At 43.5% G+C, this 129,699-nt stretch overlaps 2 protein-coding genes, 1 long non-coding RNA gene, 3 other non-coding genes and 3 pseudogenes across 6 annotated transcripts; 5 read left to right on the top strand and 4 right to left on the bottom strand.

Annotated features, from left to right (window-relative positions):
* The first annotated feature begins 12,590 nt into the window (after positions 1-12,590).
* Positions 12,591-22,696, top strand: LOC129137566 (uncharacterized). The gene is made up of 3 exons (XR_008540245.2): positions 12,591-16,089; positions 17,133-17,335; positions 21,838-22,696. It is a non-coding gene; the product is annotated as an uncharacterized LOC129137566 (long non-coding RNA).
* Positions 22,697-24,037: 1,341 nt separating this feature from the next.
* On the top strand, positions 24,038-24,109 carry TRNAQ-CUG (transfer RNA glutamine (anticodon CUG)). The gene has a single exon. It is a non-coding gene; the product is annotated as a tRNA-Gln (tRNA).
* A 5,892-nt stretch (positions 24,110-30,001) lies between these two features.
* Positions 30,002-30,165, bottom strand: LOC112207615 (U1 spliceosomal RNA). The gene has a single exon (XR_002942040.2). It is a non-coding gene; the product is annotated as a U1 spliceosomal RNA (small nuclear RNA).
* A 9,309-nt stretch (positions 30,166-39,474) lies between these two features.
* On the top strand, positions 39,475-50,425 carry LOC129138887 (uncharacterized; annotated as a pseudogene).
* Positions 39,710-39,783, bottom strand: TRNAN-GUU (transfer RNA asparagine (anticodon GUU)). The gene has a single exon. It is a non-coding gene; the product is annotated as a tRNA-Asn (tRNA).
* LOC129138896 (uncharacterized) lies at positions 50,425-53,310 on the top strand (annotated as a pseudogene).
* On the top strand, positions 52,294-102,947 carry LOC129137513 (myomegalin-like). The gene is made up of 14 exons (XM_063815427.1): positions 52,294-52,591; positions 63,104-63,280; positions 64,175-64,288; positions 64,730-64,919; positions 65,609-65,733; positions 68,838-69,076; positions 71,032-71,148; positions 71,715-71,941; positions 72,873-73,016; positions 74,103-74,241; positions 74,548-74,594; positions 75,490-75,541; positions 76,258-76,354; positions 102,393-102,947. The coding sequence occupies exons 7-14, from the start codon at positions 71,067-71,069 to the stop codon at positions 102,490-102,492; spliced, it is 888 nt and encodes a 295-aa protein (XP_063671497.1). The 5' UTR covers positions 52,294-52,591; positions 63,104-63,280; positions 64,175-64,288; positions 64,730-64,919; positions 65,609-65,733; positions 68,838-69,076; positions 71,032-71,066; the 3' UTR covers positions 102,493-102,947.
* LOC107966247 (thioredoxin-interacting protein) lies at positions 84,794-88,632 on the bottom strand. The gene is given in 9 exon segments (XM_054669795.2): positions 84,794-86,245; positions 86,375-86,526; positions 86,640-86,796; positions 86,903-87,142; positions 87,145-87,161; positions 87,290-87,392; positions 87,506-87,653; positions 87,766-87,838; positions 88,383-88,632. Coding segments are annotated over 9 exon segments (1,176 nt in total). The 3' UTR covers positions 84,794-86,209.
* A 798-nt stretch (positions 102,948-103,745) lies between the features above and the next one.
* On the bottom strand, positions 103,746-124,502 carry LOC107973309 (neuroblastoma breakpoint family member 15-like; annotated as a pseudogene).
* Between the last annotated feature and the right edge of the window lie 5,197 nt (positions 124,503-129,699).

The raw sequence follows: 129,699 nt of genomic DNA, 5'->3' as shown, positions 1-129,699 counted from the left end.
TTAAGCGAGCGGATGGACCGAGTGCAGCAGAGACCGGGAAATCCCTCTCTCCGCTCCGCCTCTCTTTCAAGGCACCAGCACTTGACCCTGCAAATCGCTGATTTCCCGGGCCACTTGAACCGCCCCTGCCAGGTTAAAGGGGCAGAAGACACACCCCCTCGGGAGCCCGGAGCGACCCCGGGCTTAGGAGTGCAGGCTGGCGCTGCAGCACCGCCCCCGAGTCTGACTTCCAGGCCCCGGCATGCGGTGCAGACGCGCAGACATCGGAAGGCAACCCCCAGCTCCCCTGAGAGGTGACCTTAGGTCACTCGAAAAAACAATAACCAGCATGTCAATGGCACTTGTAGTTATTTTCTAATTTAAATTAATAACAGATTTTGCAGATGGGCTTCCACTGAAGCCTTTGAGAAAAAGAAAAACTTCTTTTTCAACAAGATTAGGAAATACCAAGAAATAGGCAACTAAGGTGGGGGAGTGGGGGTGGGCGACAAGCAGGCACCAGCTATTAAAGCAGCGGCCTAGTATATTCTGTCCTTCCATAGTTTGCGGGCCCAAGCCTAACTTCCTACAATAATAATTGTATAGAAAAGTTTTAAAAAGGGATAAAAAAAAAAAAAAGAGGGGACGTCTCAAATGAATACACTTAAGCTCCCCCCTCAAGAAACAAGAAATAGGCAAGTAAAAGAAACCTAAAGCAGGCCAGGCACGGTGGCTCACGCCGGTAATACAAGCACTTTGGGAGGCCAAGGTGGGTGGATCACCTGAGGTGAGGAGTTCGAAACGAGCCTGGCCAACAAGGCAAAACCCCGTCTCTACTAAAAATACAAAAAAATTAGCTGGGCGTGGTAGCACCCGCCTGTAATCCCAGCTATTCTGGAGGCTGAGGAAGGAGAATCGCTTGAACCCGGGAGGTGGAGGTTGCAGTGAGCTGAGATCGCACCACTGCACTCCGGCCTGCGCCATGGGAATGAGACTGAATCTACAAAAAAAAAAAAACAAAAAAAAAAACACCTAAAGCAAATGGAAGGAAATAATAAAGATAACAGCAGAAATCAATGGCATTGAAAACAAAAAACAACAAAAGGGGAAACTAGTGAAAATAAAGCTGTATCTTTGAAAAGATCAATAATATTTGACATATATTTGACAACCCAGATGAATTGGACAAATTCATCTTAAGTATCAACTACCACAACTTACCTAAAGCAAAATAGGTCATCTGAGTAGCTCTGTAACTATGAAAATAATTGGATTCCTAATTTTAAAATTTCCAGGAAGGAAAGCTCCAGGTCCAGATGGTTTCACTGGAGAATTCTACCAAACGGTTGAAGAAAAATTAACATCAATTCCTTTTTTTTTTTTTTTTTTTTTTTTTGAGGCAGAGTCTTGCTCTGTCTCCCAGGCTGGAGTGCAGTGGTGCAACCTTGGCTCACTGCAAGCTCCGCCCTCTGGGTTCATGCCATTCCCCTGCCTCAGCCTCCGGAGTAGCTGGGACTACAGGTGCCCGCCACCACGCCCGGCTGATTTTTTGTATTTTTAGTAGAGACGGGTTTTCACCGTGTTAGCCAGGATGGTCTCGATCCCCTGACTTTGTGATCCGCCTGCCTCGGCCTCCCAAAGTGCTGGGATTACAGGCGTGAGCCACTGCGCCCAGCCGAATTAACGTCAATTCTATACAATCTCTTCCAGAAAATAGAAGATGAAGGAACACCTCTCAACTATTTCTGTAAATCTGTGATTACCCCAACTCCAAAACCAGACCACAAAAACGTTTATCAGTCAATGAAGAAAAATCATTTGACAAATTCAACATCTATTCGTGATAGAAATAAAGAAGGGAGGCCAGGCTCTTTGGCTCATGCCTGTAATCCCAGAACTTTGGGAGGCCGAGGTGGGCAGATCACCTGAGGTCAACAGTTCGAGACCAGCCTAGCCAACATGGCGAAACCCCGTCTCTACTAAAAATACAAAAATTAGCTGGGCGTGGTGGCAGGCGCCTGTTATCCCAGCTACTAGGAGGCTGAAGCAGAGAATTGCTTGGACCCGGGAGGCGGAATTTGCAGTGAACCGAAATCACGCCACTGCACTCCAACCTGGGTGACAGAGCGAGGCTCCGTCTCAAAAAAACAAAACAAACAAAAAAAGAAATAAGACAAAATAGAAAGAAGGGAAGAAACGGAATGTTTTGCAAGTATCAGAAACATAGGAATACAGGACTTTGTCAGCTTGATAAAGACCACTTACAAAAAAATTCACAGTTAACATCCTACCTCACGGTGAAAGACTACATGCTTTCCCTCTAGGACTGGGAACTAAGCAGGGAAGACCACGCTCACCACTGATATTTCACATGACTATCCTACCCAAATCAATAAGGCAAGACAAGGAAATCAAAGGCATACACTGGGAAGGTGGAATAGATGAACTTTGCCCTATTCTTCCTGCTCATTACATCTAAAAACCTTGGGCATTGTATATAAAACAAACATAGGAAGACTGAAGGGCAAAGAGAAGATAGGAGGCCATCTGGCTTCCTCAAGACCCACAGAAAGCCAGGAGATGGGTTCCCAGGATTCCTCCATGCCCCCCCTAGATCCTAGATGTAGAGCCAAAGGAGATGGCAACCCAGAAATACCAACGGCTACAGATCCAACAAACCCCAATACAATCCTGCTCTCTCTAGGCAAAGGATCAGCAAAGAGGCAGTCTAGCAAGACAAGACACTTATATACGATCATCAGTTTCCTCAGGTCAAGCACCGTGGAAGAAAAGCTGTGGCTGCATCAACATAAAAGCTAGCAAAATCCCAGTGAGGGGCTTCAGGTTTCACACTTGCACAGGTATAATGACATATGCTAAACCCCCACCTTGCCCGGGGGTTCTTTAGGTTCCAGCATTTTATTTATCATGAGACACACAGTGACTAAAATGCTGGAAACTAAAGACAGAGAAAATACCTCAAAAGCGACAGAGAAAGATGACATCTTACCTAGAGGGGAAAAACAATTTCAATGACAGATGTTAGAGGAGGAAGCTGGGGCTGTCATCATCATCCCTGCCAGGTGATAATATGTTTACCTCCCTGTCAATAGAAACTACATTTGGAGCCTAGACTTCATTAGATGGTCATGAGGCACCTCTCCCTCTGTCTGCTAGGCTGGTATCAGAGAAGTCCTAGTGCAGAGTCAGGACTTTCATCAACACCCAGCAGTAACAAGGCTGCTCTTGTCCTGTGGTGTCACTGGAGGCCACGTGGAAAGCAGTGGAGTTAGCTTTCCTACCCACCCAGCCAGGGAGGTAGCAGTGGAGGAGCAGTGGGCTGCTGGAACTCCCTCTCCTACCTTAGCAGCTCCTCCACTCAGGGTGTCAACAGAGGTCGGTCAGATGAGAAACCTGGATTTCTACACACACCTGGCTACAATGAGATGGCACCACTCCTCTTCCCCTGCAGAAACAGACTCAAAAAAAAGGTAGTCAAAACAGAAGGTTTCAATAAAATTGAAACTCTGATAGCATAATACCCAAAAGTCCAAGTTTCAATTGAAAATCCTTCATCATACCAAGAACTAGGAAAATCTCATACTGAATGAAAATAGACAGCAAATACACACTGGCAATGAGATGAGAGAGGTGTTGGGATTGTCTGACAAAGAGTTTAAAGCAGGCAAGCCTGATGAAAATGATTTAATGGTACTTATAAGCACACTTGAAACAAATGGACAAGTAGAAAGACTGAGCAAATAAATACAAGACATAAATGAGAACCAAATGGAAGTATTAGAAGTGAAAAATACAACAACTAAAATGAAAAGTCCAGCAGATAGGCTCAGCAGCAGAATGGATGGTGCAAAGCAAACAAATCCATATACTGCAGATGGAAAAAACAGAAATTACAGAATCCTAACAGGGAAAAAATAGACTGGGGGGGGGAAGTGAACAGAACCTCAGGGACCTGTGAAACTACCTCAAAAGTTCTCACTTTCATGTTGTTATCAGTGTCTGGAAGGGGAAGAGGAAGAAGACAAGGCTGAAAACATACTCAAAGAAGTAAATGGCTGAAAGCTTCCCAGATTTGGCAAAAGACATAAACCTACAGGCTCAATAAGCTGTTAGAACCCCAAATAGGAAAAAACCCAAAGAGGTCTATGGCAAGACATGAAAAAATAAAATGTTGGAAAAGAAAGACAAGGAAAATATCTGGAAAACAACACAGAAAGGTGACACCTTACCTAGAAAGGAAAAACAATTCTGGTGATGATGGATTTCTCATCAGAAACCATGGAGGCAGAAAGAAGTTGTGCAGTGCTTTTCAAGCCGTGAAAGAAAATAATTGTCAGCCCAGACTCCTCTGTCCAACAGAAACATCTTTCAGGAATTAAGGGGAAGATCAAAACAGTTTCAGATTAAGAAAAGCTAAGGGAATCTCTGACCAGCAGTTCTGCCTTAAAAGAAAGGCAAAAGGGAGTTCTCCAGACAGAAAGGAAATGATTAAAGAAGGAAACTTGGGACGTCAGAAAGAAAATTTTTAAAAAACAGTGAGCAAAATAGGCCTTCTTTCTCCTCTTGTGTTTTCTAAACTATGCCTGATGGTTTCAGAAAAAAATCATAGCACCATCCGATGTGGTTCTAACTCTACATACAGAAAATGTTGGAAACAATTATAAACTGGAAGGGTAAAGAGACCTACATAGGAGGTTGCTTGTCTATTGTTCACTCAACTGGTGAAACAATGACACCAGTATACTGTGTGGTCAGATATAGATGCACAGACATATGAATATATATATATACCTGGAAAAACCAAGAGGGCTATACAAACACATATACTAAAAAATACTATGGATAAGGCAAAACACCATTCTCAAAGATGCTTAAGTCACCACAGCAGGTAAGAAAAATAAAGCATATCCAGAAAATGAAATCAGAGAGAACAAACAGAAAAGGAAAAATAAAATGGCAGACTTAAGCCCTGCCATATCAATCATCACATTAAATATCAATGGGCTAAGTACACCAATTACAAGACAGAGATTGGCAGAGTAGGTTAATGGACATGACCCAACTACATCCTGGCTACAAAGAGACTACCTTCAAATATGATGATACAGGCAAGTTGAAATCAAAAGGATGGAAAAAGATATATCATGCAAACATTAGCTAAAGGAAAGTAAGACTGGCTATATTAATGCCAGATATAGTATATTTCAGAACAAAGAAACTAATCAGAGAGAGAGAGGGATGTTATAAAATGATGAAAGGAACAATCCACCAACCCCTCCCCTGACGAGGCCGGTTGAGATGTGTGAAGCAGCTCTGGCTACAGCGGGTAGGGAGAGGGCGCGCGGGACCCAAGAGCCTCCGTGCGGAGCCAGGCCTCAGGAGCAGCCGCCTTGTTCCTGGAAGGGGTGCCTCCCTCCATCTTGTCTCCAAAGACTGTAGGGAGACCTTCTCGCCCAGTAGGAAAGCGACGTCTCCCATGCTTTCCCACCACGCAGGCCTTGTGGCCTTTCTCCTACTAGTGTCTGCCCTCCAACCTGCGGGGGCTGCGGCTGCCACGGTTCCACGCTGGGTGGACGCTGCCTGCCCGGGATCCAAGAGCCGACGTTGCAGGCGGGAGTTGGTGAGTCGTGTGCAGGTCCGAAGGAGACCCAAGCTCTTGGTCAAGGCTTTTTTGCTATAGCCAAAGTCAGCGTGTAAAAGACAGAGAGCTCACATCTGTCTGTTCGTAAGCTTCGGTGAGAACACCAAGGAAGCGCACTCAAGATTCGTAGGAGGGCGGGAAGGGTCCCTGGCGGCGATATCCGCGTCGGCGGTGAGCCAAGGCATGTCAGGAGAGTGAGTGCGCGAATCCAGCCGCCGGATAGCGCAAACACCACCGCAGACGAGGGCCCCGCATGTGGAGAAATCGCAGGGGTCAGCGGAGCCGAAGTGTGGTGGACTAGCCTCCTCCAGGGAGAACCCCCTTCCTGACCACTGTATGTCCCCCGCCACATAAGGGGAGAGGAGGGACAGCACAGCCTACTCTCCCCTGGCCGACGCTCAGGGTCACCACCTTCTCCTCTGCTCTCCCCTCGCCATTCTTCCAAACCACCCTCCGCCAAAGATTCCACGGACAGTCACCCTCCCAACAACCCAGGCCTCCTTTCAGCAGCGGTTCCCGCCCCACAGCCACCGCGCCCTCTCACCCCCGCGGTTCTGCCCGCCGCCTCTGCCGAGTCTGTGCACTTCACCTCCCTGGGTCCCGCTCCCCGCTGAGCTTACAGTGGACGAGGGGCAGGACGGGGGAAAGGCCATTCGGCTGCCCTTCTAGCTTCAGAATCACCCAGTGAACGGGTTTCAACCGTAGCTGGCAAGATGCGCCTCTCCGGTTTTCCGAGGCTTTGGAACCTGCACAATTGTTCTGCAAAAGACGGTGGCTCCGCCTAGCATTGGATGGGCGCTTGCTCTGCATGGTGATGCCGGAGCGAGGGTCGACTGTCCGTATGTCGCAGTCGGGTGGTGTGCTTGCTTCCAAGTCTGGAGTTGGCTGGTTCAAGCTCGTTCTACTGAGCGTTTCTTGCATTTTAAAAATGCTTAAACCGCTGGCAACTTTCTTCTACCCGGCACATTCTCTCATGGAATGGCAGAGCAAGACCAACTTTACCCGCCTCTCCTCCGTGTCTCCCATACGACATGAGGACGTAAATCAAGGTCCGCTAGGATTCTAGGATCTCTCTCTCTCTCTCTCTCTCTCTCGACGGAGTCTCTCTCTGTCACCAGGCTGGAGTGCAGTGGTGCGATCTCGGCTCATTGCAACCTCCGACTCCCTGGTTCAAGCGATTCTCCTGCCTCAGCCTCCCGAGTAGCTGGGATTATAGGCACGCGCCACCACGCCCAGCTAATTTTTGTATTTATAGTAGAGACGGGGGTTTCATCATGTTGGCCAGGATGGTATCAATCTCCTGACCTCGTGATGCGCCCGCCTTTGCCTCCTAAAGTGTTGGGATTACAGGCTTGAGCCACCGCGCCCAGCCTTCTCTCTATTTTGTTTGTTTGTTTGTTTGTTTGTTTTACTGTCATTCATTTAGCCCTTTCCATACGCTTTTGAAGTTAAATTGGTTCTGTGATTTTATGATTACATATAATGTTCTAGTCATTCTTGTACGGGCATTTTCGGCGTTTTCAGCCACTGGTGTATTTCTATAGGATAGAGGTGCAATTACTATAGGAAGAGCAATTACTCCATCATAGTGTCCACGCGGTTTTTATATCATTCCATTCTCTCTCCTCTGTTGGCTTATTAGCTATAACTCTTTCTTTTGTTATTTTAGTAATTCCCTTAGGGCTTATAGCAAACCTTTTTAACTGATCACAGTCAACCTTCAAGTGATATTAAACCTCGCCTTCTGGCCTTGAAGTTATTGCTGACATGTACTTTGCTTTTACGGATGTTATAAACCCACAACCCATTGTTATTGCTTTTGTTTAAATGGTCAAACTTTTACAAAAGAAATTTACAAAATAAGAAAATACCTAGTATAGTTACCTATTTCTGGTGTTCTTCATTTCCTCATGTAGATCTGGATTTTCATCTGGTATTGGGTTCCTTCTACCCGGAAGACTCCTTTGACGTTTCTGTAGTGTGGGTCAGCTGGTAGTGAATTCGGTCAGCTTATGTAAGTCTCTAAATGTCCTTACTTCACTTCCAGTTTTGGGAATTTATTTTTTCTGGCAGAGTATTCTAGGTTAACTTCCTCTGCCCTCAGTACCTTAAAGATGTTGCTTCTCTGTCTGCTCCTATTGCATTGCTGCTCCCAGTGGGGGCCGGCGAGAGCAGAAAGAAAGTTGATGGCAATTCTCATCTTTGTTCCTGTGTATGTACAATGTCTTTTTCTTCTGGCTGGATTTCAGCAATGTTATTATGAGGTATCTAGCAGTGGTTTTCTTCATGTTTCTTGTGCTTTGGTTTCCTCAGCTCCTTGGGTCACTGGATTTATAATTTTCATTATGGTTGGGAACTTTTCAGCTATTGTTTCTTCAAAAATTGGCTGGGAACAGTGGCTCACACCTTCAGGAGTCAGGAGGTGTTGAGTGAGGCCGGGAATTGGAGACCAGCCTGAGCAACATACTGAAACCCCACTCGTAATAAAAATAACAAAGAAAGAAAATAAATGCTTCCTTTCCTCCCCGCTCCTTTTCAGGGACTCACATTACTCATAAATTAGGCCTCTTAAATCTGCCCTACAGTTCACTGATAATCTTTTCATTTAAAAAAAATCTTTTGTCTGTGAGTTTCATTTTGCATATTTTCTATTATTCATGGTTCCATATTCCCTGATCATTTCTTCTGCAACGTCTAATCTGCTGTTAATCCCATCCAGCGAATTTATCATCTCTGATATTTTGATTTTGTCTTGCTTGCTTGCTTGCTTGCTTTCTATCTTTCTTTTTCTTTTTCTTTTTTTAGATGGAGTCTCACTCTGTCACCCAGGCTGGAGTGCAGTGGCACGATATTGGCTCACTGCACCCTCCGCCTCCTGGGTTCAAGCGATTCTCCTGCTTCAGCCTCCAGAGTAGCTGGGACTACAGGTGTGTGCCAGGACACCCAGCTAATTTTTTGTATTTTTAGTAGAGACAGGGGTTTCACCGTATTAGCCAGGATGGTCTCAATCTCCTGACCTCGTGATCTGCCCTCCTCAGCCTCCCGAAGTGCTGGGATTACAGGCGTGAGCCATCGCACCCGGCCTATACACAAACTTTTGTATTAGAATAGAAAAGTTGAGAAGATAGTTCACAGAATGGAGTAAAGAGGATGAAATGGGTTTTTGGAAACCATTCACATTTTAAAGTTGTTTTAGGCCAGGCGCGGTGGTTCATGCCTGTAATCCCAGCACTTTGGGAGGCCGAGGTGGGTGGATCACGAGGTCAGGAGATCGAGACCATCCTGGCTAACATGGTGAAACCCCGTCTCTACTAAAAATACAAACAAAAAATTAGCCAGGCGTGGTGGCGGGCACCTGTAGTCCCAGCTACTCAGGAGGCTGAGGCAGGAGAATGGCGTGAACCTGGGAAGTGGAGCTGGCAGTGAGCCAAGATCGGGCCACTGCACTCTAGCCTGGGTGACAGAGCGAAACTCCGTCTCAAAATAAATAAATAAATAAAATAAAATAAAATAAAGTTAACACCCCTCACCCCCAAAGAACAATGTGTGTTCTCCCCAGACATCCCTTTATTAAAATATGCAGAGAAAGTGTAGGATAAAAGAGCATATGCTAAACTCCTCAGAATGTGTGTCTGGAAGTGGACAGGGGAATGGGAGTGGGATGAACAGAGAAAAGAAGGAAAGACAGTAAGGGCCTTGCTGAGAGCAGCCACCATAATGTGCCCTGAGCTAAGGTACATGATTACCTTCTCCCTGTGCACCTCAGATCTAAGAGAATATATTAACAAATCAGGGATATGGAATTTCAAAAACACTAAGGGAAAACAACAAATTTACCCAAACAGAACAGTCTAGTTAAGAAAGGCAGGAAGAGGCCGGGCGCGGTGGGTCATGCCTGTAATCCCAGCACTCTGGGAGGCCGAGGCGGGCGGATCACGAGGTCAGGAGATCGAGACCATCCTGGCTAACATGGTGAAACCCCATCTCTACTAAAAATACAAAAAAAATAGCCAGGCGTGGTGGCGGGCGCCTTTAGTCCCAGCTACTCCTGAGATTGAGGCAGGAGAATGGCATGAACCTGGGAGGCAGAGCTTGCAGTGAGCCGTGATCATGCCACTGCACTCCAGCCTGGGCAACAGAGCGAGACTCCGTCTCAAAAAAAAAAAAAAGAAAGAAAAGAAAAAAAAGGCAGGAAGAGATTTTATAAACAAAGCAAAAACACAGAAATCATACAATGAGGTGGTGGGAATGAGACTAACTATGCCCATCATCTCCAACATAACACTAATTACTGCTAATTATAATGGATCTAAGTCTCTCATATTGGATAGAAAAGGAAATGTGGACTCTAATGGTTCAATGGCAGAAAAGGGTTAAATATTCAAAGCAGTGCACATTATTATTATTATTATTATTATTTGAGACAGAGTTTCACTCTTGTTGCCTAGGCTGGAGTGCAATGGTGTGATCTCAGCTCACCACAACCTCCGCCTCCCAGGTTCAAGCAATTCTCCTGCCTCAGCCTCCCTAGCAGCTGGGATTACAGGCATGTGCGACCATACCCAGCTAATTTTGTATTTTTAGTAGAAACGGGGTTTCTCCATGTTGGTCAGGCTGGTCTCGAACTCCTGACCTCAGGTGATCCGCCCGCCTCGGCCTCCCAAAGTGCTGGGATTACAGGCATGAGCCACTGCACCCAGCCTATTATTATTATTATTATCATTATTTTGAGACAGAGTCTCGCTCTGTCACCAGGCTGGGGTGCAGTGGCCAGATCTCGGCTCACTGCAACCTCTACCTCCCAGGTTCAAGGGATTCTTCTGCCTCAGCCTCCCGAGTAGCTGGGACTATAGGCACGCGCCACCATGCCCAGCTAATTTTTGTATTTTTAGTAGAGATGGGGTTTCGCCATATTGGCCAGGCTGGTCTCAAACTCCTGACCTCGTGATCCACCCACCTCGACCTCCCAAAGTGCTGAGATTACAGATGTGAACCACCACACCGGGTCAAAAGCAGTACACATTATCTTTAGCAAGCTAACACAGAAACAGAAAACCAAACACCGTGTGTTCTCACTTATAACTGGGAGCTGAATGCGAGAACACATGGATAAATGGGGTTAGGGGGCAAGGACAACAGACACTGGAGCCTGTTGGAGGGTGGGGGTTGGGAGGAGGGAGAGCATCAGGAAGAGTAGCTAATGGATGCTGGGCTTAGTACCTGGGTGATGGGATGATCTGTGCATCAAACCACCATGACACAGGTTTACCTATGAGACAAACCTGCACGTCCTGCACATGTACCCCTGAACTTAAAAGTTGGAAATAAAAAATGTAAAAAGGAAAGAAAATAAACAACAACAACAACAAAAAGAACGGTGCAAATCTATACCACGCTCATTATAAACAAAAGAATGAGAGTGAAAACATGAATATCCGACAAAAGTAAACAGCAAAAGAACGCTTTATGTTAACTAGAGGAGTAATAGCCTAGCATCTACCTAGAATCAAATGGAACTGTTTTTCCCTGAACTGGCCTCCTTGGGTGGCTGACCAGGGCCAGGTAAAGAGAAGAATTCTGGGAGTGAAATGTCCATTTATTCCCTCTTGTTTTGGTCTCTGTAAGGCATAAGAAGTTAAAAGCAAGATCTGATCCCTGGCGTTTTCCAGGAACTCAAAAGAGGTGTAGGAGGAGAGAAGCTCAATTATCACCCTGGTCTCCTGGAGTATCCCAGGCACAGTCCCAAGAGTTCAGCTTTTCATACTCGAGTTCCTGGGTCCTGAAGGCCTTTTTGGGGAAAGTACTGATGTTCGTGTCAAGTCTGGGAAGAAAGGGTTTGGGAGGAACCAAGCAACAGGGAGGCAAAGAGAAGACATCAACAAGCGAGGCAAGAACTTTCCACAGGCTCACACTGGATACAGGACCAGAGACAAGAAGCTGGGTGAGTTTCTGATATTTTCCTACAGAGGTTTGTTATGCAGTTGCTTCAGAGCCTACTCAGAATAAGGCTTTTTCAAGTCAGCTCTTTTAATGTGAAGCCATAACTTTGTGGTATTGCCTGATGGCAATTCTCCACTGCGAGCCATTGCTCTAGGTGTCTTTTTTGTTTGTCACATCTTGCAAAGAGAACACGGTGAAAATCTTGACTCCTGTTCCCAAGTCTGTGTCTTAACTTTCCAAGGCTGCACAGCTCGGGGTCAGGAGGCGTTGGTAGTTCAGTGGTAGAATTCTCGCCTCCCACCTGGGAGACCCGGATTCCATTTCCGGCAAATGCAGCGTCCTGTCTTTGTGCCCTGTGGTTTTTACATTTACTTACTGTGCCGCGCTAATAAAGAAAAAAAAGGAGGGGAAGGGGGGAACTACTGTATAGTCCTTGGGTTCTTTCCGTAGGGGAATTTATTTTTCTTTTATTTATTTATTTTTGTTTGTTCGTTTGAGACAGAGTCTCTGTCTGTCCCCCAAATTGGAGTGCAGTTGCACGATCCTGGCTCACTGCAACCTCCACCTTCCAGGCTCAAGAGATTCTCATGCCTCAGCCTCCCAAGTAGCTGCGATTACAGGCACGTGTCACCATTTCCTGCTAATTTTTGTATTTTCAGTAGAGACGGGGTTTCACCATGTTGGCTAGGCTGATCTTGAACTACTGACCTCACATGATCCACCAGCTTCGGCCTCCCAAAGTGCTGGGATTACAGGCGTGAGCCCGGGCCCCGGAGAGGAATTTATCTAAGCCGAGACTTTGCAGAGACTGTCTTTGAAGCAGCCAGTGGGTCTGGTTGGTCTCTGCGTTTCTACATATTTGGCTCTAAAACCGGCGCGACTTTTATCGTCTCTGCTGTCGGATCCCTGCAATACAAAGAGGTACCTGGTCACTGATTCTCTACTTGGACCTTGGATAGACCATTAGACCACATCTCGCGACGGAGTGCGGCTCAAAAAATGACATTCCCGGCCGGGCGCGGTGGCTCACGCCTGTAATCCCAGCACTTTGGGAGGCTGAGGCGGGCGGAGCACGAGGTCAGGAGATCGAGACCATCCTGGCTAACATGGTGAAACCCCGTCTCTACTAAAAATACAAAAAATTAGCCGGGGGTGGTGGCGGGCGCCTGTAATCCCAGCTACTCAGGAGGCCGAGGCGGGAGAATGGCGTGAACCCGGGAGGCGGAGCTTGCAGTGAGCCGAGATCGCGCCACTGCACTCCAGCCTGGGTGACAGAGCGAGACTCCCCGAAAGGAGAGAAGCTGTGGGGTGGGGCGGACACAAGCAGTGGTGGGGAACTGGGGCCCAGGGAAAGGGGAGGCATGTGAGGAGGAACCCGAGTGCAGATGAGGGGAGCTGCGGAGAGGGGCCTCGGACCTTCCTGTCGAGGAAGGCCCAGTCTTTGGTGGTCTCGGCAAAATGAAGAATGGGCCCCAAGTGGAGAGCAGCAAGTCCCCAAAACTCATTTCTATCACCCCTGTTTGTTTTACACTCCACCAGGCAAATCTTCCGTCCACAGGGTTCTTTTTAATACTTCTCTTTAAGCAGTGTGGTGGGGAGGCCATGGCAATCATTAGCTCTGGAGGCCTGAGGAGGACACTCTGAAGAGGAAAGCACCGCGATCATCCGGTTTCACCCCTGTTTTCATCTACTCTTTTCCTCAGCGAAGCCTATATGGGTTCCCTATGTCACATCGCAGCTACCGCATTGGAGGGTTAAGAGCCGCTGACAAATCTCTTTCGGGAAGGGGTAAGAAGCGCAGCTGGCCCAGAGCCATGGAGAGAGACGCAAGAGCAGAACCGAAAATACTTTTCTCCATCTTGTTTTCTCTCTGCTGTCGGTGAACATTAACCTTCCACACACACCGGGTCAATACTGCCTTGGTCTCTACAGGAGGTTTACCATTTTTTACAGTTCCCGTAAGCCACGTTTTCTTCTCGCTTCTACAGTTCTTCCAGGATTGAGTTTCAGGAGCTGGTCAGCAGTCCAGGCTAGTTCAACATCCTGGTTCAAAATCGTTTGTCTGGTTTTGCTACTAGGGTGAAGCTTGCCTCCTAGACCAGAGTTAAGACGTGTTCCCTCGGCTTCTGTTTTCTAGAGAGAATTGATATAGTTTCTTCCTTAAGTGTTTGGTTGTGAAACCATCTAGACCTGGCGCTTTGTTCTGGAAGGTTATTAATTGTTGCTTCAATTTCGTTAATAGATAGAGACCTATTTAGTGTATCTATTTCTCCTTGTAGAGTTTTGGTCAACTTTATCTTTCAAGTACTTGATCCAATTCATCGAAGTTATCAAATTTGTGAGCAGAGAATTGTGCATAATAGTCCTCTACTATCCTTTTAATGTCCACAAGATCAGAAGTGAGGGTCATTGTTTTCTTTCTCATATTAGTAATTTGTATCTTTTCTCATTGTTTCTTGGTTCACCAGCTAAAGGTTTATCAATTTTATCGGTCCTTTCAAAGAACACTCTTCAGGTTTTTTTGACTTTTTTCTATTGATTTCTGGTTTTCAATTTCCTTGATTTCTGCTCTAGTGTTTATTGTTTCTTGTCTTCCACTCACTTTGGACTTAATTTGCTCTTGTTTTCTTTGAGTTTCCTAAAGTGTAAGTTTGGATTATTGATTTTAGATCTTTATTTGTAATATTTAATTTTTAAAATCCATGATTATTTTACTTTCTGTGCAGTAATTTTTTTAGTGTACTATAATTTTGTTCTTGTTAAAATCTCAGTTTTTTGTTGTGTACCAAGGGTACAAGTGTAGCATTGTTACATGGGTATATTGGGTCCAGGTAGTTCGCATAGTACCCAATAGCTAGTTTTTCAACCCACTCTCCCTCCCTCCCTCCCTACCTCATGGTAGTCCACAGTGTCTATAGTTCTCAAGTTTATGTCCGTGTGAGCTCAATATTTAGGTCCCATTCCTAAGTGAGAACATTCAGTATTTCATTTTCTGTTTCCGCATTAGTTTCTTCCAGATTATGGCCTCCTGTTCTATCCATGTTATTGCAAAAGACATGATTTCATTCTTTTTTATGGGTGTGCAGTATTCCATGTTGTGTATGTACCACATTTTCTTTATTTAATCCACCATTGATGGGCACCTAGTTTGATTCCATGTCTTTGCTATTGTGAATAGCCTGGTGGTGATCATAGGAGCGCATGTGTCTTTTTGTTTTAATGATTTACATTCCTTTGGGTATATACCCAGTAATGAGATTACTGGTTGAATAGCAGCTCTGTTGTAGGTTCTTTGAGAAATCTCCAAATTGCTTTCCACAGAGACTGAACTAATTTACATTCACTCCAAGTGTTTATATGCTTTCTCTCCACAGCCTTATCAGCATCTGTTGGTTTTTGACTTTTTAATAATGGCCATTCTGAGTGGTGTGAGATGGTATCTCATTGTAGCTTTGATTTGCATTTCTCTGATTATTAGTGATGATGAGCATTTATTCCTGTGTTTGCTGGCTGCTTGTATGTCTTCTTTTAAGAAGTGCCTGTTCATGTCACCTTGCCCACTTTGTAATGGGATTATTTTTTTTCTTGTCGATTTTTTAAAGTTCCTAATAGGTTTTGGACATTAGACCTTTGTCAGATTCACAGTTTGTGAACATTTTCTCCCATTCTGTAGGTGGTCTGTTGACCCTGTTGATGGTTTCTTTTACTGTGCAGAAGCTCTCTCATTGAATTAGGTCCTACTTGTGAATTTTTGTTTTTGCTACAGTTGCTTTTGTGGACTTGGCCATAAATTCTTTGCCATGGCTGATGTTGAGAATGATATTTCCTAGGTTTTCTTCTACACCTTTTCTGCTTTGAGGTCCCAGTATATATTGTGTCATTGCAAATGACAACCAACCACAGACTAATCATTACAAGCCAAGAAAGGGAACTTATTGGTGACCAGGAAAAATGTCCAACAAATGAAAATTAGTAAAAGACATTCCTGGGTGTCTTTTTCTGTAAAGTGTGGGGCATTGTTGTCTGTAGAGTTCAGCAAACTTTTTCTGTAAAGGGCCAGGGAGATAGGAAGTATTCTAGGCTTGTGAGCCAAGAGGCAAAATTAAGGATATTATGTAGGTGCACATATAACCAGGAAGAAAGCAAATTTCTATACCATTTTCATTGATGAGATTCTAAACTAACAATAGTAACTGAGTAGAACTTCTCAGGTGGTAAATGTTCTTTGCATTGAGAGCCTAGGCTCAACTTTCCTAGGCTCCCTGGTACAGCCCTCCCTTTCCACCCCTCAGGCTGTTTCCCTCCCTGTTTTCCTCAGAAGAAGAGTTCCAAACAAAAGATCTACTACCCTGAGAAGCGGTGAAGTGCTCCTGCGGCCCACCAAGGCCACACAAGTCAAGGAGTGGATGGCCTTGCCCCAGCTATGGCTCAGATCACCTTTGCAGGATGACATCTTGTTGGGAGATGGTCATCAGAGACAGGGCCATGGAAGACGCTGTCAGGAGGAGGTGAGAGGACTGGTGCCCAGGGGGAGAAGTGGCCAAGCACCTCTGCATTCAGCCTCACAAAAATCTCAAGGGGATGTAGAAATGGGGACAGGGTGAATGGAAAACTCAAGCAAGGTACTGGGGCCCTGAGCTGATCTCTGTTTTTCTTCCTACAACCTGCAGCACATGCTATTTTCTCACCTCTGTGGATGGAAACACCATCCTTCCATATGCTCAGTCTAAAAATCTTTGAGTTTTCTTTGACTGCTGATCTTTCCTTCACATCCTATAGCTGTTTAGTCAAGAATTCACATTATGCTGGGCAATCAGGTGTTGTCCTTAATCGACACCATCCTTTTCACCCCCCCCCTCCCAGTTAATAAAACTTGTAAAGTCATTCTCCTGATAAAGACAATAGGATTTCCATGAAATTGCACAATTTTAATCCTTCCTGGATGTGTGACTCACGTAAGAGCACTGCTTTTGTTTACTACCATTTTCCCCTATTTTTATTTCATACCTGTTTGACCCGCATTCTTTCCCATAAGCCAGGCACTTTGGCTCAGGTGTGCTTTCCTAATTGTAGAATGAGCAATAATAGCAGCCTTGCTAACAACTTCTTCCTGGCCCCACCACCAGGCAAATGTCATAGGATTTAATAGGTAAAGAATCATAGGATTGCCAGGGGCAGTGGCTCACACCTGTAATCCCAGCACTTTGGGAGGCCGAGGCAGGAGTATCGTTTGAACCCGGGAGGCAGAGGTTGCGGTGAGCCTAGATCATGCCACTGCACTCCAGCCTGGGCAACAAGAACTAAACTCTGTCTCAAAAAAAAAAAAGAATCTTAGGCTCATCCCTATTGCTTGGTGTTATAAAATGAATTGTTTTCCCCTGAATTTATATGTTGAAAGCTTAACCCCCAACTTGACTGTATTTAGATATAGAGTCTTTAAGGAGGTAATTAAGGTTAATTAGACCATACAAGTGGGGCCCTAATCTGGTCAGAATGGTGTCCATATAAGAAGAGGAAGGGCATCAAAGAATCTCTCTCTTTCTCCACACAGGCACAGAGGAAAGGCTATGGGAGCACAAAGCAAGAAAGTGGCCTTCTGCAAGCCAGGAAGAGAGGCCTCCCCAGAAACCAACTCTACCAGCACATCGATCTTGGACTTTTGGCCTCTAGAACATTGAGAAAATAAAAGTCTGCTGTTAAACCACCCAACCTTTGGTATCTTTCTATGGCAGCCTGAGCTGACTAACACCCTTGGTAGGTGGGCAGCATTCACCTTATTGGGCTACATGATGAGAAGTTAAAGTAACTTTAGCAATAGGCACCATTTGATTTCATTGTATAGATATTGTGTCTTTTGCACTGCTTTTGCCTTTTTTAGTTGTGTGTATATTGATGCCTGGGCCTAGCATTACAAGACTAGTCGAAATGGGAAGAAAGAAAAGAAGGTGGGAAGGATACCAAGTTCCATAATTGCATCCTCTACCCACATCCAGTTCTTAGAATCTTTTCCAATGGAGACTGCACCTTGTGTACACTCAAATTCAATCTGAGCGCACAATCATTTAGACAACCAAGGCAACTTTTCCAATTTTCAGCATCACACGCTTGGGAAAACAAGTATTTCAATCACTAATTTAAATATTCATTGAGGTAATTATTCTGAGGTTGATGAAAAATATGGTGTATCCATGTACTGTTGCCTTCTCCTGGGTCAAGAATGTTGTCTTTACTCTGCTGGCTCACATTTGACCAGAAATTGGAGTCCCAGCAAATCTTACTAGCCACTCAGGAAGTCTATTTTAAGATAGTCCCAATCTCAAACTTGTTCTAAGACTTGTATGCTGACTGAGGAGAAAGAGCCTCTTGACAAAAATTCAACTAGAGCTGTGGGTGACAGTTGTGTGTCTCACTACTGGTCTGGGCCCAGGTTTCCCGTGAGCACCTAATGAATAGACTCATTTGCAGGGATCGTCAAGATGCTCACTATGTCTACCTCATAGCCTCAAAAGAAGTGATCAGCTAACAGAATTTGTGTAGTATCCTGAAGGGAAATTAATCCAGATATAGAGGAAAAGATAAGGATTTTTTAAAACAGACATGTGATTCAACAGTTGTTTAAGATGCAGAAAGCTGTAAGAGACAGTTGTTCCCACTCTAATGACAAGAAAAAGCTGTATGGTCTGCAAAATCATACGTGCTTTGATCCCACCAGAGAGCTGAAGTTGCAAGGCCCCTGAGTCAGCTGAAGTCCAAAGCGTGAGAAAACCCCCTATAGAAGGACAAACACATGAAACAGTTCATCTTTGACAGATAATGGAAGGAAAAGATGGCAGCCATAAATGTTCATTGGAGAAAATCACTGAAGATTTCATCATTTCATAAAGGCCAAGTGTGAACTATTGTGACAGATTAGAAACTCTGAGAGTCCCAGATACATAGCATGGTTTTGCCCATTTGCTGGGTCTTTCCTCCCACGTCCTTAGTGCTGACAAGACACATGTAGCAGGGAAAGAGGATTTCTCAAGCTTGCCACAGTGGCGTAGGCATAAAAGTCATGATCACATGATCGACCACCACCAGAGTACAGGCACAAAACCTGGTTGCTTCTCACATAAAACAAAAGGCATCTACCACTGATGTTGGAGCTAGGAACTTGTCCAACCCTTGGCCCCAGGGATAGGGCAACTGCTGAGGTAGGGTTAGACAGAAAAACTGTCTATATTGGACAAGGGGAGGAGACTTGCTCTTGCCCAAGACTTCCCATCATTGAAAGGTAGTGTTCCGCTACCCCAAGGGGATGTCACAGGAACACTAGGACCCAGGTATCCATGGCCTGAGGTTTGATACACATTCAATGCAATCAGTAATGTGAGTTGGTTTCAACCAATCATTTGAGTTGGTTGCAGACCCTTTCCTCTAATGAGGAAAAACTGTGATGTGGGTACAAAGTTTCCACGTTCAGAAAGATTGGCCTTGTCCTTACAGATATTATATTGATTGGATTTCTCTCAACCTCCTTAAGTTGTGTTTACCATTATTAAAATTAAGTGACATTCACTTGGATGAAGTGATAATACAAACAGGTTGTGAGAATTTCTAGTGATTTTTGATCCCAAGCCTTGTATCACTGTTGGGTCTTCATGTGTGTACTTGAAAACAAAACATGTACAATTGTTGCACTGGTTTGAAGATTTTAATGGTGGAAGTGACCTAATCAGTAATCAGTACTGTATCTAGAAACGAATCTTGGAAATATGTGATTATGCTCTTTTAAAATAGCTGAAAAGAAGGCTGGGTGTGGTGGCTCATTCCTATAATTCCACACTTTGAGAGGCCAAGGTGGGCAGATCACTGAAGGCCAGGAGTTCAACATGGTGAGACCCTGTCTTTACTAAAAACACAAAAATCAGCTGGGCATGGTGGTGCCCACCTGTAATTCCAGCTACTCGGGAGGCTGAGCAAGAGAATCCGTTGAACCTTGGACTCGAAGGTGGAGGCTGCAGTGAGCTGAGATCCTGCCACTGTACCCCAACCTGGGTGACAGAGGGAGATTCTGTCTGAAAATAAATAAATAAAATAGCTGAAAAGAAATGACAGTGTGTTTACTCTCACTTTGTTCTTGTTTTGTTGTATAGTATTTAAATAAAAGGAGATTATTTATCCTCATACTGAATTTCCAAAACTGATATTTGCATTTAGCATTTTGTTAAATGATGGAGAGAAAATTTAATTGTCTTACTTTGAAAAGTTTGGCATAGGTTCTGTCACATTTTTGATGCTTTCGATCACAGTTCTGTCATTAGAATGCTGGCAACTAGTTACATGCAAGGAATATCCTAACCACTTTAATACAATGGTTTGAAGTGCTGCAGGCAGTAACTACTGGACAGCAGATCACAGTGACATGAGAGAGAGAAATAGAACTTTCTGCAGTACAAATGTCCTGTGAACTAATCCTTGTGCTATTAGCTTACAGGGCTTAGACTCCTGGGTCTGAAAAAGGCACATACTTCTGCTAAATCTTGAATACTGATGCCAATGAATGCCTCATCTTCAGACCCTGGGGAAGATGACAATCAAAATGAACTGCTTCCATGAGACACGGAACCAGAAATTGAAACCATTCCATCCCTCTAGGCCCAACAATCCCACATGCACCCTTTTCCACCTCATGCCCCCTCTTCCTCTGGACAGAAGAGGTGGGCACATGAGAATTTTAAGGCTGGAGTCTGAGAGATAAGTTTAGTTCAGAGACTTTCTTTTCTTTCCCTCTTTTCTTCTCTTTTCTTTTCTTTTCCTTCCTTCCTTCCTCTCTTTCTTTCTCTCTCTCTTTTTTTTTTTTGGTAGACACAATGTTTCACCATATTGCCCAGGCTAGACTCAAACTCCTAAGTTCAAGTGATCCACCCACCCTGGCCTCTCAAATTCAGAGATTTTTCTATAAATTAGACTTTACACTCAGAAACACACTGATGCAAGGCCAGCAACTGGGCCCGTGTATCAGAATAACAGGGTTTTCTTGAGCATTCATCTGCTTTTTCATAGAAAAGTATAAAAGGTCATGAAAGGTTTTTGAAACTCTTACCTTATGGTTGAACTGATTATAATTAAATTTGTGTATAAGGTTTCATTAAAATTAGCTTTAACATTTTAATACATCACACAAAGGCAAAATTTGGTTTTCTCTTGATCAAAATGTTTGTGTAATATTAATAAAAATTATTAATTATTTTGAAAAAATTTTTAATAATTTATTTTAAATTTTATTTTTTAAAATAAAAAGTATTAATATTAATAAAATAAAATATTTTTGTTTACCTTTTGCCTAAATGATTGACTATTTTAAGGTGACCTGTGATTCTATTTTGTGATATCAAGTCTCTCAAAACTTTGGCTAACTTTCTAAGAGTGAAATTTTCATATTGAGCCTTTTGGGCCTCAAATTAACTTTTTGGATATTAGGTTCTTGAAGTCCAAGAGAGATATATTAGGCTTCTTAGGCTTATTTGTTATGTAGAATTCTGCAAGAAGCATTGTCAAATCTGAGGTGGTGTTTCACTTCCTTTGGGTTCTATTGACACAGATGTGTTGTTAATGTGTGTTCCAGGATAGTATGAGATTCCTAGAGTTCTGCTATGCTGTCAGTAATAATTATGATTATTATGTTAAATTGTGTGTGCCACAGAAGCAACAGAATTCCCTTGTCAACTGTGTCTATAACCATGGCTGTCTTAAGGCTTTTGTTATCCACAATTGTTGTTTTGCTTTGATTCTTCTCAAAAAGTGACTTATAATCAGTTACAGTCCAGGCCTTGCTTCTTTGGGGAAGTCCACGAAAAGGACTCTTGGATGCAGGTTTCTGATAACTTTGGAGATTGTGCCATTGAAGTAAAGAGAAAATTTCACCCAGGGCACTAATAGAAAGGCTGATACGTTCATAAAGATTGCTAGCCCACTATGAAGCAGAGCAGGAGCTGATTGTATGGACTGAACTAATGGAGGACTGAAATAAGTTTTTATGGTCTTTGTTTGTTTGTTTAAAACATTGTTTATTCTTCAAAGCCTGGAGAACTTTTGTCATTTTGAGCTATTTATAGCCTGCAACAATTGAGTAGAATAGTCTTCTAAACAGAATTTGAGGCATATTTTTCTCTCTCTGCCGAATTTCTACAGAATTTGTAAACTGAATATTCTTAACTCATGATGATGTGTTTGTTTGCATAAGTTCAATAAGATTCTGTTTTCTTTTATAACAGGACACAGGTGGAGGAACTGGTAATCTTCTCAGGGCTTTGCCTGAAATGGTGTTGTGAAATGTTCCAGCAAAGCCCATTTAGGAGAGCCTATATGGACAAGGATTCTTGCTGCACTTTGTGTGGGTAATCAGGCCAAGTATATGGGACTGAAGCTTCTTTTGCAGGTAGGTTGGTCCTGCTGTGTTTTGTCTTTAGTGGAAATGGGGAACTGGAGAGAGGAAGATTGTGTTTCAGGAGAAACTACGGTATTAGATGAATGTTTGATTCCTGGGTGGCCATGCGGTCACCCATGGTGTGGAGCTGCTCAGGATGCCCCTTCTCCTCATGACAAAGCCAGAAAGATGCATGACCAGATTCCCCATGATTGAGGAACTGACAAATAGAAAGTGGGGACTGAAATCGACCCAATAGTCCCACATACAGTGTTTTTGGATAGACTTAAAAATGGACCTTTCTGGTCTTAAAGCTTGAAACTTACATTTGTTTTATCTGAGTTCCTTCCTCAGGAAAGGACCCTCAGCCTCTCAAAAAGCATCATAGACCTGAAACTCAGCAGATCACAGCATCCAGACAATGACTTGCCAGTCCCTTCACTCATCATGAGTGCTTCCTCACCCTTCCCTAGTTCCTCTTTTCCCACACACAGTTACGTTTCTTCCCTGCTGTATAAACCCCTCGTTTTAGTTGATCAGGGAGATTGATTTGAGACTGATCTCCCATCTCCTCATCTGCAGCACCCAATTAAAGCCTTCTTCCTCGGCAATACTCAATGTCTCAATGATTGGCTTTCTGTGAGCTGAGCAGCAGGGCCTAGATGGAACTCCTGGGCTTTCAGTAACGATACATGTACACTTTTAAACACTGAAATTAATGGGTCATGAGATATTGAGAAATTGGAATGGCATCAACTTGGCCAATTCTGAGAAAACACACTGTGCTTAAATGTCAGGGCCCTGCCTCCTGACCTCGACAGTATATGGTTGATTTTGAGTCATAGCAGGTGAGTATGGCCTGGTTTCAGTGTTTTATAGAAATATAAAATATGGCTGATTGCATTTATTTTAAATCCAAGAAATCTCCATTTCTGGTGAGAAAATTTTTTTAAAACCAACCAAACAAACAAACATAGAAGAATATGAATAAAAAAATAAGGGATTCCCTGCTTCCCAATCTCACTTGATTGCTGTCTTCTGTTATATACTACAGGGAGGAAGGGGGCAAGGTGCCCAGGAAGTCCCACGTCCTGTTTTGATAATCATCTGGCCTCCTTGGGCAAACAGAAAACAGGGAAAGCATAAAGAAAATAACAGAAATTTTGCAGAAATTTCATCTCCGGTCTGGGCGCAGTGGCTCACGCCTGTAATCCCAGCACTTTGGGAGCCCAAGGTGGGCAAATCACTGAAAGTCAAGAGTTCAAGACCAGCCTAGCCAACCTGGCAAAACCTCATCTCCACTAAATATACAAAATTTAACCAGGCATGGTGGCCCACACTTGTAATCCCAGCTACTGCGGATTACAATCACTTGAACCCAGCAGACAGAGGTTGCAGTGAGGGGAGATCGCCCACTGCCACTGCACTGCACTCCAGCCTGAGCAACAGAACGAGACTCTGCCTCAATGAAAAGAAAGAGAGAGAAAGAAAGAAAGAAAGAAAAGAAAGAAAGAAAGTGAGGGAGGAAGGGAGGGAGGAAGGGAGGGAGAGAGAGGAAGGAAGGAAGGAAAGAAGGAAGGAGGGAAGAAGGGAAGAAGGGAAGGAGGGAGGGAGGGAGGAAGAAAAAGAAAGAAAGAGAAAGGGAAAGAAAGAAAAGAAAGAAAGAGAAAGAAAGAAAAAAGAAGGAAAGAAAGACAAGAAAGAAAGAAAGAAAAAGAAAGAAAGAAGAGAGACAAAGAAAGAGAGAGAGAAAGAAAGGAAGAAAGAAATTTCACTGTGGCACAGGAAACTCTATGACCGAGGCTTCAAGGGCTCTTCTCTGGCCCTAAACTCACAGTGGATTTTGCCTCATTTTCCGAGGTGCAAATGAAATGATAGAAGTCGATCAAAGGAGAGGGCAGAGAGAAAGCAAGAAGGATGGCTCCTTCCCGCAGGTCCACCTTCCTCGAGTGTTGCTTGTGGGATAATAGAAATGCCTTGACATGGTTGAATGGGAACTATTGCTACTTATTGGGAATTCAGACGCTTCCAGCAAACTCGCACAGCGAGGTTCCATGGTGTAATGGTGAGCACTCTGGACTCTGAATCCAGCGATCCGAGTTCGAGTCTCGGTGGAACCTTTCTGTTTAATTAGGACGGCAATGTTGTATTTTACTCCCTAAATGGAATGGGGATTCCCCTGACGTTCAGAAACTCTGCGCTGTGGGCCTCCGTGTCCCTTCTGCTCCCGCTGTCTGAGCCTCGCGATGTGCCCCGCGCTCCTCGTCCCCTCTTCGTCTCCCTCTTCGGTGTTCGGGGTCCCAGAAACCGGGTTCTCGCAGTGGCCCGGACCACAGGGAAATTGCCGAGTCATCCAGTCGGGATCAGCGAGCCTGCAGGGTCCCCTTCCTGGGCGAGCCTCCTGGCACCCAGCAATCGGAGGCCCGGACACCCCCGCCAGGGACCCAGCGACCCAGGAAGTCCCCACCCCCTCTCAGGGCGACCCTGGGCCTCGGGGTGACAGGTCTCCTCCACTAAAAAGGCTGCTGCCCCTCTATCCTAGACCCCGAGATTCCTTTCACTCGGGAATCTCCTAATGGCACCCATTGTCTTTTTGGTAAGTAAACGGTGGCGTGAGAAATTCTGATGGGGTTAGCTCAGTCATTGGAGAGTGTGTCTCAGTTTAGGATCGATGGTTCCAGACCTAACTTGGCAGTAGCACTGCTTTATTCAGATGGCCCATCCGATTCCGAATGTTAATTTGCTCTGTTCTTCATATTCAGATTTTTATGCCGAATTTCTAGCTCCTGCGTCTCTATTGCGGGCCCTAAAAGTCGCTGTTTCACTAAGCTTTGGAACCTGACTCCGGGAAATCTCATTCTTTCGTCCCAAGATCTCAGCCAGAAAGAGAGATCCGCGCGGCGGCGTCTTCAAGCGCGCGGGCTGGGAGCGCGGGTTCTGATCCTGGGTCGCCCCGGCCGAGCTCCCTCAGGGCCATGGGGAAGAGGAACCTGAGCAGCTCTGAGGGGCGAGTCTCTGAAGATGGGGCTCCCCCTTCTCCCGTCAGGACCCTGCCCCAAGGAGAAGACGCCTTAGTTAAAAATGTTTTCTCCTGCTCTTCAGAGCACTTGGGATGAGGTTCCTGATGGGTCTTGGGAGCGAACTAAGATGTCACTCCAGGCGCTCAGGACCATCGCTCTCATTTTCATATTTTGGGGCTGAGAGCGGTTACGAAGGACTGAAAAATACCGCAGTCGTTGAGGGGCTCAGTTTGGAGGACGAGCCGGGGTTGAGGGGGTGAGAGGACGCCTTCTTGGCTCCTTGGAGTGGACTGGCAGGTAAGGAAACACAAACTCCGTTTCCCCTTGCAGGCAGAACTGCAGGACCTGGGATGGAAAATTGGACAGTCAAAGAGTAACAATATTTATGTAGAGGTGGGTTGCGTGCATTAAAAATTGTTATCCCTACAGATAAGTGTAGGAAGGGACCAGGGCACTGCTGTTCACTACCAGCTTTGCAGCATATGTAACTTTGATAACAGTGTATAGTGCATAAAAATTCATTCCTGTTTACAAATATTTGATCACAACCAGTTACAGGTTTCTTTGTTCCTTCTCCACTTCCACTGCTTCACTTGACTAGCCCTATAGGAAAAAAAAATCATTCTTAAATATGATATTGTTTCAGTTGATCGTCAGCCCACCCGTTCCCCACTCCCTGAAAGTAGCTGGGACAACAGGTGTGCACCATGTGCTGGGCTCATTTTTGTATTTTTAGTAGAGATGGGGTTTCGCCATATTGGCCAGGCAGCTCTCGAACTCCAGAACTCAAGTGATCCGCCTGCCTGGGCCTCCCTACACCTCCCTGCTGGGATTACAGGCATGAGCCACCCCACTTGGCCATCATTTGTATTTTGAATTTAAATATTTTGTAGTCATCACTCTTCAAAGATTCTGGGTTTTGCTGCATGTGCATGATGGGATTCAGGACATGCTACTCCAAAGTATAACATCTTGGGGTATTGAATATTTTATGCTAAAGGAATATGAGTAAACCACAGAAGCAGGAAGGTCACTGTCACCCTCCCCCTGCCCTTCTTCCCTGAAATCAAGTATAAGACTTTTATGTGAGAGGTGCCCTCTCTGTACCCAGAGGAAAGGTGCATCCTTGATTCTGAAGACACAGGGACACAGAGAAGAGCCTGAACACAGAGGCCTGGCTACCTTTCCCCCACTTTGTTACTGTTAGATCATACTTTTATTGACTTATCATACTTCTCCATGACTATTCATTCTTGAATAAACCTACTGTTAAAAAAACAAAAACAAAAACTGAGGTTTAGCTGTTTCCATGGGCCTTCATTTCCTTTGGAAGGCGTTCCTGTCATGTAAAATTTACATTAAATAAATCTGTATGCTCTTCCCTTGTTAGTCTGTCTTTTGCTGTGAGGGTCTCAGCAGCGAACCTAGGCTGGGTGAGAAAAACTCATATTTCCTCCCCTACATGTAGAAATGTCTTCCACTGTAAAACTATATGATTTTTTTTTTTTTTTGACAGGGTCTCACTCTGTTGTCCAGGCTGGAGTGCAATGGCACGATATCAGCTCACTGCAACCTCCGCCTCCCGGGTTCAAGCCATTTTCCTGCCTCAGCCTCCCAAGTAGCTGGGATTACAGGTGCCTGCCACCACGTCCGGCTACTTTTTGTATTTTTAGTAGAGATGGGGTTTCACCTTGTTGGCCAGGCTGGTCTCAAACTCCTGACCTCAGGTGATCCGCCCGCCTCGGCCTCCCAAAGTGCTGGGATTACAGGCGTGAGCCACTGCACTTGGGCAAAACTATAAGAATTTTACTGGGGCAGATTTGAAGCAAGAAATTGAATCATTATTCCCCTTTGGATGAGCTGAACACATGAGCTAATAAACTCCCAGTTCCTCCCAGATAGAAATACTTCTCTAGTTCATTCCCCGAAGCTCCTTGAGGGTCAAACCTGCTGGAGATTGAGGGGCCTTCCTGGGATCTCCCAGCCCAGGAGGTTACTGCTGGTGAGAAGATTGCTGCAGTCTCCCTGGGAGGGTGCACGGCCACTGGAAAGTATCACTGCTGTAACTTCAATACAATTGGTTTTCATCACATCTGCTCTTTGTGCAGTGTTGCAGGCAAAATACAAGAGCTAACATGCACATGAGTAACACATGCACATCATCAGCTGTGTCTGCAACACAAAGTGCCACATTTCAGGCACAGTTGATTATGTGCATGTGTTTACTCATTTAGTCCTTACCTCAGGCCGAGGTCACACTATCACCTTCATCTTCCATGTGAGATGCACAAAGATGTTAAGTGACCTGTCCAGGGTCACTCAGCCAGCAAAGGAGGATTTGAAAGCAGGAATTTGAAGTGAAGGCAGCCTGTCTCCAGAAGACATTCTCAGAACCACTGCATTTATACTGCTCCTAACAAAACCACCCTTGCAAAAATTATGGCAGTGAGAAAAACCTGACATAGGAAAACTATGACTGTGAAAGAAATCTGACCTAACTGACTGCATCTTACTTCTAACCTCTGAGCTGCCTTTGTCCATTCCTGGGCATAGGCCAGGCTAACTATGAGAGAAGTTTAGTTCCAAGTCTAAGTCTGAAACAAAGATGTCTTCCTGAGACAAACTCCTTCCTATCTTGGGGATCAGATCTCCTTAGCAAAGCTAACAAATTAGGTGCGAGATTGGAAATTATGGCTCAGGAGCCATGCAGCCAGAAGCCACATGATTCCTAAGCTCCCCAACTGTGCCAGTATATAAGATTATTGGTGTCAAACCTAAGATTGGTGTTCAAGGTATTTTTCAGACCCTGCCTTATGATGGACTAGCTGGCACACCCAGACCGGTAAACTGGCTCATCTGGTCCTGTGGCCCTCACCCAGGGACTGACTCAGTGCAGTAAACAAGCTCTGACACTGTGATTTCATCCCCAACCCAACCAATCAGCTTTGCACATTCCCTAGCCCCTTGCCTGCCAAACTATCCAAAAAAAAAAGAAAAAGAAAAAAGAAAAAAAAACCCTAGTCTTTGAATTTTGGGGGAGGCAGATTTGAGTAATAATAAACCCCTGTCCTGGTCCCTCAGCTGCCTCTGCATTTATTAAATTCTTTCTCTATTGTAGAAAGCCTGCTGCTCTCAGCTCCATTGGCTTACCTGGGCAATGGGCAAGATAAACCTACCAGGCAGTTACATTAGTAAAAGAGAAACACAAATGGTAAGCATGCTTGAAAAGAAATATAAGTCTGTGTATTTCTTTGGAAGAAACACAAAAGGAGGAGGAATGATAAGACAGGCAATACACTGTCCTAAATATTTTCATGATTCTCCTGCCTCCTTCGTATCCTTCTTATCCCAAGAACTTCTCCCCAGAAACCTTCAACTTAAACATGGTCCTGCCAGAACTGGGTTTGTCCTTCCCTTTACATTTTCCTCTCACCTACCCTACACCCCTTCCATATCTAATCTGTTCTTTAACTTCCAGGTCATTGAGAATTTTCCATTTAAAAATATAAAAAATTCATAAAGCGGAAGATAACCAGTCATCCATATTCACACCTCCTGGAATTAACTACCGTTAACATACCTACATATTTTTCTTCCAAATCATTGTTAAACTATACATGCTAAGCATAGACCATACTAACAGTAGAGAAGATGTAAACATATGTAAAATTTTTGAAAACCTTACGTTCAAAAATAACTTCTCATAACATTTGGGCAACCCTGGAGTCACAGTCTTGTGGTACATCTACAGGGAGAAGAATATATATTTTAGCTAGACTGTCCCTAAAAGAAAAAGGAAGAAAAAATAATAAAGAAGGATATTTATACCTGAAAAAATAATAAAATAATAAAGACGCATATATGTATGCTTTTATAAAATTTAGCTTAGACTCTATTTTTATTTTACAAACATTCCATTTAATAGTGCATGAACTTAACTGCAGACAAAAAGACAGAAACAGAAACGAAGGAATTCCTCAACTCCCGATTACAGTTAGAGAGATATTTTTCTAAAGGAATCTTCTAAGGATAAACATACACTAAATTAAGTAGAAGACATTAAGATTTGGAGTGGCTTTCTTATTCCTTTTTACAATCAGGTTGATTAAGGTGTGAGTTGACTTTGGTACAGTGCATCCATTTCAAGTTTGACGACGTGTCTATTACTCTAAAAGGTCCTCTTGTGCCCTTTGCAGTCAGTTCCGCCCTCCCCCTGAGGCCAGCAGTCAATGATGTAGTTTCTGTCACTATACAGGTTAGTTTTAACTGTTGTAGAAGTTCACCTTGATGGCGCCACACAGGGTGCACTCTTTTCATCACTCGGCATAATGTTTTTGAGATGATCCACGCTATTTCATGTTTCCGTAATGTGTCCTATTTTATTGCTGGGTAGTTCGGGTAGTTGGGGTAGATCGCAGCACATTCTGGCGACAGGTGAGACTGCGGTTCTGACCTGCAGGCCTCGGTGAACATGAGCAAGGGCACCTGGGCGCCGGGAGAGCCCTCCCTTCCCCTACAGAAAGCAAGCGTGTTATGTTAACAACCGAACGGGGGGACCCTGCTTTCATCCCAAAGAACAGCACCCGACTGCGTAGTTTCTCCCTGGGTCTAGGAGGTGAGAACACATTCCCCGCTAGTACAGAAATCCTACAAACTCCTGCGGAGGCTGCGGTTAGAAGCAGAGGCTGTGTGAAGGGTGACTCTGGGGGCTATGAAAAAACACTAAGGTTTTCACAGAGCGTGAGAACCCAAGAGACTGGAAACCATGAAGCGATCTGCAAAAAGCAGCCCCAAGTAGAAAGGGAAGAGAAGAGCCCTGCGGCCAGTTAGCTAGTGTTAAAGGAGCTCACGGCGGCGGAGAGCATAACACGTTACTTTCTGTTTCCCATCATTGCGACTATAAGGAGAACACTTAACATGCCACCCAAGCCGCAAAACGGCAGTTTTAAGAGTAACCCTTACAGGGGAGTCTATTTTTTCATTGCAAAAATTCAGGGGAAAGCGCGGACGCAGTCCCCCACTACCACAAATTATGCAGTCGAGTTTCCCACATTTGGGGAAATCGCAGGGGTCAGCACATCCGGAGTGCAATGGATAAGCCTCGTCCTGGGAAAACCACCTTCGTGATCATGGTATCTCCCCTGCCAGGTAAGTATGAGTTCACACACTTCTGCCCTGTCACAGCTCCATATACCTCACCCTTTACACACATGGTCACTTGCCCCGCGTATCCCCGAGCCCTCCTAGCCCTGACACACAGCTGGGACCCTCAGGTCCGACCAGCGGTCCTGAGCCCGCTCCCACGGCACGGGAGCTCCTTCGTGGTGAAACAGCCAGTGGCGAAGCAGCAGCCCCTGCGCTGCCTCATCTACATAGAAGTCGCCCTATCCGTGATGTCACCGACAGCGCCTTCCTCGTCCCCGTCTGCTTTTCCGCCCCACCCTCCGCCACTCAGCCGACCAACATGGTGCCAGAGCCTGCGGGGGCAGTGATGTCTGCCTCTGCCTTCTTTCCCTCTCTTCCCCGCCCATGGTCTTCCCCAAAGAAGCGGGTGTTTCTGTTGTAGTTTTTTGTTTGTTTTTTGTTTTGCGCCGAGTCTCGCTCTGTCGCCCAGGCTGGAGTGCGGTCGCATGATCTCGGCTCCCTGCAACCTCCGCCTCTCGGGTTGAAGCGATTCTCCTGCCTCAGGCTTCCGCATAGCTGGGATTACAGGCACACGCCACCAAGCCCGGCTAATTTTTGTGTTTTTAGTAGAGACGGGGTTTCACCATGTTGGCCAGGCTGATCTCGAACTCCTGACCTCAGGTAATCCGCCGACCTCGGCCTCCCAAAGTGCTGAGATTACAGGCGTGAGCCATCACGACTGCCCAGAAGCCGGTTCTTAGCCTGTGTTGCCGAGGACCTCTTTGGCAGAAATCTGGAGCCTGCCCACCCTTCTTCAAATAATGGCTTGTAATGCGCAGACTAAAACATGGAGGATTACACAAGTAACTGGTTCACTTCACATCATTATCCTTGTGATGTAGCATTCTACTTGAAATTGGAAGCCGTTCGATATCAGAGAAACCATATCTATGAAACTAGAGAGGCTGCTCAGATGACTGCAAACCAGCCATCCTTACTTGTTTTACCACTAGTAGTATTATAAGGACGGTGGTCCAATTTCAGGAATCTTGTAGGGTTTTTTCAAATACAGCAATGTACAAATATGCTGCCCCAGCAGAGCACACTGGACACTCGGGCATGATGCTGGAGTTTGTCATCTCTTCCACGGCCTTCTCCAGACCTTAGCACTTACCTCATGTTAGCACTTTATGTTCTGCAAAGACAGAAACAAAGTGGTCCAAATTTGGAAAAAATATATATATATTTGGGGGAAACTATTTGAGGTGCTTAACAGATTACTTTTAATCTGTAGAATACAACACCAAACTCTGACAATACTCCACAGACTCCAAATCTATCAGGCAAGTTTTTCCTGTCCTTTGCTTTCATATAAACTGAATCATAAAGTGTATAGTGGGTTTTGGGGGAATATAACTGCCCAATGGGTTCATGTTGCCTGCTGCCTAGACAGAACCAATTTATCAAGACAGGGGAATTGCAATAAAGAAAGTTATTTACCCAGAGCCAGCTGTGTGAGAGACCAGTTTTATTATTACCAAAATCAGTCTTCCTGAGTATTCTGGGACCCGAATTTTTAAGGATAATTTGGTGGGTGGGGGCCAGTGAGTTGGGAGTTCTGATTGGTCAGGTCGGAGATGAACTCAAAGGGAGCTAAAGCATCCTCTTGAGCTGGGTCAGTTCCTGGGTGGGGGCCACAAGATCAGATGAGCTGGTTTATCCATCTGGGTGGTGCCAGCTGATGCATCAAGTGCAGGGCTACAAAATACCTCACGCACTAATCTTAGGTTTTACAATAGTGATGTGATCCCCAGGCACAATTCAGGGAGGTTTAGAGTCTCGTAAGATGATCCTAAACCATCATTTCTAATCTTGTGGCTAATTTGTTAGTCCTGCAAAGGCAGTCTACTCCTCAGGCAGGAAGGGGATTTGTTTTGGGAAAGGGCTGTTATCATCTTTGTTTCACAGCTAAACCATAAACTAAGTTCCTCTCAAAGTTATTTTGGCCTGTGCCCAGGAATGAACAAGGACAGCTTGGACGCTGGAAGCAAGACGGAAGCAGTTAGGTCAGATCTCTTTCGCTGTGATAATTCTCCCAGTTATAATTTTTGCAAAGTCGGTCTCAGGAGCAGAGGCATAGGTTTGACTTCTTTCACTCAGTCTTACATCTATGAATTTTTCATGTTATTCATGTGGTTATTTGTTTCTGTGTGTATTCCTTTGTATGAATATAGGCCAATTTATTTATTTATTCTACTGTTGCTGAACATGTTGACCTAAAAGAAAGAGGCTGAAGCACAAAATAGAATCTAGAGTTTACTTGAGCCAACATGAAGACAGCTGCCTGGAAGACTCACACCAAAAGAACCTTGGATCTGAGCTCCCTTGGGCCTTTGTCACAAGCAGGTTTTTAAAGGTCAAAAGGGGGGATGCACAATGGGCTGACAGAAAGCTGCCTGTCAGGAATTCTCATTGGTTTTCAGAAATAGCATTGATGAGAGCTTGGCTATCCCTTGTTATAGGGTGTGGGATACAGTGTTTGGTGTGGCATTATTAGATTAATTTACAGCTACCTGGGGTGATAGCAAGCAGTTTCAACAGATGAATACATAGCTCAAAAGGAAGGAAGCAGAAAGTGGTTGCTGTCTTGATTTAATGTCTCTCTGATCATGTGAAGTGGCTCACATTCCTCAGATAAAAATTCTTTTAAAAATCTTTCTTTTTTAAAGCATTGATCATCAAAAGCTCAGCCAAGGTGTCCCTCTTTGCCAGGAACACTCATTCCCGGATAGTCTTTCCCACGCTGAGGGCAGGGGAGGACAGGAGCTGCCTCACTGAGGAATTTTTAAGAGCGCCGCGAAGCCCAATTGAAAGTACGTCACAGAGTAGAAAAAAAAAAGAAGAAAAGAAAAGAAGAGAGAGAGACTTCAGTTAAATCTACAGCTGTCACTTGTTTAATCATCTCTAGTCTTCAGATACCATAAAATCAGTTTTCTCAGAAGTAAAACAGGAAATATATAACATTAATAATTTGAATAGCACAGATATAATTCACACAAGAATGAGAATCACAAAGAGAATCCGTATGCCAGAACAGTAAGGGAACCTATTCCATTAGGGAGCCAACGAAAAACATCAGGGAAAACATCACATCCCAGTTCTTCTTTCATGATTTCTTGTAGCCAAATGACTTCTAATTTTTTCTAGATGAGGTTCTACTTCATGGGAAGTATTTATTTTTGTATACGCAACAAGAGGTTGTAAACACCACACATCCACCTCCCTGCTCAGCTAAATCTATCATCTAAAGCGGGCTGCGGAGGCTGCTGTTGCTGGGGCTCTCCCCTTGGTGTTCTGGGCTGCGTTGTACTAAGTGGAGAAGGTGGTTGTGGGCAAGCGTTATGCAGAGATCACAACCAGGTGGGCAGGGGGCTACTCTCTCCATACTATCACTCGACAATGTACAATTCCTTTTATGAACTCTCGTAAGTGCTGCTGTATCTACCCATTGTTTTTGTTTTGTTTTGTTTTTTGAGACAGACTCTCTCTCTGTCTCCCAGGCTGGAGTGCAGTGGCACAATCTCGGCTCTCTGCAACCTCTGCCTCCTGGGTTCAAGTGATTCTCCTGCCACAGCCTCCCAAGTTGCTGGGACTACAGGCACACGCCACTGTGTGCAGCTAATTTTTGTATTTTTAGTAGAGATGGGGATTCACCATGATGGCCAGGCTGATCTCGAACTCCTGACCTCAGGTGACCCACCTGCCTCGGCCTCCCAAAGTGCTGGGATTACAGGCATGAGCCACCGTGCCCAGGTTCTAACCATTTTTAAATAAGAATAATATTGTCTTTGAAAATATATATCATCTAAAGTAATGCAATTATCTAGTACAATCTTAGCCAGTGAATAAATAGCTTTTTGTTGAGCTGTGAAAGAGGCGACAGTTTCATCAACAATATTTCTTTCTTTCTTTCCTTCTTTCTTTTGTCTTTCTTCTTTTTTTTTTTTTAAGACACAGTCTTGCTGTGTTGCCCAGGCTAGAGTGCAGTGGTGCAGTCTCAGCTCACTGCAGCCTCAACCTCCCTCTCTCAAGCAATCATCCCACCTCAGCCTCCTGAGTAGCTGGGACTACAGACATGCACCACTATGCCTGGCTAATTTTGTTTTTGTTTGTTTGATTGTTTTGTTTGTTTGTTGAAAGACAGGGTCTCGCTGTCTTGCTCAGGATGGTCACAAATTCCTGAGCTCAAGCAATCCTCCCACCTGAGCCTCTCAAAGTGCTGGAATTACAAGCATAGGCCCCCAAGCCTGGACTCTTTATTTTTCTTTCAGAGAGAAGGAGTGGCTCTGTCGCCCAGGCTGGAGTGCACTGTCGCCATCATAGGTCACTGCAGCCTGGAACTCCTGGGTTTAAGTGATCCTTCCACCTCAGCCTCTGAGTCACTGGGATTATAGGCCAGAGCCCCCATGCCCGATTTTTATCAGCAATGTTACCTAAGGTTAAAGAAGGATTTCTAACCACAGGAAGCAACATCCCATCAAAGCAAAAGCGTGCTCCCCCAAAAATGTATGGAGCTACTTTCTTAATGGTCAGGCAGGTAATTAGCAAGTTTTCTCCCAATAGGATCTCCATCTATTAATAAAATAGAGTGGTGGGCATGCCTAGTGAAAAGTTTGAGGACACTCATCCAATTCTTTTTTTTTTTTTTTTTTTGAGATGGAGTCTCACTCTGTCTCCTAGGCTGAAGTGCAGTGGCATGATCTTGGCTCACTGCAACCTCTGCCTCGCAGGTTCAAGTGATTCTCCTACCTCAGCCTCCTGAGTAGCTGGGAATACATGTGAACACCACCATACCCAGCTAATTTTTGTATTTTTAGTAGAGACGGGGTTTCACAGTGTTGGCCAGGCTGGTCTTGCACCCCTGACCTCAGGTGATCCACCCGCCTCGGCCTCCCCACTCATCCAATGTTGGGTTTCTTCAGAGCTATATATATATATAGGCATGACCAAATATCCTAAAAGACATTGCACTTCATCATTCCATGTCTTTAGACATTTAAGGGCCATAGATGGTGATCTCCTCCACAGACCAAATAAATGCTAGTGCACAACAGGTAAGTGTAGTATAATTTGGGTACATCAGCTTTCGGCATTTAAACCATGCATGGGTCAGACATGTTAGAGCAAGAGGGCAGGTTGGATCCTGATAGCAGGAGGGATTGTTTTTCTCTTAACTTTCCAATAGCATCATGGTGTTTACCACTGTCATTTCAGAGTGAGGCAACAATTTTTTGTTGGTTTTCTTTCTGATCTTTGGTTTTTTTTGCAACCGGGGTCTCACTGTTGCCCAGGCTGGAATGCTGTGGCAACATGACAGCCCAGTACAGTCTTGACCTCTTGACCTTCAGGGCTCAATGAATCATCCTACCTCAGCTTCCCAAGTGCTGGAGTTAGGCACACACCACCACGCCCTGCTTATTTATTTACTTTCTGAGACAGGGTCTCACTCTTTTGCCCAGTCTGGAGTGCAGTGGTGTCATCTGGATTCACTGCAGGCTCGAACTCCTGGGCTCAAGTCATCCTCTCAGCTCATACTCCTGAGTAGCTGGGACTACAGTTGGGTGCCACCATGCACCCAACTGTATATTTTTGTATATTTTGTAGAGATTGTTTCACCATTTTGCCCAGGAAGATAGTCTCAAACTCCAGGGCTCAAGTGATCCTCCTGCCTTGGCCTCCCAAAGTGCTGGGATTACAGGCAGTTATTTTGACAGTACAATTATGATGGGTTAAACTGAGACGTACGGCAGGAAGGTTAGGATGAGTCAGACAGATTCGATAAACAGGTTTTGCTTGATGTAACCCCGAGTTGCATCGTGAGTGCAATCAGGAGGAATACAGGTGAAATTTGGCACAGGATGTACCAATGGGTCATTATGGTCAAAAGTGGTTGGTGGTTTAAGGTGGCAAACCCAGCACCTTGTCACATTTCCCACAGTGGCAATGGTTTGTGAGATTCTGATCAGAGAATTATCCCTCCCTGATGTAATCAAATTAATTAAGGACAGTAAAACAGAAATCTGATCATAGGCATTTTGCTATGTATGTATGTATATGTATATACATGTACGTGCAATAGGACTAGTGTGTCATATCTTTAGAGAATATACATATAGGGTGATTTTACCAAAACCAATAGGATACGACCCCTACAACTTAAAGGAGCCCTGATGGTGCATGTATTCCAGTCAAGAGAAAAAGAGACTAACTCTTCCAGGTGCAGTGAGCACTGGAATTGTGAATAGCTGGTTATACAGGCCAGTATCTTGGGTGGAAGTGGGCTACAACAGATGTCAGCTACTTGCCATCTTCGTCAGGAAGGTGGCAGGTCACCTTTAAGTGAAAACCTCCACTGACAGATGTCCACTCTGGTAGGGTTGCCTTTTAGATATGAGAAACATGAATCTGTGTGTCAATGCCCTTATATTTACTGCCACAGAGATTAGGCAATAATACCTGATGTGAGCCAGGTGCAGTGGCCCACACCTCTGGTCCCAGCTATTTGGGAGACTGAGGCAGGAAGATGGCTTGACCCCAGGAGATAAAGGCTACATTGAGTCATAATTACGCCACTGCATTCCGGCCTGGGCAACAGAGTGAGACCCTATCTCAAAAAAATAAATTAATATTAATAATACCTACGTGGTGCCCTCCAGTGGACTTGGAGGGAGTATTTTATTTGATGTTGTTTCCAGTAAGCGACATCTCCAGTTTATAGGCATAGTTTTTGATATTTTCATCTCCCATCAGCTCATTATGAAAGGCATCCTTTATTAATTTGGAGCTCTTCATAAGAAGTTTTGTGAGACCTTAGAAATAATGGAGAATGTTACCTTTAAGAAGTGCAGTGCAGGTTCATAAGCCCCTTCATCTAACCACTGCATGGGTCTTCCTGTTCTAATTTCAAAGGGAGGGAGTGGAAGTTTTCCAGAAACAGTGGGGGATCTTTGGCCAGGGAAGGTTAAAAACTTCCCTTTTGAATTTTTATCTTATCATTATTAAGTTGCACTAGTCCAGAGGATTAGGGGTGATAGGCACAATGGAAATGTTGGGACATAGGCCAAACGTTACAAATGGATCCAACTATCTGACTGATAAGGTGTGTTCCTCAGTTGCTATGGAGATCAGATGGCACTCCCCATGAGGAATGATTTTCTCTAATCACAGTCTACCAGCTGCTTGGGCTGTGGCTCATTGGCACAGAAATGTTTCACTCCAGCGACAGCGCGTATAAATTAGCACCAGAAAGTATCTGTGACCCTGAGATGGAGACAGCTGGATAAAGTCTAACTGCCATGTCTCAAAAGGTCCTAAAGATACAATGTCCCTGTGACACATGAAGGGGTTTTCCAGGATTATGTTTGGGACAGAACAGACAGTACAGCAAGAATAAACCTTTTGCGCAATGGTAGGCGATGATTTTCAATACACTGCTTTCCCCATGCTATCATTTTGTCTGAATTCCAACGAGTCAGCTTATGAACTACTTTAAAATGGGTAATTGAAGCCTAAGGGGTGGATCAGGGTATCACTGGGCCCATACCATATGCATGTTTCTGGAAAAAACTTGTTCCCTTTATCTTTCCAGAGAAAATAAAATATTGACTCAAAATAAATTAATTAAATTTTAAAAAGAAACAGGGCCAACCATGGTGGCTCATGCCTGTAATCTCAGCACAGCTCTTTGGGAGGCCAAAGCAGGAGGATCACTTGAGCTCAGCAGTTGGAGACCAGCCTGGGCAATTTAGTGAGACCACATCTCTACAGAATTATTATTTTTCTTAATAGCCAAGTATGATGGTGCATACCTGTAGTCCCAGCTACTTGGAAGGCTAAGGTGGGAGGATCACTGGAGCCCAGGAGGTTCAGGCTACAGTGAACTATGATTGTACCACTGCACTGCAGCCTGGGCAACAGAGAAAGACCTTGTCTCAAAAAATAAAATAAAATAAAATGTCTTAGAAGTTTAGCTGTCCATCCTATGCAGCAGAATATCTATGTGTCATGTCCACCATGTCCTTCTGTTGTATCATCCCCTTAGTTAAGCCAGGAAGGCACCTGTCCCCTTATTAGAATATCATGGGCTCATGGCTAGCACAGTGGCTCACGCCTGAAATCCCAGCACTGTGGGAGGCTGAGGCACATAGATCTCTTGAGCCCAGGAGTTGGAGACCAACCTGGGCAACATAGCAAGGCCCTATCTCTACAAAAAAAAAAAAAAAATAGCTGAATGCGGTGGTACATGTCTGCAGATCCAGCTACTCTGGAGGCTGAGGTGGGAGGATAACTAGAGCCCAGGGGGTGGAGGCTGCAGTGAGCTGAGATCACGCCACTGCCCTCCATCCTGGGTGACAGAGTGAGACCTAGTCTAAAAAAAGTGGGGGAAGGGGGAGAAAGTTTGTTGTGCCAGCAAGTAAATGAAGAAAGGGACAGTATTAGAGTTGAGAAATAAATTGGAATATGATTTGATACCTTTCCCGCAGAAGATAAATTTGCTAAAAGTGCTGAAGTTAGAGGCATTACATAAGACCCGTTGCAGTTGCTCATGCCTGTAAATCCTGGCACTTTGCAAGGCCGCGGAGCTGCTTGAGCCCAGGAGTTTGGAGACCAGCCTGTGCAACATGGTGAAACCCCTTCTCTACAAAACAAATAAAAATTAGCAGGTCATGATGGCCCACTCCTGCAGTCTCAGCTACTTGGAAGGCTGAGAGACGGGAGGATCGCTTGAGCCTGAGAAGTTGAGGCTACAGTGAGACGCAATCAGGCCACTGCACTCCAGCCTTAGAGACAGAATGAGACCCTGTCACAAAAACTAAAAATAAAAATTAAAAAGCCTGTAATATAGCAGTGGCACATCCAGTTCTCTATGCTACTATAGAACTATCAGTGGCCAAAGATATGTGTACAAGAATGACGATTTCAGGATTCTCTGAAATCCTAAAACCATGAAGCCAACCTTATTTCAAACACATTTTGAAAACGGTTAAATAAATCATGCACAAACTGACTGATAAAAAATGCTGTTTTCAAAAATGATGAAGAGGATTATCATGATGATGAATGATTCCACTTTCTATCCATATTATTGATAGAGCAACCAGTAAATCCAGGCCCATCCTGGGGATAGGATATCTCTCTAGGCCTCCTATTAACAATGAAAAAATTAAGGTTGGCATATAACCCATCCAAGCCTATAAGGGGCAGCATGAGGATTTTGTCAGCACCAGAAGTGACTCGTTTGGTCTCTGTTTCTTGTACACAGGCACAAGACAGCATGACATTTCAGGAGATTCTCTGTCTGAATCGGATCTGTGAGGCGAGGGTGTGGGGAGTGTGGGGAATGGCCCTTGACAGGGATCTCTGTTAACTGTGCCTAGAATCCTGAGAAGATAAAACCTTCCCTGCAGTAAGCATCCCTGGCTGGCCTGGAACCTATAGGACTTAGGACTATGGGAAGAAAAAGGGAAGATTCTCTAGTGATCGATAATACACGAACGCTTTAGAAGCTAGAGCAAGCGTCCCCGGGTGGGCTCGAACCACCAACCTTTCAGTTAACAGCCGAACGCGCTAACCGATTGCGCCACAGAGACAAGAACTACTGCTTTTACTGTGCGCTATAGGAAGGGCGCCTTCAACAAATTTCCCCTGTGCCTTCCAGCCTCAGGGCTGGTCCGGCAGGATGACTGAGCAAGGCCTTGGAAAACCGGAGCGATTAGAGCGGTGAATCGCGCTGGTCACGTTGGACACCTGCGCGTTAGGAGATTCTGGAGCCAGAAGGACAGTCGAATGGCCTTCGCCCGCCCTGCCCCTCGCCTGCTTCAGAAGCCCCCGGAAACGCCCCGGTCTGCGACCGGGGTTCGAGCAGCCAGGGGGCTCAAGGGAAGCTGAACGCCTGGCGGGCTCCCGGGATGGCTCTTCCCGTTCTTTGCACAGCCTTCACCCAGTGAGGGAGCCTGTGCCCTCCCTGCCCAGTCGCATTCGGGGCGCTGCGGAGCTTCCGCTGCCTTCTTCGGATCCTGTGTTCGGCACGGGGACTCCACCAGGGCAGGGATCGTGGTGAGGGTCGCTCGTGGATCCCCTCGCGGGGAGCAGGGTCTGGCACTCACCAGGGCGCACGACTAGGACTTGTTGAATGAATCAGTCGTCGCCTTTATCTTTTAGTCCTTTGAAGAGCCTTGAGAATGGAAATCATGAGAGATTTTTCCATGGGGGAAGTTCTTTTTACGAAACGTTTATTCAGATTGATTTCTCGGCACCCCGCGGGGCGGGCAACGGGCAGGGCTTCCAGTGCACCTTCTGCGCAGTGGAGCCGCGGGAGCTCAGCTGGACAGTGGTCGGGTCGTGGGGCTGGAGGGCGGGAGCGGGGGAAGGGAAAAGCAAAAGCGGGGAAAGAAGCCGGAGAGCGGTGGACCAGACATCTAGACCTGAAAGGCTCGTGCGGAGGCAGAGGCGGGATCTTCCGGAGGTGAGAATTGTTTTTTTATTGTAGCAGAATGGGGAGGAATTGAGGGGAAAACGGAGATAGAACCTGAAAGAGCCCCAAACGTGAGAATCTGTAGCTCCCCAAGAATAAGATCTTCCAGAAAAATTAGACCGAAAACTAGGCGTCTGGGAACCCTGACATCCTTGGAGGAGTAGCATCATCATGACCCTCTGTGTTCCTTTTGGCATAAGAACTTGCTTCCATTGTTTGTTTGTTAAATTGTTGTGTTTGTTTAATAAATAAAACCTTTTGATGTATCTTTGCAATTATGTTGGTTTGGCCGAGCGCGGTGGCTCACGCCTGTAATCCCAGCACTCTGGGAGGCCGAGGCGGGCGGATCACGAGGTCAGGAGATCGAGACTATCCTGGCTAACACAGTGAAACCCCGTCTCTACTGAAAAATACAAAAAATTAGCCGGGCGTAGTGGTGGGCGCCCGTAGTCCGAGCTACTCGGGAGGCTGAGGCAGGAGAATGGCGTGAACCTGGGAGGCAGAGCTTGCAGTGAGCAGAGATCGCGCCACTGCACTCCAGCCTGGGCGACAAAGGGAGACTCTGTCTCAAAAAAAAAAAAAAAAGAAAGAAAGAAAGAAAGAAATTACGTTGGTTCTATTACTTTATGATTACAAACAATGCTGCAGTCACCATTCTTGTGCACTTCTCATTGGCCACTGGTGTATTTCTATAGGATAGAGGCCTGGAGAGCAGCTGCTCCAGCATAGTGATTACATGGTTTTTTATATCATTCCATTTTCTTTCCTTTTTTGGCTTATTAGCTATAATTCTTTCTTTTGTTATGTCAGTGATAGCTTTAAGGTTTCTAGAATACATCTTTATCAGTCTGCCCTCAAGTGACATTATACCTTCCCTTCTGGCCTTTATGCTAGTGTTGCCATGTCATTTGATTTTAGACATGTTATAAACCCCAACATCTAAGTACATACATAGTGATTTCCAGTCGTCTCCATTTATTTGTGTAGGTTCAGATTTCTGTCTGGTATCCTTATCCTTAGGCCTGGAGGACTCCTTCAACATTTCTTGTAGTGCGGGTCGGTGAATGCTTTCATTTATTTGTATGTCTTTATTTTTATTGGTATTTTTTTAAGATGGAGTCTCACTCTGTCACCCAGGCTGGAGTACAGTGGCATGATCTGGGCTCACTGCAACCTCCACCTCCTGGGTAAAAGTGATTCTCATGCCTCAGCCTCCTGAGTAGCTGGGATTACAGGCATGTGCCACCTCACCTGGCTAATTTTTGTATTTTTAGTAGAGACGAAGTTTTGCCATGTTGGCCAGGCTGGTCTCCAACTCCCCGACCTCAAGTGATCCGCCCGCCTCGGCTTCCCAAAGTGCTGGGATACATGTGTGAGCCACTGTGCATGTGTATGTCTTTAAATGTCCTTATTTCAGTCACATTTTTTAGAGATTTTTCATTGTGGCATAGAATTCCAAAATAACTTTTTTTCTCTCTCTCACTACTTTATTATGTTGCCACTTTGATGCCTTGTCATTGATATATCATCTTTTCTGTTTTTGTAAAACTGGCATAAAGGAGGCTTCCTGTACTTGTTATATAATTTTTGGAATGTGTACTTAAATTTAAAAAAATTTGTTATACTTTAAGTTCTGAGATACATGTGCAGAACGTCCAGGTTTGTTACATAGGTATACATGTGCCATGGTGGTTTGCTGCACCCATCAACCCATCATCTACATTAGGTATTCCTCCAAATGCTATCCCTCCCTTTGCCCCACACCCCCCTATAGGCCCCAGTGTGTGATGTTCCCCTCCATGTGTCCATGTGTTCTCATTTTTCAACTTCCACTTATGAGTGAGAACATGCGGTGTTTGGTTTTCTGTTCCTGTGTTAGTTTGCTGAGAATGATGGTTTCCAGCTTCATCTATGTCCCTGTGAAGGACATGAACTCCTTCTTTTTTATGGCTGCAGAGTATTCCATGCTGTATATGTGCCACATTTTCTTTATCCAGTCTATCATTGATGGGCATTTGGGTTGGTTCCACGTCTTTGCTACTGTGAATAGTGCTGCAATAAACATACGTGTGCATGTGTCTCTATAGTACAATGATTTATAATCTTTTGGGTATATACCCAGTGATGGGATTGCTGGGTCAAATGGTATTTCTGATTCTAGATCCTTGAGAAATCGCCACAGTGTCTTCCACAATGGTTGAACTAAATTAAAAATATGAAAATGGGCTGGATGAGGTGGCTCACGCCTGTAATCTGAGCACTTTGAGAGGGGGAGGCGGGATGATTGATTGAGGCCCAGAGTTGGAGACCAGCCTGGATAAGATAGTAAGACTCTCTCTCTCTCTCTCTCTCTGTGTGTGTATATATATATATGTGTGTGTATATATATATATATTAAAAATATATATATACACATTCTCTCTGTGTATATATATTATATATATATAATATATACACACACTCTCTCTCTATAGATATATGTATACACACAGAGAGAAATACATCCATCGTGAGAGTCCTAGATTCATCTTAAGTTTCACCGAAAGTGCACTTAGAGTAAAATGTGCCCACTCTGAGGGTCAAACCTACCTACTGACGTGTAAGTTGTGTTTGTGAGACATTCTCAACAGCATTTGCTTTCCCTAGCATAGTGGTTTTCATGTTTTCCTCACACCTGAATGTCCTCAGTGCAAAACCTGTCAGAATTCATTTCCTTTGCTGTTCTTCTTTGAGAAACCTCCAGGGTTTTATTTATTTATTCCATATCTTTTAAAAGCATAGAGACAAAGACTGGCAAGTGGTATATATTACTACATTAGTCTGAGTTCTCCAGAAAAAGAAAACGAGCAGGATACACACACACAGACACACACACACACATACACACACACACACACAGAGAGAGATTTACATTGGCTAATGTGATTATGGAAGCAGAGAAGTCCAAGGTCTACACTGAGTAAGCTCTAGACCCAGGAGAGTGGAATATAGTTCTCTATCAAGTCCAAGGCCCAAGGCAGAAGACTGATGTCCCAGCTCAAAGACAGTGGAGCAGAGACTTCTTTCTTAGCCTTTCATTCTATTCAAGCCTTCTGTGGGTTGGATGAGGCCCACTCACACTGGGGAGGGCAATCTGCTTTACTCAGTTTACCGATTCAAATGTCAATCTCATCCAGAAACACTCTCAGAGACACAGTGAGAAATAATGTTTAACCAAATATCTGGGCACCCCATGGCCCGTTCAAACTGACAGAAAAATTCATCTTCACAAATACTCTCAATAAAAGTGACTAACAAATGTAGCATCATGTCCTGCCTGTTTATCCCATGACAATTAATGTATTCCAGCCCAACATTGTCTTCCTTTCTCTTACAGAAGCAACATGTAACAGTTTCATTGAAAGTAAGGTTGCCCGGGCACGGTGGCTCACCCCTGTAATCCTAGCACTTTCGGAGGCCGAGGCGGGCAGATCACCTGAGCTCAGGAGTTTGAGACCAGCCTGGCTAACATTGTGAAACCCCATTTCTACTAAAAACACAAAAAATTAGTCGGGCGTGGTTGCGCATGCCTGTAATCCCAGCTACTCGGGAGGCTGAGGCAGGAGAATCATGTGAACCTGGGAGGTGGAGATTGCAGTGAGCCAAGATCCCGCCATTGCACTCCAGCCTGGGCAACAAGAGTGAAACTCCATTTCAAAAAAATTAAAAATAAAAATAAATAAATAGAGTGAGGTTAATTTTGACCTTATGGAGTCTCTCCCCAACCCCTACATACCTTTGCACTTGTGGATTGTCATTTTGTCATGGCTTTGATATAAAAATGTATCAATAAGCTATATGCAGTGCTAATGTAAGTTTGAATTTCATCCTGACTCCATAAGCCACTTTCCATTTTGATAAAGCCTAGAAATATTAATGTCCATCTCCTTGAATATGGGTAATGGATACCTATTGTGGGGCCCACTCTCAATCTCATGGGGTTTTTTTGTTTTTTTAAATTTTCATTCAGGTCTCAATAGATATGCCTGGGCTGCCTGAAAGCCACTGAAAATGGCCCGTGGCCTTGTACATCTGACAGAGTGGACTAAAATCTAAGCCATGGAATGGGGGGATGGAAAGTGAGAAACACCAAACTCAGCACACAATGACTCAGTTTAAATCTCTGGGCTAAGAGATCTATCATGGCTTCTGGGACATAAGGCTTTGTCTGGAGGGTGACTGTAGGCTCCCATGACAATGCCTACCCCAGAAAGCTCAAGGCTGCCAGAGGAACTTACTTTAGTTCCAGCCAATACCTGCTGATGATGGTAGGTTCAGGATCTCCCTTTTGTATAGCACTTACTAAGAAGGGATTCCTTCCTCCATCCCTTTGAGATGTGTTTGTATCTCCTAGGGACTCCAGTGTGTCTTTCCCTAGGATCCGAAAGCCATTCCTTTGAGCTGTAGTTCTCAGGAAGGACTGAGCCTCTGTCTTCCAGTCTCTGTGGGAGGTTAGAATCCTATCTTCTAATATTGTCAGCTAGCAGACACAGCTGGCCTGATGAGGCAGACATTCACAATGTTTCACTTGTGCCCTGCCCCCTGCCCTCTCCCCTACCTCCCTCTCCCCCTATAATGCCATCACCTCTGTACAAATGGGAACACAGCTCAGCCCCGTTCTCTACTATCAGTAGTTACTGAATAAAATCTGTTTTCTCTGCTTTAACTAATGTCTGGCTTTATCTTTGACAAAATAAGTGGAGCGATGATTTTTAGGGACAAGGCAGCTGCAAAGAGAGGCACAGACATGGGAGGAGAGGGAGGGATCACCTGACCCTTTTCATTTCGTAGGTATCTATTCCTGCCTGGTGTTTATAAGCCTGACACTTGGCTGGGCTTTCCTGGGGTATATCTCCATGGCTCTGTGGCAAGACTTGAATAGGCTGGTGATGACACTTGATGTCCCCATAGCCACCTTCAAAAATGTCATTAAAGGCTTGCGAGAAAATGGAAGGAAACACAGAAAACCTGATTTTGAAAGTTGCCGCCTCTCCTTCTTCCTCATTCAGAGCGTGTACGATATTGCTGTGCGGTGTTTGTTGGACTGCAATTGAGCACAACACCTTTTCTAATATTTGGCAGTTTCTTGCAGAGTTAAGCCTACCCTATAAGGAAGCAAATTTACTTTCATTCATTACCCATGAAAAATGAACACATACATCCAATAAGGCTTCTACAAAAAATGCTCATAGCAACCTTATTTTTATACTAAGGAAAAACTGGGTACAGCACAGTCTTCATCAACGAAGAATTTAATACCTACTGTTATATAGTCATAAAATGACCTCATGCACAGCAAACAAAAACAAGCAAAAAAAAAAAAAGTAGGAAAAGTATGAAAAAACACAGTAACATGGGTAAAACCCTCCAAACACTATACTTAGCAAAAGATGCCTATAAAAATAAGCATCAGGACTCAACAGTGGCTCCCTCTTTGACGTACTTTGATGGAAAACTTCCTGGGTTGATGGAAATGTTCTATGTGGCTTGGTCTAGTTGATACTTACAAGGGTCTATACATTTATTAAGCTTCACGGTACACTTTTTACATTTACATTTTTAATATAAAAATAATGTTAATTATTTTTAAACTGCCGAAATCCCAAGATGAATACTTGTTTTAGTATTGGTTTAACCCTGAGATATATTTTTTACTTTTATACATACTGTAAAATCTGTATAATAAAGTTTGGAGTAAATTAGACCTTTTTACTCTTCCTACACAATGCTAGAAGTCTGGAACATCTTAATTCCATTTACCCTCCTTGTGATTCTCAAGTTACTCTCATTAATTTTAAGGCACCATATATTTTAAGTCACATGGACATCATTATGATCATTGGATTAGTAAAACGTACTATTTGACTGAGCCACACATTAAACCTACACATCGCCCTGCGTTCCTTCGTTCCCTTTCCACATTCCCCGGGGATATTTCACATTTTTGCATTTCCCTTAGTTAGCATGTGCTGCTTCTCCAGAAAGGTCTGCACTTCACCTTCACTTGAAAGATCTGTAGTCTTGGGTTAGGAGCCAGCAGTCAGTTGAAAATGATAGTATTTTAGAACTCTATGATGTCTTACTTTTTCACTGCTGTGAATTTAGCACCTGACCTTTGGACACAATAGGAATTTCCCCCTCTGGGGGCTGCTCTGGTTTTCCCATGTGCCTTCCGTGTTCAGCAGTGTCCTGATGACATGCCTAGGTGTGGTTTGTTTGTCCTTATGCTGCTTGGAGTTCATAGCTCTTCTTGCACATGTGGCTTGATGCCTCGTTGGGTTTGTTTCTCTTAATTGTCCATAGGTAAGAACTATTTCTTTTCAGTACTGCTTCTGTCCCATTTTCTGTCTCCTCCAGCTTCCAGGACATTAGTGACAATTTATTTTAAGCATTTATGACATAACTCATATATATATATATATATATACATATATATATATATATATGTATATATATACACACACTTGTTTCTTAGTTTTCCTTCCTGCTAGCTCTCTCTCCACTTGTCTGGAAAGTCTCCGCTTACTTATCTTCAGGCTGGTAATCCATCTTCACATGGATCCAAACTGCCATTACACCAATCTATTGACTTTTTAAAATAATAACTATTGCATTTTATTTCTAACTTTAATAGATTTTCTTTCCAATTATAAGTATTTATTACATCTCTATGTTATTTCTACTATTACCGTATTTTATTTGTATAATTTCCATTTTATTTCAAAATAGGTTATTATTTTCTGGTGAAAATTTTTACCGTCTCTCCATTCTTCTGAACATCTAAATCATATCATTTGAATGTTACTGTCTTATAACCTCGATGTCTCCATCATCTGTGAAAAACCTACTGTTTCCTGTTTTGAGTTTGTTTTCTCTTGCCTCTGCTTCTTTATATGCCTAGAATACTATGACTGAATGATGGGTCTCTGTGTGAAAAATTATGAAAGGACTGAGTCGTGTTCTCTGTCTCTGAAGATTAATTCCCCTCTGCCCCTGGCAGGCACCAGAGGCACAGATCACCTCAACCCCATCTCTGTCTCGGCTGACCTGCAGCTTGTTTTTCCTCTTGGGAAACTCAGCAGCAGGATTTTTTCCCTCAGAGAAACATCACATTTAAAGCATACATAGAAAAAGGTGGGGTTTTTTTCATAAAAAGTCTTAGTTTTCTTATTGTAAATTTAAACACATGGTTATTACTGTTCTTAAGCTAATTGGGCTAGCCTGGGCAACACAGTGAGACCCCGTAACTATGAAAAATAAAAACACTAGGCAGGCATGGTGGCATGTGCCTGCAGTCCCAGCTACTCAGGAGGCTGGGGCAGGAGGAGCACTTGAGTCCAGGGGTTCAAGGCAGCAGTGAGCTAGATCATGCCACTGCACTCCAGCCTGGGTGAGGAATAGAGACCCCGTCTCTGAAAATTAATAATAATCATATAGTAATAATAAGACAATTGGGGCAGTACCTCCTTTATATTGATCAGATACTCAATTTGTCTATACCCTCCAGAGGAAGACAAAGTATTCTACTTTGTTTCCTGAGAAAATACTGTGTATTTATACATGAAAAAAATCCATTAAAATACTGGGCATTCTAAAGCATCTAAATGTCATAAGTAATATCATTTAAAGTGGAAACAGAGGCAGTGGTGTCTATCAAGGATGCTTATCAGTGAGGGAAACAAAAGGAATCATTAAGCACCCTTGGATACCTGGAGGGCCCCTCTGCCAAAAATCTCAGTAATTCTGTGATACACTTTTGAGTCTAGCAGGTTATTCTGTTTTCCAGAGTACGAAGTTGCCAACCTAAAAGAACAACCGAGAGAGTGGTTCTCCAAAGAAGTGAATGTTTGGGAATAAACAGAGGATTTCAATCCAGGATATGCGCACTATCGTATGAGGACCCAAAGGCACAACCAGGCAGGCTGAGAAGGGGAACCTTTAACAGCGAAAATGAGGAAGGTTACATAGTTGTTTTGAAACAATTATCCTTGGCCACAAGGAATAATCACAAGGGTGGCATCAGTCCAAGGATGAATAGGCAGTTGCTGGGCAGATGTCCTTGCAGAGAGATTCTTTGGGTAAGGTTGTGGTGGCCTTTGTGCAAAGTTGTGGTTTTCAGAGAGTTCTTGTAATAGTTTTTATCACAGGCATGTGTGTGTGAGCACCCCTCCTTTATGATCTCCTGATTGAATTTTGTTAGGATTTGGCATACGTGACTCCATTTTTCATCCTGACAACTTTTACAGGTCATTGCTTTTCATCCATTTTTACTAAGGGCTGGACTTGCTTAAATTCCAGGAAATTATGAGGTCTTGATTCGTATAATTATCAGAAGTGCTCATGTTGCTGACTCAGTTGCCTATTTGGGATGTTATAATTGTCTTTTTTCTCCTTCCTGTGCTGTAATTTACACAATCCTTAGAGGAGATTAATTTGATACTTTTCAGCTGTGAAAAACTTGAATATGCCAATCAAAGAAAGGTTCCCCTCACATGCTAGGAATTTAGTTTCTTTCCTGTGCTAAGATCCATTTAGGTATAGCACTTTCCTGGAGCCAAGAGTTCCTATGAAATGGGGTGTGGCATATTGTGTATTAAGATCATCCTTATTACAGAGATGCCATTCTTGCAGATATTGACAACTAATGTGTCCCTAAGACTTTTACCAAACATCAGATAGACAAGATATGAAAACCTTCTCATTGCTGCAGTCTCAAATGTCAGGAAAGACCAGAATCTTTAGGATAATGGACAATCAAGAAAGACTCACAGACTAGATTAGCTGTCATGTACTGCCAATCAGGGAATGGATCCTTGTCAACCACCACCTAACAGAGATTGTCCCCAGAAGTTCACTCCATAACATCAAAACCAGAAACCCACATTGGTGCCACTGATGACAGAAAATAATAATGCAAAAACGAGAAAGAAACAGTGAGAGAGAGAGAGAAGACATAGAGGGAGACAGAGACATGTACTATAGCCATACTTAGTGATTAAAAGCCAAAGAGCTCAATTTCTATTCATGATATTCATTAAAAGAAGCAAGGAAACAGGAGCTAATAGCTCTGAGGGTTCAGGTCTACACAAGATGCCTGTTGGGTGGAGGGTTCTGTTGGCTCCAGTGATGTTTCTCAGATGTGCTAATTGTTATGGACATAGCCCCTGAAAAAATCTATCAAATAATAATACAGGGACAGCTATCTGCATGCTAATTTACCATTGTATAGGAGGGAGAAAGGGCATTAGATTGGTTTTGGCAAATAAAAGAAAAACCAAGATTTATGAAGAAAAGAGGAAAGGGGAGAAGAAAAAACTTGCCTGGGACCTTTGTGATTTTGCTCCCCTTGTGTAAGGGACTTGACAGAAAGCTTTCCAAGAGGTCGCTGTGGCCCATCTTCTCTGGACCAGTGTGACTTGGTCATCACAGAAAACAATCACGGATGTTGGAGGACTTTAAAATATCTTAGAAGTTTAGCAGTTCATCCTATGTCACAGAGTTTCTGTGTGCGATGTCCACCATGTCCTTCTGTTGTACAACCCCTCAGTTAAGCCGGGAGGGTGCCTCTCCCCTCACGACCAGCCTGGGCAACACGGCGAAATCCCGTCTCTACAAAAAATACAAAAATTAGCCCATCGTGTGGCGCATGCCTGTAGTCCCAGCTCCTTGGGGCGCTGAGGCAAGAAAATCGCTCGGCCCCAGGAGGTTGAGGCTGCAGTGAGCCATGTTTGCACTACTGCATGCCATCCTGGGTGACCAAGGCTGGAATATCATACATCCATGTGTAGAAAGTTTGTTGTGCCGGCAAGTAAATGACAAAGGGGACATTAACAGAACTGAGAAACAAATTGGAATACGATTTGGTACCGCTCCCACGAAAGATAAATTTGCAGAATGTACTCAAATTGGAAACATTAAATAAATTCTATAATGTAAAATTAGCACATCCTGTTGTCCACACTATAGAAATATCTGCACAAGTGACCGAAGATATGTGTACAAGAATGATGGTGATTGCAGCATCATTTGTAATCCTAAAACTATGAAACGCACCTCACTTCAAAAACATTTTGAAAAGGGTTAAATAAATCACGCAAAAACTCAAGAAGAAATGCTGTTCTCACAAACACTGGCGAGGATCACCATGAGGATGACTGATTCCACTGGCCACATTATTGATAGAGCAATCAGTAAACCCAGGCACATCCTGGGGATAGGATACTACTGTAATAGGCCTCCTATTATTAAACATGAAAAACTTGAAGCACAAAATGTCCACCTAACTGACCCAAGTCATGGGAGCAAGGAAGATTTTTATCACACCACAGGTGAGATCCTTTCTAAGGTCTATGGGATTCCTGAGTTTGATAGGTATAACGCGCGGTGGCCCTTGCCAAGCCTCAGACTTAAGGTGGATAGGAAGTGGGGACATGTGTGTCTTGTGATCAATCAGGAGTTGGTTGTCCCATCAACAGAAACAGGTTAAAATAAAGCCCCAGGGCCCCGGCTGGAACTACCAACCTTTCTATTAACAGCAGAATGCTCTAACGAATTGCGCTACAGGTACACGTTCCGTGCCTTCTTCTGGGCGCTATAGGAAGGGTGCACTCAGCAAACTCCCCATCCCCTCAATCTTCAGGGGCCCTCCTGGCAGGACGACTGTGCAAGTTCCAGGTCCTTGGAAAACCGGAGAGATTAGAGCGGTGAATTGTAGTGTTGGACACCTGCGCGTTGGGATATTCTAGAGCACGAAGGACAGCCGAATGGCCTTCGCCCGCGCTGCCCCTCGCCTGCTTCAGAAGCCCGAGGAAACGCCCCCGTCCGCGACCCGAGCCGCCGCCTCCAGGCTCAGGGGAAGCTGAACGCCCGGTGGGCTCCTGGGCTGCATCTTCGCGTTCTTTGCGCCGCCTTCACCCACTGAGGGAGCCTGTGCCCACCTTGCCCAGTCGCTTTCGGGGCCGCTGCGGAGCTTCCGCTGCCATCTTCGGATCCTGTGTCCCGCACGGGGGCTCCACCAGGGCAGGGATGATGGTGAGGGTCGCTCGTGGGTGCCCTCGCGGGAAACAGGGTATGGCACTCACCAGAGCGCACGACTAGTACTTGAATTAATCCATCGTCGCATTCAGTTTTTAGTCTTTTGAAGAGCTCTGAAAATAGAAATCATGAACTGTTTTTCCATGGGGAAGTTTTGTTTTGTTCTGTTTGTGAGACAGGGTCTCACTTGGTAGCCCAGGCTGGAGTGCAGTGATGCAAACACGGCTCACTGCAGCCTCGACCTCCTGGGGCCGAGCGATTTTCTTGCCTCAGCGCCCCAAGGAGCTGGGACTACAGGCGTGCGCCACACGATGGGCTAATTTTTGTATTTTTTGTAGAGATGGGATTTTCACCGTGTTGCCCAGGCTGGTCGCGAAGGGAAAGTAAGTTCTTTTTTTTTTTTTTTTTTTTTTTTGATACAGGGTCTCGCTCTGTCGCCCAGGCTGGAGTGAAGTGGCGCGAACTCGGCCCACTGCAAGCTCCGCCTCCGGGGTTCACGCCATTTCCTGGCTCAGCCTCCCCAGTAGGTGGGACTACAGGCGCCCGCCACAACTCCCGGCTAATTTTTTTTCTCTTTCTTTCTTTCTTTCTTTCTTTTTTTTTTAGTAGATACGGGGTTTCACCGTGTTGGCCAGGATGGTCTCGATCTCCTGACCTCGTGATCCGCCTGCCTCGGCCTCCCAAAGTGCTGGGATTACAGGCGTGAGCCACCGCGCCCGGCGGTAAATTCTTTTTAAAAAGCGTTTATTCCGATTGATTTCCTGGCATCCCGTGGGGCGGACAACGGGCTGAGGCCTCCAGTAAACCTTCTGCGCGATGGAGCTGCGGGGGCTCAGCTGCGCTGTTTTTGGGTGGGTGCCTGGGGCACTAGGGCGGGAGCGGGGCACTGGGTGGGTCCAACGGGTAACTGCAAGGGGGAGAGCAAGGAAGTCGGTAGAGGCGGCGACCCTGGCGAGGAAACTTCCCAGTAGCTTTGTTCAGCGGTAAGGACCGGATCCCTGAGAGACAAAAATCATCTTTTCTACTGTAGCAGAGTGGGGAGAAAGGCAGGAAAAATGGAGAGACACCAAGAAAGAAGGAAAATCATGGGGACCCTTAGGCCGAAGCAGCCCTATATTAAGTTTAAAGAAGAAAGCAGGCGGCTTCCTGTGATGGTATATTGGTTAGTACTCTGCATCGCGGCCAAGGGTGGAATCCCAGTCATGGCAGTGTCCCTCCTGGGGCGTGGCACTCCTCCTTTCCTTTAGACTCCAACCTCTGCCTAGGCTGTGCTCTTTACCTGCGACTAGAGAGGTTACAACTTACCAGTGCCTTCGGAGCTCTGTGCAGTGGTGAGAATAGAAGGAACCCCTACCTTGCATGCTGGGGTCCAGTCATCTTGAAAGGCTGGGCTTTTGCCCCCTCTCTGAGCAAGTGCAGCACCCAAAAGGTGAGGTGCTCCCTCTCAGTCAGCCTTATTGGAATCCTCCACTATTACCACGATGTGGCCATAACCGTTTTTCTGGTTCAGATATTTCAAACATCCGTGGGGCCTTTTAAGGCCGAATCAGAAACAAGCGAGAGGACATGAGGATAGTTTGCACTCCAACTGGGAATTTTAAGTAAAGCCTAAAGAATACAATAAAATCTAAACTTAATGTCATTCCCCAACACCCAATTGTTATTTGTTTTTATTTATTTATTTGTTTATGTATTTTTGCTATCAGTAAATGACTGAAGTATAATCCACACAGACCAAAGTGTTCCAATCTGAAGTGCACAGCCCAGTGCATTTTGACGTAAGAAACCATCACCCAGATCAAGTTACAGGACATTTTCACCAGCCCAAAAAGTCATCAGAGCCCCTTTCCAGTCAGTCCTCACCCCATCCCCACTTAGGCAATCACCATTCTGATTTCTATCTCCATGGTTTACTTTTGCTTCTTCTTGAAATTCACGTAAAGGAATATACTGATTCTGTTTCTTTTTTGCATGCAACAATGGTTTTGAGATACATTCATTTTATGGCATGTATCTCAACTTTTTGATGTTATTGATGAATACCATACCATTGATGGAAGATTGGAATATTTCTACTTTTGGCTATTGTGAATAAGGTGTTTATGGGCCTTTTTATGGACCTGTGCCTTCATTTCTCTTGAGTATAAATCTGGTAATGGAATGGCCAGGTCATGGAGCAGGCATATTTTTAACTTTATTAGAAACTATCAGACACTCTTTTAGAATGGTTGCACTATCATATTCTCTTGCCAGCAACAAGGGATACATTTGCTCTGCACTCTTATAAGCTAGTGGTTTTCCCTGTCTCTTAAATGTTGCCCATTCTGATGGGCGTGTAATGGTGTATCATGGCATTTTAAATTTGTGTTTTCTGAATGAGTGACGATGCTGATAATTCTTTCTTTTGACATTTGGACATGAAGAAATCCTCTTTTGTGAACAAACACTGTTCAAGTGTTTTGTTCATTTTAAATTGGCTTGACTCTTTCCCCTCACCCATTTTTACATAAACTTTACTGTTAGAATAGAAAAATTGAGAAGCTAGTACACAGAATGGAGTAAAGAGGCTGGAAAGGGTTTGGGGAACCAACTCACATTTTATGGTTAACACATTGTTCAAGAACAATGTATGTTTTCCAAAGACATCCCCTTATTGAAATACGCAGAGAAAGTGTGGGATAAAAGAGCATATACTAAACATCTCAGAACGAGTTTCTGGAAGTGGACAAGGGAATGGGAATGCGATAAACAGAGAAAAGGAGAGACAGTAAGGGCCTTGCTCAGAGCAGCCATCATAATGTGCCCTGTGCTAAGGACATGGAATTTTGAAAACAGAAAGTTCACCCAGACAGACCAGTCTAGATAAGAAAGGCAGGAAGAGACTTTAAAAAACAAAGCAAAAACAGAGAAATCATACAATGAGATGCTGGGAATGAGACTATGCCCATCATCTCCAACATAACACTAATTACTGCTAATTGTAATGAATCTAAATCTCTCAGATTGGATAGAAAAGGAAATGCTGGCTCTAACAGTTTAATGGACAGAAAAGGGTTAAATATTAAAAGCAGTGCTTATTATCCTTAGCAAACTAATGCAGGATCAGAAAACCAAATACCACATGTTCTCACTTATAAGCGGGAGCTGAATGATGAGAACATGCGGACAGATAGGATGGGGGTGGGGACAGCACACACTGGAGCCTGCCAGAAGGTGGGGCTGGGAAGAGGGAGAGCATCAGAAAGAGGAGCTAATGGATGGTGGGCTTAGTACCTGGGTGATGGGATGATCCGTGCAGCAAACCACCATGACACACATTTACCTATGGAACAAACCTGCACATCCTGCACATGTACCCCTAAATTTAAAGTAAAACTGGAAATAAAACATTTAAAAAGAAAACAAACAACAATAACAACAAAAAGAGTGGTGCAAATCTATACCAGGCTTATTGGAAACAAAAGAACGAGAGTGAAAACATGGGTATCAGACAAAGGCAAACAGCAAAACAATGCTTTATATTAGCTAAAGGAGTAATATCCTAGCATCTAACTAAAGTCGAATGGAATCGAATGGAACTGTTTTTCCCTGAACTGGCCTCCTTGGGTGGCCAACCAGGGCATGGCGAAGGGAAAACATCTTGGAGTGCAATGTCAATTTCTTTGCTCTTGTTTTGGTCTCTGTAAGGCATAAGAAGTTAAAAAGCAAGATCTGATCTTTGGAGTTTTCCAGGAATTTGAAATAGGTATATGAGGAAAGCAGCTCAATTATCACCCAGGTCTCCGGGAGTATCCCAGGTATAGTGCCAAGAGTCCAGCTTTCCGAACCGGGGTCCCTGGGTTCTGAAGGCCTTTTTGGGGAAAGTACTGATGTTTTTGTCAAGGTTGGGGGGAAAGGGTTTGGAAGGCCCCAAGCGGCGGGAAGGCAAAGAGAAGATATCAAGAAGCCAGGCAAGAACTTTCCACAGGCTCACGTTGGATATAGCACCAGAGACAAGAAACTGGGTGAATTTCTGATGTTTTTCCTACAGAGGTTTGTTATCCAGTTGTACAGAGCCTACTTCAAAATAAGGCTTTTTCAAGTCAGCTCTTTTAATGCGAAGCCGTAATTTTGTGGTGTTGCCTGATGCAAATCTCCACTGTAAGCCTTTGCTCTGTGTGTCTTTTTTGTTAGTTACATCTTCCAAAGAGAACCTTGGAGTCTTGGAGAATCTTGAATCTTTTTGCCACGTCTATATCTTACCTCTTTCCAGCGAAAGATCGTCACACCAGTAGGCATTGGTGGTTTGGTGGCAGAATTCTTGCCTCCCACACGAAAGACCAGGGTTCGATTCCTGGCCAATGCAGGCCCCGGTTTTGTGCCCTCTGGTTTTTACATTTACTTACCATAACTGTTCCTCAGGTGGGTCACAGCCGCGATAATAAAGAGAAGAAAAAGGGAACTACTGGATAGCTTTCGGGTTCCTCCCAGAGTGGAATTTCTCTAAGCAGTTACTTTGCAGAGACTGTCTTGGAAGCAGCCAGTGTGTCTGGTTAGTCTCTGCACTTTTGCATATTTGGCCCTAAAATCGGCGGGACTTTTATAGTCTCTTCCGATCCCTGAAATATAAAGAGTCACCTGGACATTGATTTCACTGCCTGGACCTTGGACAGACCATTTGACCACGTCTGGCGATGGAGTGCAGCTTAAGAAATAAATGACATTCCCGAAAGGAGAGAAGCTGTGGGGTCGGGCAGATTCCCTGGGCAAGGGGGCCCAGGGAAAAGGGAGGAGTGTGGGGAGGAACCCGCGTACAGATGAGGAGAGCTGCGGAGAGGGGCCTCGAACTTTCCTATCGAGGAAGGCTCCAGTCTTCGGTGGTCTCGGCAAAATGAAGGATGGGCCCCGAGTGGAGAGCAGCACGTCCCCGAAACTCATTTCTATCACCCCCTTTTGTTTTACGCTCCACCAGGCAAATCTTCTGTCCAAGGGATTCTTTTTGCTGCTTCTCTTTAAGCAGCGTGGTGGGGAGGCCATGACAACCATTAGCTCTGGAGGTTTGGGAAGGAAACCTGGAAAAAGAATGCCCCGGGATCATCTGCTTTGTCCTCCCCTGTTTTCATCTACCCTTTTCCTCAGTGAAACTTACATGGATCCAGGATGTCACATTGCAGCTGCCGCGTTGACAGATTAAGAGCCGCTGACAAATCTCTTTCGTGAAGGGGAAAGAGCGGCAGCTGGCCTGTAGCTATGGAATAACAAACAAGAGCAGAACCGAAAATACTTTTCTCTATGTGGTTCTCTCTCTCCTACCTGTGAACATCAACCTTCCACACACACCAGTTAAAAACCGCCTTGGTCTCTAAGGGAGGTTTACCATTTTTCACAGGTCCCGTAAGCCATGTTTCCTTCTTGTTTGTACAGTTCTTCCAGGGCTGAGTTTCAGGAGCTGCTCAGCAGTCCAGACTAGTTCAACGTCCTGGTTCAAAACCATTTGTCTAGTTTTGCTACTAAAGTGCCTCCTAGACCAGAGATAAGACATGTTCCCTCGGCTTCCATTTTCTAGAGATAATTGGTATCATTTCTTCCTTAAATGTTTGGCAGTGAAACCATCTAGACCTGGTGTTTTGTTCTGGAAGGTTGTTAAGCTTTGCTTCAATTTCAGTAATAGAGATCTATTTAGGTTATATATTTCTCCTTGTGTGAGTTTTGGTAGATTGTGTCTTTCAAGGACTTGGTCCAATTCATCAACGTTATCAAATTTGTGAGCACAGAATTGTTGATAATCTTCATCTGCTATCCTTTGAATATCCATGAGATCAGTAGTGAGGACCTTCTTTTCTTTTTTTTATTAGTAATTTGTATATTCTCTCATTGTTTCTTTGTTCACCAGCTACATGTTTATCAATTTTATTGATTATTTTAAAGACCTAGCTTTTGGTTTTGTTGATTTTTCTCTCTTGATTTCTGGTTTTCAATTTCCATGATTTCTTCTCTAATTTTTAGTTTCCTGTTTTTCACTCACTTTGGATTTCCTTTGCTCTTGTTTTTTGAGTTTCCTAAATTGTAAGTTTGAATTATTAATTGTAGATCTTTTTTCTTTGCTAGCATATGCATTGAATACTATGAATTTCTTTCTAAGCACCAATTTTCCTGCACCCAGAAATTTTTTTTATAAGTTACACACTCACTTGCATTTAGCTCAAAATATGTAATTTGTCCTGAGACTTTTTCTTGGCCCATGTATTAGAAGTGTGTTGTCTGATCTCCAATTTTGGGGCTTTCCAGCTATCTGTCTGTTGTTGATTTCTACTTCAGTTTCATACTTTGAATGCAGGACATACTTGGTATGATTTCTATTCCATTAAATGTGTTGAAGTGTGTTTTATGGGGCCAGAATATGGTGGATCTTGGAGAACATTCCATGTCACCCTAAAAAGGATAGGTATTCTGCTCTTGTTGGAGTAAGTAATCTAAAAAGTTGGTTGCATCCAGGTGAATGATGGTGGTGTCCAGTTCCACTATATCTTTATTGATTTCCCACCTGCTGGATCTGTCCATTACTGATGCTGAAGTCTCCCACTGTAATAGTGAATCTGTCTATTTGTCCTCAAAGTTCTATCAGCTTTTGCCTCTCATATTTAGATGCTCTGTTGTTAGGTGCATATCAATTAAGGATTGTCATATCTTCTTGGAGAAGTGACCTCCTTATCGTTATGTCATGACTCTATCCCCATGATTTTCCTCCCTCTGAAGTCGGCTCTGTCTCAAATTAATATAGCTAATCTAGTTTTCTTTTTTGAGACTGAGTTTCCGTCTTGTTGCCCAGGCTGGAGTGCAATGGCACAACCTCGGCTCACTGCAACATCCATCTCCCAGGTTCAAGCTATTCTCCTGCCTCAGCCTACCAACTAGCTTGGATTAAAGGCATGCACCACCACGACCGGCTAATTTTGTATCTTTAGTAGAGACAGGGTTTCACCATATTGGCCAGGCTGGTTTTGAACTCCTGACCTCAAGTGACCCACCTGCCTCGGCCTCCCAAAGGGTGGGGATTACAGGCATGAGCCACAGTGCCCAGCTGCTTCTCCAGTTTTATTTTGATTATGATGAGTATGATATATCTTTCTCCATCTCTTCGCTTCAAATATCTCTGTGTCTTCTTATTTAAAGTAGGTTTGTTGTAGACAACATATAGTTGGGACTCAATTTCCATTCTGCCAGTCTCTGTCTTTTAGTTGGTGTATTTGGACCATTCACATTTAAAGTGACTATTGATATCATCGGATTAATATGTACCATACGTGTAATTGTTTGTATTCTTTGACTTTCTTCATTGTTTTCTTTTGTGTCTTTTACTCTTTATCTACCTTCTCTGGCTATAATTGAACATGTTATATGATCCCATTTTTTTATTCTCCGTACAATACGATTCCATTCTTTTAAAAAAAAAAACAGTGTTTTTGTTTTCACCCTATTGCTTGCCATATATATACTTACAACTAATCTAAGTCAACTTATAAGTAATGCTATGATGCTTCATGGGTCATGCAGCTGCCTTAAAAACAAAATTCCTTATTCCTTTCCTACCACCCTTTAAAACATTGCTGTCATTCATTTGATGTATCCATAACCTAGAATCATCCAATCTATTATTGCTATTTTTCTTATTTTGACAGACGGTTATATGAATTAAGAATAAAAATAATAAAATATTTTATTTTATCTTCATTTATTTCTTCTCTAACTTCTTTCCTTGGTGTAGATATGTCTCTGACTTTTGTAGTTTTTATTCTTTCTGAAGAACTTCTTTTAACCTTTCAAGGAAGACAAAATCACTGGTAACAAATTCCCTCAATTTTTGTTTGTCAGAGAAAGTCTTTATTTATCCTTCTCGTTTGATGGTAATTCTACAGAATTCTAGGTTGACAGGGTTATTTTTCCTCCAACACTAAATATGTCAGCTGCATGCTGTTCTTGCTTGCATGGTTTATGAAGAGAAATCTAATGTAATACTCATCCTTGTTCTTCTAAGGTAAGGTGTTTTCTTTCTCTAGCTTCTCTCAAGATGTTCTTTGGTCTTTGATTTTCTACATTTTCAATATTATATGTTGTGATGCTCAATTGTATGTGTAAATTTGGCTGAGCCATGGTGACTAGATATTTGGTCAAATATTGTTCTGGTGTTTCTGTGAAGGTGTTTTCTGATGAAATGAGACATTGAAATCAGCGGACTTTGAGGAAAGCAGATGACCCTCTATAGTGTGAGTTGGCCTCATCTAGTCAGGTGAAGGCCTTAATAGTATAAAACCTGACCTCCCCCTAACAAGGAGGAGGAATTCTGCCAGCAGAGTCCCTTTAGACTTGAACTGCAACTGTCTCTCCTGAGTCTCCAGCCTGCTCACCTACCTCATCAGATTTGGTCTCACCAAGCATCCACAATTGTATGAGCCAATTCCTTAAAATCAATCTCGATCTCTCTCTCTATCTATCTTTATTTCTATCAACCTTCTGTTGATTGTTTCTCTAGAGAATGTTTACTAGGGTTTGCATGCCTAGGTGTAGAGTTTTTAGTATTTACCCTGCTGGGTGTTCTCTGAACCTCTTGGCTATGGTTTGGAATCGCTTATGAATTTTGGAAAAATACTTCTTTTCTTCCCGTGAGAGTTAGTTTTGTGTGTCAACATGGGGAGTGTTTTTGGATGAGACTAACACTTAAATTGGTGAATCTGGGAAAAGCAGATTGCTTTTCATGATGTGGGTGAACCTCATTCCGTCAGTAGGAGGCCCGACTAGAACAAAAAGAGCAGCCTTTCAAGCAAGAGGGACTAAGAGCAAATTCCCTGACAGACGGCCTTTGGAATTCATCTGTACCATCAGTTCTCCTGAGCCTCCAACCTGGCAGGCCACACTGCAGATTTCAAACTTTCCAGACTCCTAATCACATGAACCAATTTCCTGTGCGGTCATTTCTGAATATCACTGGGTGATTGGTGCCAGGACCTCCTGCAGATAGCAAAATCCACGGATGCTCTAGTTCTTTATATAAAATTGTGTCCAGAATTGGTGGGTTCTTCCGTGGACCCTCGCGGTGAGTGTTACAGTTCTTAAAGGCGGCGTGTCCGGAGTTTGTTCCTTCTGATATTCGGATGTGTTCGGAGTTTCTTCCTTCTGATGTTCGGATGTGTTCGGAGTTTCTTCCTTCTGGTGGGGTTCGCCGTCTCCCCAGCTCAGGAGTGAAGCTGCGGACCTTGGCGTTGAGTGTTACAGCTCTTAAGGCCGCGCGTCTGGAGTTGTTCGTTCCTCCCGGTGGGTTCGTGGTCTCGCTGGTTTTAGGAGTGAAGCTGCAGACCTTCGCGGTGAGTGTTACAGCTCATAAAGGCAGTGTGGACCCAAAGAGTGAGCAGCAGCAAGATTTATGGCAAAGAGTGAAAAAACAAAGCTTCCACAGTGTGGAAGGGGACCCGAGCGGGTTGCCACTGCTGGCTCGGGCAGCCTGCTTTTATTCTCTTATCTGGCCCCACACACATCCTGCTGATTGGTAGAGCCCAGTGGTCTGTTTGGACAGGGCGCTGATTGGTGCGTTTACAATCCCTGAGCTACATACAAAGGTTCTCCACGTCCCCACCAGAGTAGCTAGATACAGAGTGTCGATTGGTGCATTCACAAACCCTGAGCTAGACACAGGGTGCTGATTGGTGTATTTACAATCTCTGAGCTAGACATAAAGGTTCTCCACGTCCCCACCGGACTCAGGAGCCCAGCTGGCTTCACCCAGTGGATCCCGCACAGGGTCTGCAGGTGGAGCTGCCTGCCAGTCCCGCGCAGTGCGCCCGCACTCCTCAGCCCTTGGGTGTCGACGGGACTGGTGGAGCAGGGGGCGGCGCTCATCGGGGAGGCCCGGGCCGCACAGGAGCCCACGGAGGGGGCGGGAGGCTCAGGCATGGCGGGCTGCAGGTCCCGAGCCCCGCCCCGCGGGAAGGCAGCTAAGGCCCCGCGAGAAATCGAGCACAGCGCCGGTGGGCTGGCACTGCTGGGGGACCCAGTACACCCTCCTCAGCCGCTGGCCCGGGTGCTAAGCCCCTCATTGCCCTCACTGCTCCGAGTGCGGGGCCCGCCAAGCCCACGCCCACCCTGAACTCCGGCTGGTCTGCAAGCGCCCGGCGCAGCCCGGGTTCCCGCTCGCGCCTCTCCCTCCACACCTCCCTGCAAGCTGAGGGAGCCGGCTCCGGCCTTGGCCAGCCCAGAAAGGGGCTCCCACAGTGCAGCGGTGGGCTGAAGGGCTCCTCAAGTGCCGCCAAAGTGGGAGCCCAGGCAGAGGAGGCGCCGAGAGCGAGCGAGGGCTGTGAGGACTGCCAGCACGCTGTCACCTCTCAAAATGACGTAGAATTTGCAGATAACCTACTCACATCCTCCCGTATGCTATGTAAATAGTTGTTATGTGGTATTGTTTAGGGAATAATGACAAAGAAAAAAATCCATATATGTACAGTGCAAACACAATAATAAGTTTTCAAAAAATATTTTGGAGTCAGGCCTGGTTGAATCCATGGATGCAGAACCTACAGATATGGAGGATCAAATGTAATAAATCTCTCTCTCTTACTATATATATGTGTGTGTGTACAGTGTGTGTGTATTTATATATACTGTGTGTGTGTGTATATGTATGTATATGACTATTGATACAGTGGTAAGGAGTAGGGGAGGGAAGTGTTCCATAATCCTATGATTAGGTCTCAGTCTTGTGGTGGGCCTGTGCCCCTGGGCTGTGACCTTCAAAAGTGCTTCTCAAATTTTGTTCCCTCTTAGGTGAGACAGGATGGCTAGAGGTCACTGGAGTTGGGTATTTCCCTTTCCCTACATTGGTTAGACTCTGGAAACAGAATTTTCTTTTGAGGGCACGTGTTTGTTAAGTAGAACAGAATGCACCGGGCATATTTTTCAACAGTTACCTCTCCTTCCCCTCCAGAAGCACTCAAGGAGTTTTCTCTGATTCTCACCCTAAGTCTTCTGGAGACAAAACTCATGAAGGTATGGGAGGCTCCCACTAGTTAGGCCCCCAGGAGTTTTTACCTCTCAGGCTAGGCTGCTGTCAGCTCCAGCAATTAGCCAGCTCCCTTTGAAGTATGTCTACCCAATGCTGGCTCCAGTGGTGGTTTCTGATCCAGGTAAGTTGTGATTCTCTGTATTTGCCCATGGCTCCAGGTTTCATAGGGTGGGCATGTCTTAGGACCTCCATTTTCTGTTGCATATAAGTAGTTATTGATGTTCGGTTTGTTCAGCTTTTTTCTGGTGAGAGTGGGAGTGATGGCTTTTAAGTGCTTTACAAGTCTGGTTGTCATTTCTGATAACCATGTGACAATTTTGATCTCTTTAAAAAGGTAATATGTTTAATTCAGGAATTGCGAAAAGCCTTGCAGCAGCTACAAGAAGAATTGCAGAATAAGAGCCAACAGCTTCGTGCCTGGGAGGCTGAAAAATACAATGAGATTCAAACCCAGGAACAAAACGTCCAGCACCTAAACCATAGTCTGAGTCACAAGGAGCAGTTGCTTCAGGTGAGTTTACATGATTTCAATGAACACTGGGTTCATAGAACTCTGAAATTTGTTTATATAATTTTAAGATATTAATCCACCTGTGCTGAGTCCCTGCTATATGGAAAACATTGAGAGGTGGGAATCAGGAGGATTTAAAATAAATAGAAAATATAATTTGTGAATTAAGATGCTTACTAACAAGTGTAAGAAACAGTACATATAGCCCTGATTTATGCAGTCTTTTATGAAGTCTTTTATAAAGACTTAATATTCAGAAAATAGTTATTAAGCACCTCTGTGAGTCAAACACTTTTCTGGATGTTGGGAAGACAAAATATTTGGCTACTGATCTCAGTGTAATAGATGAAGACAAACTGTACAGAAACTTCCAAAGAGTAATTTTGATGATAGAATGAAAGTTTGAGGGGAAGATGGAGCATTAAGAAGAGACTGATCTGTTCTGCCACCTACTCTAAGCTTCAGTCACATTGAATCCACTACATTTCACTGAATGTACAATTTTTTCATTGTATGCATAGTGTGCATATTTTTTTTTCTCTAACATGTCCTCCTCTCCCTTCTTCACTTAGAAAATCCTAGTCCTTTAATTAAGACTCACTGCAAATATTACCTCCTCTGTGAGGTCTTTACTGACACCTGCAGGCAGAGTTAGGCAGTGCATCCTGTGTTCCCCTGGTGGCTAGCGTATGTTGCACAACAGTTAATTCTATGTGTTGTGTCTGATGTATGTTGCAGAATACTTTACAATTTATGTCTGTTATCTCTGCTAAACTTGTTACTTTTGAGGAGAGTGATCACATCTTGTTTTTTTATCCTGAATAACTAACAAATTACTTGGCAATTTAGTTAATATTGGATAAAAGAATAAAAGAAACGATGTTTTGGTCTCAGGAATTTCGGGAGCTCCTACGGTATCGAGATAACTCAGACAAAACCCTTGAAGCAAATGAAACGTTGCTTGAGAAACTTCGCCAGCGAATACATGATAAAGCTGTTGCTCTGGAGGTATGTATCATCATTTCGCCCACTATGCTATGGATTATTCTATCTACATAGGTATTATAGAAATTTGTGTTTACTTAAATTTGCTGGTTTTGGATTTGGTTTTCTATTCTGCCATCGTGTTAAATAACAGCGATCAGGATCGATTATTGAACAGATGGTATCTGAGCACTTGGAAAGTGGTGAGCATTAGAAACCAGAATTTCTCTAAGAGCAAGGTAGGACAGATTAAATAAGTGGAATGAAGGGTTTTGCAAAGACAGAGATGTACCATTCTCCAGGCTGCGGGGGATGTTGAGCCAGCATGCTCTTCCCACCAACATAGGGCCTTCCTTCCCCCTGCTCCTTAGCTCTGTTTGTCAGGGCGGATGTGCTTGGGGTCATCTTCCTGCTGAGCTCTGGCCCCATGAAAATAAATCAATCCTCCTGTGTTCCTCTCACCAGAGCACTCCCAGGAGATGGAAAGCCTGAGGGAGGCTCTGCTGTCCTCTCGATCCCACCTTCAAGAGCTGGAAGAGGAGCTGGAGCACCAGAAGGTGGAAAGGCAGCAGCTTTTGGAAGACTTGAGGGAGAAGCAGTAAGAGGTCTTGCGTTTAAGGGAGGAACGTCTTTCCCTCCAGGAAAACGACTCCAGGTAAGAGGGGACCCATTGACAGAGAAGGTAGCATTCTTCATTCTTACATTCATTCTTACAATATAAGAAGGGATATTGGCAAGATAATTGGTGTCCTCTTTTGGAAACCTCAATGTTCCCTCTGCCATTCCTGATTTTTGTGTGTCAGTGGGGTGGGGGGAGGGGCGCTTTGAGCAGAAGAAAGGACTTCTCTGGGAATGCCTTGTCACTCCCAAGTTGAGAGAGTAAAACTCTGTTATAGAAGTCTTCAGTATATCAGAGACATGAAAAAGAAGGGTCCCCATGCTTCCAATTAGATATAGGACATTAGTCTCACCATCACCTAGGAAGCTTCTATACTGGCTGTGATGCTTGGTCCCAGCATAAGCCCTGTAACTGCTTGTCAGGATGCAAAGAGCACTGTAGGAGCAGTAAGGAGACTGTGCTGGTGTGTCTGTTCTGCTCTGAACTAATGTAGGTAATGGTGTGTTTTCAAGCAAAGTTACTTGACCTCCCTCAGCCACCATTTCCACATCTGTGAAATAAAAGTGATGATCTTCCTGACCCCCTGAGTTGACATCTGGGGCTCAGATGTAACCCTAACCGTAACCCTTTATGACCCTCTGAGTTGACATCTGGCTCTCAGCTTGTTGCTCTGGTGTGGCTGAGTGGCTCTGCCATCTCAGTGGGCCTTGCCTCTCCCTGGTCAGACTGCAGCACAAGCTGGTTCTCCTGCAGCAACAGTGTGAAGAGAAACAGCAGCTCTTTGAGTCCCTCCAGTCAGAGTTACAAATCTATGAGGCACTTTATGGCAATTCCAAGAAGGGGCTGAAAGGTATGTGTTCTTCTCCCCTCACCCCATGAGCTTTTTGCCCTTGCATAGGATGCTAGTGAGGTCTTTCCTTTGGGAGTTGTGGAGATCATGGGAAGCTACAGAGTTCTGTCTCAGAAACTCCCACCCGAGCCTGGGGCTCCCAATAAGAACTCTCATACACAAAGCCCAAGGTGACAGGTTGGTGACACGAACAAGATCCAGCCTGATCATTCCTAATTATTTTAAGAAAATCTAGACATTCCTATCAATGTCTAAATTATAACATTTTTGAAAGCAAAAGAACTATCCTAATGATATCATCATTTGAAAAGGCCTTTAATATTGTCGGTAATACATACTGACAACCCATTCAGCCCAATGCAGCAGGCAGTCTGCTCCCACCCTGACCCTTTCCCTAGTGACATCTGGCACTCAGTTTATTGCCCTTTCATGTAATTTTCATAAATCCTGATTTAGTTTCCTGATTTTCTAAAGAGAAGGTGAACTGGAATTTGAAGAAATACAGGGGCTTACCAGGCTGAGCGAATAGCTTAAGTACAAAGTCATGGTGAGTGTTGAGTCAGTGGGGACCAGCCTGCCCACAGGAGAAAATTAAAAGACACGAAAACAAAAAACCCTTATAGAAATACCACTGATAGGACCTAAATTTCAATCCTGGATTTAAATATTAAGGACATTTATTGAAGACTTTGTTGCCTGCTGAAATAATAATCTAATATTTGAGAATTTGATATATTTCTTCATTCTTTAAATGGAGAAGGGTATTCAAAACATAATGTGAATAAGTCACAGCAGGCTGGGACAGAGGACTGACATCAATGTCATGAAATTTAGCAAAGATAAAAAGCAAAATCCTGAGCTCGATTAAAAATATCAGTGGTAGAAATATAGGATGAGGGTAGAAATATAGGACAGGCAGCCATTTGTGGACTTGAGAGTATGGGGTTTGGTAGAAACATGATCACACAAGTAAGTCATAGGCCAGAGGTTGCTAGAAATGCCAGCTCAAACTGACACTACAGTAGTGTAAGTGTGATGTTCGCCTGTGGAGAACATGTCTAAAATATTGTTAGATTAAGGGGCACTATCTTTGAAGAGGGCATTGACACACTAGGGAACATAATGAAGACAGGGCGCAGAATGGTGTGGACCAGAAATCTCCAACTGGTCAAAGAAACTAAAGAAATGTAGGCTTTCAAAAGATCTTGAGGACATGAGAACTGGCTTCGGATATTTGAAGAAGTGTCAGGTGAAAAAGAACTCATGTATTTTATGTCCCTCCAGAGGGCTAAACAATGCGTGAAGGGCAGTGGAATTTAGATTGGAATTATCATAAATCCTGATTTAGTTTCCTGATTTTCTAAAGAGAAGGTGAACTGGAACTTGAAGAAATAGAGGGGGCTCACCAGGCTGGGAGAATAGCTTAAGTACACAGTCATGGTGAGTGTTGGGTCAGTGGGACCAGCCTGACCACAGGAGAAGCTTGGGGTTGGGGGAGTGAGAAGTCAGGATGGTGGAGTAGAGCCACCAAACCATGAAAGCTCACAGGTCAGGGTGAAAGTTGACATTCTGTAGAGTAGATCATGAAACTAAGTCTATTCTTTTTCAAAGAAGATAAGCATATGATGAAAACAGAACTTTAGGATGCTAAGTCTCAGGGGATGTCCTGGAATTGGGAGACATTAGAATCTGGGAAACCTATTGGATGGGTCTAGTGATATTCTGGCACATTAAGAGATGACAGTCTAATATAAGGCACTGTTGGGAAGATGAAAGGGTATAGATAGATTTTAAAATGTCTCTTAAAAAAATAAGCAAAATTTAGTGAGAACTTGGATTGAGAAAGAGAGAGAGGAACATCATAAAACTTCGGGCAAAATTCAAGAGTAGATTATTTACCAAAGTCTCTAAAACTACTTCATCCTGAGCTCCCTTTCCTTTCATGCTTTTCTCCCTGCCTTTTAGGACTCATTTCAAAGCTACAACCACTAAAGCTCCATAATCCCTTATCTGTAATTTCAAAATTCAATAAGATCTCCAAACTAAATTTTTCAAATACTCATTTAGTGACAAAATCTAGATGATCTGACATGAGGATATTCATAAGTCTTTATTTATCTACTTAGGATATTCACATAGCTCATTGCGGAAATAGTTGTATGTTTGATAAAGGATTGTGGTTCACCTGCAACTGGGTACATGTTACATATGATATATGCACCCTGTTGCCTTGCTAAAAACTAAAACAAATTTTACCTTTCGAAATACATTTGGCCTTAAGGTTTTCAGATAAGGGATTGTAGCCTTGTAGAATATTTCTTAGATCTCTTCATCCCCAGTACAAAGAAATAGACTACATGTGGTGAATGGAGGTAAATATATGTACATATATATATTTATAAATATGTACATATATATATTTATATATATGTATGTGTATATATGTGTGTATATATACGTACATGTATATATGTACATGTATACACCTATATATAGTATGTATATACACACACAACATATATATACACACTATATGTAGGTGTATATATATGTACACACACATACACACACACACACACATATATATATATAGAGAGAGAGAGAGAGAGAGAGAAATTGAAAAACTCGCTTAGTTATAATCCCTGGTCTAATGTGCCCAACTCGCATTCTCACATGCTACCAAAAGGCCTCCTCCTTCTCCTCTTTCATTTTTGAGAGTGAAGACTGTGAAATCTCTTTCTCCCTCATCCCCTACCCTTCTCTAGCTCAGTACTGACGTTCTACCTTGGAGGATCCTATACTTTAGCCTACAGGACTAAGGTTACTATGGAGATGAAATACGGACTTATCCTTATCTGCCAATCAAATGCTCTATAGGTGCATGTGTGTAACTTAAATCGCAAGGAAGTTTCAGACTGGATGTGTGCCATCTCAGTGCCATCCCCCGGCCACACACAGAAATGGTGACATCTCCATCATAGATGGGTTGCATGAGACTCAGATGATAGTGGGGTCCTTGGCAGAAAAGAATGTCACAGAGGAGGCTTCTGACAAGTGCTTGGAAATACTTGGGTCAATGTTACCAGACTCCTCTTCTCTCTCAGCTTACAGCTTGGATGTCTGTCACCAAATCCCTTTGAGCAGTGACTTGAGCCACCTGGTGGCAGAGGTATGAGCTCTGAGAGGGCAGCTGGAGAAGAGCATTCAGGGGAACAATTGTCTGTGACTGCAGCTGCAACAGCAGCTGGATAGCCTGCTGGCAAAGCCAGCCTCAGCCCCTCCTCTGTTAACCAGAACTTCCCAGCCAGCGCTGACCCTGGAAACAAGCAGCTGCTCCTCCAAGGTAGGAAGGAAAAGGGACTTAGAAAGTCCTTGGCCAGTGGGGAGATCACCAGGATGTCTGCCTGGTCCATGCTCCTTATAGTCAGGTTGAAATCAGAGATGCTCTAGTCTAGCAGCCTGAGTGAAAGCGTGGGATTTAGGTCAGACTGGGCTCCAGATTCTGAGTTTACCGCTTAGAGGTCGTTTGATTTGGGCAAGGTGTTTAAAGTCTCGGAGGTTTAAGCCTTAGTTTCCTTATATTTAAGATGAGGATAATAATAATATATACCTTATATGATTTTGACCATTAAATGAGATCATTTACAAGTGCTTGGCACACTAAGAATTGCTCAATAATTAGCAGCTGTATATGTTCATATCTTTTTCTTGGATTTGCTTGGTGCTTTAGTTTTAGCCAAGTGTTTTCACATATATAATTTCACCTGAAGTAAAGCAGGTTTTGCTATCTCTGTATTTCACATAAGAAAACTTAGGTCCTGAGATATTAACAGACAAGCGGGGGTTTAGAGAAGTTATAGACAAAGCCAGGATCAGAACCAGATGTTGTGATTTTCAGTCTGTGTTCCTTCCAGCTCATTGTGCCCTGTCTCAGTATTGCCGACCTTCCCAGATTCTCTAGTCCCCCTTTCCCTCACAGGTGGGGAACTCAGTGTGTGGTAAAATGTTCCTGCACCCAAGGAAACAGGGCTCTGGGGAAGTCCTGGATGGTGGGTGATTTATTTCGGGTGGCCATCATTCGCTTTCTCTACCCCACCCCTTGCCTGCCTTTTCAGATAGGCGTGTTTGACCAGGACCCCCTTCTCTTCTCGATATCCCCCATCAATCTCACTTCTCCAAGTTTTCATTGAAATGTCAATGGTGTCCCCCTAGTCTCTTAAATCATTCAATTTCTACTTCCTCTGTCCTTTTCTCCTTTTGATACACCATTTAGTACACCATCTCCACTCACCTCCATGGCCATACCTTCAATTTTATTCAAATCAGGAACCACTTCTGTTCAGTTTCTCTAAAGCTGAGCTTTCAAACTCTCCTGCCAGCTATTTCTGGGTCATGTTAATCTTTATTTTTCTCTGGTTCTTGTAGATGCTCATTTATCTGACAGTAACCTTATTTGTCAAATGAAGGTGACAATAACATGATTATGCTGTTTTCAGCTTACATTAGGTGGATGCCTTGCCCTTCTCTGGGCTGCCCTGATGGTTGTGGTGTTCAGTGATGTCTCCAACTCTTCCTTCTTTCTAACCAGGCCTTCCTCTCTCTCTGGCTTCCCACACAGCAGCCAAGACTCAGCCCCACTGGTGCAGTCCCTGCCCATCTTTCTCTAGCACCCCCGAGGCCTGAGCTGGAAAGCAGGCACTGGGCCACACTTGCCTGAGCAGGACCTTTTCTACCTTCTTTGTGATATTTTCCAATTCCTCCACCATAGGGTTGCTTTTTAGTCTCCAGCAAGACAATGTTAACCCACCAAGCCCTCTCTCTCCGTTCTTCCCATACAAGTCAATTTTTTTCAGTATTACCTCATCTGAATGATGACTAGAATGTTGAATTTAGTCCCCCATGAATCCATTCATTCCTTGATCCCTTGATTCTAGATTTTAATATGTACTATGTATATTTATACATATTACATTTAGTTACGGGGCATCGTATTAGATACCACACACAAATTATACTCAAGAATCGGTTTATTAAAATACACCTAATAATTTTTCAAACTAGAAGTTACATTCTCGTGGAACACCCCTCCATTAAAGGAATATCTTTTTGTTCTGAAGAATGGAAACATTCTGAACTCAGTGACTCATGGGCTTTTGCTTTTGCTTGTGGGGTATGGATAATTCTGTAAGAGGAGAGTCCTGCCACCTTAGGTCTCAGTGGGGACGGCTAGGTGTGCATGTGCTTCATGTGCAGGGTGTTCCAGGGCTCCTGAAAGCTGTGGTTGCCTTTACCCCCTAGATTCAGCTGTGTCCCCTCCAGTCCGGGATGTTGGTATGAATTCCCCAGCTCTGGTCCTCCCCAGCTCTGCTTCCTCTACTCCTGGCTCAGAAAAGGCCATAATCAACAGAACACATGGTAAATATGGCAACTAAAGGGCCCAGGGACTGATGTTGGAAAGTGATTAATGCAAACAACCTTTTGTTGTCTCTAAACATATTATCTGTATTTAGAGAGTTTTCTCTGCATGCCCCAAGGCCTTTAGCCCTACTCCCTGCACCTTCTGTGGCTGCCTTTCTTGCCATTGTTCATCCTCCTGTAGTTTTCCTACTGCTGTTTTTGCTTCATTGTGCCATAATCTCTCTATTCTTGAAAACGCTCTCTGTATCCAGCTTGATTTCCTTGTCTGTGTCTTCTCTGCCCAGAAACTTATTATTTATGATTCATCCTATTTCATTTGCCAATAAGGAAAAAATTGTCTCCTGGCAAATTTATCATTAAGAGATAATGTAAGAAAGGTTATAAAAATATAGAAGCCAGAAGATCTCTATGGACTTTGCCCCACCCTTGTACATTCCAAGGCTTCCTTTCTTGTTCCCAGCCTCGTCCTTTTCTTGTTTCCTGCCTCTTTTTTAGTTGGAGCAAACTGAGGATATCATTATGAATAACAGAAGATTCTGTTGTGTTGTCATTTTCTTTTTCAGGCTTGGGTTTGGATACTTCTCCAGTAATGAAGACCCCTCCCAAGCTGGAGGGTGATGCTACTGATGGCTCCTTTGCCAATAAGCATGGCCGCCATGTCATTGGCCACATTGATGACTACAGTGCCCTAAGACAGCAGATTGCGGAGGGCAAGCTGCTGGTCAAAAAGATAGTGTCTCTTGTGAGATCAGCGTGCAGCTTCCCTGGCCTTGAAGCCCAAGGCACAGGGGTAATCACACCTGAAGCTTTAGGTGCACTCTTTCCTTGTGCCCTTTCTTCCTTTGATGTTAACTCCTTCTCCCACCATTTTTGTTTTTTTCATGCTTTGCATCTCTCAACAGCTGAGGCTTCCTCTTCCGTGCATAGCAGCCAGGCCCTTTCTTATCTAGCTCCTATTTTCACTGTGAGTTCTGCTCTGTTCCAGATGTACCTGACTGGATATTTCCCCTCAGCCCCACAGAAACACGTGGCATTGCCTAGCAGCCTTTGGTAGCTTATTATCTACCACAGTCATGCAGGCACATGACCATATGTGGGCAGAGTCGACTCAATGGGATGGACAGAAACTGAAGGATTTGCAGGTGTATGGCCCCCACATGTGGAAGGGGTGAGAAGCCTGGCAGCCAAGGCATTTCCTTGTGCAGACTGCATAGGGGAGGGAAGGCAGTCAGCAAAGCTTCTGAGAGCACCTTGCCAGTGAGAGAGACCAGGAACCTGTGGCTATGCTGTCTGAGCTGCTGGAGACCCATGGATGCATAGGGACAGCCCTGCCTCCATGGAGCCCCCACACTGGAATGCAAGACACACACCCAAGTAGATAAGCACAGTACGGGGCTACAGGCGCAGTATGAGAAGTCATCCTCTGTGCTGTGAGAGCACCAATGCAAATGTGGTCATTTATCTCAGGCAAGGAAGGTAACAGATTCATAGAGGACATAGCAAGGGGGGTGAGTTTTGAAAGCCTTGTGGGTTCTGCAGGTGGAGGAAGGCATTCCTGGTAAAAGGAGCAGCACCTTAGTTCTGAGAGCTGCAAATGGTTGTGCGAGGGCTTCACAGGTTCAAGCAGGCCCATGTTCTGCGCCTCACTCACAAAGGAAGCTTGAGCCCATGCAGGGGGAAGAAAGTAATCTCTCCGCTCCTGTGGTGTTACCTTTCCCCAGGTGCTAGGCAGCAAAGGCATTCATGAGCTTCGGAGCAGCACCAGTGCCCTGCACCATGCCCTAGAGGAGTCGGCTTCCCTCCTCACCATGTTCTGGAGAGTGGCCCTGCCAAGCACCCACATCCCTGTGCTGCCTGGCAAAGTGGTAAGATGCCAGTGTCCTTTCTCGGTTCAAACCCAGTTCTCCTGCCCTCCAATACTGTTCTGTCTCCTCAATGTCACAGCTTTTCCAGAAAATCAGGAGCCACATAGTGAATTGGGATAGACAGGAACTTAGAGGAGTGTCCCTGGAGGGACATCTCTGACCCTTGGTGGCTGCTTTCATTGCAGCTCTAAATACATCCCATTCCCCACCAGCCCCCTGAACCCTGGATAAGAAATCAAAGAAGAAGGGGAAGGAGTGTGGAGAAGGCGGAGACATCAGAACCCTGGCAATCCACAAATGTTCAGTTTCTTTACCTCTCTGAAGTTTGGATGAGCTGAAATTCAGTTAAAGCTTTAGCACCCATCTCCCACCCCACAGGTCCCGTGGTCAAATGATCACAGAATGCCCCATGAGACTGAGCCTTTTTAGCCACTGCCTGGAATCCCAACATACAACTTAAGCTGGCATCGCTGGACCAGGCCTGGGGAAAGTCAGCCTCCCCTCAGGATCTGCTCAGAGCTCAGGCTAACTCTGATTGGCAGACCCTTGTGTAGGTAGGTTTCAGGATCCCCTCCCCAGGGATTCTACTTCCAGGTCAATGTCACCAATACCTTTTGGATCCAACTATGCTAATTCCAGGGAGAGGGTGTTGTGCCATCTTCATGTTGGCACAAATATTTACAAACTTGCAAACTTTCCTGAGTCCAGATCTCTCTCCCCAGCATAACACTTCTGAACTCTCAATCTTACCTGTGAAGGGAGAGTGACAGAACTGATATCAGGACTAAAGCAAGGTCCTCTTCAGAGTTGGGAGTTTGATACCAGCCTGAGGCGAGGTTCTCTTAAGCTACAGGTGTGTAGGCCTGTGCTAGTCTGCATGGGGAATTCCAGAGTCTCATTATTCCTGCCTAATGGCCTCATCCTAAACTGTCCTCAGCTGGAGGTATTCGAGGCTGTGAAGGAGGAAATCCAGTTCAGGAGGGTTGAGAAGATTGTAGAATCCTTCTTTGAACTGGAAAGAGCCACAAAGCACAGGGTGCTTTAGGCCTTCTGCCTGGTCAGTAAGAGTCTGTTCCTCTTATCCAGGGAGAATCAACAGAAACGGAACTTCTGGAACTGAGAACCAAAGTATCCAAACAGGAGCGGCTCCTTCAGAGCACAGCTGAGCGTCTGAAGACCGCCAACCAACAGAAGGAGAGCATGGAGCAGTTCATCGTCAGCCAGCGTAGGTTCCCTGAGAGGGAATGGGGGAAGAAACAGGCAGTCTTCCCGATGCCCCACTTGTGCTTCAGATGAGAAGTGATCAGGGGGGCTTGGGGATGTTGGGAGTGGAGACTGATTTGATGTCCCCAAACCTCCTGTGCCAGGAGCAATTGTGGCTGCAGAAGGAGGGGAGGACAGGGGGTGGATAGAAGGAGACTCCAAGCTGAATAGCCAGAAAGAAATAAATGCTTTAGAATTCTCACGCTAAGCAAGTAGGGTTAATTTCTGCTGGTGATTTCTACTCTGTGGTGCTCTTTTGTTGTTTCAGTAACCAGAACACATGATGTTTTAAAGAAGGCAAGGACTAACTTAGAGGTAAGGAAACTACTGCACCAGTCAGAGGCACCAAGCCTGTCCCCCACCCATCACCATCCGTTAGCAGATCTTGTAGGCGACCCTTGGCCTGCTTTCGCCTTCCAGGAGAAGATTTCCAGTCCACTTGCAAGATCACAGGTCCTCAGTGAGCTTCCTGATAGTTTCTGTTCCCATCACCCTCCCACCCCGTCAGCTCCTGCCCCTGTATCTTGGTTCACTCTCACATTGTCATCATCTCTCCTTTTTACTCCAATTTTTCTTCTTTGATGCCAAGTTCGGAGACTGGAGAAATGCAATTCAGCTCACTCTTGAAGTTGTTAGACATTCAGGAGTCTGCCTCTGAATGAGCTTTTGCTAGAGGGATCTTGAGGCCAGTTATGTGTTCTACTGTTCATGAAAAAGTAAAAGCAGTTTGCAACCTAATAAACTGATTTCACTGCATACTCCTGGGTTAAGAACAGCAATTTGATTTTGGTGTATCTTTAAGTAACATGTCAAAAGAGATCTGTTGTGTCTCATTGGTCTAAAAGAGAATTTGTTAATAAATAACAACTGAACCTTGGGGGGTGGGGGCGGAATGTTACATATGTACCAGACATTATCGACATAAAACACTAAGTGTTAATCATTCCCTAGGAAGTGCTTTGAAGAAAAACTTGAGGTATATGAAATGGTTTAAAAATCAGAAACTAAACCTTTTAACGTGGACTTCGAAGCTTTGCCATAAGCAATTCAGCATATTCCTAGAAATGTTTCTAAACCATAACCTGAGAGAATGTTGATCTCCATAGTGTAAAAATGACTTGGGCCAGTTTAACTTGCTCTTTTTTTTATTTTTTCACTAATTCCCTTTTATTTTTCTCTGATAATTCTTCTCTTTCCTGAGCCTCTTTAGAGCAGCACTTACAGGATTGCCTGTGTAAAGCCTTATTCCTGTCCCAGAAAAGGTAACCGAAAAAGTCTCTAGTATCCTCTAAAAGGTAACCCAAAAGTCTCTAGTATCCACTGGCTTTCTCCAGTGTGGAAGCTTTCCCCTCCACCTCCCATAGATCACTGGGAAGGACCTGAGGCCTCGGTTCTAATCCCAGGCTTATCACTAACTGCTGTGTGGCTTTGGCTTGTCCCTTAGTCTCTGTGAGACTGCTGCACCCTCATCTGTCAAAGATGGAACTGGACTTAGTTGAGCTCTGAGGTCCCTGTGGACTTGGCCCCTCCACACCCTCATTATGGCGACTGGACATAAACTTAACAGAGGACTTCCCTGCAGAGTGTCCTCTTCTTCCTACAACAGGCTGTTTCTGTATGTGCATGTTCCATGCTAAGCACTTCTTTCTTGGATGGAGATGGCAAAGGCCTCTTTCTGCTGAGACAAAGTGATTTGGAGAGTCACCTGGCCCCTGAAGAGGGAGTGGTAGGATCCAGCCACCCAGTGTGCAGTGAATTGGAGCAGGGATCTCAGCACACAGGGAGGTGGGGAGGCTCCCCCTAACCTCGGGCACCTGTTGCTCCTCCAGACTGCAGCGCATGCTCTTAGCTCATCCTCTTAACTGGCTCTCACTGTGCTCCTGGCTTTGGTCACCACGTGGCTCTCACTCCAGTTTCAGGTAGCCATCAGTAGGGCCTGGCAGTATAGGGCACTGATTTGGTTTATTTTTGTCTGCAGGTAAAATCCCTAAGGGCTCTGCTGTGTACTCCAGCCTTGTGACCCTTGCTTTCCAGGAACCATGCAAGAAGTGCAGCCACCAGAAGTCCTTATATAGGTATACATAGTCCTTTGGTAACAAGTCCTTTGTTATATAGGTATACATGTGCCATGTTGGTTTGCTGCACCCATCAACTCTCCTAATGCTATCCCTCCCCCAGCCCCCTACCCCACAACAGGCCCCGGTGTGTGATGTTCCCCTCCCTGTGTCCATGTGTTCTCATTGGTCAACTCCCATTTAAGAGTGAGAACATGCGGAGTTTGGTTTTGTGTCCTTGTGATATTTTGCTGAGAATCATGATTTCTAGCTTCATCCATGTCCCTGCAAAGGACACATGAACTCATCCTTTTTTATGGCTGCATAGTATTCTTTGGTGTATATGTGCCACATTTTCTTTATCTAGTCTATTATTGATGGACATTTGGGTTAGTTCCAAGTCTTTGCTATTGTGAATAGTGCTTCAATAAACATAGGTGTGCACGTGTCTTTATAGTAGCATGATTTATAATCCTTTGGGTATATACCCAGTAATGAGATTCCTGGGTCAAATGGTATTTCTAGTTCTAGATCCTTGAGGAATTGCCACACTGTCTTCCACAATGGTTGAACTAATTTATACTCCCACCAACAGTGTAAAAGCGTTCCTATTTCTCCACATCCTCTACAGCATCTGTTGTTTCCTGACTTTTTAATGATCGTCATTCTAACTGGCATGAGTGGTATCTCATTGTGGTTTTGATTTGCATTTCTCTGATGACCAGTGATGATGAGCATTTTTTCATATGTCTGTTGGCTGCATAAATGTCTTCTTTTGAGAAGTGTCTCTTCATATCCTTTGCCCACTTTTTGATGGTTTTTTTTTTTCTTGTAAATTTGTTGAAGTTCTTTGTAGATTCTGGATATTAGCCCTTTGTCAGATTAGCAGATTGCAAAAATTTTCTCCCATTCTGTAGGTTGCCTGTTCACTCTGATGGTAGTTTGTTTTGCTGTGCAGAAGCTCTTTAGTTTAATTAGATCCCATTTGTCAATTTTGGCTTTTGTTGCCATTGCTTTTGGTGTTTTAATCATGAAGTCTTTGCCCATGCCTATGTCCTGAATGGTACTACCTAGGTTTTCTTCTAGGGTTTTCATGGTGTTATGACTTACATTTAAGTCTTTAATCCATCTTGAGTTAATTTTTGTGTAAGGTGTAAGGAATGGATCCAGTTTCAGCTTTCTACATATGGCTAGCCCGTTTTCCCAGCACCATTTATTAAATAGGGAATCCTTTCCCTATTGCTTGTTTTTGTCAGGTTTGTCAAAGATCAGATGGTTGTAGATGTGTGGTGTTATTTCTGAGGCCTCTGTTCTGTTCCATTGGTCTATATCTCTGTTTTGGTACCAGTACCATGCTGTTTTGTTTACTGTAGCCTTGTAGTATAGTTTGAAGTCAGGTAGCATGATGCCTCCAGCTTTGTTCTTTTTGCTTGAGATTATGTTGGCTATGAGGGCCCTTTTTTGGTTCCATATGAAGTTTAAAGTAGTTTTTTTCCAGTTCTATGAAGAAAGTCAGTGGTAGCTTGATGGGGATGGCATTGAATCTATAAATTACCTTGGGCAGTATGGCCATTTTCATGATATTGATTCTTCCTATCCATGAGCATGGAATGTTCTTCCATTTGTTTGTGTCCTCTTTTATTTCATTGAGCAGTGGTTTGTAGTTCTCCTTGAAGAGGTCCTTCACGTCCCTTGTAAGTTGGATTCCTAGATATTTTATTCTCTTTGTAGTAATTGTGAATGGGAGTTCACTCATGATTTGGCTCTCTGTTTGTCTGTTCTTGGTGTATAGGAATGCTTCTAATTTTTGCACATTGATTTTGTATCCTGAGATTTTGCTGAAGTTGCTTATCAGCTTAAGGAGATTTGGGGCTGAGACGATGGGGTTTTCTAAATATACAATCATGTCATCTGCAAACAGGGACAATTTGACTTCCTCTTTTCCTAATGGAATACCCTTTATTTCTTTCTCTTGCCTGATTGCCCTGGCCAGAACTTCCAATACTATGTTGAATAGGAGTGGTGAGAGAGGGCATCCCTGTCTTGTGCCAGTTTTCAAAGGGAATGCTTCCAGTTTTTGCCCATTCAGTATGATATTGGCTGTGGGCTTGTCATAAATAGCTCTTATTATTTTGAGATATGTTCAATCAATATCTAGTTTATTGAGAGTTTTTAGCATGAAAGGCTGTTGAGTTTTGTCAAAGGCCTTTTCTGCATCTATTGAGATAATCATGTGGTTTTTGTTGTTGGTTCTGTTTAAGTGATGGATTACATTTGTTGATTTGTGTATGTCAAACCAACCTTGCATCCCAGGGATGAAGCCAACTTGATCATGGTGGATAAGCTGTTTGACGTGCTGCTGGATTCGGTTTGCCAGGACTTTATTGAGGATTTTCACATTGATGTTCATTAGGGATATTGGCCTAAAATTATCTTTTTTTGTTTTGTCTCTGCCAGGCTTTGGTATCAGGATGATGCTGGCCTCATAAAATGAGTTAGGGAGGTTTCCCTCTTTTTCTATTGATTGGAATAGTTTCAGAAGGAATGGTACTAGCTTCTCTTTTTACCTCTGGTAGAATTTGGCTGTGAATCTGTCTGGTCCTGGAATTTTTTTGCTTGGTGGGCTATTAATTATCACCTCAATTTCAGAACCTGTTAATGGTCTATTCCAGGATTTGAGTTCTTCCTGGTTTAGTTTTGGGAGGCTGTATGTATCCAGGAATTTATCCATTTCTTCTAGATTTTCTAGGTTATTTGCATAGAGGTGTCATAGTATTCTCTGAGAGTAGTTTGTATTTCTGTGGGATCAGTAGTGATATCCCTTTTTTCATTTTTTATTGCATCTACTTGATTCTTCTCTCTTTTCTTCTTTATGAATCTTGCTAGCGGGTCTATCCATTTTGTTGATTTTTTTCAAAAAACCAGCTCCTGGATTCATTGATTTTTTTGAAGGGATTTTTGTCTCTATCTCCTTCAGTTCTGCTCTGATCTTAGTTATATCTTGCTTTCTGCTAGCTTTTCAATGTGTTTGCTCTTGCTTCTCTGGTTCTTTTAATTGTGATGTTAGGGTGTCGATTTTAGATCTTTCCTGCTTTCTCTTGTGGGCATTTACTGCTATAAATTTCCCTCTACACACTGCTTTAAATGTATCCAAGAGATTCTGGTACATTGTGTCTTTGTTCTCATTGGTTCCAAAGAACCTCTTTGTTTCTGCCTTCATTTCATTATTTACCCAGTAGTCATTCAGGAGCAGGTTAATTCCATGTAGTTGTGTGGTTTTGAGTGAGTTTCTTAATCCTGAGTTCTAATTTGATTGCACTGTGGTCTGAGAGACAGTTTGTTGTGATTTCTATTCTTTTACATTTGCTGAGGAGTGTTTTACTTCCAAATATGTGGTCAATTTTAGAATAAGTGTGATGTGGTGCTGAGAAGAATGTATATTCTGTTGATTTGGGGTGGAGAGTTCTGTAGATGTCTATTAGGTCTGCTTGGTGTAGAGCTGAGTTCAAGTCCTGAATATCCTTGTTAATTTTCTGTCTCGTTGATCTGTCTAATATTGACAGTGGGGTATTAAAGTCTCCTATTATTATTGTGTGGGAGCCTAAGTCTCTTTTTAGGTCTCTAAGAACTTGCTTTATGAATCTGGGCACTCCTGTATTGGGTACATATATATTTAGGATAGTTAGCTCTTCTTGTTGAATTGATCCTTTTACCATTATGTAATGGCCTTCTTTGTCTCTTTGATCTTTGTTGGTTTAAAGTCTATTTTATCAGAGACCAGGATTGCAACCCCTGCTTTTTTTTGCTTTCCATTTGCTTGGTAGATCTTCCTCCATCCCTTTATTTTGAGCCTATGTGTGTCTCTGCACGTGTGATGGGTCTCCTGAATACAGCACACCGATGGGTCTTGACTCTTTTTTTTGTTTTTCTATATATATATATATTTTTATTATACTTTAAGTTCTAGGGTACATGTGCACAACATGCAGCTTTGTTACATATGTATACATGTGCCATGTTGGTGAGCTGCACCAATTAACTTGTCATTTATATTAGGTATATCTCCTAATGCTATCCCTCCCCCGACCCCCCACCCCACAACAGGCCCCAGTGTGTGATGTTCCCCTTCCTGTGTCCAAGTGTTCTCATTGTTCAGTTCCCACCTGTGAGTGAGAACATGCGGTGTTTGGTTTTTTGTCCTTGCGATAGTTCGCTGAGAATGATGGTTTCCAGCTTCATCCATGTCCCTACAAATGGCATCAACTCATCCTTTTTTATGGCTGCATAGTATTCCATGGTGTATATGTGCCACATTTTCTTAATCCAATATATCATTGATGAACATTTGGGTTAGTTCCAAGTCTTTGCTATTGTGAGTAGTGCTACAACAAACATACATGTGCATGTGTCTTTATAGCAGCATGATTTATATTCCTTTGGGTATATACCCAATAATGGGATGGCTGGGTCAAATGGTATGTCTAGTTCTAGATCCCTGAGGAATTGCCACACTGTCTTCCACAATGCTTGAACTAGTTTACGTCCCACCAACAGTGTAAAAGTGTTCCTGTTTCTCCACATCCTCTCCAGCACCTGTTGTTTCCTGACTTTTTAATGATCACCATTCTAACTGGTGTGAGATGATATCTCATTGTGGTTTTGATTTGCATTTCTCTGATGGCCAGTGATGATGAGCATTTTGTCATGTGTCTGTTGGCTGCATAAATGTCTTCTTTTGAGAAGTGTCTGTTCATACTCTTTGCCCACTTTTTGATGGGGTTGTTTGTTTTTTTCTTGTAAATTTGTTTGAGTTCTTTGTAGATTCTGGATATTAGCCCTTTGTCAGATGAGTAGATTGCAAAAATTTTCTCCCATTCCGTAGGTTGCCTGTTCACTCTGATGGTAGTTTGTTTTGCTGTGCAGAAGCTCTTTAGTTTAATTAGATCCCAGTTGTCAATTTTGGCTTTTGTTGCCATTGCTTTTGGTGTTTTAGACATGAAGTCCTTGCCCATGCCTATGTCCTGAATGGTATTGCCTAGGTTTTCTTCTAGGGTTTTTATGGTTTTACATCTAACATTTAAGTCTTTAATCCACCTTAAATTAATTTTTGTATAAGGTGTAAGGAAGGGATCCAGTTTCAGCTTTCTACATATGGCTAGCCAGTTTTCCCAGCACCATTTGTTAAATAGGGAATCTTTTCCCTATTGCTTATTTTTGTCAGGTTTGTCAAAGATCAGATAGCTGTAGATGTGTGCTGTTATTTCTGAGGCCTCTGTTCTGTTCCATTGGTCTATATCTCTGTTTTGGTACCAGTACCATGCTGTTTTGTTTACTGTAGCCTTGTAGTATAGTTTGAAGTCAGGTAGCATGATGCCTCCAGCTTTGTTCTTTTTGCTTGAGATTATGTTGGCTATGAGGGCCCTTTTTTGGTTCCATATGAACTTTAGAGTAGTTTTTTCCAATTCTGTGAAGAAAGTCATTGGTAGCTTGATGGGGATGGCATTGAAACTATAAATTTCCTTGGGCTATATGGCCATTTTCACAATATTGATTCTTCCTATCCAAGAGCATGAAATGTTCTTCCATTTGTTTGTGTCGTCTTTTATTTCATTGAGCAGTGGTTTGTAGTTCTTCTTGAAGAAGTCCTTCACATCGCTTGTAAGTTGGATTCCCAGGTATTTTATTCTCTTTGAAGCAATTGTGAATGGGCGTTCACTCATGATTTGGCTCTCTGTTTGTCTGCTATTGGTGTATAATAATGCTTGTGATTTTTGCACATTGATTTTGTATCCTGAGACTTTGCTGAAGTTGCTTATCAGCTTAAGGAGATTTTGGGCTGAGGTGATGGGGGGTTCTAGATATACAATCATGTCATCTGCAAACAGGGACAATTTGACTTCCTCTTTTCCTAATTGAATACCCTTTATTTATTTCTCCTACCTGATTGCCCTGGCCAGAACTTCCAACACTATGTTGAATAGGAGTGGTGGGAGAGGGCATCCCTGTCTTGTGCCAGTTTTCAAAGGGAATGCTTCCAGGTTTTGCCTATTCAGTATGATATTGGCTGTGGGTTTGTCATAAATAGCTCTCATTTTTAGATACGTCCCATCAATACCTAATTTATTGAGAGTTTTTAGCATGAAGGGCTGTTGAGTTTTGTCGAAGGCCTTTTCAGCATCCATTGAAATAATCATGTGGTTTTTGTCATTGGTTCTGTTTATATGCTGGATTACGTTTATTGATTTGTGTATGTTGAACCAGCCTTGCATCCCAGGGATGAAGCCCACTTGATCATGGTGGATAAGCTTTTCGATGTGTTGCTGGATTAAGTTTGCCAGTATTTTATTGAGGATTTTTGCATCGATGTTCATCAGGGATATTGGTCTAAAATTCTCCTTTTTTGTTGTGTCTCTGCCAGGCTTTGCTATCAGGATGATGCTGGCCTCATAAAATGAGTTAGGGAGGATTCCCTCTTTTTCCATTGATTAGAATAGTTTCAGAAGGAATGATATCAGCTCCTCCTTGTACCTCTGATAGAATTCAGCTGTGAATTCTTCTGGTCCTGGACTTTTTTTGGTTGGTAAGCTATTAATTATTGCCTGAATTTCAGAGCCTGTTATTCGTCTATTCAGAGATTCAACTTCTTGCTGGTTTAGTCTTGCGAGGGTGTATGTGTCAAGAAATTTATCCATTTCTTCTAGATTTTCTTGTTTATTTGCATAGAGGTGTTTATAGTATTCTCTGAAGGTAGTTTGTATTTCTGTAGGATAGGTGGTGATATCCCCTTTATCATTTTTTATTGCGTCTATTTGATTCTTCTCTCTTTTCTTCTTTATTAGTCTTGCTAGTGATCTATCCATTTTGTTGATCTTTTCAGAAAACCAGCTCCTGGATTCATTGATTTTTTGAAGGGATTTTTATGTCTCTATATCCTTCAGCTCTGCTCTGATCTTAGTTATTTCTTGCTTTCTGCTAGCTTTTGAATGTGTTTGCTCTTGCTTCTCTGGTTCTTTAATTGTGATGTTAGGGTGTCGATTTTAGATCTTTCATGCTTTCTCTTGTGGGCATTTAGTGCTATAAATTTCCCTCTACACACTACTTTAAATGCATCCCAGTGGTTCTGGTATGTTGTGTCTTTGTTCCCGTGGGTTCCAAAGAACCTCTTTATTTCTGCCTTCATTTCATTATTTACCCAGTAGTCATTCAGGAGCAGGTTGTTCAGTTTCCATGTAATTGAGTGGTTTTGAGTGAGTTTCTTAACCCTGAGTTCTAATTTGATTGCACTGTGGTCTGAGAGACAGTTTGTTATAATTTCTGTTCTTTTACATTTTCTGAGGAGTGCTTTTCTTCCAACTATGTGGTCAATTTTGGAATAGGTGCAGTGTGGTGCTGAGAAGAATGTATATTGTGTTGATTTGGGGTGGAGAGTTCTGTAGATGTCTATTAGGTCCACTTGATGCAGAGCCGAATTCAATTCCTGGATATCCTTGTTAACTTTCTGTCTTGTTGATCTGTCTAATGTTGACAGTGGGGTGTTAAAGTCTCCCATTATTATTGTGTGGGAGTCTAAGCCTCTTTGTAGATCTCTAAGGACTTGCATTATGAATCTGGGTGCTCCTGTATTGGGTGCATATATATTTAGGATAGTTAGCTCTTCTTGTTGAATTGATCCCTTTACCATTATGTAGTGGCCTTCTTTGTCTCTTTTGATCTTTGTTGGTTTAAAGTCTGTTTTTTCAGAGACTAGGATTGCAACCCCTGCCTTTTTTTGTTTTCCATTTGCTTGGTAGATCTTCCTCCATCCCTTTATTTTGAGCCTATGTGTGTCTCTGCATGTGAGATGGGTTTCCTGAGTACAGCACACTGATGGGTCTTGACTCTTTATCCAATTTGCCATTCTGTGTTTTTTAACTGGGGCATTTAGCCCATTTACATTTAAGGTTAATATTGTTATGTGTGAATTTGATCCTGTCATTATGATGTTAGCTGGTTATTTCGCCCGTTAGTTGATGCAGTTTCTTCCTAGCATCAATGGTCTTTACAGTTTGGCATGTTTTTGCAGTGGCTGGTACCGATTGTTCCTTTCCATGTTTAGTGCTTCCTTTAGGAGCTCTTGTAAGGCAGGCCTGGTGGTGACAAAATCTCTCAGCATTTGCTTCTCTGTAAAGGATTAATTTCTCCTTCACTTATGAAGCTTTGTTTGGCTGGATATGAAATTCTGGGTTGAAAATTCTTTTCAACCCAGAATTTTGTAGAGACAGGGTTTTGCTGGCTGGAGTGCAGTGGCATTGATGTTCTTTTCCCTCTTCACCTTCTAGCCCCCACTCTGCCGACATTCCTTAGGGTCCATAGGGAGTGTTTTCTCCACAAGGTTTTCATTAGTGTGGATTGTTAAGTAGAGGAAAACTCCTTTAGACACAACTTCTTTCCAAAAACTTTTCCAAAGCCATCTCACAGACATTTTTTTTCCATTAAAAAAACTTTATTTTCATTTTTTACAAAGAATATCCCCATCTGGGGTAAAAATATATCTGGTTAAGTACAAAATATAGTGTTTACCATACAAAAAGATACATAATACAAAAACATGAAACCAACCATCTTCAGCCCACACTTTCTGGCTGTAATAACTCTCAGAAAAGGGTGGAGCTCAGTGCTCTGACACAGGACAGTGAACAAAGTGCTATGGCTGAGAGTGACTGACCAAGTGCTGGCAGCTGCAGTGAGGGGCCAATATCCCTATCTCCTAACACAGGGCAGGAAGGGGGTTCAAAGGGCTTTTATGAAGACCTGCCCTCTAGTTTCTCATGGCAGTATTTGGAGGTTCTGATCACAGGGTTGGGCATCTTGATCGAGAGTTCCTCCTTGGGTTTGAAGTCACAGTGGGCAAGGCTGACAGCAGCAACTCTTTCACATGATTTAAGCGTTAGAATTATATAATTCTGTACATTGGGGCAATCTCAAAAGTAGTAAAATTTTTTTTTGTCTTTTGGCTTAACCCTAGAGACACAGTAGACCAGTTTCAGCTTACATTTAAGATGGCAGAAGGGGAGAACAAAAAATTTGACAGGAATTAAAGTGCTAAGAACATCACCTTAGAATCAATTCCAAGGACTTACATGAAGAGAAAACCATCCTCCCATATGAAAATATTTGCAGTAGGAGAACACAGTGCAATAGGCTCCAAAAATGGCTTTTAAGACCTTTGGTGGGGCAGTTACTACTGCTTTAAAAGCCAGGTTAAAGTATACTCTAAGCAAAGATGACCGTAGAGCAGCTAGCTTCCTTTTTTATAATCACAGGGAAAGCTCTCTCCATTGTCCATCAAATCAGCTCTAGAAGGTTTTTCTTTTTTTTCTACAAGTGCACAAAGGGGAAACACTGATTTTAAGAACCTCCTTTTCCCAAAGTTTTGGCCACAATTTCCCTTTTCATCTTCCTAGTTTGTTAAATTGGCTCTTCTCCACATGATACATAACTTCAAGGTCCAAAGTTCTTATCACAATTTACAAAAAGCCTCCAAAAAACCTTGAAAAGCTTATGCCAGGAGCCCATTTTTACCTGACCCAAAACTATCGAAAAGGCCTCAATTTTCAAGGAGATCTGAGAAAATGGATGGGCCTGAGTTTTTCTAGTTATTTTTAAACCCATCCAACAAACACCCCTGTATCACAACATGGGCGCTGGCTGAGGATGAGTCCGCATCCTTTAAGGCCCAGGAGATTGCCTGCTGACCACCTCCTACATTAGGAAGTCAGAGGCTAAGGTGGACCCACACTCCATTGCAGAGACTGTTGAGTCTCTGAAAAAGTGAGTGTCCAGGAAGAGAGACAAAAAGAAACAAGCAGGTAAAGCTGCTTCTTTTCTTCCACATGCTCACTGCACATTGTTGTTGAGGATGCAGGGATCCACCTAAAGAAAGAAACGGACTATTTCAGTTCAGGTAAGAACAAAAAGAACAAACCAGTTTAGCAATCCATCTAAGTCAACTTCTTATAGAAAGCTTAGGACAAATTTAACAGTAAAGATGACAATCCTCACCTCAGTATAAGTCGGTGGTGGCATGAACTTGAACTCAGGGGCATACATAAAGATAGGGCTGTCTTGAGAGCCATCCATGTCATCTAGCAGAGGAGTGGTTGGGCTCTCCAATCGGTGATCTTCAGGAATGACATCCATATAGCAGGGAGGAGCTAGAAAAGAAAATATGGCCACATAAGAATCCTGCCCAAGAAATGCTGGACCATCACAATTTTACAAACCCAGGTAGACCAGAAAGAAAGAAAAGACATTAGGTCTGGCTCACCTTCTGGGGTATCAGGGATGTTCAGATCTACCCAACTCATCTCAGAGCTGGTTCGGCTGGCCACGCTGGATGTTCTGCTGCTTAGACCTGATCTGCTGCCAATTACCAGGGGCAGGTCAAGGATGACCTTCTTGGATCCAGGAACGCTAACATAGATCTAGAAAGGAAGATGGCAGTTTATTACACCAGAGGTCTGGAGAAACAAGACAGTTGTGGTAACAGATGAACAATTTCTCTGCTGAAGCCACCCTGCATCTACCCACCAGTAAGGAATATTCAACTCGAAGGATGTTGCAGCCCAGGATAGAAGGCCTGATCTTCTGAACCCGAAGGCTCTTGCCACGCCATGATGCGCATGTCCCTGAGATAATATGATTGCCTCTGACTGATGACAACTTCTGAGTCAGCACCTTGGTCTGGCCATTGGCAAGGTAAGTGTGGCGGGCCACAATGGCAGCTTCGGGGACCACAATTCGGGAACATGTATTCTCAAAGTCAGCATGGAGATGGAAATCTCATCACCTAGCAATGAGAAAGATGAAAACTTACTGATACTCAGTATAGTTAATGACACTTCCTCTACCCCAGTCCCATGCCCTTGCCCCTAAACCCAGTTCCTGTTTTAACTGCCATAAGCACTAGGATTTTACCTTCACAGAATCCTTTTCTGTCAATTCGAGCAGAGACAGACACCCGCCCATCAGGAATGAACATGCAGGAAACTTTCTTTTCCTTTTTAGCAGACACAGGTGCCTATAATAGAAGGGGATAAAAAGGTGTTTTGAGATGCTTCAATCTAATGCCCAAGACGTCTGATTTATCATCCTCATGACCCAGGAGAATAGAATCTTTAAAATGGATCTCACCATTAAATCAGGGGTATTGACATCCACCAGATCCACTACTTCAAAGTTTTTCTTTGTCTCTTGAGTTGGCTGGCTCGGGCGGTCAAGAAAAGCCTTCACCCAGTAGTCTACACACCCATATTTTCCTTTGAAGGATGTTCCCAGAGGCCTGTGTCAAGAAAATGAAAATTTTAAAACGCTCTCCAAGAACAGTAAGTGATCAAAGGAGGGCAAGATATTTTAGACAGAAAAGTTCAAAGATGCATTTAGCTGATATTTACCCCTGAGGAAGCTCAAAGCCGAACTTGTACTCATATTTGTTTCCAGGTCTCATGATCACCATCTCATTCTCACCTGAAGGGAAAGAAAATCGAGTAGCCATTAGGCTTCCTGTTACACTTAAAATGCATCTGTGTGATAAGGAATGCTTGGGTGGCATGCAAGGTATTGAAGTACCCCCAATTTCATCCCATATATATATTTTTTAATCCATCCCATATTGTTCTTAAAGAGAAATTCTGATGTATTTTGTCGGGCAGCAAGTTGCCAAGCCCTGCAATACTGAAAGATTCACCCAGGACAGTTCTCTACTAACATCTCAAACAGGAAGTAGACAAAGAATAAGCAACTTATGCACACATAAGACTTTAACTACCCGAGGCAACGCCCCTCAGGATCCCCTTTAGGACCACAGCACCATAAAAAATTGTACAAATCACCCTTTTTTTTGGGGGGGGGGGCGGAGAATGTCTGCAAATTAAAACAGAAAAAAGGAAGCAACAACACGTAATTCAAACCACTCAAACTGAGCAACTTAAAACATTTCGTACAGGTTTTGTGTATTCAATTCTCTTCTCTAATCAGCTTTCACCCTCCAACAATGAATTGGGCCGCTTACCTGTTGGCTGGTCTTCCAGAAGAAGCGTGTCTTCATAGCGCAGGTACTCCGAAGTCTGTTTGCACTGCTGGGATCCCTGCATCCAAAGCACTTTAGCCACTCCGCAAGCCAGGATCCTAACGGCTTTGACACGAGTAACTTCACACACCTCCACTATCACCCGGCCAGCCACCTTCTCGCCACTGCCGTACACCTTTTCAGGGTCGTTAAAGATCACCTCAAAAGACTTGATCTTCTTGAACATCACCATGATGGAACTGAGTTGGTTTTAAGAGTTAGAAATGACGGTGGAAGAAAAAAAAAAGCTCCAAATCGAGGAAACTCCTTTGCAAAAAATTATTTCACTCTAAGGAATTAAGGTATTCTTAAGCAGTTTGAGCTTAAAAATAAAATAAGATTTAAACAAATGAAATATTAACTACTAGGTTTTCGAAAAGGCGCCTAAAAAATATACGCCGCTGGTTACACTAAGCGAATTCAGAGAAAAAGCCTTCTTTCCCCCAATTGCTGGAGAAAAGATCCGATCTCCACAAGCACTCCTTTGGAGAAAAAGAGGGGTTAGTTTCAAGCAGGAGGCGGAAACGTCTCTATATAGTAGCCCGGGCCAGAAGAGCCACGCGAGCGCTGGCCCGGAGGCTCGTGCTGCCCTCGTGCACATCCCTCCCATTGGCTGCCCGGTCCTTGTTTACCAGGAGCCCGACCAATCAGTGAGATCGCTGCGGCGCGTGGACACGGTGTGCTCCTGGCGGGGAAAATGGTTGTTGCGCTCTGGAGCGGCACAGGGAGGGGGGAAGGAGAGGAAGGAGGGGAAGGAGGGGGCTGTTGAGCGTCTTCTCCCGGGTCCAGTGGAAGGAGGATCCCATTGACCCTAAAACCTAGCCAGGGCGACAGGCCATCGGAGGGCGGGTGTGGACGTTTCTGGTCTGAGAGCGGTGTTTTGAGGTAAAAGGAAAATGTGCTTATGAGGGAATTTCATGCCTAGTCTTAGCCAGTGCAGTTACTTTAGAGCCTGTCGTTATTCCTGGCTCATAAATAGCAAGTGTGTGAAAATCCCATAGCTCCAAGAATACTTTCAGGTTTGGGGCTGTGGAGCGCAGAATGCTTGGTGTTACTGTTCAGGAACAGCCCTTTGTCCTTCTCTTGCCCCCCATCCCTATTAAGTATAAAAAACACCACCGTCTCTGAGGGAAAGGAGAACTTTCAGGCCTCATTGTGTGTGTAGGACTGATGTCTTCTCCTTCCCGTTCCAGTCCCTTGGGGCTAGGGCTGGGGGCTGCGTGCCTGTGCTGTTCGTCACCCACCCCCAGCTTGTACCCTCTCTTCTGTTCTCTCTGTTCTGTGGAACGGAAATAGGAGGGGCGTGTTTACATCCTGTTGCTTATCCTGTCATCTCTTCAATTTCTACCTGCAAAGTTGGGGAACACTTTGTCTATGTTCCCCATTTACCTCATTACCTCTTTAGTGAGGTGTGTCCAGGCGCTCATTATCTCCCACTTCCTACCTGCTTCTGGAGGAAAAGGAAAAGGGGGAAAAAAAGGATGCTTCACTCTTTTCACTTTTTTCCAGTTATGTTCACTCTTTCTTGTCTCCATCCCCTCTCCCAGCTCACTAAATCAAATGTACATCCATAAATCTGGTTAAAAGTGAGAAAGTCCTCTTGTTTATATCCAAATTTTCAGTGGAGAGATGGCCACACACCTGTTTGAAGGAACAATTTTAAAAAATATTTTCAAAGGTTTTTCCCTAAACGGTTTAGAAAACAGTAAGAAGGAAAAGAGAAGAAAGATCGGTCAACAGAGCACTATAAATTCAAGCCAGAAGAGACCCTACCCTCTGTCTTCATTCTTTGTTGGTTTCGTTTGGCCAGCTGTCAGATGGATTTTCCCCTGCTGGCTGTGAGATGCTTTAGGAGCTGAGTACTGAGAACTTACTCTTAAATGTAATAGGAAAAACCTGTATGCAAAAGTGCAGGGATTCTTCCTCCTTTTGATTCATAGACCCTTCCTATATCTGTGCTGGGGTATCAGAAGATTATTATTTAATTCCTTGTGCTGGAAAGAGGAAGATAATGTCCCAAGATTGAGATGGGGAGGTAATTAAGAAGCATTCAAGTATATTGAAACCCTACCCAATCAGCAAAAAAAAAAAAAAAAAAAAACAAAACCTATTCATTGCTGTTAAAGAGCCTTCTTCCTTCCTCAGACAGCCTAGCTGGATTGACACCCTAAGGCTAACGAGAGTTACAACTCAACCCCAATATTAAGCAAGCTCAAGAATAGGCATCATGAGTCTCTTGGAAAACACACACATGCATGAAACCCCAGGAACATGTTGATCCTTAGGGTGTGTTTGAGGCGGCACCCTGTTCTAGAAACTTAACCAGCTAGGCTTGAGGTGTTTTCAGTTGGTTAACAATATTGATTGAGTTACTGGGAGCAGAGGAGGTGGAACTCTGACTGAAGTAATTTTTTTTTAAGGTGGAATCTTGCTCTGTTGCCTAGGCTGGAGTGCAGTGGCCTGACCCCAGCTCACTGCAACCTCTGCCTCCTGGGTTAGAGCGATTCTCCGCCTCAGCCTCCTGAGTACCTGGCATTACAGGCATGCATCACCACGCCCAGCTAATTTTTGTATTTTTAGTAGAGATGGGGTTTCACCATGTTGCCCAAGATGGTCTCGAACTCCTGACCTCAGGTGATCCACCCGCCTTGGCCTCCCAAAGTGCTGGGATTACAGGCGTGAGCCACCGTGCCTGGCCTGACTGAAGTAATTTTAAAAGTTCAAAATTGTGGCTTCTGGGAGAACGTTTAGTTTGATGGGTATGAAAGTGTAACTATCAAACATCAAAATGCTGACAAATATATGAATCAATATTGTTAACTACATAGTCAATATTGTTAAATATTGTTAAATCTTAACTACATACATTTTGAGGGAATAGGAAAGATGGTGGCTAGTGATGGATCAGGGTGGTGGTAATATGGGACATCTTAAGACATCCAACTCTCAACCAGGTTGGAATGCAGTGTCACTTGGCTCACTGAAACCTCCGCATCCCAGGCTCAAGTGATTCTCCCACCTCAGCCTCCCGAGTAGCTGGGACTACAGATGTGCTCCACCACGCCTAGGTAATTTTTGTATTTTTGGTAGAGATGGGGTTTCACCATGTTGGCCAGGCTGGTCTCAAACTCCTGCTCAAGCAGTCCGCCTACCTCGGCCTCCCAAAGTGCTGGGATTATAGGCACCCTTTTCCCTTTCAATTTTTTCCCTAAGGAATTTAGAGGCAAATTAAGAGTTTGAAGACTGCCCCAAGTCATAGATCAATAAGAATCAATTAACAATTGTAAGCCAGGTGTGGTGGCTCATGCCTGTAATCCCAGCACTTTGGGAGGCTGAAATGGGAAGATCACTTGAGGCCAGGAATTCAAGAAGATCACCCCGGGCATTGTAGTGAGACCCCATCTCTCTTTAAAAAAAAAAAAAAAAAAAGGCTGGGCGCGGTGGCTCACGCCTGTAATCCCACCACTTTGGGAGGCTGAGGCAGGCAAATCACGAAGTCAGGAGATTGAGACCATCCTGGCTAACACGGTGAAACCCCGTCTCTACTAAAAATACAAAAAATTAGCCGGGTGTGGTGGCGGGCGCCTATAGTCCCAGCTACTTGGGAGGCTGAGGCAGGAGAATGGCGTGAACCTGGGAGGCGGAGCTTGCAGTGAGCCGAGATCTCACCACTGCACTCCAGCCTGGGCGACAAAGTGAGACTCCATCTCAAAAAAAAAAAAAAAAGAAATTGTATAGCATGTTAGAGTTCCAAGTGACTTTTTAAGTAATTGCCATTTATTAAGCACCTATAATGAACCAAGTCTTTTATATAATTATGTCAGTGATATTTATAAGGTCATCTGTCATGTTGTTCTAGAAAGTATTTGAGGTTAGATTGTTTCATTTAATTCTCTCAATAACCTTGTGACTCGGTGTTGGTTCAGTCAGGCTCAGAAGTGAAGTAATTTGCCTGAGGTCACAGATTTTGTAAGTAGAGCAAGATCTTGAACCCGCCCATGTCTGTCTAAAAGTATGTACTATAAAAATGTGTTGTCTTGGCTCTCAGTGCTTTGATACACAGTATCTTGTTTGATTCTCACAATAGTCTAATAAAGGATTCAGGGCAAGACTCAGAGAATTTTAGAGTTAAATGGGACTGTAGCAGTCTTTTATTTTTTTTTAAACCAGTTCTTATTTTGGTTAAGTGACTTGACCTGGGACATAAGCTAGTATCTGGTGGAGCCACTCTCCAAACCCAGGATTCTCTTTATTATCTATTTGTTTATTTTGTTGTTGCCCAGACTGGAGTACAGTGGCACAAGCATAGCTCAGTAGCGGGAACTACTAGGAACATATACCATACCCAGCTAATTTTTTTTTTTTTGAGAAAGGGTCTTACTTCATCACCAGGCTGGAGTGCAGTGACATGACCATGTCTCACTGTAACCTCAACCTCCAGGGCTGAGGTGATCGTTCCACCTTGGCCTCTTGAGTCAGCTGGGACTACAGGCACATGCCGGGCTAATTTTCATATATTTTGGTAGAGATGGAGTCTTGCCATGTTGCCTAGGCTGGTCTGGAACACCTGGGCTCAAGCTATCCACCCACCTTGGCCTCCCAAAGTGCTGGAATTATAGATATGAGCCACCATGTCCAATCTTGTTTGTTAATTTAGTTTTAACTTTTAAAAATATCTCATCTGGAAGCCCACATTTCGTGTTTACTGAGATCAATTTTTCTACCATGATAAGCAAAGGATAGAGATCTCAGTCTTGTCCAATGTCATGGCAAGATGGGGAGAGGGGCTGAATTAACTTGTTTGGAGGTATTGTAGGCTCATTTAAGATAGTTCTTTTTGGCTGGGCGTGGTGGCTCACGCCTCTAATCCCAGCATTTTGGGAGGTCGAGGCAGGCAGATCAACTGAGGTCAGGAGTTTGAGACCAGCCTGACCAACAAGGAGAAACCCCGTCTCTACTAATAATACAAAATTAGCCAGGTGTGGTGGCGCATGCCTGTAATCCCAGTTACTCGGGAGGCTGAGGCAAGAGAATAGCTTGAACCTGGGAGGTGGAGGTTGCAGTGAGTCAAGATTGCACTCCAGCCTGGGCAACAAGAGCAAAACTCCGTCTCAAAAAAAAAAAAACAAAAAAGTTTTTTTTTCTTTTCTGAAGGCCCTTACAATAACTTCCTAAAGGTAGTTCTTTTTCTTTTCTTTCTTTTTTTTGTAATTAGCTTTATTTACTTATCTATTTACTTTTGAGACAAGGTCTTACTCTCACCCAGGCTGGAGTGCGGTGGCGTGATCTCGGCTCGCTGCAACCTCCACCTCCCAGGTTCAAGTGATTCTCCTGTCTCAGCCTCCCTAGTAGCTGGGATTATAGGCACCCACCACCATGCCCAGCTAATTTTTTGTATTTTTAGTAGAGGTGGGGTTTCACCGTTTTGGCCAGGCTGGTCTTGAACTTCTGACCTCAGGTGATCCACTTGCCTTGGCCTCCCAAAATGCTGGGATTACAGGTTTGAGCCACCATGCCCAGCTTTATCTATTTATTTTTTATATAGAGTCTCACTCTGTCACTCAGGCTGGAGTGCAATGGCACGATCTTGGCTCACTGCAACCTCTGCCTCCCAGGTTCAAACGATTCTCCTCTGCCTCCAGAGTAGTTGGGATTACAGGCATTGGCCAGGCTGGTCTTGAACGCCTGACCTCAAGTGATCCACCCACCTTGGCCTCCCAAAGTGCTGGGATTACAGGCGTGAGCCACTGTGCTGGGCCATAGTTCTTAAAGTTGCCTTTATGTGTGATAAAAATATCTTATTTCCCTTCTCATGTTATTACAGTTTTTTTTTTTTTGAGACAGTCTCAGTCTGTCACCCAGGCTGGAGTGCAGTGGCTGGATCTCGGCTCACTGCAGCCTCCGCCTCCTGGGTTTAAGCGATTCTTCTGCCTCAGCCTCCTGAGTAGCTGGGTTTACAGGTGCCCATCACCAAGCCCGACTAATTTTTGTATTTTTAGTAGAGATGGGGTTTCACCATGTTGGCCAAGCCGGTCTTGAACTCCTAGCCTTAAATGATCCACCCACTTTGGCCTCCCAAAGTGTTGAGATTACAGTCGTGAGCCACTGTGCCCAGGCGGTATTCTTCTTTTACTGTCAAATTTCTTAAGAGAATAACCTGTATCAGCTTTTTCTGTGGACTGAGCTTGTCCCTTTGTAGTCTGCCTTCTGGTCTCTCTGAAACTATTTTCTTCAAGGTCTCCAGCGGAAATTGGAGTAGTTTTTCTTTTCTTTTCCTTTTTTTTTGAAATGGAGTCTTGCTCTGTCACCCAGGCTGGAGTGCATTGGTGCGATCTTGGCTCACTGCAACTTCTGCCTCCTGGGTTCATGCAATTCTCCTGCCTCAGCCTCCCAAGTAGCTGGGATTACAGATGTGTGCTACCACGCCCAGCTAATTTTTGATTTTTAATAGATACCAGGTTTCATCATGTTGGTCAGGCTCGTCTTAAGCTCCTTACCTCAAGTGATCCACCCACCTCGACCTCCCGAAGTGCTGGGATTACAGGCATGAGCCACCATACCTGGCAAAATCAACGTAGGGTGTTTTTTTTTTTTTTTTGAGACAGGGTCTCACTCTGTTGCCCAGGCTGGAGCGCAATGGCGCGATCTTGGCTCACTGCAACTTCCGCCTCCTGGCTTCAAGCAATTCTCCTGCCTCAGCTTCCTGAGTAGCTGGGATTACAGGCACGTGCCACCACGCCCGGCTAATTTTTGTATTTTCAGTAGAGATGGGGTTTCACCATGCTGGCCAGGCTGGTCTGGAACTCCTGACCTCAGGCGATCCACTTGCCTTGGCCTCCCAGAGTGCTGGAATTACAGGCAATAGCCACTGCGCCCGGCCAGTCAGAGTACTTTTTATAGGCTTTATTCCTTTTGACTTCTATATGATTTGGAAACTGCCACGTTTTAAAATTTTAAACACTTAAATCTTGACTTTTGGACTTCATCCTTTTCTCCTTTGCTAACAATTCTTTTTTTTTCTACTCCCTGAAAATTCTTCTTAAGGGCTTGTCCTGGGCCCTCTCCTTTTCTTTCTTGAAGTTTCACTTTTCAGTTTGACTGTCTGTACATCACTCTGTGTAAATGACTTTAAATCTATGCTATACCTTTAGCCTGTCTCCAAAGTTCCAGCTGGTATCTCAAATTCAGCTTGTCTAGTAATGAATTCATAATCTTTCCCTGGTGGTCAAACCCATTTCTTTGCCTTGTTTTTTTTTTGAGACGGAGTTTCGCTCTTGTTGCCCAGGTTGGAGTGCAATGGCGTGATCTCAGCTCACCGCAACCTCCGCCTCCCAGGTTCAAGCAATTCTCCTGCCTCAGCCTCCCAAGTAGCTGGGATTACAGGCATGCAGCACCACGCCCGGCTAATTTTGTATTTTTAGTAGAGACTGGGTTTCTCCATGTTGAGGCTGGTTTCGAACTCCTGACCTAGGTGATCCGCCCGCCTCGGCCTCCCAAAGTGCTGGGATTACAGGCGTGAGCCACCGCGCCCGGCCTTTTTTTTTCCCCCCTTTTTCTTTCTTTCTTTTTGAGACAAGGTCTCGCTCTGTCACACAGGTTGGATTGCACTGGTGGGATCAGGGATCATAGCATACTGCAATCTTGAACTCCCGCGCTCAAGGGATCCTCCTGCCTCAGCCTCCCAAGTAGCTAGGACCACAGGCATATGCCACCATGCCCAGCTAATTCTTTAATTTTTGGTACAGATGGGATCTCATTTTGTTGCCTAGGCTGGTCTCAAACTCCTGGGCTCAAGGGATCATTCCACCTTGGCCTCCCAAAGTGCTAGTATCATAGGTATGAGCCACTGCCTCCAGCCCCCTTGTTTGTTTTAATAGAACCATTATATATTCCCCAAGTTATAAAGGCTTAAAATCCAGGGATTGCCTGTAATTCCTTCCTCTCTGTCATGCCCCACATCCAGTCAACTGCTGAATTCTATAGAGCCGTCTTTCTAGTGTTTCTAGCACCTGTCTCCTGTTTCTTATTCTACTGCCACCATTCTGGTTCATGTTTTTGTTACTTTTGCCTAGATTACTTTAATAGCTTTTAACTGATTTTCCTGCTGTAATCTATAGAACATCACTAGATTAATCTCACAGAATTGAGTTCCTGTGTGTTCCTATAATAATGCAAAATGTATTGCTTACTGAATCACATTTAAATGCTTCAACCTGGCATTTAAGACTTCACGAAATGTCCTCAACCAGATTTTCTCATTCATTTCCCACTATTTCCTCATATATGTACCCTATGCTTCAGCCAAAACTGAGCACTCAGTGTTCCCTTAATATATCCTTCTCTGTCTTTATGTCCCTGCTTACATTTTTCCTTGTACCTGGAGTGCCTGTCCTTCCCCATCTCTGCTTTTTGAAATTTTACCCACTCTTCTGTAGACAGCCAAATAATTTTTCCTCTATTAAACCTTTCTTGGCTGGGCGCAGTGGCTCACGCCTGTAATCCCAGCACTTTGAGAGGCTGAGGTGGGTGGATCACCTGAGGTCAGGAGTTTGAGACCAGCCTGGCCAACACGGTGAAACCCCATCTCTACTAAAAATACAAAAATTAGCAGGACATGGTGGCAGGTGCCTGTAATCCCAGCTACTCGGGAGGCTGAAGCAGGAGAATTGCTTGAACCCCGGAGGTGGAGGTTGCAGTGAGCTGAGATCATGCTGCTGCACTCCAGCCTGGGTGACAGGGTGAGACTCTATCTCAAAGCAACAAAGCAAAACCAAAAACATTTCTTGCTTCCCAATCCCCTCAACTTTTTTTTTTTTTTTTTAGATAGAGTCTCACTCTGTTACCCAGGCTGGAGTACAGTGGTGCTATCATGGCTCACTGTAGCCTCGATCTCCCAGGTTCAAACAGTCCTGCCACCTCAGCCTCCCGAGTAGCTGGGACTACAGGGGCATGCAACCACACCCGGCTAACTTAAAAAAAAGAAAGAAAAGAAAAAAAAACTTGTAGAGACAGGGTTTCACCATGTAGCCTAGGCTGGTCTTGAACTCCTGAGCTCAAGCGATCCACCCGCCTCAGCTTCTCAAAGTGCTGGGATTATAGGTATGAGCCACCATGCCCAGCCAATCCCCTCATCTTTTACCTTACAATCAAATATTTTTTCATTCTCTTTGGAATACTCCATAGCACATTTATATTTCTTACATAGCACTAACACGTAAAGTGCCTTTTCTCTCCTAATTAATTCCTAGAGAATAGAAACTATGCCCTTTTTTATCTTTGTATTCTTCCTAGCATCTCTTAGAGTACATTTCACAGAATAAATATATTATTAAATATAAATTGAGGCCAGGTGCAGTGGCTCACGCTTGTAATCCCAGCATTTTGGGAGGCTGAGGCAGGCGGATCACTTGAGCTCACAACTTCGAGACCAGCCTGGGCAACATGGGTAAACCCTGTCTCTACTAAAAATAAAAAAAATTAGCTGTGTGTGATGGTGCACGCCTGTAGTCCCAGCTCCTCGGAAGGCTGAGGTGGGAGGATGGCTTGAATTGCCATGTCAAAAAAAAAAAAAATATATATATATATATACACACACACACACACACACACACAGACACACACACACATACATATAGAGATAGATTGATTGAATTGATAGATTGGGTTATGTCTCTGGATAGAATATACCAGTAATTCAGATCCTAGTATTATTTCTTATTACTATTAGACTTGACACCTCAACCTCAGTTTCTTATGCTAAACTGTATCATATTTGTCCCTCCTCAAAGCCTGTGGCCCAAATATGTATCAGAGCAGGGACGGGAAGGAGGCGAGAGGTGGTGGTTTGTTTTTCTGTGAGAAGAAAATTGGACTGCGTTGGTGTTTATAAGTATGAGGGAGATGGGACATTGTGTGCTCAACCCAACTTCCCCTTTTCTGAGAAATTATTTCTTACACAATTCAGAAATACGGTTGACTCAGCTCTGCCACCTAGTGGGCAGTTTAATATACTGTCAAAATTCTTAGTCCAAGAATTGTCTCAAACAAATAAAAGCTTTTCTGAGAGCCAGAACAGCCCAGATCACTCCCCTGAGTGGCAAAGATGATTCTTGATTATGAGAAGGAACAAATGAAGGAAATGTGGTGTTCATGACTGAGGGAAAGAAATTCTACATTAAAACAAGTTTCTATTTTTTTATCCAGACTGACAATTAATAATACTTTCTTTTCTAAGAAAAAATTTTAAAACATTTATTTATTCTTCTAGATCCATCAATGCCTTTTGAAAAAATGAATTAATTTTTTTAAGAGGTGGGCCTCTCTCTTGCCCAGGCTGGAGTGCTGTCGTGCGATCAGCTCACTGCAGTCTCTGACTCTTGGGCTCAAGCAACCCTCGGCCTCAGCCTCCTGAGGAACTGGAACTACCACCATGCCTAGTTAATTTTCAGTTTTTTGTAGATATGGGGGTCTTGCTATGTTGCCCAGTCTGGTCTCTAACTCTTGGGCTCTAGTGATCCTCCTACCTCGACCTTCCAAAGTGTTGGGATGACAGGCATGAGCCACTGTGCCAGATCAGTACTTTCTTTTTTTTGAGATGGAGTTTTGCTCTTGTCGTCCAGGCTGGAGTGCAATGGGGCGATCTCGGCTCACCGCAACCTCCACCTCCCAGGTTCAAGTGATTCTCCTGCCTCAGCCTCCCAAGTAGCTGGGATTACAGGCATGCGCCGCCATGCCTGGCTTATTTTGTATTTTTAGTAGAGACAGGGTTTCTCCATGTTGGTCAGGCTGGTCTTGAACTCCTGACCTCGGGTGATCTGCCCACCTTGGCCTCTCAAAGTGCTGGGATTACAGGTGTGAGCCACCATGCCCGGCCAGTACTTTCTTTGTTAATTATATTTTGTCATCTATATATCTATATATATGCATTATAACGCAGTTGCACAAACATTTGATTCTCACCAGGTAAGCAGGAAGACATTTTGCAGAAGAGAAACAACTCAATGTTGAAATGGTGAATGGATACACCAATTGCAGTAAATTCACATAATTGAATACACAGCAATAAAATGAAATTAATTCCTGATATACACAACATGGATAAATCTCAAAGTAATTATGCAAGTGAAAAAAGCTGTTGCCCCGCAAAAAAAAAAAGAGTATATACCATCTGCTTCCATTCATATCAAATTATTAAAAATCTTCAGCAGATCATGGACTGTAAAAATATATAAAATGTTAGCAAACATATAGTGAGAAAAGCTGGAGGCATTGGCTCCAGGCTTTTCCTGCACTGCTCATTTAAACACTGGACAACCTAAGTGTTCTGATTTAGCCCATTGGACAGATAGAAATGGAGGCACAGAAGATTAATGTGTTTAACTTCAAACCCTGGCAGATTAGGTTTTTCATCCAGAACCTGTGGCTTCACCATAGGTGTGATTCACGTTCTGTCATTCTCCACTTTAGGAATTTCCAGTATTCCAAATATGAGAAGCTGAGAAAACAAAAAACAAACTCAAAACCCTAAAAACCAGGATACATAAGGGTAGATGTTTGTTGGGTATGGATTAAAAATGGACTTTTTTTGCCCCAAGCAACAAAGAGGCACCTTAGAAAATAGACAAGAGACAAGAAGAAGAGAAGCTTTAAGAGATATTTGGTCCAAGGAAGAGACTCTTCAGATGGAAGGTCACATCAGCTAGAAACATTAATATGACTGGATGGGCTCAAACCACTGACTTTTCAGTCAACATCCGACAGCACTAACCTAGTGTTCCAGAGACACTGCTTGTTAAACAGTGAAAGCTGTTGCTCAATTGTGTCATCCATAATTGTCAAATATTGCCATTTAGTAGCACAAGGAAGTATTCTCCGTTGCCAAGCTAGAGTGCCCATAACTCTTCTGTTTTGTTGAACATTCTTCCCCACCACAAACCCTCTTTAGAAGACTGGGGGCTCCTAAAGCATTGAGGCCGAGAGTCCCATCCTTGTGCATGTTTGGGCATTGACCCAGGGCCAAGTCAGTGGGAGACTCCTCCACGCCTATGCCAGGTCCCCAGGTGACAACTGCAGTCTCTGGATCTGAAGTCATCCACTTTCCCATTCCTAGCTCACCTCACCCATCGTGAAGCCTGGTTAGTATTGCCAGAGACCCGAGTGGGCAGATGCCCACACCAAAGACAGAACCTGCTGCGTGCCCACCTTGCTGATCCCTCCATCCTTCTAGACAAAGGCTTCATAAGCCAGGGACCTTGGGTTTGCTCACAAGGCAGCCCCTCACCTAGTAGGCATTAGTTCATTATGTATATGTATATGTAGTCCTTAGGTTGTATTCCTTAAATATATATAATTTAAGGATGTGTATTATATATATATAAATATATATGTAATTCCTTAAATATATAATTTTAATACAATTTTTTTTTTGAGACGGAGTCTCACTCTGTCTCCCAGGCTGGAGTGCAGTGGCACCATCTTGGCTCACTGCAAGCTCCACCTCCCAGGTTCACGCCATTCTCCTGCCTCAGCCTCCCAAGTATCTGGGACTACAGGCGCCCGCCACCACGCCAGGCTAATTTTTTTTTTGTATTTTTAGTAGAGATTGGGTTTCACCATGTTAGCCAGGATGGTCTCGATCTTCTGACCTCATGATCCACCCACCTCGGCCTCTCAAAGTGCTAGGATTACAGGCATGGACCACTGCACCTGGCCAAAACAAAGTTTTTAAAAGATTCCTTTAATAAACATTTACAATAACATCAAGAAATATAAACGACATAGCAAATATGTGAAAGCCAGCCAGACTCTCAATGGCATCCAGAAATATAAACTACATAGAAAAGACATGAAAGCCAGCCAGGCTTGGCTTCAAATCCCAGCACTTTGGAAGGCTGTGGCAGGAGGGTTGCTTGATCTCAGAAGCTTGAAACTAGCCTAGGCAACATAGTGAGCCCTCATCTCTACTGAAAATCAGAAAAATTATCCGGGTTTGGTGGTGTGAGCCTGTAGTCCCAGGAATCAGTGGATGAGGCCCTAGGATGTCATAGGCCTGAGAATTCCATGCTGCAGTGAGCTGTGATTGTGCCAGTGTACTCCAGCCTGGGTGAAAGAGTGAGATCCTGTGCAGAAACAAAAGAAGAAAAAAAGAGATGTGAAAGCCTATATATTGAAGACTACCAAGTACTGCTTAGAGCAGTTAAAGACCTTTGGAATAGAACATGTTTCTTCTTGCATTTCAAGATTGCTTTTTTTTGGGGGGACACACTATTTTTTAGGAATATGAAGTTCTTCTCAGGCATTCCTGTAAAAAAGGCCACTTTTTGATAGGATTGTATTGAATCTGTGGGTTGCTTTGAGTTGTATTTTTATCTTAACCATGTTACAACTTCCAACCCATGGACCCAAGATGTCTGTCCATTGATTTAGGTCTTCCTGAATCTCCTCGAGCAATGTTCTGTAGTTGTCTGTGTGCAAGTACTGCACCTTCTTGAACAAATTTATTCCCAGGCACATTATTCTTACCAGTGCTATTATAAATGAAATCATTGTGCCAATTTTCTTCTCAGATTGTTCATTGCTAACACAACTGATTGTTTGCTGAAAGTTTGCTGAATTCGCTTATTAACTCTGGTAGTGTATGTGAGTGTGAGTGTGTGTGTGTCTGGCCTCTGTGTGCGCATGTATGTGTGTTTGCATCTGTAGGTATTATTTGGGATTTTCTATGCATAGGATCACACCATCTGCAAATTGAGATCATTTTGTTTTCTGTTCAAAAATGCTTTTTCCCATGTTTATTTTTAAAAGATAATTTGGCCAGGTGTAGAATTGTAGGTGACAGTTTTTCTTTTTTTAAGTTCTTTATTGCAAACTTCTTGTTTGTATGAGAAATCTTATGCCATCCTTATATTTAGTGCTCTGTATGTAACATGTTCTTTCCCTTTTTATTCCTTTTAGGATTTCCTTTTTATCACTGGTTTTGATGGATTTGATTAAGGCATTCCTTGGTGAAGTTTTCTTCATGTTTCTTGTTCTTAGAATAATCATATTTCTGTAATATTTGAAGTTTATGGTTTCCATGGAGCTTCTAAATCTTTCATCCAGTATGTTTTAAATATCTTTGTCTCTCTTCTCCTCTACACGCCCTTCAGGGATTCCATTTAGCCCTATACTGGGGGGTTTAAAGTTTTGATGCTGATGGTCTTTTTATGTTTTCAAGTCATTTGTTACTGTGTGTTTCATTTATGTTAGTTTCAACTTCTATTCCTTCTAGTTCAATAATCTTCTCTTCTGCAATGTTTAATCCACTGCCTTCTTCCATTTCAGACTGTAAATCATACTTTTTATTTACAGAATTTGATATTTAAAAAATCTTCAACCTCCCCATTTAATTAAAATACAATTATACTAACTGCTCTAATGTCCTTTTCTTCTATTTCCAACATGTCTGTCAATTTCAACTAGATTATTAGATTCTTCATTATGTGTCATGTTTTCCTGCTTCTTTGGCTGCTTGATATTCTTTTATTTTTATTTATTTATTTTTGCGAGGGGATAGAGTTTTGCTCTCGTTGCCCAGGCTGGAGTGCAATGGTGTGATCTCAGCTCACTGCAACCTCCACCTCCCAGGTACACAAGCGATTCTCCTGTCTCAGCCTCCCAAGTAGCTCAGATTACAGGCATGCACCATCATGCCTGGCTAATTTTTTTGTATTTAGTAGAGATGGGGTTTCACCATGCTAGTCAGGCTGGTCGTGAACTCCTGACCTCAGGTGATCCATCTGGCTGCTTGATATTCTAATATTTGATGCTGGAACTTTGGTGTCAATGCTCAAAATGCCCAAAGACACCACTCAACCTCAGTGTCTATGCACACCCAAGCTTTTGCAGCAGGTCAGGTAGAGCAGAGATGAGTGCGCTACAACATGCTGGTAGAGGGTACCCCAATTGTGCTTGGGGATTTCCTATTCCTCGTGGAAAAATGTGTCTTCCTTAGTTTTTCCCATAAGAACCACCCTACTTCGTGCCCTGTCTCTCTGTCCAAACAAACACCAGGACAGTCCTCTCCCCAGTCTCAAACACCCAATGGATTGACAAAGGTGCAAATATGATTCAGTGGAGAAGGCATTCTCTTGTCAACAAATTGTGTAGAAACAACTTTTTTTTACACAATTTGTTTTTTTTATCCCCAAAGGAAAAAAATTCACCTGAACCTCAATACTAACTCAAAAACTATCTCAAAATGGATTATGCAACTAAATATAAACTATAAAACTAGAAAAAGTATAGCAGAAAATATAAGACAAAATCTTCATGACACAAAGTTAGGCAAAGTGTTCTTTATTATCAATAAACACAAACCATTAAAGAAAACACTGATAAATTCGACTTTATAAAAATTAAAAATTTTTGCTCAACAGTATTAAGAGGACAAATATAAGCTGCAGTTTGGGAGAAAAACAGTGGAAATCACCAATATGACAAAGGGCATGTGTGATAGTTACTTGTACTTGTCACTGTGACCGAGCACCAGGGTGCCAGGACATTTGGCCAAACATGATTCTGGTTGTGTTCCAGAGAGTCTTTCAGATACGATTAACATTGGGATGGGCAGACTAAGTGAAGCAGATTGCCCTCCTTAATAGGGGTGGGCCTCATGCAATCAATCAAGGGCCAGGAGAGAATTAAGAGGCCTAATGGGAAACAAATGCTTTCCTGGGTATCCAGCTTTCCTTCCATCTTGGGAATTTCAGCCTCCATAATCTCAGAAGCAAATTCATGTATATATATACACACACATATACATTTCATAGGTATGTGGCTAAGATTGTATTTTTACAAGTTCAGCCATGAAATGATTGGTGAAGCCAGCCAATGAATAAGGGTGTGTTCTATTATACGATTCAGTCTTCTTTTGTAAATGATTGAAGTTCTGCATTTGAAGTAGGAGGATAGGAGGGAGCAAGTCCACCTAGGATGATAACAGCTGAATTTCTCAACCTACACTTCAGAGCCGTAGGGGTCAACTTAGAGACCCAAAAATCTCACCCATAATCCTGCCCTAAACACCAGGGCTAGGGAACACTGTGGCCCTCAGGTGATTTTCTTTAGCCAGGTCTGGGAGCCACACAATGGCAGAGGGAGCAGGAAACACTATGCAAATAGAGGCCAGGACAGGAGGGAGGGCCTGTTCATGATAGAACCCAGGTAAAACTATCTTCAGAAAGCGAGTGTGGAGAAACATAGATCATGCCTGAGACCTGGTGGATTAGAGCACTGGCTACTGGGGAATTGAAAGGAAAGGGCTTCACCGTGCAGAGGACCAGAGGTGCCAATCTTGGAAATGCAGAATTGCTGGGAGATGGGGAGGCACGGACCATGGAAGTATCCTCTGGAGACTCATGGTGAAGAGAACAAATGAATGAAGTAACTGGCAGAAATTAGAGGTCCTGGTAGAACAAAATAGAATCCCACAATGAGAACATACACCATGTATGTCCCCCAAGGAAGACAATATCTCCTAAAAACTCCAGAAAAATCATTTTGGGCAAGCACCTTATATCTAGTAATGCGATCCATGTATCAAGACCGTGAGAAAAGATTATTAAACATGCTAAACTCAGCGAGACCTGATTCCCTCATGAGGACTCTGTTAAGAATGAGTACCACTCAGCAAGTGATGACTGTGACATTCACTTTTGAATAGCTCATGAGCGTTAATATATTTCATTGTGGACCTAAACCACAATGGATAAAAACCAAGGTAGGGGCAAGATGATAATCACAGAATGTCACCGGTATATGTTTAGGTTCAAATACTATTATGAGAAGTGGCAGGTAAAGGAGGTAGGAAAAAGAAAACACATCATGTAATTGACTGTTGTATGGAAATATTTGATGCTGGAAGTTATAATTTAAAACTATAAACCAAATATTAGAAGTGTGTCTAGTTCAAAGGGAGGAAAACCATCGAAAACATTTTTAGTGCAATATTTAACATGAGCTATACAACCCTTCCTAAATGCCAAAGGCACGCACAGACACACACAGACACACACACACACACGAAGAATACAAATGACTAGAACCAAGAAATGTAAATACATTCTGCTACGTGTGGTAAACATAGCCTACAATGTGGAAGAGATTAGAAAATAAACATGGAAATGAAATGTTTTTATTAATTCGCATCAGTACCCACCAAAACCAATCAGCATAATCAAATATTATACCACTGAATGTAAAAAACAATCCAAAAGTCCAGAGTGATAGGCAAAAGGTTTTAATTGTATAGATTAAAATTAACTTCAGACAAAAATTAAAACTCAGGCAGAGAATGTTTTCTTCTTTTTGCAACAGCAGACACTAGCAAAAACAAAGGCACAGTAAAAATTGAGACCCAAAATTTCCAGCGTAGAGATATGAATATCATAATAGACACAGGGAGGGAGGATTAATAAATGATAAAATGTTTAGAGGATGATCATTAGAATACAGGATATTTATACTCTTGAAAACCGCTTTCCCAAGTACTTCATTATAAGTAAGGTGTCTCTAAAAGGGACAGATCTCCTAGACCCCTCCTTAACCAAGTAACCAGTCCTGATATCATAATGGTGATGGACAAACTAGACCTTCTCTGCCCGCAGATGGGCTGAGGTTGGAAACTCACAGCCTTGTCTCTGCAGTGTTCTCGGCAAAATGTTTAGGCTGAATTTAATCATGAAGACATTTTCAGACAACTTCAGAATGTAGATCATTGAGCCAGACAGCTGACCTGTCCTCTATAAACAAGTCCATGTCACCACCATCCATGACAACAACAAAAAGATGAGGAAATATTTGGGGTTCAAAATAACTAAAGAAATGCAGCTACATTATCTTTTTACTTTTTTTGAACCCAAAATCTCTCTTCTCCTTTTTGTTTTGTGATTTGTGGTGATATGGACTATGTGAAGGAGACAGGTCAGTTGTCCTGCTGAGTGTTCTACATTCTGCAGTTGTCTGGTGATTACCTCCTATGAAACTCAGGCTAAGCGTTTTCTGCAAGAACATGGAATTGTTCATATTCTGCACCGGCAGAGTCCTGGGTGACATGCTGTCTCCTGCCAGCGGCTCCTGACTCCTGTTCTCTACAGGATGGAATTGAGAGGAACAGGGCTAAGGCCTCCCATTGCTGTTTGTCCATCTAGCTGTGGTCTTCCTAAGTACTGACACCAATTGGAGGCTGAAGGACTGTGGCTTCTCTAACCAAAGGAGCCTAGCGGGTTAACAATTGTCAAGAGCAGTTGGTGGTTCTGAAATACAATCCTCAGCCAAGGATCCCACCTGTGTTACAGATGGATCAGCTAAAACAAGCCAACACTGAAGACACAAAGAATGAGGTTAGGTTCATTGAAACCAGGGTAACACCTTTGGATGAGCTAAACACAAAGATGACACTGACCTTGAGCAGTTATAGAAGCTCGGAGACATGCCTGCAAAATGAAATCCCTGAGGAACTTTGTAGCTACCCAGAGATACGTGGTTCAAATTAAAATGTCTGACTGATCACTCCCGGCATGTGCTGCACAGTTATGTGAACGTGTCACACCTAATGTGGGTCCATTGTCTTCAGACTGAGCACAGGTTGCCACTGGCATGGTTTGAGAATAGGAATAGAGCCATGCCCACTGACCCATCCTATGTCTGGGCTTCCAAATGGAACTATAGTTTCATTCAAATCTTCACGTGCCTATAGGTCCTGCCTGCAGGAATGACATCTCTCGGCTTAGTAAGGGCTGCTTATTGTGGGAATATGACTTCCATCTGGAACACCACGTGGAGACTTGTCACCGTCAAAGTAAAAAACCTATTGTCCACGTAAAGGGCAAAGCTGATGTGCTGTTCCTCAAATGAGTAAAACACACTTCTGTAGTGCTGGAATGAGTCAGGTAGTTCAAAGTACATTGACGGAGTCGAATAACATCTATCCAGTGAGTCCTGTAAGACTTCAGGCTCCTCCACTTCCATCAGCACGCCGTTAAGCCTGGAAAATGAGACAAAACTAAAGAAGCAGCCAGGGAAAATCAGACACCACAGAGCCCCACTAGATTTCAGAAGTAACATAAGGAAGTGGTTAGAAAAGAAAAAGGATAGATCCATTAATGAGGTAAAAAAAAAAAATTATTGCCTTTATGTTGGGATAGAACAGGGCCAGGTAGAAAACAATGAAAAAGACAGAGAGAGAGAGACAGAGACAGAGACAGAGAGAAAGTGAGCTAGTGAATTGGCCAGGTGACATACTGGTAAGGGAGTAAAAGGACACTCTGAGTTAGTGCCCTCATGACACACAGCAAACGGTGATCAGGAAAAGAGTGAGCTCAATAGTTTTCCATAAAATATGCTCAAAATTCGATGCAGTGGCCATGAGAGTACAGCTTTTGAAGTATGGTCAACCTATGGTACGTTAGGAAATGATAAGGGGAGGAAGAAATGGAAACCTCAACATCTACTGCAATGAAAACCAACAGCAATGACAGTAGGAGTAATTCAGCCTTCGTTGAAAACGTGACATCAAACACACTCTGGTTTCCCTGAATCTGTTGCCTCCAGGTGTTAACACAGAATTAAGCATCCACAATTGCTGAAAGTTACCTGGGGCATGGTGGGTTTGGATCTTCTTCCCCTTCTTTCCTTCCCCTTCTTCTTTTATTCTTTGATCTTCTTTCCCTTCTTTTCTTCCCCTTCTCCTTCTTTTCAATTTCTGCAAAAAATTCCAACATGGACAGACACATTAAGCTGATTCCCCTACACACATAACAATCCACTGTCTAATCCTCACACAGGGACCTCAGGCTCCTCAGCATAAGAATAGGACACTGTGAGAGATATATTTCAGGAGGCCTGAAGGCTGGTCATGATAGAAATTCCTCGGTTTTTCTCCCAGAAACTGTGGGTAAAATGTCCCTATTCTAGTAGATCGTTATCCAAATATCATTTGTCCCAAGTTTGTGCAAACAGTTATGCCATATTTTTCCAATCAATTTAAAGCAAATACCCTCAAATGATTTCTAGGAGAAAAACTGCAATATTTAGCCCTGTCTCATCAAATACTCAGATTGTTCATGGTTGTGAGGACTTCAGACACTGAAATTAGAGTGAAAAAGGAAATCTACAAACCCTTGAGTCAAAATCATAGTTCTCTGAATTTGTCACATCTGCCCAGGTCCAATGTCATGAGAGTAGAATGAGAGTGCCACAGGCATGGCCTGAGACTAGGAAGAGAGCCATGCTCACTGACCCATCCCATGTCTGGGCTTCCAGGTAGAACTAGAGTTTCATTCAACCTACATATGCCTATAGGTCCTCACTGCAGCAATGACATCTCTCAGCTCAGTAATGGCCACTTGGAGCAGGAATATGATCTTTATATGGAAGACTCAGTGGATCTTTATCACCTTCATAGAAAGGTACTCACCTCCCACATCAAGAGAAAAGCCAACATGTTTTTCCTCCAATGAATAAAAGGAACTTCCATAGGGCTGGCAGGAGTCAGGCTGTTCAAGACAACTGGAAGGAGTTGAATAACATCTATCCAGTGAGTCCTGCAAGACTTCAGGCTCTACTACCTCCAGCAGCTCCCTGCTGAGCCTGGAAAAGGAGGAAAAAGTAAAGAATAAGCCAGGGGAAATCAGACACAACAGAGCCCCAGCTAGGTTTCATGGGTAGCATAAGGAAGTGGTTAAAAAAGTAAAAGGATAGATCCATTAATGAGGTAACAAATTATTGCCTTCATGTTGGGACAGAACAGGGCCAAATGGAAAAGAATGAAAGAGAAAGACAGACACACACACACACATACACACACACACACACTGAGAGAGAGAGAGAGAACGAGCTCAGTGAATTGTCCAGGTGACACACTGATGAGGAAGTAACAGGACACTCTGAGTTAGTGCCCTCAGGACACACAGCATACAGTGATCATGAAAAGACTGTGCTCAATAATTTTCCATAAAATGTGCTCAAGTTTCCATGCAGTCGTCATGAGAATACAGTTTTTGAAGTCTGGTCCACCTACAGTAGGTTAGTAAATGATAAGGGGAGGAAGAAATGGAAACCTAAATATCTACTGCAATGAAAACCAACAGCAATGTTACTAGGAATAATTCAGGCTTGGTTGAAAAGATGTAATCGATAATGTCAGCCCGCTCTGTTTTCCCTGAACCAGGAGTCTCCAGTTGTCAACACAGAAGTAGCTGTTCACAATTGCTCAGTTACCTGGGGCATGGTGGGCCTTGGTCTTCTTCCTCTTCTTGGTCCTTTTTAATTCCTGCAATACATTCAGACAGGGACAGACAAAATAAGCCAATTCACCTACACCCATAACAGTCCACTGTCTAATCCCCACACAGGGATCTCAGGCTCCTCAGCATGAGAACAGGACAATGTGAGAGATATACTTCGGGAGGCCTGAAAGCTGGTCATGATATTCTTTGGTTTGCATCTCAGAACCAAGGGTGAAATATCACTATTCTGGTAGATCGTTATCCCAAAATCATTTATCCCAAGTTTGTGCAAACAGTTATGCCTTATTGTTCCCATCAGTTCAAAGAAAATGCCCCAGATGATTTCTAGGAGGAAAACTGCAGTATTCAGCCCTGTCTCATCAAATGCCCAGCTCGTTCACGGATGCAAGAATTTTAGACACTGAAATTAGAATGAGGGAGGAAATCTACAAACCCTTGAGTCCAAATCATAGTTCTGTGAATTTTTTACATCTGCCTGGGTCCAATGTGCTGAGAGCGGGCTCAGGTTGCCACAGGCATGGCTGGAGACTAGGAATAGAGCCTTGCTCACTGACCCATTTCATGTCTAGGCTTCCAGCTGAGACTACAGTTTCATTACAACCTATATGCGCCCATAGGTCCTGCCTGCGGCAATGACATCTCTCGGGTCAGTAAGGGCCACTTGGAACAGGAATATCACCCCTATCTGGAAGACCAGGTGGAGGCTTATCACCTTCATAGTAAGGTACTCACTGTCCACGTCAAGAGCCAAGCCAAGGTACTGTTCCTCCAATGAGTAAACAGCACTGCTGTAGGGCTGGCCTAAGTCAGGCAGTTCAAGATAACCTGAAGGAGTCGAATAACATCTATCCAGTGAGTCCTGCAAGACTTCAGGCCCTTTCTCATCCAGCAGCTCCCTGCTGAGCCTGGAAAAGTAGGAAAAAGTAAAGAATAAGCCAGGGGGAATCAGAAACCACACAGCCCCAGCTAGATTTCATGGCTAACATAAGGAACTGTTTAAAAAGAAAAAGGACAGATCCATTAATGAGGTAATGAATTATTGCCTTTATGTTGGGATAGACCAGGGCCAGGTACAAAAGAATGAAAGAGAAAGACAGGGAGAGGGAGAGAGAGAGAGGAGAAAGTGAGCTCAGCAAATTGGCCGGGTGACACACTGATGAAGGGGTCAAAGGACACTCTGAGTTAGTGCCCTCGGGACACACAGTGAACAGTGATCATGAAAACAGTGGGCTCAATAATTTTCCATAAACTTGCTCAAGATTCCATGCAGTTGCCATACAGCCTTTGAGGTATGGTCAACCTATAGTAAGTTAGTAAATGAAAAGGGGAGGAAGAAATGGAAACCTAAACATCTACTGCAATGAAAACCAACAGCAATGTCAGTAGGAGTAATTCAACCTTCGTTGAAAACATGAACTTGAACACACTCTTGTTTTCCCTGGACGTGGCATCTCCAGGTGTCAACACAGAATGAAGCATCCATAATTGCTCAAAGTTACCTGGGGCATGATGGGTCTTGGTCTTCTTCCACTTCTTGGTACTTTTCAATTTCTGCAATAAGTTCAGACATGGACAGACATATTAAGCTGGTTCTCCTACACACATAACAATCCACTGTCTAATCCTCACACAGGGACTTCAGGCTCCTCAGCATGAGAATAGGACACTGTGAGAGATATTCTTCAGGAGGCCTGAAGGCTGATCACGATAGAGATTCCTTGGTTTTTGTCCCAGAAACTGTGGGTAAAATTCCCTATTCTGGTAGATCGTTATCCCAATATCATTTGTCCCAAGTTTGTGCAAATGGTTATGCCATATTTTTCCAATCGATTTAAAGCAAATGCCCCCAAATGGTTGCTGGAAGAAAAACTGCACTATTCAGCCCTGTCTCATCAAATACTCAGATTGTTCATGGTAGCGAGGATTTTAGACGCTGAAATTAGAGTGAAGGATGAAATCTACAAGATCTACAAAATTGAGACAAAATCAGAGTTGTGTGAATTTGTCACATCTGCCCGGATCCAACATCTTGAGAGTAGGATTAGGGTGCCACAGGCATGGCCTGAGACTAGGAAGAGAGCCCTGCTCACTGACCCATCCCTTGTCTGGGCTTCCAAGTGGAACTAGAGTTTCATTCAACCTACATGTGCCTATAGGTCCTCCCTGTGGCAATGACGTCTCTCAGCTCAGTAAGGGCCACTTGCAGTAGGAATATGACCCTAACCAGAAGACTCAGTGGATCCTTATCACCTTCATAGAAAGGTACTCACCATCCATGTCAACAGCCAAGCCAACACTCTGTTGCTCCAATACGTAAAAGGCACTTCTGTAGGGTTGGCATGAGTCAGTCAGTCCAAGATAAACTGAAGGAGTTGAATAACATCTATCCAGTGAGTCCTGCAAGACTTCAGGCCCTTTGTCATCCAGCAGCTCCCTGCTGAGCCTGGAAAAGTGGGAAAAAGTAAAGAATAAGCCAGGGGGAATCAGAAACCACACAGCCCCAGCTAGATTTCATGGCTAACGTAAGGAAGAGTTTGAAAAGAAAAAGGACAGATCCATTAATGAGGTAACAAATTATTGCCTTTATGTTGGGATAGACAAGGGCCAGGTAGAAAAGGATGAAAGAGAAAGACACACACACACACACACACACACACACACACACACACACACAGAGTGAGCTCAGTGAATTGGCCAGGTGACACACTGATGAGGGAGTCAAAGGACACTCTGTATTTGTGCTCTCAGGACACACAGTGAACAGTGATCATGAAAAGCATGTCCTCTATAATTTTGCATAAAATTTGCTCAAGTTTCCCTGCAGTCACCATGAGAATACAGCATTTGAGGTATGGTCAACCTTCACTAGGTTAGTAAATGATAAGGGTAGGAAGAAATGGAAACCTAAACATTTACTCTAATGAGAACCAAAAATCAATGTTAGTAGGCATAATTCAGACTTGTCTGTCAAGATGAAATTATTATTTTCAGCACGTACTGTTTTCCCTGGACTTGGCATCTCCAGGTGTCAACATCAAATTAACTGTCCACAATTTCTCAAACTCGCCTGGGACCTGTTGCCTCTTGGTCCTCCTTTTTCACTTGATCCCACCGATGTCCTGCAAATAAATGCAGATGGGGCCTCTTACATTAAGCAGTTCTTCCTTGCACACGGAAACATTCCTCTGTCCAATCCTAACACAGGGACATCAGTCTTGTCAGTGTGAGAACAGGAGACTTTGAGAGAAATATTCCAGTAGGCCTGAGGTCAAGTCTTGAGAAAACTGGCTTGAGTTCTTTCATGAGCCTTGGGCAAAATTACCCTGTTTTGGAATGTTATCTTCCCTATGTGCTCTGTCCTAGGTTTGTGTACACAAATGAGCAATTTTTTCCCCAATAAATTGTAGGCAAATAGTTCTAACACCTCATAGGAGAGATACTTCAATATTAAGCTTTCTCTCATCAAATACCCAGAATTTGATAGTTTATGAGATTGTGGACACAGAGATTTGATGAAGGGGTGCAATGTACCAGCTCTTGAGTCAAAATGAAACTTGGTTCTACACAGAAGCATCAGCTATTATGGCTTTTGTGGGTGAAAAGTCAGCCATTTATCTAGAAAACATACCAGGAACATGACGGACAGATGAGCTAAAACAAGCAAACTTAGAAGACACAGAAAATGGGGATAAATTAAGTGAAACATGGGTCACATCTTTCACTGAGATGTAGACAAGGGTGACACTGGCCTTGGGCAGGTAAAGAACCACACAGACATGCTTTGGGAACAAAACTCATAAGGAATTTTGTAGCTGGCAAGAGACATTTAATTCAGATGAGCTGATCTGACGGACAACTCCTGGGCATGTGCTGCATAGTTTGGTGTGAGTTTGCCACACCTGCCTTGAGTTCAATGTCGTGACAGTCAGTCCAGGTTGGCACGGGCATGGCCTGAGACTAGGAAGAGAGCAAAGCTCACTGACCCACCCCATGCCTGTGCTTCAGACTCGACTCCAGAGTGACTGAAATCTACATTGATATATAGGTTTAGCCCGCAGTGATGGCAACTCTCAGCCCAACCAGGGGCACAAGGCCCGAAGATTATGGGGTCTACCTGGGCCATGAACTGGAGCTTTATCACCTTCACAATGGAGTACTCACTGCCTATGTCAACAGCCATGCAGACTTGCTGTTCCTCTAATGAGTGAAATGTGCTGCTGTAAGACTGGTACGAGGCCAACATTTCGGGAGGCATTGAGAGAGTCGAATAACCTTCATCCCAGGACTCCTGGGGGACTTCCTCCTCTTCAGACTCCTGCAGATTCCTGATGAGCCAGGCAGGACAGGGATGATAGAAGATTTAACCAACAGACATTAGACAACAAAACCTCCCAGATGATCTGATGGGAGACAGAATGGAGTGGTCACAGAAACCAAAGGCATTTTTCCTTCAAGAGAAATAAAACTATCCTTCTAAATGCAGGGTGGAGGGTGACTGCTCTGGGGACAGAGCAAAAATGGGCAGCATGTGCTCAGTACATTTGCCACGGATGAGCCAACTCAGGGCACCCAGACTCTCCCTGTAAACTACCATCATGACTTGCAGCACAGAGAACTGACACAGGGCTTCAACTACTTTGCATAAATTGGGTTGAATTTTACATGCAGCATTCAAGTGAAGAGAGTTCTTGATGCAGTGCAGACACAGATCTTGTGTATTAAGGGCCCCATTTTCCCAATATTTTGATATAATATATTTACTTTTTCAATTTCTTGTCTTGCAAAAATACTAGCCAACATACTACCAACAAATAGGAAGAAAGCATATATACACCTCTCCCTGGATTTAAACACATGGGAGAGAATAGGCAACACCAAGAAATCCCTGTTTGAGGGTCTGGAGTGGACTTCCAGCAAACTCCAACAGACCTGAAGCTGAGGGACCTGACTGTTAGAAGGAAAACTAACACACAGAAAGGAATAGCATCAACATCAACAAAAAAGACATCCACCCCAAAACCCCATCTGTAGGTCGCCATCATCAAAGACCAAGGGTAGATAAAACCACAAAGGTGGGGAGAAACCAGAGCACAAAAGCTGAAAATTCCAAAAACCTGACATCCCTTCTCCTCCAAAGGATCGCAGCTCCTCGCCAGCAATGGAACAAAGCAGGATGGAGAATGACTTTGATGAGCTGACAGAAGTAGGCTTCAGAAAGTCGGTAATAACAAACTTCTCTGAGCTAAAGGAGGATGTGCGAACTCATCGCAAGGAAGCTAAAAACCTTGAAAAAAGATTAGACGAATGGCTAACCAGAATGAACAGTGTAGAGAAGACCTTAAATGACCTGATGGAGCGGAAAACCATGGCGCGAGAACTACGTGATGCATGCACAAGCTTCAGTAGCCAATTCGATCAAGTGCAAGAAACGGTATCAGTGATTCAAGATCAAATTAGTGAAATGAAGCGAGAAGAGAAGTTTAGAGAAAAAAGAGTAAAAAGAAATGAACAAGCCTCCAATAAATATGGGACTATGTGGAAAGACCAAATCTACGTTTGATTGGTGTACTGAAAGTGACGGGGAGAATGGAACCAAGCTGGGAAACATTCTTCAGGATATTATCCAGGAGGACTTCCCCAACCTAGCAAGGAAGGCCAACATTCAAATTCAGGAAACACAGAGAACACCATAAAGATACTCCTCGAGAAGAGCAACCCCAAAACACGTAATTGTCAGATTCACCAAGGTTGAAATGAAGGAAAAAATGCTAAGGGCAGCCAGAGAGAAAGGTCGGATTACCCACAAAGGGAAGCCCATCAGACTAGCAGCAGATCTCTTGGCACAAACCCTACAAGCCAGAAGAGAGTGGGAGCAATATTCAACATTCTTTTTTTTTCCATATGTATAGTTTTCCTTTATTATTTTTTGTGTGTATGTATATATATATATTTTTTAATACTTTAAGTCTTAGGGTACATGTGCACAACGTGCAGGTTAGTTACATATGTATACATGTCCACATTGGTGTGCTTCACCCATTAACTCATCATTTAACATTAGGTATATCTCCTAATGCTACCCCTCCTCCCTCCCCCCACCCTACCACAGGCCCCAGTGTGTGATGTTCCCCTTTCTGTGTCCATGTGTTCTCATTGTTCAATTCCCACCTGTGAGTAAGAACATGCGATATTTGGTTTTTTGTCCTTGCAATAGTTTGCTGAGAATGATGGTTTCCAGCTTCATCCATGCCCCTACAAAGGACATGAACTCATCATTTTTTATAGCTGCATAGTATTCCATGGTGTATATGTGCCATATTTTCTTAATCCAGTCTATCATTGCTGGATATTTGGCTTGGTTCCAAGTCTTTGCTATTGTGAATAGTGCCGCAATAAACATATGTGTGCATGTGTCTTTACAGCAGCATGATTTATAATCCTTTGGGTATACACCCAGTAATGGGATGGCTGGGTCAAATGGTATTTCTAGTTCTAGATCCCTGAGGAATTGCCACACTGCCTTCCACAATCGTTGAACTAGTTTACAGTCCCACCAACAGTGTAAAAGTGTTCCTATTTCTCCACATCCTCTCCAGCATCTTCAACATTCTTAAAGAAAAGAATTTTCAACCCAGAATTTCATATCCAGCCAAACTAAGCTTCATAAGTGAAGGAGAAATAAATCCTTTACAGAGAAGCAAATGCTGAGAGATTTTGTCACCACCAGGCCTGCCTTACAAGAGCTCCTAAAGGAAGCACTAAACATGGAAAGGAACAACCGGTACCAGCCACTGCAAAAACATGCCAAACTGTAAAGACCATTGATGCTAGGAAGAAACTGCATCAACTAACGGGCGAAATAACCAGCTAACATCATAACGACAGGATCAAATTCACCCATAACAATATTAACCTTAAATGTAAATGGGCTAAATGCCCCAGTTAAAAAAACACAGAATGGCAAATTGGATAAAGAGTCAAGACCCATCAGTGTGCTGTACTCAGGAAACCCATCTCACATGCAGAGACACACATAGGCTCAAAATAAAGGGATGGAGGAAGATCTACCAAGCAAATGGAAAACAAAAAAAGGCAGGGGTTGCAATCCTAGTCTCTGATAAAACAGACTTTAAACCAACAAAGATCAAAAGAGACAAAGAAGGCCACTACATAATGGTAAAGGGATCAATTCAACAAGAAGTTAACTATCCTAAATATATACGCACCCTATACAGGAGCACCCAGATTCATAAAGCAAGTCCTGAGAGACCTACAAAGAGATTTAGACTCCACACAATCATCATGGGAGACTTTAACACCCCACTGTCAATATTAGACAGATCAATGAGACAGAAGCTTAACAAGGATATCCAGGACTTGAACTCAGCTCTCCACCAAGCAGACCTAAAAGACATCTACAGAACTCTCCACCCCAAATCAACAGAATATACATTCTTCTCAGCACCACATCACACTTATTCCAAAATTGACCACATAGTTGGAGGTAAAGCACTCGTCAGCAAATGTAAAAGAATGGAAATCACAACAAACTGTCAGACCACAGTGCAATCAAATTAGAACTCAGGATTAAGAAACTCACTCAAAACCACACAACTACATGGAAACTGAACAACCTGCTCCTGAATGACTACTGGGAAAATAACAAAATGAAGGCAGAGATAAAGATGTTCTTCGAAACCAATGAGAACAAAGACACAACATACCAGAATCTCTGGGACACATTTAAAGCAATGTGTGGAGGGAAAATTATAGCACTAAATGCCCACAAGAGAAAGCAGAAAAGATCTAAAATTGACACCCTAACATCACAATTAAAATAACTAGAGAAGCAAAGCAAACAAATTCAAAAGCTAGCAGAAGACAAGAAGTAACTAAGATCAGAGCAGAACTAAAGGAGATAGAGACACAAAAAACCCTTCAAAAAATCAATGAATCCAGGGCTGGTTTTTTGAAAAGATCAACAAGAAAACCCTGTTTGGCTAGTTCACCTGGCTCATCTGATGGCAAGTTCCTATCTTGAGAGGACTATGAAATTAAAACCAATACAAGTGCCACAAATAACATACAACATTGTAAATCAGCACAATTTGTAGCTGGGTGAATGGAAGCAATAGTTCTATTCATCACTTCCTCATTTTCCCTAAATTTACCATCTCCAGATGTCACTACTGAATTAACAGCCAACAATTCCACAACATTACCTGGGAGACACTGGCCCTTTTTCTTCCTCTTCCTCATCATCACTTTCATTTTCTGTAAATAAATTCAGAGAAGCAGGTCACATTAAGCAATTCATACTTCACATATGAACAAATCACTGTCCAGTCACAGCACAAGGACATAACTATTCTCAGTGCAAGAATAAGGATTCTGACAGGAATATTCTAGGGTGTCCTAGATTAACTTTGGTGAGAATTAGATGACCCTGCTTTCCAGACCCACAGGCCAAAATCTCCCTCTATGTGTAGACCATAATGCCATATTCCCTGCCTGAGTCAAAGTTAAACAAAATTTTTTCCCCAAAAAAATCTCCAAAAATTGGTCAAACAATTTTCTAAGAGTGTTGCTGCAATACGGACTTATATCACCAGGTAACATGGACATTAAATGTTTAGAGGCATCTATACATGAAACATGACTGACAGATAAATTTGAACAACTCTTGCTTTAAAAAGAATCTGTGATTTGGGAGGCCAAGACAGGTGAATCATTTGAGGTCATGAGTTCAGGACTACCCTGGCCAATATGGGGAAACCCTGTCTCTACTAAAAATACAAAAATTAGCCAGATGTGATGTTGTGCACCTGTGGTCCCAGCAACTCAGGAGGCTGAGGCAGGAGAATCACTTGAATCTGGGAGGCAGAGGTTGCACCAAGCCAAGATGGTGCCACTGCACTCCAGCCTGGGTGACAGAGCAAGACTCCATCGCAAAAAAAAAAAAAAAAAAAAAAAAAAAAAAAAAAAAAATCCACGATGCTACAAAGAAACATTGGATCAGCCATTGCATTGACAGGGTGGAAAACCAGGGTCCAGCCTTGCTTTATGGAAATATATCAGCAAAGTAAAGAAGAAAAGTTTCCGTCCTGATTTCAGGGTGACTGTGCAGCTAAGCAAGCTGACTTAAAGGAGATCCAGATGAAAGCTGAGAGCAGTGAAGCCTGGGGAACAATATTTCCAAATACAAAGGCAAGGCTGCCAGCTTCCTTAAACAGGCATAGAAACTCCATGGACATTGTTCAGGGACAGATGACTTAATCACAGATGACAAGAGATACTGAATCGAAGCTAGGAGGCCTGACAGATACTGCCTGTGCACCTCCTGCACTCAGGTGACTATGAGATTGTCACACTTGCCTGGGGTTGAGTAACTTGATACTGGGGACTGGCAGACAAAGGCATGACATTAGCTGAGAAGGACAAAAAAACTCCCTGATATCTGTTTAGAAACCCATCATAGTTTTTTATTCAAATGAATTTGTGTTTATAGAGCCTGTCTTCAGAGTTTATCTTCCTCAGCCTAGAGAGAGGTATGAGACACAAGGAAAACAGAGGCTACCTGGAATAATGTGTACAGCATCCTCCCATTCAACATGAGAGGATGAGCCAATGAGAGTTGAGTCGACTTTGTCTTCCTCAAATGTGATTTTGGTTTTCCTGTGTGGCTGGTTGGAGTCATAAGGGCCATGGCTATTTGAACAAGTGATGGCACATTCCTCCAGTGAGTCCTCAGGGACTTCCTTTTCTTCAGCCTTCTGCATCTCCCTGATGAGCCAGGTGGGACAGAGTTGACAGAAGATTAAACACAGAGGGATTGGACCCCAGGGAGTCCTAGCTGGTTTTGACAAGCGGCATTAAGAGAGTGGTCCCAGAAAGCAAAATGGAGGTTCCCATTAAGAGGGAACATGCAATCCTGTTCTCTCTGCAACAGAGCATGGCTGCCATGGGAAACAGAGAGGAAGAGAGCAGCTGGGTTCATTGCACTGGACAGATAGGAGCTGAGGAGGATGAAGACTCAGCTATCCCTGTACAGTGCAGACATGACACTCGGCACACATAGAGAAACATGACAGCTGCCGCACCCTGTGTCTAAGCTGGGTTATATTTCACATACTGTGGCCAAGCGAATGCGGGTTTTTGGCCCATCATAGATGCCAGAGAGGGTGTGCCTCCTAGATATTCCTCATATGTTACCATCCATTAATTGTTCCTGAGTATTCAGTGTTACCTGGGGGCAGACGATTTCTGCACTTTCTCAGCCACCTCAACTTGAACATCTTCATCGTCATCGTTGTCATTTTCTGTAAATACAGAAGTGTTCATTCAGATATTTCCCACTTCACAGTCTGCAAGCACAGTCAGCCCAATGTGCAACAGAGACATGAACATCTAGGCATGGGTCACTGTTCAACTGAAAACTCTCATGTTTCATCTTTAACAGAATGCCCTGGCATGGTTTCCTGATCCATCAGGCAATGCATTTCTGATGTGGAGGGCCACCATCAAGATGTGGCCAAATATTGAAAAGACCTTTCGCTTCCCATATCACTGGAGGCTTGTGCAGCCTCTCTCTGGACGTTGGCAGCTGTCTCCCCAATCCTGCCAGATCTGATTCCCAGGCACGGGCTTGGTGTCCTGTCACAGTTCGCATTTCAAACCTAATTCTTTCTCTTAGAAGCAGACAAACTTGTCCCACAGTCCTCTATGCATCAGAAGATTTCAAGCCTCCAAGTGGCTTCTGCTGTGTTATTCAGGGACATTCTATCCATGGGGAGTGCTCCAATCTGAAGCACTTCCTACCACAAAACGCCCCCACATCAAGTGCCTTCTCCAACATCACACGGCGAGGGGCTTCATCTCATTTTGGAAAGCAGTTGTAAGTGTTCCCACATTTGAATGCTTCAGACCCTTGCAGGAGACAATTTGTCTGCCAGGGAGAGAGAGAAACTCAGGAAGGACAAGTCATTCACTCTCTGACAGTTACTAAGAACATTGCCGAAAAGACAGCCTGGGAACCTTCATTCTTAGTCCAGAGCTCTTTTCACTCTAACAAGCCTGCTCCCATCGCAGCCTCCTTCCTGTCCTTTAAAACTAGACAGATGCTGCCTCTTACTCCAAAGACCACCTTCCATCAAGGGAGGAGGGACACTCGCAATACTGTGACCTCCAACCCCATGGGTTTCCCATCTCCGTTCTTACCCAAGAAGTCCTGGTCATGTCATGGCCACATAAGCTTAGTGGAAAAAAACACCATTGATACAACTGTCATTGTGAAAGTATGGAGGTCTGGAGTCTCTCATAAGCCTGGGATTTTGGGTCATCAGGGCCTATGGCCACCTTACCTGGGCTGAGCTTTTGGACAAGGTGCTGTACCAGTCTACACCCCTCAGCCAGCTGTTCATGGAGGTCCTGCCCCTGGGACTTGTCCGGCTCATCCAGAGTGAGGAGGTCCTGGAGATGCTCATTCAATGAGCGGGAGGCATCTCTCCCTTCCCGTAACTTCTCCCTTAACTGGGTCAGCTCTTGTTCCTGAGCGTGAACCAGGACTTTATATTGCCTAAGGTGAGACGGTAGAGAAAATTTAAGAGTAGAAAGGGTTGAGTGATCCGTTCAAATATTGCAACAGAGACTTCTGAGACAATGTCCTCAAGGAGACCTTCAAGCAGAAGGTCAGCACATGTTGAAAGGAATGTCTGTGGCCAAGAGAAAGAATAGAAAATGGTTTACAGGCTTCCTCTGTATCAGAGAGGGCTCCTGCAAGATCCTCGATGATGTTCCATTCATCTTTCCCTTCTGTAAACAAAAGTAGGTGTCTTCCTAATTCCATTTCAAAAAGACATCCTTTCAGTTCCTCACTCTGGCCATGGACATTTCCATGTGAAAATACACATAGTGCATCTTGCGGCCACTAGATACAAAGCCATGTACAGAAATGAGGCCAGGTGCAGATGGGGAGAATTGAAAAGACGAAAGAAGAAAAGAATGACAGGGTCGAGAAGGCAACATTGATTGAGTGAAAGAATGAGAAGCCGCAGTCAGTCAGGAGTTGATTCTCACTAAGGGTAAGTGGGGTGGTGACGGCACACCATTTTGAGTATACTGAATGCTGCTGGGTGGTTCACACTCCTTTGGTGAATTTTGTGTTATGTAAATTTCACCTCAACAATTACTTGTTTGAAAAAGAGAAAACAAGGCTCTAAGAAACAACTGCAACACATAACTTATTATTATCCTTGTTCTCTGATAAATATTTGTGTGTCATGAGCCTGCCATGGCAATTTCTGCCCTTCCCCTGGCCCAACTTCGTTCTTACTTCTCCCCGCCGAGCTGCTGTACTTGAGAGATCTACACACCTACCCGCCTCCCTCCCCCCACGGGGTCCCCTCACCTGAGCTCCTCAGCTTGCTTGAGCTGCTCTGCAAGCTTCTCCTCCTTGAACTGTCGCTCATTCCTCAGCATAGATTTTATGAGGTCTTTACACTCTTCATACTCTGAGAAAAGACAGACACGCCTGCCTCAGTGGAAGGTTTGACATGCTGCTGTGGTCACTGCCTACAGGGCAGGAGCCAGGTCCATCCCAAGGACAAAAGTCTCCCCAGTACCAGGGTCTAGACAGGGATTTCCACATCTTTACTCTTCAGTCTCCTGACTTTCTGGCATCTGATCCTCCAACATTTAAAGACGAAGAAAGAGAAACTCAAGGGCGCATCAAGGAAGTTGACAAGATGATTCAACCACAACGAAGTGGAGTCAGAACTCACAGCCCCTGAGGTCTGACTCTGAATGCGGGGCCACTTTCCCAAGCCATGCAGCCTCTCCTCTAAAACACTGCACTGGGGCATGAAGTAGTGATTTCTTGTACAGTCGGGAAGGCCCCTATGACTATGGGACTGATGGTTTCCCTTTTACTGGGTATTTCAAGGACAAATATGTCAAGGACTTTAAAAATATTTCATTTTTAAATCAATATTCAGATATGGTTTTAAGAATCATCTCTGAAGCATAAAGTGTGAGACATAAGACAATAAGGCCATGAAGGAAATATGCCCAAATACTTTATTAGTATGAGAGGCAGCATTAAGATTTAGATTAGTTGTGTTAATTTAGAAACAGCATAAGATTAGTTTGTGTTAATTTAGAAACATCAGAATGAAGAACTAATAGATAGTGTTTACACTGTGCCAATTAATGTTCAAGGAGATTGACAGGAAATACCTCATGTAATTCATTGCAGCAATTTACAGAGGTAGGTATTATTGTAGTACCCTCTGAACAGATGAGGAAACTGAGGGACAGACAAAACAAGCAACTTGGATGGAGCCCAGGAGACAGGCTGAGGGTCCCTGCTTTGCACACTGCACTGCTGCTTCCACACATTCTCGGGTGTGATCTTTCTTCCTCTTTAGGAACAAGAGCCTGTGCACCAGGAAGCAGGACTTCACTCTCACCAAGGTACTCTCTGCTTTTTATTTTTATTTTTGTTTTATTTATCTTTTTGTTTGTTTGTTTTTTGACGAGTCTTGCCCTGTCACCCATGCTGGAGTGCAATAGTGCAATCTTGGCTCACTGCAACATCTGCCTGCTGGGTTCAAAGGATTCTTCTGCCTCAGCCTCCCGATTAGTGGTGATTACAGTTGCCCGCCACGACGCCCATCTACTTTTTGTATTTTTAGTGGAGATGGGGTTTCTCCATGTTGCCCAGGCTAGTCTCAAACTCCTGACCTCATGCTCTGCCCGCCTCAGCCTCCCAAAGTGCTGAGATTACAGGAGTGAGCCACGTTGCACGGCCCCTACTCCCTGCTCTTGATGCTGTCACTTATAGATAGCACAGGTTCTATTAGGAGCAGACTCCTCTTGAAGTCCCTCAGAGCAGGTACTGGCTACTATCACCAAGTTCCCCTCAGAGTCACTAGAACAGAGCTTTGCTTGTTGGGCCTCAACAGAAACTTGAACTGAATAAAATTTCACTAGTCCTAGACATTTAGAACAACAGACTAGATGTTATTTGTCTGCAAGATCTTATATGGTACAGAGAGGATTCTTGAAAACATGATTGAGCCTCTTGGAGAAAACAGGTCATTCTGTGCCTGTGTTAGAAATCAATAACTGTGAGTTTAACTCTAGTCCCACCCCCATCTGATTGCAAACATGGAAAGTTGTTAATACTTTGGTACCTCTGTCTTCCAACTTTAACAAAATGTTAAAATACCCATTTCTGTTTTCCTAGAAGTACAGGAAGGATGAAATTATTTTTGATGGAGAGAGCATTTAGTGTCTCAGAGAGAAGACAGGACATCATTCATCACTTTCGTGATGGTGAGCCTATAGATCTTACTGTATTTCTTCTGTCCCTTGGCCAGGAAGCCGGCCAGTTAAGTTACAAAACATTTCTCTTTGAGGCTTCTGAACTGCTGTTTCTTCTCTGCCAGCTGGGGGCGCAATTTCTCGTTGATTTCTAGAATGTTCATCTCTGCCTTCTCACTGGACAAAGGGCCGGCTGATACCACCATGCTGACGTTTGTGGCAGAAGAGGTGGAGTCAGGGACTGGGGAGAAGAAACCCAAACATATGATGGGTTAAAAACTGGTGAAATCAAATAGGTTTAATCAGGACTGAGGGATGTCAGTAACTGAAATTCTTAACTTACTGTTGTGAAAAATGTGATCACTCCCCACAGCACTTTAGGATCCTTCACCACAAAAACAAGGTTCGAGGTGCCTGAACTCAGAGCTGAAAGCACTGCCAGTAGCTCAGACTCTGATAAGAGTGAGGTAGATTGTGGCCAGCGTGCCAGGTAACCGTCTGCAGTTGCAATAACAGAATTAGAAAGTGGGGGTGTCATGGAATCTTAGGAGCCCTGCATTCCAATTGCCCAGGCTTTGCTGAAACACAGGCACCCTAGTCTCACCTGAGGGTCACCACCAATGGGGATCATTCCTTCAGCATTCACTGTCAGTATTCGTGTACCCTTGTGACAATGCCACAGACCCGTGTCTTTCCCAATACATCTAAGCATATTCCTCACTGTTTATCTCTTGTCTGTACAACATCATCAAGGCAGAAACAGTTTCCCAACAGGTTATATTTTCTTAATGGTAGTCATGAAGTCACCCCACCTGCTCTCAGTTAAAACAGAGCTTAAGGCTTTTCCACAGGTGTAAGATATCAAACTTTTAGCCTGCCCTGATATCCTCCGGGTCTTCTGCAGTTTTTTCTGTATCCACTAGAAAGTGAATGAATAATTCATTTTTTAAAAATGTTTTCTTTCCTGTCTCAGTATTCTTGCTGCTGCATCCCATTGTTAGGGTGATTTCTTCTTTCTTACTGGGGCACCTTCTTGGGTTTTCATTACATTCTAGACCAGTTTGACATTCCTACGTCCAAAGCTCTTCCTCTATGTGGGTTGATTTGTTTTTTAATGTCACTGAGCACTACATTTTATACTTGTCACTTACAGATGTCATTCTAGTGCCACAAGACCTCTTTTCAAGGTATCAAGTGATCAAAGTCATTTATATAGAGGTCTCCTGAAAAAATGTGTGACCATCTATCTTGGGAAGTTTTGTAAACCTGATGCTATTTTGTTGTTTCTATTTTGTTTTCCCATATACTGAAAAGAACAGGGCCACGAGCAGTTCTTATGGAATATGGTTCGATATATATTTTGTTGAGATGACCTAACACCATTGATTTTGGGTTGCATTCCACTAACAGAACATGACAAGATCAAGGTTATGGTCAGGGTTGGTTGGTGATCCTCAGTGTTGCTGTGCAGTAGAAGGTGAGTTTGAGGTGAGAGGAACAAGTAGGAAAGAGTGATACCCTGAACCACCTCTTTGCTTTCTCAGCTTTCATCCCCACCTAGGTGTTGTGAGCCTGGAACTTGAGAGACTGTTCTGTAGCCCAGGTCTCCTAAGATTGGCTGCTGGGCTTGCCTGAGTTGAGGGTGCAGTGGGTTGATGCTTTGAGATGTATCAAAAGCTTTAAGTCAATGTATTTTCTAGGGTCTGGAAGACCTGACATTCTGTGTCAGAATGAAAATCTGTCAAGTTTCTAAATGAAAAAACTGCAGGTTCACAAAGTGACATGGGTTACTTGAGGTCACAAAGGGATGAGTTTTCAGCACTGCCAATAAAAGCAATCACAATAATTATTCAGTAATTATTCATAGGATCCATACAATCCAGTAAATATTCACATATTTAGTAATTATTCACCGACCAATTCATACAAGGCATTTTGCTCAAAACTGTGTTTATATTTGGACATTGTATCTTCATCATAATCCTTAAGGTAATGCTATTATCCATAAGTAACAATTAAGAAACCTGAAGATGAGGGATAGCTAATCATGTATTTGGCCATATTTCCATTTTTTGGTTTTTGTGATGCTGGAAGAATGACCAGAATGAGTCACGGGAAGAGTATTCATTCCTGTATTATTTTCCAGGACAGAGGTGTGCCCTTCTAGAGTACTGGGACCAAAATTCAGAAGTGTCTGAAACCTTGCTTTAACAGTATGGGAAATAACCTCTATCACCTGGAATTTCCCTGGAACTTTGGAATATACAAGAGAAGTATGAGACGTGGGTCTTCCCTTGGCTGTGTTTAATTCACTCTTCTATGGAATACCAATGATTCTCACTAAGACTTTTGCCTTTTTATAACCACAATGTATGTCTTATGGAGAAGATTTTACACTTTGCTCTATTTAGAAAGAATAACTATGAGCAATGGTTTAGGTTTTATGCCCTGGACTTCATATTTTTCTGATTTCTGTTTTGAGATTAAATTCTCATGTAAATAGAAAAATACTTATTATTTCTCATCAGGCCAAGTTTGTTATCAGCTTGAGTTTTTGAAGATGAAGCACAAACTTTTGATTTTATCTTTGTCCCCATCAGCGCCACTCATTGTCTCTCAGTATGACCTGGACTTGCCCCTGCATTTACCCTCATCCTGCTGAGCCATCTCCATGCACTGTCCAATTCCATCAGTGATTCGGGGTCCTCCCAAGGCTCCCTGAAATGTGCACAGGGATCAGGACGTCAGACACATTCCAGACACAAAGGCAACCCATACTGTAGAGTGAGCAGCTGTGTTCCCACTTCCCTAATGTTCCAGTGATGTCCTCAAACTGAAGGGAACACTTTCCCTTTTTAAGGGTCTGTTCTTCATGTCTCAATGCCTCTGATCTAGTGAACACAACTGTCCTGAAAGTGAAAGAACCTGCTAAATTTCGAGTTTCTGGTTAGGTGGCTAGAATAGGTTTATAAGACTTCCTTACTTACCTATGACTGCTGAAGTTTGAATTCTTAGCAGTATGATTCCTTTTCTTGTAAGCTGAGCAGCTTAGGAAAGATTGGCCATGTTGCTGTGCAAAAAGAGGTAAATTTAATTTCTACTCAAAGCATGCTTGAATTTGGAACTAGGGCTTCCACTCTTCCAAAGTTGGATTGTCACTACCTCAGGCATGTGTCCCAAAGGGCTCATTTCTCTGTTGTACTCAAAGTTCAAATGGAGCCCAGCAAGCCAGATCTCCTTTACTTCTAGGTTCCCTCAACAGTTTCTCCTCTGCTTTAGAGACTGCCTTGAAAATATTCTTGTCCTGCTGTTGTGTTTTGGCTTTGGAATGATGTGATGCAGCTCAATGGGTCCTACCCCCAAGTTGATCAGAGTAAGAAACAGCTGGGAAAGTCAGTGCAAATACAAGTTCATCATCCTCCTTGCAGGGATTCTGATTCAGAGGGCTCAGGTGGGGCCTGGAATGTGTTTGTTAATATGACTCAGATGTGCAGTCAGTTTGGGGACCCGCTGATACCATCGACCTTATAGTTTTTGGGATGATTCTTTCTGTTTTGCTGATGAAGAAACTGAGGCATAGAGAGTCTGTAACTTGCCCAAGTTCCCCTTGCTGTAAGTCCTGGAGCCGGATCTCAGGTGGAGCAGCCTCTTCCCCATCCCCTTCCCACATTTTCCAATTCAGCTGGGTAGATTCTTTCCAAGTACGTGTTTCTCTCCCCTATAAGTCATCTCTGAAAATAGGAGAACTGGAATTTAACTTCTTTCATCTAATACATTTCCTCACAACATGCTGCCAGCATCATATTCTGGCCTCTTACTATTAAAGTGAGATGCCTTTTTTTTTTTTTTTTTTGAGACAGGATCTTGTTCTGTCACCCAGGCTGGAGTGCAGTGGTGATGATAGATCACTGCAACCTTGAACTCCTAGGCTTAAGCGATCCTCCTGCCTCAGCTTTCCAAGTAGTTGGAACTCTAGGCACACATCACCATTTCTGGCTAATTTTTTATTTCTCATGGAGACAAGGTCTTGCTATGTTGCTCAGGCTGGTTTTGAACTTCTGGCCTCAAGCGATCCTCCCACCTAGGCCTCCAAAAGTGCTGGGATTACAGGAGTAAACCACTGAGCCTGGCCCTGAAATGCTTTTTTTTTTTTTAATGAAAATACAAGGCATGGAGATGTGGAAAGACACCTTTCTTTATTACTGTTATTATTATTTCTATAGTATAATTCATATATCACAAAAATCACTATTTTTAAGCATATATTTCAGTGTCTTTTACCATATTCCAAAAGTTCTGCAACCATCACCACTACCTAATTCCAGAATATTTTCATAATGCCAAAAAGCATGCCTGTACCTATGGGCAGTCACTCTCCAATTCCCCCCTTCTTGCAGTCTCTGACAACCACTAATCTACTTTCTCTATATATAGATGTACTTGTTCTGGGCACTTCCTCTATATGGGATAACAAAGTGTGGCATTTTGCATCTGCTTCTCAGCATTTTGTTCTCAAGTTTCATCCTTTTTAGCCTGCATCAATACTTCAACTTTTTAATGGCCAAATGATATTCCACCATATGATTATACCACATTTTGTTTATTCATCAACTGATGGTGGTTTAAGATGTTTCCACTTTTTAACTATTATGAATAATGCTGCTATGAACAGCTTTGTACATGTTTTTGAGTGAACATCTCTTTTTCATTTTCTTGGTTATAAACCTAGGAGTGCAATTGCTGCATCATGTCACTTTAACTTTCTTTTATGTTTAACTTTTTGAGGAACTTACACACTGTTTACCAACTTCAGTGGCTATGCCATTTTACATTCCCACTAGTAATATATGAGAATTCCATATTCTCCATAACTTTCCAAACATGTGTTGTCTTTATTTTTTCTTAAGTCATACTAGTGGGTGTGAAGTGGTATCTCATTTTGATTTAAATTTACATTTTCCTAATGATGAAAAACATCGAACATCTTTGCATGTGCTTCTTGGCCATTTGTGTGTTTGCTTTAGAGAAACCTCTACTCACAGATTTTTTCCCATTGTTAAATTTGGTTGTTTGTCATTTATTGCTCAGTTATATGAATTCCTTATATACTCTAGGTACTAGACCCATGTCAAATATATAATTTGGAAATAGTTCTCCCATTATGTGGATTATCTCTTCACTTCCTTGACATTATCCTTTGAAGCATATAAGTTTTTTATTTTAGTGAAGTCCATTTATCTATCTATTTTTGGGTTGTTTGTGCCTACTTAAAAAATGTCTAATCCAAAGTCACAAAGATTTGTACCTATGTTTTCTTCAAGACATAGTTTTTTGAATGAGAACTTTCCTGGGTTTTACTGGAGGGCAGACATTGTTTATTTATGCCTCCTGTCCATTACCGATGTTTCTCCTGATTGTTATTCATATGCTCACCACCCCTCCATGGAGCATCCCATGGCCTGTGACAGAGCTCTGGGGACTGATATCCTTCCACTGACTTTGGCGCCGGTGAGAGCCCTGGTCATGTGGTTCAGCTTGGCCTTAACCCGACCCAGTTGCACATATTCCTCAGGGCCTTTAGAGTTGAAGTCGAGAGCCTCTCTGAGAACGCTTGCCAGCCCATGCTGTTCTAAGGCTGGAGCCAACTTCCT

This window comes from Pan troglodytes, chromosome 1 (genome assembly GCF_028858775.2).
Source record: "Pan troglodytes isolate AG18354 chromosome 1, NHGRI_mPanTro3-v2.0_pri, whole genome shotgun sequence".
In the NCBI taxonomy this organism is placed as follows: domain Eukaryota; kingdom Metazoa; phylum Chordata; class Mammalia; order Primates; family Hominidae; genus Pan; species Pan troglodytes.
Note: the sequence above shows the minus strand (reverse complement) of the source record. Positions and strands in the feature narration are given on the sequence as shown.

Bases quoted from the DNA above. Each gene is read 5' to 3' on its own strand.
- LOC129137513 (XM_063815427.1), top strand. From the start codon at position 71,067: ATGAATTCCCCAGCTCTGGTCCTCCCCAGCTCTGCTTCCTCTACTCCT. The intron at 71,942-72,872 runs GTAATCACACCT...ACCTTTCCCCAG, and splicing joins TTGAAGCCCAAGGCACAGGG to GTGCTAGGCAGCAAAGGCAT. The intron at 73,017-74,102 runs GTAAGATGCCAG...CCTCTTATCCAG, and splicing joins CTGTGCTGCCTGGCAAAGTG to GGAGAATCAACAGAAACGGA.